This window comes from Spermophilus citellus (genome assembly GCF_964194105.1).
Source record: "Spermophilus citellus genome assembly, chromosome: 11".
Classification (NCBI taxonomy): Eukaryota; Metazoa; Chordata; class Mammalia; order Rodentia; family Sciuridae; genus Spermophilus; species Spermophilus citellus.
The window spans coordinates 88,981,522-89,091,653 of record NC_138192.1 but is presented as its reverse complement, the minus strand read 5'-3'; the positions used below and the strand labels follow the sequence as shown (position 1 = coordinate 89,091,653).

The window sequence follows — 110,132 nt, the reverse complement described above, 5'->3', positions numbered from 1 at the left end:
TTTGTTTAAATTTTAATTTCTATGTTCTATAACTCAGTGAATTTTCAAATATCATTTTTAAAATCAATGATATTGATTTTTATTATCTGTAAATAGGGAAAAAAACTTACATGGTATTTTTTGTCATGGTGGTAATGAAATACATAGTTTTATGAAACAAATTTTGAAGACATCAACCAAAGCTCTATTAAAATAGCATTTGAATTTAAATAAATGATTAATTTGAAGTTAATCAGACAGAAAGTAAATTACAAAAAAATGTAGCTCAAAAACTTTACTTGAGAGAAAAGGAGTTGCGTTTAAAATTGAATGAAATTTTTTTCTTGTTTTTGATGTATCAGCAATCTAGGATTTTAACAAATTAATTGCCTTGAAAAATAGCTTTAAGGAAACTGCAAAATAATTTTTCAATTAACCAAATATTATTTATGTTCTAATAGTGCAGTTTTCTTTTTAAAATCATCCCTCAAAAGTGAATAAAAAATGCTTAGGAAGCAGAACACTTAAAGAGCTATGAAAGAATTTGGGATACTAGTGGAGAAAAACCAATGCCCCCAAGTTCATTTTTTATAAGAAAATTGTAATAAGGACACTATTCTTGTCAGGATTGTTAATTATCATCCTGCAATTATTTCGGTTTCATTTTTCAGTAATATATTGTATACAAAGTGCTCATGATTATGCTGAGCATGCTGGAGAATGCCTTGTAATCCCAGTGACTTGGGAGGCTGAGGCAAAAGTATCCCAACTCCAAGGTGAGATGCTGTCTCAGAACAAAAAATAAAAGAAACATGGGATGTAACTCAGTGATATAGCACCACTGAGTTCAATTCCCAGTATGAAAAAGATAGAAAGGAAGGGGGAGGGAGGAAAGGAGGAGAGAGAAACAAAATACCCCTAATTATGAAAGTAGAGTAGAAGTTTTTACAACAGCAATTCCTTATGACTAGATGAGCAAACTTTGCTTAGAGCTAGGGTGACTAAAAGAGGAAGTTAACTAATTTTTTTGTTTGTTTGTTTTGTTGGTAGTGGTCAAAATAAATTTTACAAAGTGTGTCTTCCTATTTGTGAGGAAGAAGAAGTGGCCCCAGTGTTAGTATAATGCATATCAAGGGCAGTAGCAAATGACCTAACAATCTATCCAGGACCTAGGAGAAGATGAGAAAATTGTAGATAACTCGTCTGGAGCATGTGGATGACATATGGTCTAGGGCATTGCCAAAACTCTACCTGCTGGGAGGATTTTCTCTCTCTGTTTTTTTAACACTACTCCTACTAACAGAGAGCTGTTGCCATCCATCTTTTAGTATATACCCATATACTCAGTTGACCCATCCATAAACCAAATCTAAATTTTTTGCTCCTCTGTCACCTCTTCACAGATGTGAGCCTAAGTAAGGTCAACAGTCCAACACTGGTGGATAACGGGAGGCTGGACTCTGCTCAAGGAAATTAACTTCAGTAAATGTTGGGTTTTGTAGATTCCCCATAGATAATAATCATCTGATAAGATTCCTGGACTTAAAAAGTATATGCACTCTAGTATGTCCACATCTCTGAATTTTTAGGTGCACCTAATGTTATGGCATTCTGGTATCTCAGCTTCACTTAGGAGTCATCTTTTTTTTTTTAAGAGAGAGAAGAGAGAGAGAGAGAATTTTTTAATATTTATTTAGTTATCGGCGGACACAACATCTTTGTATGTGGTGCTGAGGATCGAACCCAGGCCGCACGCATGCCAGACGAGCGCGCTACCGCTGAGCCACATCCCCAGCCCAAGGAGTCATCTTGTAGTGACTATGCACCATCACCTGGAATGTTTACCAAGTAAATAAACCCCATTTCACAAGAATACTCTCAAGTTAGAAATTCTCCTCTGCCCAATATTATTTTGTGACCTTCTGATTAAGTACACTCAGAATTCAGATGCCTAGGTTCTATTTCTCAACACTTGCCAATACACAGTAGCTAGGATATGCAACTTATTTCAAGGATTAGACCTTATTAGAACAGGCACATCCCTGGCTGGGTTATGCTATGATGGCTAATAATATGCCATGCAATCATAAAAAGAGGTAAAGGTAAATCCTAAAGAAGAATATATGATATTTTATGGGGGAAAGGATTCTGCATTACACTCAAGCAAGAAAGATGGACTGTATTTTCAGAGTTCAAAAGACTCTGGACACAAATATTTCAGGGCCACCCACCTAGGTATTCTCTTTTTCAGGTGTCCAGGTCCCTATCGGGGGCTAGAGAGGGCGGGGGACAGGCTCATTTTTTCTAATGGGACTCTGATCTTGGCATAACCTGCCTAATCTAGTTGAGCATCCTTGGGGCAGGCCCAAAATGGCTATAGTTAAGCCCCTTCACCTAGACTTCCAGCAGGCTATATTGTTTTATGTTGTTTTTAGTGTAGCCAGGTCTAGGAACCATCTACGTTACAGTTTATCAAGGCCAGAAACACACTGATTCAGCACATATACTCAAGGTCATAAATATTAACTTGTGAAAATGCATCTCCCCTTATGTAACCTGTTGGCAATGTGCCTTATTTGAACTGTACATAAAACGGCCTATAAAAATAGCTTGGGGGGCTGGCCAAGGACTATGACCACCTCCAAATAAAGGATGACCAATATCCCCAACGTGCCACACATCTTCTTTCAACTGCTGGATTCTCAAACCTTGGTTCCTGGATGTGAGCCTTGCTCTCTAACAAGCATTTGACCTTATGTGGAGCTCTACTGCACAACTAAAGTCTGGTCCTCAGCTTCCTCTGCCTTCCTGAGGTGCAAAAATGTTTCTGCTCACTACTAGGAAAGTCCACTGGCTTTCATGCTAGGTGTTCCATTGCCCACCATCTTTCATTATCTTGCTCTAGGGTAGGTAGGGATTAACAGTAGCCATCTATTTCCATTGTCTTTGTAGTTAATATTTGTCCAGTATTTATCAAACACTTCTCACCAACTACTACATACCCTCCTCCTCCAATGGAGAGTTTCAATAATTGGACATCTTACCTTATTGCACAGAGATGTCTGTGTTCCACTTTTCAGAGATGGGCTCCTCATTGCAGCTGGGCTAAAAGTGTTCCAGTTCCCAAGATATCAGCTGCTTTTTCAGATGTCTTCCATTACCAACTGTAGAAGGTTTTTTCTTCCAACAGCAAGTGGCTGAACAGAATTCAGTAGGCAGGCTCTGTGTTAAGCATTGACACCTGTGAAAAGGGGCCTGCCTCTTCCTGTTTAACATTTTGATGTTTTGTTCATCTCTCTTCACCTTATTCCCTTTTTCTGGGGAAAGCAAACAAGATTTGGCAAAGGAAGAAGTAGAACCGTTAAGTCTTAGTCATACTCCTGCCTCAAGCAATTATGGGATAGAGGTCATTACAGGAAGGGTATGCACTTGGGTTAGGTTGTGCTCTGCAACCCAGGCAGAAACTGAAGAAGCTGACAGCTTCAGTCTATTGGCTGATAGCATTCTCAGCAGCTGAGATAACAAAGCCTGCCTTGGAGACTGATTAGGCAATATATCCACCATAAACAGAAAATTAGACAATTAGGTGGTGATAAATCAAGGAGGAAAAATAAATTCAAACAAATTCTTTTTGTGGTAGGTCTTGTACACCTGGTTCCTTCCCTGATATTTTCCTGTGAATTACATGATTCACTCTTCATTATGGATGAACAATACTCCATTGTGTATATGTACCACATTTCCTTTATTCTTTCATCCACTGATGGATATCTATGCTGATTCCATAACTTCGCTATTGTGAATAATGCCATAATAAACATGGGTATGCAGGTATCTCTAGTGTGTGCTGACTTTGATTTCCTAGGGTATATACTCAGGAGTGTTATAACTGGACCACATGGTAATTCTGGTTTTAGTTTTTCTGAGAAATCTTCATACTGATTTCTATAACAGGTTTTTTTTGTTTGTTGGTTGGTTTTTTGTTTTTGTTTTTGTTTTGCTAATTTCGTTTTCTTTTTTGTTTTTGGTTTGTTTTTGTTTTGGTAATTTCATTTTCTTTTTTTGTTTGTTTGTTTTTGTTTTGGTAATTTCGTTTTCTAACAGGTAAGATAAAATCTAACGGGTAAGATTGAATCTCAGTGTAGCTTTGATTTGCATTTCCCTGAGGGATAAAGGTGTTGAGCATTTTTCATCTCATTAGCAGCTATTTGCACCTCTTTTGAGAAGTGTCTGTTCAGCTTATTTGCCCATTTATTGAATAGATTTCTTTTGAATTCTTTGTATATTGTTGATATTAATCCTGTCAGATGAATAGCTGGCAAAGATTTGATCCCATTCTGTAAACTGTCTTCACTCTGTTGATAGTTGTCTTTGCTGTGCTGACCTTTTAATTTGATGTAATCCCATTTGTCAATTCTTGCTCTATTTCCTGAGTTATTAGAGTCCTAGTCAGGAAATCATTGCCTACAACAATATTTTGAAGTGTATCCCTTATATTTTCTTCTATCAGTTTCAGTCTTTCAGTTGTCAGTTTAAGGTTTTTGATCCATTTTGAGTTCAGTTTTGTACAGGATGAGAGAGAGGGATATAGTTTTAATCTTCCAGTGTGGATACCCAATTTTCCCAGCACGATTTGTTGAAGAGGCTTTTCTCTCTATTTCTATGTCTATTTCTATGTTTATTTCTATAGTAAAATGATGTTTTGTTATAATCGCTCTATAGTATATTTTGAAATTGGGTATTTTGATGCCTCCAGGTTTGTTCTTTTTGCTCAGGATTTGTTTGGCAATTCAGGATGTTTTATTCCTTCATATGAATGTTAGGATTATTTTTCTAGTTCTTTTAAGAATGCCATTGGTTTTTTGATGGGATGGCATTGAATTTGTAGATTGTTTTTGATAGTTTGAACATTTTGACAATATTATTTCTCCAAATCCATAAATATGGGATATCTTTCTACCTTCTAGAGTCTTCTTCAATTTCTTTCTTCAGTGTTTTATAATTTTTCATATTAGAGGCCTTTCACTTCCATGGTTATGTTTATTTGTAGGTATTTTTTAAAAAGGATATTGTAAATGGGATTATTTTCCTGATTTCTTTCTCAGGAGTTCATTATTGATGTGTAGGAAAGCTACCAATTTTTGTATGTTGATTTGTATCCTGCTACTTTCCTGAATGTGTTTATTAGTTCTAGGAGACTTTTGGTGGATTATTTATGTGTTATTGGTAAAGAATCATATCATCTACAAACAGGGATAATTTTACTTTCTCTTTCCCTATTTAAATTCCTTTACTTTCTGTCTCGTGTCTGCTTGCTCCGACTAAAATTTCCAGTATTATACAGAATAAGAGTGGTGAGAGTGGATAGCTTGTCTTCATTTCTAGTTTGGGAGAAAATATTTTCAGTTTTTTTTTCCTCACAGTACAAAGTTGGCTCTGGGTTTGACATGTATAGTCTTTATTATGTTGAGATATGATCCTTCTACATCTAGTTTGGTTAGTGTTTTTTAAGTCATGAAGGGATGACGGATTTTGTCCAATGTTTTTTCTGTGTCTATTGAAATGATCATGTGATTTTTATCCTTCATTCTATTCATGTGAATTATATTTATTAATTTGAATAAGAAGAACCAAATTTGTGTCTCTGTAATAAAACCAATATGATGATGGTTTATGACCTTTTTGATGTTATGTTGAATTTGATTTACAAATAAATCATTGAGGAGTTTTGCATCTATTTTCATGTAGCATAAGGGTGTATAGTTTTATTTTTCTTTTGTGTCCTTCCTGAGTTTCGGTAGCACGATAAAACTAGCTTTTTAGAATGAGTTTGGAAGGGTTTCTTTCCTTTATATAATTATATGAATTGTTTGAGGATCATTGGTATTAGCTCTTCTTTAAAAGTTTGGTAAAAGTCATCAGTGAATCCATCCAGTCCTGACCTTTTCTTTGTTGGGAGACTTTTTATTATTACTTCAATCTCAATGCTTGCTATTGATCTGTTTTTTAAATATCTTCTTGGTTCACATGTGCCTAGAAATATGTCTATTTCCTCTACATTTTCTGTCAGATAATTTTTTGAAATATTCCTTAATCATTCTCTGGATTTCAGTGATATCTGTTGCAATACCCCCATTTTTGTCTCTGATTTTATTTACTGGATTCTTCTTTCTTGTTCTTTTGGTTAATTTAGATAATTGTTTGTTAATTTTACCTTTCCAAAGAACCAAGTCTTAATTTCATAGATCCTTTGTATGGTTCCTTTAGACTCTATTTTTTTATTTCTGCTCTAATCTTTATTATTTCCCCTACTAATTTTGGGTCTGGTTTTATCTTTTTTTTTTCCTAAAGCATTGATGTGCAGCATGAGATAATTTATGTGAGATCTCTCTGTTTTTCTAATATAGGCACTTATAGCTGTAATTTTTTTCTTATAACTGCTTTCAATGTGTCCCATAGTATCTGATAAGTTGTGTTTTTATTTTCAATTGATTCTACAAATTTTTAAAGTTTTCCCAAATTTCTTCAATGACCTACTGCTCATTCAAAAATGTGTTGTTCGATCTCCATGTGTTTGTATATTTTCTGCAACTTCTCCTGTTGATTTCTGATAATATGAGAAATCATTTCAATTATTTGTGCTTAAGATTTGCTCTATTGCCTAAAATGTGATGTATTTTGGTGAAAGTTCTGTGTGCTGATGAGAAGCATATTATTCTGAAGCCACTGGATAAAATATTCTGTAAATGTCTGTTAATACCATTTGATCTTCAGTGTGATTTTTAACTCTGATATTTCTTTGTTGATTTTGATATATTTCTTTGAAAAATAGAGTGTGGGAAAATGATTGGGAAGTTGTTTGAAATATTCCCTTATTTCCTTGGAGAATTTCATGATTAACTGCAGACATACACTTTTCTTTTTATATGTTTCATGCCATACTCAAAATATATTCAAAAGGAGTTTTGGAATTGTGATTGTTTCCTGCATATATTGAAGCTTTTAGGAAGTGAATTTCATCAGTATGTGATTGACATTAAAGTTAACATTGTCTGGACCAATTTTATGTACTGTGGTTTAGTTGTATTAGCTGTCAATTTGAATACCATCTTATTTACACAGGAGTTCTTATCTCCCCAAAATTGGCACATCTTATTCATTTCCTATATGGCACCTTCTTTATAGCAGGCAAATTTCCCAAAGAAAATGAAATCCAAGAGGCATCTTAGAATAATTTCACAAGTCACTCTTTTCAAAATTTGAGCAAGTTTCTTTTTCCCTTACTATGAAAGTGAAATTAACAAAGTGTTCTTCCATCCAAAGCCCTTCTTCAGCTATGTAGGTTTGTAAGTTATCCCTAGTTTTTATTTCCATATTCTCAGGTAGGGGAACAGAACTAATGAAGCATAAATCATTTTTCATTTTTAAGTTTTAAATATTCTCCTCAGAGCAAACTGGGAGAAAATAAGATGTGCATGTGAGAGCTATAAAAATGAAAATATGGGAATATTTTCATATATTACCAGTGAAGCTTGGGACTGATATATTGTTTGTAGCATCTAAGGATTGGTTATGGCCTCATGTTTGTAGCACATGATGATCTAATCTTTCAAACTTGCTATGTTATAGTTTATTGACAAAGCTCAGAGAAAATCAGCAATTTTGGTATTCCTTTTTCCACCAATCATCTATTTTATTTTTCTACCTAGCTAGGGCTAACATTAGAGTAAATATTCCAAGAGATTTACAAAAGTCAATCTAAAGTCTAAATAATTAATATTAAAAATATTTTGTAGCTTTGGCATTTATACTTTTTGTGTCTCCGTTTCTTTATTTAAAGAATATAGATGATTATGTCAATCCAGTGTACTACACTTATTTTTTTTCTAAGAGTTCATATTTATTGAGACTTTACAATGAGCCACAGTGACACTGTGAAGTAGATCACAAATGTATTTTAGAGATTATTTTAGATTACTTAGATTAATAAATAATTTAGATTATTTTAGGAACTGATTATTTGCTGTGATTCTTACATAAAGCATTTTTTTAAATTTATTTTTTTATACATGACAGTAGAATGCATTTTGAACATCACACATAAGTGGAGTATAACTTCTCGTTCTTCTGGTTGTACATTATGTAGAATTATACCAGTCATGTAATCATATATACACATATGGTAATAATGTCTGATTCATTCTACTATCCTTCCTACCTCACCTCACTCCCCTCCGTCTAATCCAAAGTTCCTCTGTGCTTCCTACTCCCTTACTGTGGGTTAGCATCCACATATCAGAAAACAATCAGCTTTTGGTTCCTTGGAATTGGCTTATTTCACTTACTATGATATGGTCCAACTCCATCTATTTACTAGCAAATGCCATAATTTCATTCTTTTTTTATTGGTTGTTCACAAAATTACAAAGCTCTTGACATATCATATTTCATACATTAGATTGAAGTGGGTTATGAACTCCCAATTTTACCCCAAATGCAGATTGCGGAATCATGTCAGTTACACATCCACAATTTTACATAATGCCCTATTAGTAATTGTTGTATTCTGCTACCTTTCCTATCCTCTACTATCCCCCCTCCCCTTTCCCTCACATCTTCTCTCTCTACCCCATCTACTGTAATTCATTTCTCTCCTTGTTTATTTTCCCATTCCCCTCACAACCTCTTATATGTAATTTTGTATAGCAATGAGGGTCCCCCTTCATTTCCATGCAATTTCCCTTTTCTCTCTCTTTCCCTACCATCTCATGTCTCTGTTTAATGTTAATCTTTTCTTCCTGCTCTTCCTCCCTGCTCTGTTCATACTTGCTCACATTATATCAAAGAAGACATTTGGTATTTGTTTTTTAGGGATTGGCTAGCTTCACTAAGCATAATCTGCTCTAGTGCCATCCATTTCCCTGCAAATTCCATGATTTTGTCATTTTTAGTACTGCGTAATATTTCATGGTGTATAAATGCCACATTTTTTTTATCCATTCATCTATTGAAGGGCATCTGGGTTGGTTCCACAGTCCAGCTATTGTGAATTGTGCTGCTATGAACATCAATGTGGCAATATCCCTGTAGCATGCTCTTTTAAGGTCTTCAGGGAATAGTCCGAGAAGGGCAATAGCAGGGTCAAATGGTGGTTAGATTCCCAGCATTCCCAGGAACCTCCAAACTGTTTTCCAAATTGGCCACACCAATTTGCAGTCCCACCAGCAATGTACAAGTGTACCCTTTTCTCCACATCCTCGCCAGCACTTGTTGTTGTTTGACTTCATAGTGGCTGCCAATCTTACTGGAGTGAGATGGTATCTTAGGGTGGTTTTGATTTGCATTTCTCTGACTGCTAGAGATGGTGAGCATTTTTTCATGCACTTGTTGATTGATTGTATATCCTCCTCTGAGAAGTGTCTGTTCAGGTCCTTGGCCCATTTGTTGATTGGGTGATTTGTTATCTTATTGTCTAATTTTTTGAGTTCTTTGTATACTCTGGATATTAGGGCTCTATCTGAAGTGTGAGGAGTAAAAATTTGTTCCCAGGATGTAGGCTCCCTATTTACCTCTCTTATTGTTTCTCTTGCTGAGAAAAAACTTTTTAGTTTGAGTAAGTCCCATTTGTTGATTCTTGTTATTAACTCTTCTGCTATGGGTGTTCTATTAAGGAATTTGGAGCCCGACCCCACAATATGTAGATCGGAGCCAACTTTTTCTTCTATCAGACACAGAGTCTCTGATTTGATATCAAGCTCCTTGATCCATTTTGAGTTAACTTTTGTGCATGGCGAGAGAAAGGGATTCAGTTTCATTTTGTTGCATATGGATTTCCAGTTTTCCCAACACCATTTGTTGAAGATGCTATGCTTCCTCCATTGCATGCTTTTAGCCCCTTTATCAAATATAAGATAGTTGTAACTTTGTGGATTAGTCTCTGTGTCCTCTATTCTATACCATTGGTCCACCCGCCTGTTTTGGTACCAGTACCATGCTGTTTTTGTCACTATTGCTCTGTAATATAGTTTGAAATCTGGTATCGCTATACCGCCTGATTCACACTTCCTGCTTAGAATTGCTTTTGCTATTCGGGGTCTTTTATTTTTCCATATGAATTTCATGATTGCTTTATTTATTTCTACAAGAAATGCCATTGGGATTTTGATTGGTATTGCATTAAACCTATAGAGAACTTTTGGTAATATCGCCATTTTGATAATGTTAGTTCTGCCTATCCATGAACAGGGTATATTTTTCCATCTTCTAAGATCTTCTTCTACTTCTCTCTTTAGGGTTATGTAGTTTTCATTGTATAAATCTTTCACCTCTTTTGTTAGGATGATTCCCAAGTATTTTATTTTTTTTGAGGATATTGTGAATGGAGTGTTTTTCCTCATTTCTGTTTCAGAAGTTTTGTCGCTGATATACAGAAATGCCTTTGGTTTATGCATGTTGATTTTATATCCTGCCACTTTGCTGAATTCATTTATTAGTTCTAGTAGTTTCTTTGTAGACCCTTTTGGGTCTTCTAGGTATAGAATCATGTCGTCCGCAAATAGTGATAATTTAAGTTCTTCTTTTCCTATCTTTATGCCTTTAATTTCTTTTGTCTGTCTAATTGCTCTGGCTAGTATTTCAAGGACTAAATTAAATAGAAGTGGTGAGAGAGGGCATCCCTGTCTTGTTCCAGATTTTAGAGGGAATGCCTTCAACTTTTGTCCATTCAGAATGATGCTAGCCTGAGGCTTAGCATAGCTTTTACAATGTCAAGGTAAGTTCCTGTTATCCCTAGTTTTTCTAATGTTTTGAACATAACGGGATGCTCTACTTTGTCGAGTGCTTTCTCTGCGTCTATCGAGATGATCATATGGTTTTTATCTTTAAGTCTATTGATGTGGTGAATAACATTTATTGATTTCTGTATATTGAACCATCCTTGCATCCCAGGGATGAATCCTACTTGATCATGGTGCACAATTTTTTTGATGTGTTTTTGTATTCAATTCGCCAGAATTTTATTGAGGATTTTTGCATCTAGGTTCATTAGAGATATTGGTCTGTAGTTTTCTTTCTTTGAAATGTCTTTGTCTGGTTTTGGAATCAGGGTGATGTTGGCCTCATAGAATGAATTTGGCAGAGCTCCCTCTTTTTCTATTTCGTGAAATAACTTGAAAAGTATTGGTATTAATTCTTCTTTAAAGGTTTTGTAAAACTCCGCTGTATACCCATCCGGTCCTGGGCTTTTCTTGGTTGGTAGTCTTTTGATTGCTTCTTCAATTTCATCCATTGATATTGGTCGGTTCAAATTGTGTGTATCCTCCTGACTCAGTCTGGGCAAATCATATGACTTAAGAAATTTATCGATGTCTTCACTATCATTCTATTTTATTGGAATGTAGGTTTTCAAAATAATTTCTAATTGTCTTCTGTATTTCTGTAGCATCTGTTGTGATATTGCCTTTTTCATCCAGTATGTTAGTAATTTGAGTTCTCTCTCTTCTTCTCTTCTTCTCTTCATTAGCATGGCTAAAGGTCTGTCAATTTATTTATTTTTTCGAAGAACCAACTTTTAGTTTTGTTAATTTTTTCAATAGTTTCTTTTGTTTCAATTTCATTGATTTCTGCTCTGATTTTAATTATTTCTTGCCTTCTGCTACATTTGCTTTTGTTATGCTGTTCCTTTTCTAGGGCTTTGAGATGAAGTGTGAGCTCATTTATTTGTTGGTTTTTTCTTTTTTTGAGGAATGACCTCCAGGGAATGAATTTCCCTCTTAAAACTGCTTTCATTGTGTCCCATAGATTCCGATATGTTGTGTCTGTATTTTCATTTATCTCTAAGAATTTTTTGATTTCCTCCTTTATGTCTTCTGTAACCCATTGATCATTCAGTAACATATTGTTCATTTTCCATGTGATGTAGGATTTTTCCTTCCTTCTTTTATCATTGATTTCCAGTTTCATTCCATTATGATCAGATAAAATGCATGGTATTATCTCCACCCCTTTATATTTACTGAGGGTTGCCCTATGGCATAATATATGGTCTATTTTTGAGAAGGATCCATGTGCTGCTGAGAAAAAAGTATATCCATTTGATGATGGTTGATATATTCTATATATGTCAGTTAAGTCTAGGTTATTGATTGTGGTATTGAGTTCTATAGTTTCTTTATTCAACTTTTGTTTGGAGGATCTGTCCAATGGTGAGAGAGGTGTGTTGAAGTCACCCGTAATTATTGTGTTGTGGTCTATTTGATTCTTGAACTTGAGGAGAATTTGTTTTATGAATGTCGCAGCACCATTATTTGGTGCATAAATATTGATAATTGTTATGTCTTGTTGGTGAATGGTTCCTTTTAACAGTATATAATGTCCTTCCTTATCCCTTTTGATTAACTTAGTCTTGAAGTCGATTTTATTCGATATGAGGATGGCCACCCCTGCTTGCTTACAAGGACCGTGTGCGTGGTATATTTTTTCCCATCCTTTCACCTTCAGCCTATGTATGTCTTTTCCAATCAGATGTGTCTCCTGAAGGCAGCATATTGTTGGATTTGTTTTTTTAATCCATGATACCAGCCTATGTCGCTTTATTGGGGAGTTTAGCCATTAACATCTAGAGTTACTATTGATATATGGTTTGTACTTCCAGCCATGTTTGATTATTTATCCTTTTTTTAAAAAAAAAATTAGTTTGTTTCTCCATGATTTTCTTTCCCCTCGCCCTCTGTCTTTACCGAGGGACTTCCCACTGATGGTTTTGGTTATTGTTTTTCATTTCTTCCTTGTGTAGTGTTTTGCTCAAAATGCTTTGCAATGCTGGTTTTCTGGCTGCAAATTCTTTTAACTTTTGTTCATCATGAAAGATTTTTATTTCGTTGTCATACCTGAAGCTTAATTTTGCTGGATACAGAATTCTTGGTTGGCATCCATTGTCCTTCAGTGTTTGAAATACATTGTTCCATGACCTTCTTGCTTTCAGTGTCTGTGATAAAAAATCCGTTGTTAACCTTATTGGTTTACCCCTGAATGTAATCTGCCTCCTTTCTCTTGTAGCTTTTAATATTTTCTCTTTGTTCTGTATATTGGATATCTTCATAACAGTGTGTCTTGGCGTTGGTCTACTGTGATTTTGTGTGCTCGGTGTCCTCTATGCATCTTCAATTTGTATATCTGTTTCCTTTTTTATTTCTGGAAAGTTTTCTGTAATTATTTCATTCAGCAGGTTACTCATTCCCTTGGTTTGAATCTCTGTACCTTCTTCTATCCCGATGACTCGTAAGTTTGGTTTTTTTATGTTATCCCATAACTCTTGGATGTTTTTCTTGTGATTTTTTACCAGGCTTTCTGTGTTGGCTAGACTCTTTTCAAGATGATATATTTTGTCTTCATTATCTGACGTTCTGGCTTCTACTTGCTCCACTCTGTTAGTGATACTCTCAATTGAGTTTTTAATTTAGTTTATCGTTTCCTTCATTTCTAGAATTATTGTTTGATTATTTTTTATAATCTCTATCTCCTGATAAAGATGCTTAATTTCTTCTTTTATCTGTTTATGTAATTCATTCTCAATGTGTTCTTTTGCTGCTTGAATTTACTGTCTCGTATCCTCTTTAAGGTTCCATTCCATCTGTCTAAGGTGTTCCTTGAGTTCTTTATATGACCATTTTTCTGATGACTCTAGGTCCTCCTGAATATTTCGGCTGTCCTGCATTGTTTGTACTCCTTTTCTTCCTTGCTTTTTCAAGCTGCTCATGTTACTTCTTGTTCTGTTTGACTGCTGAGTTACTGTTTACTCCTATAAATTTATTTGATGCTTGGGAGGAAAGGTATTAGAAGGGAAGGGAAGAAGTCACTAAAGAGAATGAGAGTAAGCAGGTAGAATTCAAGGAAGGGGGAATAAGAAAATTGAAAAGAAATGAAAAGACAAAAGAAGAAAAAATATAGGAAATAAAAAAAGAAAAAAATTTTTTTAAAAAAATAATAAAAAAATTAAAATTAAAATTAAAAGAAAAAAATTGAAAAAACAACAAGAAAGAAAAATGAAAATGAAAGAAAAAACCCAAATCAAAAAAAAAGAGAGAAAAAAAAACTAATAAATGCAGTCTTAGAGTTTGATTAACTTCTCTTCAGTAGGTGGCGCTGTGCCCACCAGGCCAAGTTTCTCCTGTCAATATGCGGGAACCAATCACTGTGCAGCAGCTCCTCCTCCCAGACTGGGCGAGTCTCCAATCCTGAGTGCCTAAGGCCTCCTCTTGTGTCTAGTCACTTCCCCACTTTTCCTCTAGCCAGGCCCCTCTCACGGGTGCCGCTCACCACAATACTGGCTACATGCCAGGTCTGCTGCTCCGTGGAGCCCTGTTTTCATGAACGACTGGGCACACTCTCCCTGTTTGCCATTCCCTCAGACCCTAAGTTTGTAGAGCTTGGGGCTGAGAATCCTCAGCGAATTTTACTTGCCCTCCGGTAGCCATGCCCCCAGTAGCTGGTGTAAGATACCTCAGTTTTCAGCACTGGTGGGAGCAGTAGCTGGGAGTTCTGCGCCGTGGGTCCCGCGCCACATCTGATTCCCTCGGTCTGGCTATCGCACTCACGGGAGAGCTGGGAGGGGCCCTTAAGGATTCCCCGATGTGTGGAGAGGTTAGGCTAGGGAATTACACACCTGTAGCCACAGGTTTCAATGAAGTTCCCAGTGTACTACACTTATGATCTAAAGAAACAAATACAAATATAAGTATCAGTTCAATATAGGAATTTAGTACATTCATAAGGTAACACATACATAATTAACATGGAGATTTTATTTTCTTTAGAAGCGAAGCCAGGAGGGGCTGGGACTCTGGCTCAGCAATAGAGCACTCTCCTAGCACAGGCAAGGTGCTGGATCTATCCTAGGCACCATGTAAAAATAAATAAATTAATTAATTAAATAAAGGTGTTGTGTCCAACTACAACTAAGGGGAAAATTTTTTTTTAAAAAAAAGTGAAGTAAGGAGTCTGTCTTGGAGCAGATGAGATTTTAGAAATTCTTTTTTTTTTTTTTTGTTAATGTAAACTGGGTTTTTTTCACATTTTTAAATTTGTTCTAATTAGTTATACCTGACAGTAGAATGCACTTCGACACATCATACACAAATGGAATATAATTTCTCATTCTTCTGGTTGTACATGATGTAGAATCATACTGGTCATGTACTACATGAGATAATAATACATAATTCATTCTACTATCTTTCCTTCCTCCATACCTCCTCCCCTCCCTTCACTGCCCTCTACCTAATCTAAAGTACCTCTATTTTTCCCCTAGCTACTGCTCTTATTGTGAATTCGCATCCGAACAGCTGAGAAAACATTTGGCCTTTGGTTTGGGGGGGATTGGCTTATTTTGTTTAGCATGATATTCTCCAGCTCCATCCATCTACCAGCAAATGCCACCATTTCATTCTTCTTTAAGGTTGAGTAATATTCCATTGTGTATATATACCACAATGTCTTTATCCATTCGTCTGCTGAATGACACCGTTCCATAGTTTAGCAATTTTGAGTTGAGCTGCTATAAACATTGATGTGGCTGCATTACTGTAGTATGTGCTGATTTTAAGTCCTTTGGGTATAAACTTAGGGGGATTTGAGAAATTCTATTATTCGGACTAAATTTGGTTTACTAAGTCTAATTTTAATAGTATTAAATTTCACCTTCACTTCTACAAGGAACAGGAATTGTTTCCAATATCAAGAAGAATAATTTGTTTACTACAACTTGCCTCTATGTCTCATCATAAAAAAAAGAAAATGATGGACCCATAGTAAGATTGTATTTTGAGAAACCAGGGTTTTAGAAGACAAAAATACATTAAAGATCATTAACATAAAATTCACTTTTAGAATTTTTTACCATTTTATTTACACATTAAAAAAATAACTGGGTACAGTGGCACACACCTATAATCCCAGTAAATCAAGAGGCTGAGGCAGGAGGATGGCAATTTCAAGGCAAGTTTAGTGAAGCCCTAAGCAATTTATCGAGACCCTATCTCAAAATAAAAAAAAAATAAAACGACAATACACTAAGAATTCATGCCACTCCAGTCAGAATGGCAGCTATTAAGAATATAAACAACAATAAATATTAGCGAGGATGTGGGGGGAAAGGCACACACATACATTGCTGGTGGGACTGCAGCCAATATGGAAAGCAGTATGGAGATTCCTTGGAAAGCTGGGAATGGAACCACGGTTTACCTAGCTATCCTACTCCTCGGTCTATACCCAAAGGACTTAAAAACAGCATACTACAGGGACACAGCCAAATCAATCTTTATAGCAGCACAATTCATAATAGCTAAACTGTTAAACCAATCTAGATGCCTTTCAGTAGATGAATGGATTAAGAAAATTTGGTATATATACATGGTGGAATATTTTTTATTGATTTTTTTTAAAAAGTTAAATGACAGTGGAATGCATTACAATTCTTATTACATGTACATAGCACAATTTTTTTGTATCTCCGGTTGTATATAAAGTATGTTGACACCAATTTGTTTCTACATACATGTACTTTGGATAATGATGTACATCACATTCCACCATCCTTGCTAATCTCTTGCCCCCTCCCTTTCCCTCCCACCCCTCTGCCCTATCTAGAATTCATCTATTCCTCCCATGCTCCCCCTCCATACCCCACTATGAGTCAGCCTCCTTATATCAGAGAAAAAAATTGGTATTTGTTTTTTGGGGATTGGCTAACTTCACTTAGCATTATCTTCTCCAACACCATCCATTTACCTGCAAATGACATGATTTTATTCTCTTATTGCTGAGTAAAATTCCATGTGTATGTAGCAGCACAATTCACAATAGCTAAATGTGGAGCATATATACAAAGTGGAATATTACTCAGCATTAAAAGAGAATAAAATCATGGCATTTTCAGGTAAACAGGTGGAGTTGGAGAAGATAATGCTAAGTGAAGTTAGCCAATCCCCAAAAAACAAATACCAATTTTTTTTCTCTGATATAAGGAGGCTGATTCATAGTGAGGTTGGGAGGGGGAGCATGGGAGGAATAGACGAACTCTAGATAGGGCAAAGGGGTAGGAGGGTGAGGGAGCAGACCTGGGGGTAAAAAAGATGGTGGAATGAGATGGATATCATTACCCTAAGTACATTTATGAAGATGATGTGAATATACTTTGTATTAACATTAACACCCTCTATAATTGTCAATATTCATAGTTTTATTAAATTATCCATATAATAATGTGAAGCTACTCATTTTTTTTATTGTTGGTCGTTCAAAACATTACATAGTTCTTAATATATCATATTTCACAGTTTGATTCAAGTGGGTTATGAACTCCCATTTTTACCCTGTATACAGATTGCTGTATCACATCAGTTACACTTCCATTGATTTACATATTGCCATTCTAGTGTCTGATGTATTCTGCTGTCTATCCTATTCTCTACTATCCCCCCTCCCCTCCCCTCCCCACCCCTCCCCTTTTCTCTCTCTACCCCCTCTACTGTAAATCAATTCTTCCACTTGTATTATTCTTCTCTTACCCCTCATTTCCTCTTATATGTAATTTTGTAAAACCCTGAGGATCACCTTCCATTTCCATGCGATTTCCCTTCTCACTCCCTTTCCCTCCCACCTCTCATCCCTGTTTAATGTTAATCTTCTTCTCAAGCTCTTCGTCCCTACCCTGTCCTTGGTTACTCCCCTTATATCAAAGCAGTCATTTGGCATTTGTTTTTTAAGGATTGGCTAGCTTCACTTAGCATAATCTGCTCTAATGCCATCCATTTCCCTCCAATTTCTATGATTTTGTCATTTTTTAATGCAGAGTAATACTCCATTGTGTATAAATACCACATTTTTTTTATCCATTCATCTATTGAAGGGCATCTAGGTTGGTTCCACAATCTTGCTATCGTGAATTGTGCTGCTATGAACATCGATGTAGCAGTGTCCCTGTAGCATGCTCTTATTAGGTCTTTAGGGAATAGACCGAGAAGGGGAATAGCTGGGTCAAATGGTGGTTCCATTCCCAGCTTTCCAAGAAATCTCCATACTGCTTTCCAAATTGGCTGCACCAATTTGCAGTCCCACCAACAATGAACAAGTGTACCCTTTTCCCCGCATCCTCTCCAGCACTTGTTGTTGTTGGACTTCATAATGGCTGCCAATCTTACTGGAGTGAGATGGTATCTTAGGGTGGTTTTGATTTGCATTTCTCTGACTGCTAGTGATGTTGAGCATTTTTTCATGTACTTATTGATTGATTGTATGTCCTCCTCTGAGAAGTGTCTGTTCAGGTCCTTGGCCCATTTGTTGATTGGGTGATTTGTTATCTTATTGTCTAATTTTTTGAGTTCTTTGTATACTCTGGATATTAGGGCTCTATCTGAAGTGTGTGGAGTAAAGATTTGTTCCCAGGATGTAGGCTCCCTATTTGCCTCTCTTATTGTTTCTTTTGCTGAGAAAAAACTTTTTAGTTTGAGTAAGTCCCATTTGTTGATTCTAGTTGTTAACTCTTTAGCTATGGGTGTCCTATTGAGGAATTTGGAGCCCGACCCCACAGTATGTAGATCATAGCCAACTTTTTCTTCTATCAGACGCCGTGTCTCTGATTTAATATGAAGCTCCTTGATCCATTTTGAGTTAACTTCCGTGCATGGCGAGAGAAAGGGATTCAGTTTCATTTTGATGTAAATGGATTTCTGTTGAGAGCCACAGCCAAAGGGGCCCCAGCAAACTTCCAGCTGCCAGCTGATGATTGGCTCACAGCGGCCCCAGCAACATCTAGCTGATTGGCTCCTCTGTGGTGATGTTTATTGGGCTGTTTCCCTGCCCTATCAGACCATGGAGCTGCTCATTGGGGGACTTCTTTGGCTCCGCCCACGTGACTCAGCCAATCGGCCTCAAGAGCAGGAGGATTGTGGGAGGTGGTGAGGCTTGTGTGGGTGAGAGGCTTGTGGGAAGTCGGTGGTGGCAGTTGGGCTCTGAGGGTTTTTTCCTGAGGAGCTGTTTTGTTTGGCGTTTGTAGTTCTAAAAATAAAGTTAGTTTCTTTTGACAAGTGGCTCCTGAATTGTGCCCAGCCAGATTGCGGCATTTGGTGGCTCGTACGGGGAGCAACTGAGGGTAAGTAAACTGCTCGCTCCTGAGGGCAGGGCGAGAGGATGGATAGCCATTCTAAGTTTCCTCTTTTGTTTTGCTTCATTTTTGTTTTAACTTGCCTGTCCCTGGAGATGAGTGAAACGGAAGAAAAACCGCTCACATCTGAGGAAAAACTATTTGCGTCTGAGGAACAGATAGGGAGAAAGGACAGATGCACATGTCAGGAGGATAGAAAGGCTGATATAATGATTTTGTGTGGTTCCATTTTTATTGCATTCTGTCTCGGTTTTGTTTGGCGTCATCTTGTTGGGTTGTATTATAGTAGAAATACGGGATCAGAAATTAGTAAAAAACAAACCGAAAGACTGTTAAGTAAATTGTTAGAGGAAGGAGGCATCTCAGTAAAATCAAGAACATTCAGGGCATACGTTGATACAATACAACAATGTAGCCCATGGCTTTTTAAGGAGGAGTTGTTAGATATATCACAATGGGACCATCATGGTGAAGATTTAAAAAGAATAGAAAAGAACAACCCAGGGACTCTGCCAGTTGGCACATTGACATTGTGGGCGTTGGTATCTGATTTGCTTAGTCCAAAGCCTTCAATTCAGACAAAGGTAGAGGAAGGAGAAGACATATTGATTCAAGTAAAAGAGAAAGTCTCTCAAATTAGTCAGAAAGAGGAAAAGATTCAAGTAAAAGAGAAGGTCTTTCAAGCTAGTGAGACAGAGGAAGGAAGTTTAGAGCAGAAAAAGCCATCAGGGGAAAAGTTACAACAGGAGACTGCTAATAACACCTTTCTATCAGAGAGCGTAAGTGTCCAAGGATATCGTTGGTGCAGAGATATCCTTAGACCATGGAAACAGGAAGATTTAAACACATATATTAAATTATGTAGAGACATTAATGAACAAGAGCAAGTCATGGCAGCTGCAGTAAAACAGGCTTTAGATGCCAGAGACATTAATGAACAAGGGCAAATTGTGGCAGCTGCAGTAAAACAGGCTTTATATACCAGGCCAAGAACATGCTACAATTGTCAACAAACAGGACATTTTAAAAGGAATAGCCCCATAGGAGGAGGGTTTAACAAAACTAGGTATCAAAGGAGTAGAATACCGGGTATTTGCCCACGATGCCATAGAGGGAGACATTGGGCTAATGAATGCCGTTCTCAAACCACCATAGAGGGTACTCCATTACATTGGGCTAATGAATGCCGTTCTCAAACCACCATAGAGGGTACTCCATTATCAAAAAACGAACAAGGACAAGGTGTTTATCCACAATATCGTGGACAAAGGCATCGGGCTCCATTGCCAAAAAATGGACAGGGGGCCCAATGCTCTGGGGCCCCAAACCACAAATATATGGAGCACTGGAGGAACCCAGCAACCCCATCAGGGTAGTGACCAGGACACATTGTCCATCAGATCCCTCATCAGACAAACCAGAGGGAACGCAGGGTTGGACTTCTGCACCTCCGCCAGATCAGTACTAACTCCAGAGATGGGAGTTCAAATCATTCCCACAGGGGTAAAAGGACCTCTTCCCAAAGGAACAATAGGCTTATTATTGGGACACAGCTCTTCTACTCTAAAAGGACTTTTGATAAGTCGTGGGGTAATTGATCCCGATTATGAAGGTGAAATAAAAATTATAGCCAGTTCTCCAAAGGGTATTATCAATAATTTCACCAGGAGATAGAATAGCACAGTTACTAATAATACCAAGCCTACATGATAAATTTTACAGTCATGCTGTAGAAAGAGGTTCCAAGGGATTAGGCTCCACAGGTGTAGATTGGGCTATGCTTTCTTTAAATTTAGATTCTCGCCCCATGCTAAAACTAAATATTCAAGGACATGAATTTAATGGGCTACTGGATACAGGTGCAGACCTTAGCATCATCTCTCGTCAAGAATGGCCAAAACATTGGCCATTACAATAAGCCACTCAAACGCTTCGAGGCCTAGGAGTGGCGACTAATCCCCATAGAAGTGCAATGCTATTAGATTGGAAGGATCCTGAAGGATGTGAAGGAACTATACAGCCATATGTATTGGATCATCTTCCCGTAAATTTATGGGGACGAGATGTCTTAGATCAATTAGGTTTGACATTAACAAATAATATCAATCAAAATGCACCCACTATTATGGCTAGACAATGTTTTAGGAAAGGAAAAAGATTAGAAAAACAAGAACAAGGTATAGCAGCACCAATACAAATAGATCAAGGAACAGACAGACATGGGTTGGATTTTCACAAAGGGCCACTGAGACAATAAAAATTACATGGAAAGCAGAAAGACCAGTATGGGTTCCTCAGTGGCCCTTGACTAAAGAAAAGATACAAGTAGCCCATGATCTGGTCAAACAACAATTAGCGGAAGGACATATACAACCTTCTGTATCTCCCCATAATACTCCCATTTTTGTCATCAAAAAGAAATCTGGTAAATGGAGATTATTGCAAGACTTAAGAGCCATTAATAATGAAATGGTCATTATGGGACCTGCTCAATCGGGGATTCCTCAATTGTCTGCTTTGCCAAAAACTTGGTATGTTTTAGTTATAGATATTAAAGATTGTTTTTTTTTTTCAATTCCAATTCATCCTGAGGATAGTCCACGTTTTGCATTTACTATCCCTGCACTAAATCATGAAGGTCCTGATCAGAGATATGAATGGAAAGTACTCCCTCAAGGGATGGCTAACAGCCCAACTATGTGTCAAATTTATGTTAACAAAGTAATCCAGCCACTTAGAAATCAAAATCCTGAACTACAAATATTTCACTATATGGATGATGTATTATTAGCACACAAAGCTAAAAACACATTGTTAGAATGTTATGCCACACTTACAAACTTATTAAAAAATTATAATCTAGAGATAGCAATAGATAAAGTACAATTAAATTTTCCAATTAATTATTTAGGAGTTCTATTATCCTCAACCATGGTCCGTCCACCAAAAATTCAAATATGAGTAGATCAACTCAAATCACTTAATGACTTTCAAAAGTTATTAGGAGACATAAATTGGATAAGGCCTTATCTAGGTATTCCAACAGGAGAATTAGGACCTTTATTTGATATCTTAAAAGGTCCATCAGATCCAAATTCACCCCAAATGTTAACGCCTGAAGCAAGAAAGGCATTTAAAATCATTGAAACATATATGGAAAATATGCATTTGGATAGAATTGATATAAGTTTGCCTTTATTATTTATTGTACTACCAACAAAAAATATTCCTACAGGAGTATTTTGGCAAGAAGGTCCATTATTATGGATACATTTATCTTATTCTCCTAACACTATTCTTACTAGGTATCCTGAGGCTGTAGGACACTTAATACTCAAAGGAATAAAAACAGCAAAGGGAGTATTTGGAATTTCTCCCAATAAAATTATTACTCCATATACTATGAATCAAATTGATGAATTAGCTAATGAGTTAAATACTTGGGCAATAATCTTGTGCAAATCTAATGTTTCATTTGATAACCACTTACCATCTAATCCTTTATTGTCTTTTTGGTCATCGCATCCTGTAATTTTTCCAAAAATGACAAGAAAAACACCTATCATGAATGCTCCAAATATATTCACTGATGGGTCAAATAATGGTACAGCAGCAATAGTTACACCTGATCAAACTTTTACATTTTTAGTACCCAAACAATCAGCTCAAAAGGTAGAGCTTAATGCAGTATTACAAGCTTTTGTGATGTTTAAAGATTCTGTATTTAATTTATTTTCTGATAGTCAGTATATAGTTAATGCTATAGTATCCCTTGAAGATGCTGGTAGGATTTCCCCTTCTTCTACTGTTTTCTCTTTGTTTTCCACTATACAAAGTTTAATCTGGGACAGAAAAGATCCATTCTTTATAGGACATATCAGGGCACATACAGGATTGCCTGGAGCCCTTAGTTTGGGCAATGACTTAGCAGATAAAACTACACATGACATACATATTTTCTCTACACTAGAAGAAGCTATAAATTTTCATAAAAGGTTCCATGTCAATGCTAATACTTTACAAAAGCGTTTTAAAATAAGTAAAGAACAAGCCAGACAAATAATAAAACAATGTCAAAATTGTGTGACCTTTTTACCACAAGTTAATCTTGGAGTCAATCCTAGAGGATTGATACCTAACCATATTTGGCAGATGGACGTCACACACTTGCCAGAATTTGGAAAATTAAAATATTTGCATGTTACAGTTGATACTTCTTCTGGATTTTTGATGGGCTCCCTTCATGCCAGAGAAAAAACTAAAGATGTTATAGCTCATTGCTTACAAAATTTTGCCACTGTGGGCATTCCAAAACAGTTAAAAACAGATAATGCCCCTGGTTATACTTCTACCTCTTTTAAACAATTTTGCTCATCATTTGGCATTACTCATATAACAGGAATCCCATACAATCCACAGGGACAAGGCATAGTTGAAAGAGCTCATCAAACTATTAAAATGTACTTATTAAAGCAAAAAGATGGAATTGGGAAGGGGTATATATTACCCAAAGATAAACTTAAAATAACCCTTTTTACTCTGAACTTTTTAAATTTGGATTCATCAGGACTTAGTGCTGCAGAAAGGCATATGTGTCCAAAAAATGTACATAAGCCCAAGGTACTTTGGAAAGATATTCTAACAGGACAATGGAAAGGTCCTGACCCAGTAACTGTCTGGAGTTGGGGGTCTGTTTGTGTGTTTCCACAGGAAGAACAGCAGCCGATTTGGATTCCGGAGAGATTAACTAAAGTCCTGACCCAGTGATTGTCTGGAGTCGGGGGCCTGTTTGTGTGTTTCCACAGGGAGAACAGCAGCTGATTTGGATTCCAGAGAGATTAACTAAAGCGATTTCTACAGACCAAAAAGAAGATGATTTGGCTCAAATCCATAACAGCTGATATCCAAAACACCAATTTGGCTATCCTTACATCTGCGACAGAACCAGGATGCTTTTTTCAATATCTATTTTATTATTGCCCTTTCCCATATCATGAAGTTCTATTTTGGTTTTTGAGCTCATACAGACCTAAGTTAATGTTTTGCTGATCAGTTCTATTTTTTTTTTTTGACTATAGAGTTTTTAAACATTGCAATGGAGATTTCACCTGTAAAAAGTTATAAGGCCTTTACTATTATGTTATGTGTTATATGTATTATGTGTTCACACTTGTGTTTTGTGTTATATGTTTGAATGTACGTATGTCCATATATCATATATGATGAGCGCTCATGAAAAAATGGATCCAAATATTTTTTTTTTATTCACGTGATTTAAATGGTTCAATTTAAATTGGGTAAATAACTGTTAAGGATTGTTTTAATATGTAAACAAAAAAGGAGGTTAACAGATCTGTTTGTTTACTTTCACCATTCCTTTTCATTATATTTAATAATCTCTTCAAGATAATGTAAATTGTTAAGAAAATTGTTTTCTTTTAGTGCCTTCTGGAATGTTACATAATTTTTTCTTTAGCCATTATTGCTAGAATTCCTATCTTCATCCCAGTGCCAGTGAAGACAAAGATAAAACTAATCTACAGTTTCTGCAATAGCCATCACTGAACTGCTTGCAGAACTTGCCTAAACTATGTGTCACTTGTATGCATTGTGAACTCACTTGTATGCATTGTGAACTATCTGTTGGTGCAGCGACTTGTGGTAGTGTTGGAGTATTTTTACTGATGATGTCATCGGTTGTACAATTTTTCCAACAAGAGCCGTCAATTGGCTTGGTGTATCTTCCTCCCTTCTGCTTGTCATGACAAAGACCTCTCCACAGGTGTGGCTGTATACTGGACTGGTAGTCAATGACGGGTAAGATCCAATTACAATGGTACCAACCTAAGACAGGAGGCTGACGCCCTGAGGTCAGCTCATCCGAAGACGGGTAAGGACCATATGTAGTATTGGACAACCTAAGGCAGGCACGGTCCCTAAGCCACATGCTTGTTGTTTAAACAGAGAGGGGGATATGTTGAGAGCCACAGCCAAAGGGGCCCCAGCAAACTTCCAGCTGCCAGCTGATGATTGGCTCACAGCGGCCCCAGCAACATCTAGCTGATTGGCTCCTCTGTGGTGATGTTTATTGTGCTGTTTCCCTGCCCTTTCAGACCATGGAGCTGCTCATTGGGGGACTTCTTTGGCTCCGCCCACGTGACCCAGCCAATCGGCCTCAAGAGCAGGAGGATTGTGGGAGGTGGTAAGGCTTGTGTGGGTGAGAGGCTTGTGCGAAGCCGGTGGTGGCAGTTGGGCTCTGAGGGTTTTTTCCTGAGGAGCTGTTTTGTTTGGCGTTTGTAGTTCTAAAAATAAAGTTAGTTTCTTTTGACAAGTGGCTCCTAAATTGTGCCCAGCCAGACTGCGGCAGATTTCCAGTTTTCCCAGCACCATTTGTTGAAGATGCTATCCTTCCTCCATTGCATGCTTTTAGCCCCTTTATCAAATATAAGATAGTTGTAGTTTTGTGGATTGGTTACTGTGTCCTCTATTCTGTACCATTGGTCCACCCGCCTGTTCTGGTACCAGTACCATGCTGTTTTTGTTACTATTGCTCTGTAGTATAGTTTGAAGTCTGGTATTGCTATACCGCCTGATTCACACTTCCTGCTTAGCATTGTTTTTGCTATTCTGGGTCTTTTATTATTCCATATGAATTTAATGATTGTTTTATCTATTTCTACAAGAAATGCTGTTGGGATTTTGATTGGCATTGCATTGAACTTATAGAGAACTTTTGGTAATATCGCCATTTTGATGATGTTAGTTCTGCCTATCCATGAACAGGGTATATTTTTCCATCTTCTAAGGTCTTCTTCTATATCTCTCTTTAGGGTTCTGTAGTTTTCATTGTATAAGTCTTTCACCTCTTTTGTTAGGTTGATTCCCAAGTATTTTATTTTTTTTGAGGATATTGTGAATGGAGTAGTTGTCCTCATTTCCGTTTCAGAGGATTTGTCGCTGATATACAGGAATGCATTTGATTTATGCGTGTTGATTTTATATCCTGCCACTTTGCTGAATTCATTTATTAGCTCTAATAGTTTCTTTGTAGACCCTTTTGGGTCTGCTAGGTATAGAATCATGTCATCTGCAAATAGTGATAATTTAAGTTCTTCTTTTCCTATTTTTATGCCTTTAATTTCTTTCGTCTAATTGCTCTGGCCAGTGTTTCGAGGACTATGTTGAACAGAAGTGGTGAGAGAGGGCATCCCTGTCTTGTACCAGATCTTAGAGGGAATGCCTTCAATTTTTCTCCAATCAGAATGATGCTGGCCTGTGGCTTATCATAGATTGCTTTTACAATGTTGAGGTATGATCCTGTTATCTCTAATTTTTCTAGAGTTTTGAACATAAAGGGATGCTGTACTTTGTCGAATGCTTTTTCTGCATCTATCGAGATGATCATATGGTTCTTATTTTTAAGTCTATTGATGTGGTGAATAACATTTATTGATTTCCGTATATTGAACCAGCCTTGCATCCCAGGGATGAATCCTACTTGATCATGGTGTATAATTTTTTTGATATGTTTTTGAATCCGATTCACCAGAATTTTATTGAGGATTTACTTTTCAAGCTATTTCAGGAAATAGAAAAAGAGGGAGAACTTCCAAATACATTCTACGAGGCCAACATCACCCTGATGCCTAAACCAGACAATGACACTTCAAAGAAAGAAAACTACAGACCGATATCTCTAATGAAGCTACTCATTTTTAAAAATTAGAAATATAAAATGAACAAAAGGAGTAACAATGAGAAAATTACCCATAAAATGTTAACAATTAAACTTTTTGTATTTATTGGTTACAAATCTTTCAGAAATTATCTAAATTAGAAATTTGGGTCACAAAATAGTATGTATTACACAATGTTGGGTAACAGAGATAGAATTAAGCTGAAAACCTCAGCAAAGTACTTTCTATGTAAAACAAAAGTATTTTCTGATCTGAAATAGGAACACATAAGTTTTTCTAGGATATTTATTCCATGTTGCTTTACACCACAATTGTGCTCTTTAGTATGTTATTTAGGAAAGGATTTTAATGAAGCTGTTCAAGAATAATAAGCCCAGAGACTCCTGGGAATGTAATTATCTGGTTTGTTTTGAATCAGACAGTCTGCAGTTTGTCTAGTGTTTTAATAAGGTCTACAAGGATTAGAACCAGTCAACATATGAATTATGAAAACCCTAATCAACCTGAAAAGGGAAAAAAGACCAAATCATGTGGGAAATGGAAGAGTCCTTACAAAACCTTGGAATATTATTCATAAGCATATCTACTATAGACTTGAAAATCAGGAAATATAGGGTTCAACTAAAAAAAGTTTGTCTGCATGTACTTCTCAACATGTGAGCCTTCCCAACAGAAATAGGAAGGTATTATGTATAACTAACGAAGTGGATAACAGTGAATTGCAATATTTTGAGAAGCAACACAGGTAGTAATACCTGAGATCTTTAAGCTTAGCTCTTTCAAAAAGATAGTTACCTCATTTTTTTCCTATGAAATTTGTCATTGTATATTTGATGTTTTTCCATTTGTAATCGATTTTTTCAACTTTTTGGTATTTAGCCATCATAAATTGCAACCAACTTCTAGACAATTTTTCTGGGGTCAAACCCGACAATATGCATCAAAGTGCACTCTACTCTCATGTGTAACTAATTAAAACAAATAAAAAATGTAAAAATCCTGATAGAAGTCTACAGTCCCCAAATAAACTAGGGCTCAAAATAAAGGAAAAGAAAAAGGAATCTATATTTTGATGGAAAGGACAAATACAAATACAAGATCATTGGCAGTTTCCTCAGAAGAAATTAGCTCTCCAATTGATTTCAAAGTAGGCTATTATCTCACTGTGTATCCTGATAAATATAGCTATAAGAAAGTGGTGAAAATGTTGATTTTATGGTCTATGTAATGCAATGTTGTGGCATAGTTTAATATTTTCCAATATATGGTTCAAAGGAAGGGTCCCTAATTATTTGTCACAATCATTAGTACTAATAGGTGAATCACTCTTGATAAAGTATCTCCTCTAACTTCCTTTCCTAGAATCTGTATTTCCCATAGTTTTTCCCACATCAGTTTTCCTTCTAGGATGAGAATGTGATGACCAGCTCACTAATGTCATCTGCTTGGCAATTGTGTTTGAGATTCAGAAAATCTTTTGTTACAAACTAGTTCCATGTGAGCTTGGGTTCCTGGGTGACTCATTCCGGAGGCACATCACCCCTGACTCTTCAAAGTGGAAACCTGGCCCTAGAACAAGGGCAGCTATAAACTGGCTGGCACCTACAGGGCTCCAAGCAGAATCTCTAGCTCAATGCCAGTGGTGGGGGTTATAATGTACCATTAGAAGTGACCAAAGGTATTTCTACTAACATATTAACATAAAAGTTAGGGTGGGCTATAGCTCAGTGGCAGAGTACTTGCCTAGCATATGTGAGACACTGGGTTCGATCCTTAGCACCACATAGAGGTAAATAAGATAAAGGCATTCTGTCCATCTACAACTACAAAAATTAAAAAAAAAAACATAAAAGTTATAGGAACTATCTAAAAACATGGAAGCCAGGACAATTCTTAAAACTAAAACTCCCAAACTGCCTTAACTTAAATATTGCTCAATTGACTAAGCAGAGGCTCTCGAAGACGTAACACTGCAAGTATAAGCAGCCTTTGGGTTATCAGCTTTAGTTATCAAGTCCAAATAATATTTGAAATGGGTGAATACAGGATTTTTGTACTAAGAGTTTTGAGGAGTTGTAAATTATTTTGCATCTACTGAACTCTTTTAATCTCATTGCATGAAACAATTTATCCACACTCAGCTTCAATAGAAAAAAAATGTGAACTATAGAGACATGAAATATATAGATATCTAATTTATAAACAGGTTTATTTTACTATGGAGAGTGGAATGAATAAAAAGTAATGAATATTCATTAAATTAAATGACAATATAGGAAACCCTTGCATTTTACCAAAAATTAAACAGCACATCAAGTATGCTTTTAAATTTATTTTATTATCTTTAATGAACTATGTTGAACATTTTACAAATCTTCAGACTGTTACAGTTTTCAGCAGTAAATATAGTAATAACAGCAATAAATACACTGAAATATGAGATTTCTCTGATCAAAGAATACAAAAGCAGTTGGAAACAAGGACAAAATGCAGACTCTAGATCTGAAATAGAAATTAATACAAATTCCTTTACAATGTTGGTGTGTGGAGAGGTGAGTAATCCATACCTGATAAATGAATGTGTAACTCTGAGCTTCACCTTTCTGGGAAGTTTTGAGGGGCATTATTTGGCCCCCATCTCTCTAAAACTCTACAATATGTATTGATACTAAAGAATTCAAACACACAGAAGGCGATCTGAAAGTGATTGCTAAAGCAAAGAAGTGCTTTTATTCCTCAACATCTGTGATCTTTGTGATAGATTGTGTATTATAAAAGGGCATAATCCCTATACAACTGCATAAAGTCATAAAAATTGATTTTATAAATTCTCAAGATCATAATATGTATTCAAAAATACATATAGCTGTGCTTTAGTAAAGGAATCCAACAGTTGAGTAATAGTTTTGCCTCTTATATCCAAAGTATAAACAAAGGATCCACAAATGTTAACAATTTGTAATCAAAATTACCTAGGTTTATATTTGCAAAAGGCTGTTGGTTTTTAATTTAAAAATTTAAGAAAGTAGTGAATATTGTTTATCATCACTTGGGCTAAGAAAAAGTAGATGGCCTCCACTTTTTTAAACAGGAAATTTGTAAAGTACTCACAAATAAGTCATATTCTTTGATCACTAGAAAAGAAACTGCCTATAATTCCCAACTGAAAACAGAATGTGCAGTGTCCAAAAAAAAGGGGGGGGCGGTTTGTTCTGAAACCAAACAAGTAGTTCAAGAAAAGCCCTTGGGATACATTGTTTCATTTCCTTTACACAGAATGAATAAAATAAGTGGCAAACCTGAATGGTATACCTATACCAATAAATCTATTTTACTACCAAGCTGAGAAATGAAACATTTTTACTTAAAGGTGGGGAAAAACATACATGCAATATATTGAGGAGGAACAATATTTTGCTATATTGTTTCTAACTTCATTCCAACATAATTTATTCCAACATAATTTATCAACATATGCCAAATTTTTTAAAGGGATTAAATACACAAAAGAAATATGACTTACATGCAAAATTCATTGTTCCAACATGAAACACTAGATCTATATTTTTAAATAAAAACTGCACATCTTTTTAATTTGGGTAACAAAAAAATGTACACTTAAGAAATGTTATTATATCCTTCTAATAATGCAAGTCTGTATCAAAGGCACTTCCACAGAGCATTAACTCCTTAACCTTTTCAAAAATCTATTTCATTCATGCTACTTTTACTGTATTGTTCTGTATATGACCAATAAAAAGCCTCCTCTAATTGTGAGCCTTATCGGTATTTAAAAAAAAGATAAAAAGTAAGCCTACATATTACCCAACACATTCATCTCTTCTATGGATCAGGGTACTATGTAGCAAACATATGTTCAGGTCTTTAAGTTCTTTGGGATACCACAGAAAGGGAGGAGTTATATGACAGAGTATATGTTTCAGAACTGGTTCCAGGAGAATAATTGGATGAAGTCTACTCAGGAGGGAAAAGCTGCTGTGTCTCATTGTATATCTACCTACAATTTTACTAAAGCTCCTGTGGCCGATTTCAACTCTTGACTTGTTTAAGTGGCTTGAGTCTGTATGCTGCTTCTATGTTGAACAGTAGAGGATATGAAATAAAGCAATTTAGTTTCATTTTTTCCCCACCAAGAAAAGAAAAAGATATACCAGATGGGTCTTCATGCAATTTTTTAAAAATGGGATGGGACCTTTATTTTTTTAGGACTTATGAATGATACCTCAGAGCTGAAGACACATATTTAAAAATAGATGTTAACTGTGTTCACACTGCATTCTTTGCTATGATGAAAAGGATAGGGATATAAGACTTCCAAAACTGTGGGGGGGAAAAGGGGGGAAAAGCTGCAAAAACTACAAGTGATGTAAGGAAAAGCTTACATTTGCCCTGAAACTGAAACTGTTTTCCTCAAACATCTTTTTAAAATGTCAGCATTTGACACATATAAATAATATCCTGAAGATATTTTTTAGCCTCAGGAAAATGGCATTTTTTCTGCTCATTGACACAAAATGATTATTTTTCTCTGCACACTTTGTTACTTTTAAAAAAATATATATATATCATTTTAAAATCAAATTTTATAGCCTTAAGTGACCGAGTTTGGATTTTTAGAATAAAAGAAATAAAACTCATTTGAGCCTCCATGTTATCAGTGAGCCTTAAACTAAAGTAATAGATTTTTTTTTCCAGATTGGAAAAAAAATTGATATCTAAGTCTACTTCATTTTTAAGGAAAAAATAAGAAACCTTAAAATTCAAATTCGGTTATCAGAGCTTTCATTTCTCAAATTTCTATGTAACTTTGATTCATTATGTAAAGTTATATCCAAAATGTTGGCACTTCCCCTCTCCAAGGACCAAGAAGCTTCTTGCCCATCTTCCATGAGTGTAGGATTTACTTTGGGGATGACACAATATACATGCTATTTATCTCAAAAAAGAAAATGTTCTCTGGTCTCTACAATAACATCAGTGAAAATGTTTATGTGGTGGCTTTTGAGTGCAGGCAGAGAAGGACATCATAGTGACATTTTACAGGGGTGATGTCTGAAGAAGACAGTTTAATTTCTAAGGGATCCATGGGGCAGTCACCAAGGCAGAGGTGACAATTTGGGGAACAGCTTTAGAAGTACACATTTTACTATGTTATTCTTAAGAGTCAGTACCAAATTGGCTAACATTTTCAGATACTAACATCTTGACGCTATTTTACACCTTGAAAGCTTGGATACTTTAAATTCATCACTCAAAATTACAGAAAAGAATAGGCCAGAAAAGGCATTCCTCAACATCATTCCCTCTGATTACTGAATTACCATTTTACTATTTACTCTGCTCAGGGCATGTCCAGGGCCAAGAAGAGGTCACTCAGTCTCAACTTCTTAAGTTCATACTGCAGTTTATAACAAGAAGCAAGAACGCACAGCACAAGACAGCAGAGACACAACCACCTTTGGAACTAATTGATGGGAATTAGGGGGCGCTCCTCTCGCTTCTTCCAGATGTTAGTCTTGCTATCTCTTTTGGCTAGTGGTGGTCTGCCCCGTCTTTTAGTGGGAGATATATTGGCTTCAAAATCTTCAACAGTGCTTTTTCTTCCTGGAGATTCTTCCCCAGGGTGCTCCATAATAACCCCACTCCCTCCATCTAAGATGTGCCTTAAAGCCGGGTCTTCTGGGGAGCAGACAGTGGTGCCACTCTCGCTGCTGCTCAGGTCTAAATCTTCTAAGTACAGGATCTTGGGCTGATGCATGCTTTTGATGAATGTTTTCTCCCTCTCAAGCTTTCTACTCGAGTGATGCTCATTCATGTCCACCCCAGAGTCTAGACTCGTATCATTGCTCTGGGTTCTCTTGCCCTTTTTCAGGTCTATAAAGGAGTGCCTCACTTGTGCTACTGGCTTTCCATCAAGAGACACAAACCATGCTCGGGGATGGGGGGAGGGCTTTCCTTTGGACAGCTCCAGGAGGGTCTGTTCTGAAATCCCTTGAAGTTCTGATGAAAATGGAGTCATTACAACAGCTTCATTCAGTGTTCCAGGAACAGAAACAGATTCCAGCAAGCTGTTGGAATAGCGGCTCCAATCTGAGGTCTGAGAAGGCAAGCTCTGTTGACCTTCAAGGACGATATCCTCTTCCCTGGCATCTGGGGTCTGTGTATGGGAATGCATTGGCATTTTGGGCAATGTCTGCGTAAAGTTCTCTCTGTTTACTGGTTCCATCAGTTGGCCATAAACTAACTGGCCCTTTCTTGGCAAAGTGGCTGACTTCGCAGCATGTAACTGCTCTGAAGTGGGGAAAAGATCAGATGTTTGAAGGATGGCGATGGGCTGGCTATAGATATGCATAAGCTGCTCAGGAATGTGGGAACGCCCATACCCCTCCTCATCACCTGTGAGATACCTCTTTTCCTCTTGAGCATCACCTAACGATGAAGATAGATTGTTGCTGATATGTTTTGATTGTTTGGTCCCAACATTGGGCTCCAAAGACTGTGTTGGATTTCTTGCGTAATTATTTTGATTGACTGATAGAAATGAAACATCTTCATTGTAGATTTTGAAGTTGTCCCGGGTTTTTACCATGGAAACTCTTTCATCTGCTTCTACCTTTGATGGTTCTTTTTTCTGAGGGCTGTAGGAGGAGTTTTTGGCATTGTATAACTGTGACTTGTCCTCAGCTTTTAAAGCAACTTTAACTGAACTTATATGATTTATGTGTGTTGTTGAAGTTGTCTGATCTCTTTTGAGGACCTCCAGTTTAGTGATATTTCTTTCTCTTTTCTGTGGAGTAACACACTTATCCCTAAAGAGGAGGAGTAGGCAAAAGTTATGATCTAGAAGGTTAACTTTTTAAACACATCACAATATGTAGTGCTATTGTTAGAATATATTTTTATTTCTAATCTACATATTTTAAAGACTAACCTATTTCTACAAACTTTGTAATGCACAGAATATGCTGAAGTGATACTATAATTTAATAGTTTTCTGGATTTATGCATACTGATTAATGTTGTTCTTACCTGCAATAGCAAAGTAGTACAGCAAAAAATCCAATGACAATAACTATTGTTCCTCCTAATATGGCTGTAAGAAACACTGTGTGATAGGCAGTTATATCCTTGGAATCCTCATTCAGACCTGAACCTAGATGGTTCAACATAAACAAGAAACAAAGAGAAAACTTTATTTTAGGTCAAATTTTCAAGCATGTCACATCCTAGATAAGGCAGCTTGAATATGTATGCACACTTTTGTTTGCTTCCCTCTGATGTCAGAATTCCCCGTGAATTAGCATGAAGTATGCTTTCCCTACCTTTTGAGATTAATCAACTGGTTTGCTTTGACCAATGAACTATGAACACTTTAAATTGATGGTATAGCTCTACCCTCTTGCTAAGGCACTCTAATATGTGAATAGCATATCCCAGAGTGTATGTAACTAATCCTTCAAGCTGAGTTCTGGAATGAGAAAATAGTTTAAACTGAACCAAGCCAAATGCAACAGTACAGCTGTCAGCCTAAAACACTTCTACAAGCCTGGTGCATGGATGCACACCTATAATCCCAGCAGCTCAGGAGGCTGAGCCAGGAGGATCTCAAGTTCAAAGCCATCCTCAGCAAAAGCGAAGCACTAAGCAACTCAGTGAGACCCTGTCTCTAAATAAAATACAAAATGGGACTGGGGACGTGGCTCAGTAGTTGAATGCCCCCGAGTTCAATCCCTGGTACTCCCCCAAAAAACAAACAAATAAACAAAAACACTCATACAATATGGAAAGCAAATAAATGTTTGCTACTGTTAGCCACTGAGAGTGCAGGTTGGCTGTTACAAAAATTGGAATCTGGATGCTGAGATGTTACTAAAACAAAAACCGAAGATATATAAGAATGGCTTCCAGAACAGACAAAAAGCAGGGAAAAAAATTGTTTCAGAAGACAGTAAAAATGGTGATTTAAGATAAAAAACAGTAACAAAATATTTGGTAAAATAAACCAGGAAAAAATATTTCTAACTAATGTGGGCTTTGTTCAATCAGGTTTTGAGACAGAATGTTGTGAGTGTTGATTATTAGTTGCATTTAATTTAAAAAAAAAAGAAATTTTAAAAATATATTCAAAAATGCTAAAGCAAGCAAGAATGTAAAGAACAGAAAAGTCAGAAAATCCTGGGACTTGAAGAATTAAAAGTTGCAAACTCCTTCTGTCTGGGCTCTGCAATAAGAAGACACTGTGATCCCAGGTAAGTTGAACCCAGCTGGGGCACAGTAGACCCACTATCCTCTTGTTCTGAGGGAGCACACACCTGCAAATGCTGTGTAATAAGTTTTATTGCAGCAAAAGCTGGCTACTACTATAGGATGATCAGTGTAGCTTAATAAATTCTGCATAAAAGTGAATTCTACTGAGAACTAATTTATGAAGACTTCATTTTCCTCTGAAAAGTGTACAATAAGACTAGGTCGTTATCACCTAGATTGTAATATGTATTCAGGGTGATGGTACAGCTGATTTTCTGATAATCTCTACCATGAGAAAACGTCCAGAATAAGGACCTTAAGTACACCAAGGACAGTGGAAGAAAGTGAGGGACCACAAGGTCTTTAAGTCTATCCTTTACATTTTGCATCATCCAATTTAAAAAAAGTAAAGAAATAACAGCAATATTTAAAAGGTTTGGAATACAGCATTGTGGTTATGCATATAAACCTTGGATCCAGAGTGTGTGAATTAGAATCCTGGCCTTGCCATTTATGTTTCCGTGGTCTTGGCAAGTTTCTCTTCTTTGTGTCTCATTTCTCTTGTCTATAAATCGGCAATAACAAAAGCCATACATAACCAATGTGGGTTGTTGCAGCTTAAATGAGTTAATAGTTATGAAATACTTAAATCTGTGCTTGGCCCATGGTAAGCACTCAAGTGCTAGCCATACAACACCATGGTTGTTACAGAATGAAATGTTAAGGTTACATAACAGGCACTTTTGTATTAGCTACAAATTCACAGATGGTGACTAAAAATAGTGTATCATATCTAACAAGTAAATAAATACAGCATTGTTCAATGTAATTTCTTGTAAAAAAAAAGAAACAAAAGTGGCTTCTTCATATCTGTAGGACCAAGAGCAATTTTGTTCATATATATATATATATATATATATATATATATATATATATGCCTTTACAATAGAGTGCCACTAATAATTAACACTTCACAGGATTCTAGCAGAACTGGTTCTGGAAATAAGAGGTTGGTATTGTTGGACTGGCTCAAATCTTACATGTATGACAATAGCAGAAAGTGTATGTCTCCTCATGTGCTTGTTAGGTACATAGAAGAGGTCAGAATGCTAAAAAAAATCACATGTTAATTAATTCAAATATATATGAAAATGCATATTTGAAACATTAATAAGTGGTTGTTTATTAAACTCTGCACTCATTCACCTATTTTCCTTTATCAGTCTGAAAAATTACTTTTAATCACTTAACCATTTTTCCCCCAAGGAATTCTAGAATTCTATTTTAAAATGTTAAAAACAAATTCAGTATACATTTAACCAAATTGTAACCAAAGTAACTCCAGCATACCAGACACTAACCTATCATGGGACTAATTTTGGCTTTACAGTAATATATCCTAAAATATTTAGGGACATTAATGATTGCAATATTAAAAAATATATATTTAATCTCTTCTGTGGGTTCCTGCCTCAGAGCTCCTAAAAACCCTTGGGATTTCCTAGGTTATAGGAGTCATTTTGTTCCAATGAGATAATTCCTGGTGGGCTCCTGGAAGAAGGATGATCACCAGAGTGAAAGCCCAAACCATAAGGAAGATAGGAACTTGCAGACCAGTCCCACACCCAGCCTCCAGAGTTTTCCATTGAATTTTCCTCCAGAGTTTTCAACTCTCCAGAGTTCTGTGAGCTAGCACAGAAAATTATTAAACCTAAAAAGGCAATTGTGGGAACTCCCAATCTGAAGCCAAGTCATACAGAAGTGTAGGTAACCTGGGGAATCTGCTACTTGCAACTGGTATCTGAAGTGGCGGCAATCTTGAGGGATTGCCTGTGGTGTATGAAGATAATTCCAAGTAAGTACTGTCAGGATGGTAGTGTAGTACATGCAGAGAATGTTCACTAATAACTAGAGAGTCATGCAGTGTAAGGAAACCCCCACACACAATTTGTGTCCAAAGTGTTCTGTGGTAACATTAAAAACGACAACAAAAAGTTGATTTCTCCCTTTTCAGGGATGACCACATCTGTTAGCCCTAACATTCATATATTGGATCCTTAGCTCCCAGTGTTACCATATTTGGAGACAGGGCCTATAAAGATGTAATACAGATTAAGTGAGGTTATAAGGATAGGGTCCAATCAGATAAGACTGGTGTCATTGTAAGACGAAGAAGAGACACCACAGAAGTCTGTTTCCATGTATGCACAGAGGAAAGGCCATATGATGACTTAATAAAAAACTATCATCCATCAGCCAAAAAGAGAGGTCTCATCAACCCTGAGAGCACCCTGATCTTGGGATTTCCAGCTTTCAGAGTGTGAGAAAACAAATTTCTGTTGTTTAAGCTGCGCAATCTGTAGTATTTTGTTATAGCAGCCAGAGCAGATAAATACAATATCCAACTCCCCCTGTTTAAGAACAAAAAAAAATGAATACTCAGATGAATACCTATTTCTTGCTTACTTAATTATGAGCAAAGTCAGAGATATTATCAAGTTATACATCTAATAGTGGAGTGTTGCTTTTACTATTATGTTTGCAGAATCGATTTTTCAAAGGCATTACTACAAGGTGTCTAAGTGAGAATCCCATAATTCTATTTTAGTACTCTGTCACACACAAAATCTTTTACAATAAATAGATAAGCTAGAAAAGAACTTCTGGGCTGAAGGTTTAGCTTAGTAGTATAATGCACAGGATACTCTGGGTTCAGTCCCTAGCACCAGAACAGTTTAAATTGAACTTAAACTGTTTTTAAAAATTATATTGGCTTTTGTAATTCAAATGATCACATAGAAACTAGTCCTTTCGGATATATATTTTAGTGGAAGTACATTTTTCTGTAAAACTCAAGTATTCCTGGGTTATTTTTTACTTAAAATGAAATAACTAGATTTGAGTTTAGGCATTAAATATTAATTGTTCTTTTTAATCAATATTTCATTATCGTTGCAAACTGAGAATAGGATAAGGCCAGACAGCTGGCCAGACTGCATGATATTTTACAACATGAAGAACAAAGGTAACCACCCTCTGATTTGTGAATAAACAATCTCATAAGCACTAAGTTCAAATAGAAACAGAAAGAATATCCTTCTTGATCACATATGGCTAATGGCTCACATTTCATCTATTGGAATACTAAATATATTGCTTTCATTTTTTAAAAAACAGCCATGTTATCTTGCATGTTTTAAAATTCAAATGTTGCCAATGTCAAGTGAAAATCAAACTGGATTAAAAAATTCTTTTCAGAAAAAACTCTGAAATAATAAAATCACTCTGTTAGATTAGAGAATACTACAGAGAAGTATGTGTAAAATGTCATCCACATCCTGGATCAGAGTGTGTACTGCAACTATTTTTGACTAGCATGAAACAGCCAGGGAGTGGCTGCCTCTCAGCTAGGAACCAAAGCACTTCAAAAGCCAAAAGAATGATCTGTGATACTTGATTGAAGATGGAGGAATTATATATGTATTTAACTTTCAATCCCAAGTCTTCCCTAAAACAACACTAAATGTTTTGCTTTGTTTTGATCCTATAAATACACAATCTACAAAGATAAAAGAAAATTGAGATAACAGACAAGAGCAACAAAATGTTGAAAACTAGAAAGTTGACTTAACAAAGCTTGGTGTAGGGAAAGCCCTGAAGCAACTCGATTTCTGCCAGCAAACAAACACCCAAAGGCCCAGAGAGCGGTAGCAAGCCCACAATTCAACCAGTCTGGACGACAGCAGGTTTGAGGATCTTTCTTTATTCATGAAAATTTAATGGATAAAATAAGCAGTCATTCAAATTTTTGAGAAATTTACTGAGTGAGATTAATGTAGAGTCTTCTTAGGTTCAGATTATTTAAATCATCTGATACCATGTTAAATGGAAAAAAATAAGATACTCATTTATCCTAGAAAATTATAGTTCTTCCCTAGTGAATAATTCTTGGTTTGTGGCCACCAGCCCCCACGCACCTTCTGTTAAAAATGTCAGGTCAATTTTCATTTGGTATATCACCTATATTCTCTTCAAAACAGTCTGGAGACACTATTCTCCAAGAGCCCTTTCTTCCCCCAGCTCCCACCAGAGATGTGCTTACTACCCAAGCAAATTCTTCACCCCTAGGATAATCAGGAATCAAATGAGAAAAAATGCTGGAAAGCAGTGGATTTGGCCATCACACAGCAACAACCTGGCATGGACAGCAGAGAGAGTCCCCTAACCAGCCCCTGTGGAGTGCAGAGATTCTGCCTTTTAGCATCTGGTTGTCAACCTTCCCTAAGACCCTATAAATTCCCCATATGCTTTTAAACTTGTTTTAAATTATCCAAAATGTTTCTGTTGCTTGCAATGAAAAGAATCAACTGATCTAGACAGAATTTATTCATGAAAAATGTAAACTAAGAAATATTTGATTTGAATAAACTTCATTGTTTGCAGACTTATGGGACACTCTATAAGGGACCTTAGAGTTTATGGAGCTTAATCTTCTCTTCTGTGCATGAAAAAAAAAAAAAAAAGAAAAAAGAAGAAAAGGTGAAGATGAGGAGATTAAGTGCTTTTCCCAGTATCAGACAGCTGGTAAGTGGCTGAGTGGTCTATGAATATCAAATCCAGCATGATATCTAGATTATTTTTAAAAATTACTTTGTTTGACTTTCACAGTACCTCTAGTTCCTGGAAGTGGAGCTGCTATCCAGTAGCCCAAATGTGGTGCATCATAAGTCCAAATTAAGTGATTGTTATATTCTTTGACCATTCCCCGGCCATGGTTTACCCAAGCACCTGAAAAGAAAGGTAAGCAAAACACTAGTTAGCTTCTATTATGTATCTTTAGGGTGATAGGAATTGGTTGATAGTAATGTGAAGAATACAGTACTTTTTGAAAAATTATGAAAACCATGACAATATATTATCAGGTAATGCATATTAAACATTAAATTATATTTAGAATCTATTATAATATGTAAAATAGAATTATTTGAATGATTTGTTATGACCAAAGGAAAAAAAATTATAAATAAACTAAGAATGCAGACATACTTAGAAGAATCATGACTTTCCAATTAGTGCTCAACTTGTGTATGCTCAGATATCTTTGAAGGTTATAAGTAGTGGAATCCCAATTTAATCAATAAATGATAATTAGTCCTTTGTCCTGGGAATTTGATTAAAAACTAACAGTGTATGTTTTATGACCTTATCAAGTTATTGAATATTGTTTTGTTCTAGTACTATTGGTATAGTTCTTTAAGAACTTATTTTTTTAACTTTAAAAAAAATGTCATCTATTCTAGTAAAATCTTGCCATCTAGAGAAAACAATTCAGTAAAGTTCTTACCTTTTATGAAGTTTTATGAATGTACAAATTTCATAATAAAGCTATTATAGGTTTGTTGTATAATTATATATTTGTATTTTGGTGAATTGAGTTGTTATAGTAAATGTCAATTGAAAACAATGTCTATTTTATTTTTCAATTGACACATTTGTATATATTTATGATAATGTGATATATGTAGACAATGTATAAACATAAATTTCTCAATTGCCTTAATCAAATTTTTAGATAAGCTCACATTACCTATCAGGAAAAAAAACTATGAGGATAATTTTTGATTTTTTTGTAAGTAATTAATGTTGTATTTTTTCCTGTACATTATATATTGGCACCAATTCCCCCACGATTATATTAATCAAAGTAAGGCCGACATTGGTCACTAAACAGTGCATAAAATTATGTTACTGAAAACGTAGAACTGTACCAAATTCTTTTTTTTTTTTTTAAAGTTTTTTTTTAAAGAGAGAGTGAGAGAGGAGAGAGAGAGAGAGAGAGAGAATTTTTAATATTTATTTTTTAGTTCTCGGCGGACACAACATCTTTGTTGGTATGTGGTGCTGAGGATCGAACCCGGGCCGCACGCATGCCAGGCGAGCGCGCTACCGCTTGAGCCACATCCCCAGCCCTGTACCAAATTCTAAGACAAGACATTCAACAGAAAAATATTCAAAATATATTCACCTAGCTAACGTACCTGTGTTCATATCAAATGTCCAAGCAGGTATGCGATCCCCCACATTTATATCATTTGTATGTAAAAGGGGAAGAGAAATTTGAATGGAGCCATCCACCTTTAATTCTTTTCCTCCAGAATATATTTTCACACATACTGCAGCAAGAGGAGTCAGTTCAATATTTTCAAAACCTAGAAAAGACAGTTTAATAGAATCATGTACAAACAAAGGTTGCAGTTATATAGTAATTATTATGGATCTAAACTATCTGATTTCTCCATTTCACTCAGGGTTATGCATCCTTTGGGAGGGGGGGTGTTGGGGATTGAACTCAGGGGCAATTGACCACTAAACCACATCCCAAGCCCTATTTTGTATTTTATTTAGAGACAGGGTCTCACTGAGTTGCTTAGCACCTTGCTTTTGCTGAGGCTGACTTTGAACTCACAATCCTCCTGCCTCAGCCTCCTGAGCCGAGTTATACATTTTAATGTCAAATAGTTAATGAATCCACATTAAGTATTTTTATAATGTCATTCAAAATACTTTATATATATAATTTATGCAATGCAACACTGACAAATCAGTAGGAGTCTCAGTTTCCTAATTTTCTCCGAGTCGTCTGATTTAAGGGATCTTGAATCTAATTGAATGCTTTTAAAAATGAACTAAAAAATAAACAAACATGCCCAAATAAAGGCTCTACTGTACCATACCATTAATCCAGTTACAGGTTTGCGGCATCTGGCCCTGCTCCTCCCAATACCATCTGTTTCAAGGAGGGCCACAACAAACAGTTGTGGCTGCACTACTTAGTAAAAAGTATTCTTATTCAAAATGCAATTATTAATTGCTAGGTTTGGCAATTCAACATAAAACAAAACCACCCACAATACCATTATTTAATGAAGGTGATATGCTTTGATATGTACTTACTAATACTATAATGAAAATAATTAGTATAACTGAGATTAAGAAACTTAGATTTTAAATATTAGTATCACTCAATAATTCAATGCCCCCAAAGTAGGAGAAAAGCAGGTTAATAGAAGGTCGATTTTACTGTTTTCCTAAAGGGTTTTGTTTTGGTACCAGGGATTGAACCTAAAGGTATTCTATTACTGAGCCATACCCCCAGCCCTTTTTATTTCTTATTTTGAGAAATCACTAAGTTGCTTAAGGCCTCACTAAATTGCTGAGGCTGGCTTTAAACTTGTGATCCTCCTGCCTCAGCCTCCTGAGCCACTAGGATTATAGGCATGTGCCAAACTGCTCAGCTGCTTTCTTCATATTTTAAAGATTTGAATATAATTGGTAGAATGACTTCTGAAATATCAGGAGCTATCTACAGACTTTGACTCTGGAGGAAAAAGCCTAGAAACTGCATTTCTTTTGATTTTGAAATATAAACAATGCCCAAATTATAAGATGTACCAGAATATTTACAGTAAATAAAAATATGGTTAGATGTATAATGTTAAAATTCCAGTTTTAATTTCTATAAATAACTAATTAATTATAAATTTTCTAAGTACTTTACTAATACATGAGAAATAGAAAAATTATACTTTTTACATCTTATTTGCTTTTGGTCTAAATTTTTTAATCTTTGACTTCAAAGCTTAAGTTTTATGCACTCAGTTACTGTTTATTATAAAACCTCATAGGTACCACACATTAATATGGATCACAAAGATATGGTAAGTACATGATCTCTTTTTGTATCACCTACTGTATATTTTTAATTGCTTGTTGCTATCAAAAATCTTTGTTTCTTTAATCATGGTCAGCTTCTCTCCCACCCGAATGTAAGCACATGACAATTCAGAAAGGCAATGAATTAGGTGATCTAGGAAGAATCCCAAGGAGGGACTTTTGAGCTATAGCCATATGGTAAGGAGCTACCCAAGCAAAGACCTCAGAGAATACCCTTCCAGGAAGAATAAACAAGTACTAAGCCCCCAAACCAGATGTCATCCTGGTAGGTATAAGAAAGAGGTGGCCCAGGGCTTGGAAGGCAAAAGGAGAGAGAAGCCATAGTGCAGGGCCTTGGAGAATATGGAAAGTAGTTCATTCTCATTATTACTACTACGAGACCTAGATCTTCAGTTAGTAGAAAGGGCAAATACTGAATCACTGAAAATGTTCAGTTAAATAGAACAATTTGTTGTAGTAAATTTCTTGAAATATTAATATCAAATAATCATAGTGAATATGTCATGAGCTTTGTAATGTTTTGAACCAATAAAAAAATAAAAAAAAAATAATCATAGTGATACCATACATATTTTGTAGACTAGTTCACTTGTTAGTGATATAATGTTAGCAAAACCCAAGCATTATATAATCTGCCAAGTAACTATTTCAAGATACATATTAAAGTCCGTCAGCTGGCTTTCTGAAGTCCCTGCTTCAACCCCATCCCTCAGCTCTATGTAGTCAGTGGCTTCACAAACTATGAAGATTTACGCCCCATTTGAGATAATGTCAACTCAAAGGAGGAAATAAAAGGAAATGTGTGAAAGACAATGAAAAAGTCAAAAGAACTTTTGACTTACAGAGCTCTAGAACTGCACAGTCCAACAGAGTAGCCACCAACTGCATGTGGATATTTAAATTAAGTCCATTTACTTGTTAAATTACTGGTCATATTTCAAGGCTCAATGGCCATATGTGGCTACTGGCTACCATGCTGGACAAAGCAGAAGAACATTCCCAGCTGGGCAGCACTGCTCTATAACTTGAAATGATAGTGACATTCACAGGATAATCAAACATTTAATGAACAATTTCAAAAGCAGGTAGTAGAGAATGTTAAGACACAGAACTCATTTTGACCCCTTCCCACTGTATCCAGTGAGTCTTGTCCATAATACGCCCAACACAACTGGAGCTTCATTGCCACCATCCTATACATGCTTTCATTTTGAGCATGCTTTAATTTATATCTAGTGAAATCTTGTCAGGTATCTTAGATTGGCTTCCTCAAAAAGCAGACCATCAGATAATATGAGCTTAGACTGTTCATTTGGAAGGTAATCTCAAGAAGCATCTACCATTCAGGAAGTGGAAACATCATACTAAAGGAAGCCAACACAGGACATGTCAATAAGCAGATTATCACTGTGGCAACTCCAGCTCGGTCCCACTAGGGACAGAAGCCTAGCTGAGAACTGTCCTAGCCAAAGCAAGGAAACCACAGTATTTATGTATCAAGTCTCCTTTGCCCCCTGTGAAGGCCAAGCCTGCTTGCAGGACCAGGGAATGCCATCAGACAGTCACAGATGTGTGCAATAGGAGATAAGGTGATAGCAGAAGAGTGGGGATCATCTGGCTAGGCACTGATCCATCAGCTATGGCAGGTTAGAAAAATACCTATGTACCCCCAAAGGTCCATTTGCCCATCTTAATCTCATTTATACTGCTCCTCAAATGAAATGAAACAAAAATTTGACATAACCAAAACCACCAGAATTATAAATTGTTTGAGGTGATTATACCCAGTGGAATTTCAGTTGTGTTGCAATAAGTGGTAGAAATCATGGAACAAATGTGGATATATTCTTAAGTGTGAAATTCCACCATTCCCTTAACTTTTAAACCACGACTAATATTAGTATATTAAAGCTATTGACTTTGGAAAAGATGTATTCTCAATATTTATTTGTATTTCACCCACAGAGAATAGCTAATATATATAGCAAAAGAAAAAAATTGCAATATTTATTCCAACCCATAAACTTAATAATCTTTTTTATATCTTAATAATCATGGACACTTCTCATCAGTTTAATAAAACTGAATAGGAAGTCAAATTACAAAAAGATATGTATAAATATCTTTGAATCTCTATTTGTATGTGTATTTTTTAATTTGCTATGTTTTATAATAATCAGTTATTTTCTATATTTTGCTTACATGTTTTGGATCAAATGAAATTTAAGTAACTAAAACAGAATTTTCATTAACTTGAAATAATGCACAAAGACTTAGGTATAATTGTTTTTTCATTGAATAAATGGGAGTTGCTTATAAATATTTAACCCATTTGTTTCAAATGTGACATGTATTCTCTAAAGTTGAATATCAAATTTTTATTAACTATCTAAATATCCAAATACATAATGTTTGGTTTATGTGTGACTATTTCTTATAAATGGTATTACATTATGTAAAAACTAGAAAATACCTGGTTTGTTGAGAGTAATTCCAGTGGTATACAGAAAATTTTCCGCTTTCAAAAATTGTTGTAGAACTGTAAGAAAGCCGGTAACGTTGCTAATATGATGGTTGTCAGGAAGTTTAATTAAGGCTTTTGAAAACTGAACACTTGGTTGAGATTTGGCATCTAGAAAAAGGAAACCTCATTAACAAACAGATAAAACAAATGCATGTTAAGTATATCACCATTGGTCAGGATTTCACTTGAAAGGAAGTGATTATAATTATTTTTAAATGTCACTATCATGTCCTCACATAATTATTTTAAATTCAGAACTGAATAAGAAGTTGTCCCTTTCTTCAGATCACACAAAAGCACCTTTGTGCTGTTTGATTCTTTTGCCCAGAATTTCTTCATCGTTTTTTTGGATTTCACTCTAAGGAACCACATACTGACCCTTTTTAGTTCATATGGTTCACTTGGGGTTTCCTTTATTTTCCAAAATGAATGGACAGTGTATGCCAGGAAGGCTGAAACCAGTCAAAAGCATTTTATTATTCTCTTGGCCAAAGTGATTTGTCCAAAAATAGGCCTTTCCCCAAGCACAGTAATGAGATATAATGTGAGTTTTGCTTAAACATGGTGGGAGTGGGGACTTGGTTTACCTCTACAGGATTTTCTGTGAACAGAAATATATCTGGGAGTAGCAACAGCTGTCTTGTAACCAAAAACGAGAGCTTGTTTAAAAATTGAGGCAACATTCATACAGTGGAGAGTTTAGAAACAGAAAAACTAGTTTTCAGTAATTTCAACTGAAGTACTGATCAAGCACATCTAAAGTGGGTCCTACTAGGGGAAGAGGGCTTCCCTTGGGTGCAAGCTTGTTTAGGACTATATTATCAGCTCTTTGCAACAGAAGGTGTCTTTGATGACATTTGGCCCCATACTTAGGTGGGTAGGTTCTCTATTAGATACCCAAGCATTCATTAAAAGTCTTCCAAATACCAGTTCCTCAATTTATAAATATTACCTTATTTCAATAACTTTGAATTGACTATCTTCTAACCTTTATCAACTGAGAACTCACTAACAATACTGATATTTCTATAACCAATACATTTATTTAAGTAAAGGACCAACTCCTAAATAAAATTAGAAATTATTAGAAACATCAGCTTTTATTTTGGACTTTAATAAGATCACTGATAAAAGCAGAAGAAATAAGTTGAATTATTAATAGAATGGGAAAAAAGCAATTTTTAAAGGGTTATGTGATATTAAATAACATAATGTAAACTAATTCTCAAAATCACTCTAGTTGATTTTTGATGTGTAAAGCTAGAAAAATAATGCCCAGAAAATAGAGGTTAAATAAAAACAGCACAATCACATATAACTGTTCCCTTATTTAACAGAATAACCCAATACCCTCATATCACTTACAAGTACTATCTACAACTTACTCTTAAAATATGTGGCTTAATTGTGTTAATATACCCTTGAAAATGAGCATTGTATGCAAAATATCGAGTTGAGCATCCTGAAGGATTCCCAAAGTTTCTGATTCATCCTTTCATCACAAATACATTCTCATGCCAAACACTTTATCACTGTACAAACTGAAGAGCTTTCTGTTTATAAATTTTATGAAAAAAATGAAAATGTACAATGTCTACAGAAGTTTTAATACCACCAGAAATACCCATCCTTTCTTGCTTGCCTTTACCAATAGGTCCCCTCCCAATGGGACCTGCCAAGGGATACCCAATACTGTCCAGACAAATGAGTCCTCCTCACTGCTTGGTACAGAGGCCAAGGAGTGGACAGGACATGCTCAGACAGGTCCAATGCATGGATTCCAGCAGAAAGAACAATTTCTAATAGAGTTTGAAGAAGCCCATAACAGGTAAGAAAGTGTAAAAAGACCAAACTGAATAAACCCAACACATAAGTGGGCTATGGAGAACCATATTTTAATAGGGCCCCAGCAACAGAAAACATGACCTCTGAAGATATGTGGTTCCTACTTCTTCTGATTCCTCCACACACAATTCCACATCCTCCATTCTGTCATACCCCAGCAGAATTAGTGGTTCAAAATTCTACCAGATTTCTTGACAGCTCAGTAAGAGATCTACCACCTCACTCCAAGATTAACCAGGCCCAAGTTCAATGTCCCCGCCTCCTCTAAATAATAGTATTAAGTTTTCTCCAAAGTACCAATTAAAGGGCTTGGGGAGTTAAGGTAAGGACCAAAGGATCATCTTCATGGTTGGAAAAGAACAACAGGAGGACTCAGCTTGAATTAGTACCCAAATAAGGCCATTTGCATTCTTTCCTTTGGGATATGCAAGTAGGGCAAGCTATATCTGCCTAGCAGATCCACTACCCAGTCTGAGACCTCTCTCACTCAAGCAGTAAGGTTAACCCAAGGGACAAAAAAGGAATGACCAGCAATCAGAGAGCCCAGATGGTCTCTGGAACTTTTTTCTTATTTCACCAGCCACAATGCCCCAGTGAGAGAAGTGTTGTAAAGTGCAGACAGACACTGTTTTCAGTATTTTCTAAAATCAACTATTCCCGTTTGGGTGTTAAAATAGTAAAAGAAAAAAAAACAATTCCCAGAATTATGTTTTCTATATCTATATAAAACACATAATATAGTTTTATACTAAGATGAGAATCAGTTCAGATTATAGTCAATACTAATCACTGACCAATTTAGGTTTTTCTCAAGTTATAATCCATATTAATTCACTTACATAATAATCATTTCAAGTGTTAAGAATTTCTGTACTTACCAGCTAATTTTCCAGTAATCAAAACAGTGTCTTCAAATAGCCATATATTTGCTTGGCTTTGTGGGAACAGTGAAAGTGTAATTGATGAATAAACTGTGAAATATAGCACAATTAAAACATTTAATGTAGGGGAAAAACTGAGACCAATATAGTTCTATCATCAGAAAGTCCTAAAAAGTGGAAAAAAGCAAACTACTTGATGGGAAGAGCAATTTAAGACAAAGGAAGAATGGATATAAAATATGACAGAGAAAAATAATACAAATAGAAAAAATATTGACATCACTATTTTATTCTATTGGTCTTTTCTATTTCAAACAGTTTGCACCAAGGTGACTTATGAAGTTCTATAATGGGACCCAGATGCAAATGATGAAGTGCTTAAATAACTGTGCTATTTTCTCTGTATAATTGTTATTCAGTTCTTAGGATTTTGAAAAAACAAATTTTGGCTTCATGACTCAAGGTTCTTTAGCTAGAGATATGACATACCTACTCTTCACTTTTAACTGTCCACATAAGAGCACAATACTCTTCTGCTTACAAGTTAGTGTGTCAAACGAACTCAGAGTTGGCAGAGGAGGAACCAATTTAGCACACAGAAAATGATTCACAGGCAACATTTAGTAGTAATGCCGGATGAGTAAAGGTGGATCATTTGAAACAACTTATTTTCTCCATTTTTATTGGCACATTATAATTACACATAATGGAATTCAATATGCTATATTTGTACATGCACACATCATAATTTGATCCATCTCATCCCCCAGGACCTTCCCTTTCCTTCCCATCTCCCTGCCCCTAATTCACTTGGTCTGTTACTGATATCATTATTTTAATTAGTATATTATAACTAAATTGTTTCAAGATTGGGGTCAAGAAACTGGGACAAAATACATCTTATAAATAAGAAATAAAAAAAATAAATAAGGCACACGTCTGTAATCCCAGTAGCTTGGGAGGCTGAGGCAGGAGGATCATGAGTTCAAAGCCAGCCTCAGAAAACATTAGTCGCTAAGCAACTCAGTGAGGCCCTGTCTCTAAATAAAAAAATACAAAATAGAGCTGAGGGTGTGACTCAGTGGATCAGGTGCCCAAGTTTAGTCACTAGTACCAAAAAAAAAAAAAAATGAGTTTTGGGATACTATCAAAACCACAACTTCTCATTCTGCATCTTTACTCTATGCTAGGTAAGCATCTAAAATGAAGAAAAATAATACAGTATCCTCAAACCTCTTAGAGGACAAAACACATTTACATGGAAATAATTTTAATACTTTTAGATATTTAAAAGACCATTAAAGGAAATATGAAAAAAGGGAAAATGCTAAAAGCATCCAATGATGGGTGAAAGTAAAATGAAATATACTTCTAGTTACTTGCACAGAAAATGACTTGCCAAATGAAAGTGTAATTTCAATTTCAGGATACGTTAGGATTTGAAGTAGTGGATTTATTATACTGGAGAGGAGGTGGAGAGGTTGTAGCTTGGACCTCAGGAGGATTACAAGCAGGGCCTTAACCCATATTTGCATACTTTCTTTGTAAGAGGGATTTCCCTGACAGCTTCTTAAGACTACAAAACCTGAGGAGAATCTTTCTAAAACTCACTAAAATAACACTTTGATTTCTTTTCACTTAAAATTTTTTTCTTACTATAAAAGGGATATAATCTCCATGGTAAAAATGTTAAGAAATATAAAATGATGGTTATTGCAAAACCCCACAGAGATAATCATTAATATTATATCCTTTGATAATTCTTACTGTGATTTTTAAAATAAGTATAATATACAGAATATTTTCACACTGCTTTTGTCATTTAATAACATCAGCACTTCCGTCTCTAAACAGTCTCTTTTCATAATGTATCTAAGGCCACATGTCTCATTTGTTAAAGCATCAAGGTTTATGTAAGCCCTATACTACGTGCAATAATATTATAGATTTAGATTTCTAATAGTTCACTATTATTACAGAAATATTAGAACTAACATTCTGGTGGACGAATGTCTGTCCACTCTATTATTTGTATGTTTGTTTTCACAAGAGATTCTAGTAAGTTTGTTGATAAAGACTCTGAAGTCATTAATGCTACTACCTGTTGCTTCCTTACCTGTATTAATGCTCTCCTTTAAAAATCTATTAGTTCAACCAAAACGCATAATGCAAGTTCCCTTGACACTAATCTAGGTGCAGGTTTGAAACTGGAACTCACTTTTTAAAAATTTGTTCTAATTAGTTATACATGAGAGTAGAATGCATTTTGATACAAACATAAATGGAGTATAATTTCTTATTCTTCTGTTATACATGATATAGAATAACACTGGTCGTATGACTATACAACCTAGGGTAATAATGTCCAATTAATTCTATTATTCCTTCCTACCCATATCCCTCCCCTCCCTTCACTCCCCTCTACTTTAATCTAAAGTAACTGTATTCTTCCCTAGCTCCCCACCACCACCATTATGGACCAGCATCCACATATCGGAGAAAAGATTCAGCCTTTGGTTTTCTGGGATTGGCTTATTTTGTTTAGCATAATATTCTCCAGCTCCACCCAGTTACTGGCAAATGCCATAATTTCATTCTTCTCTACTTTTTAAAAACTTTTCCATGGTGAAAATCTTAGCAGTGTGTATTTGGTGTTCAGCTCTTGGTTTATTAGGAAGGTACAGCATGCTAATTTGTTAACCAATCATTTGTATTTCCATTTTTGAACACTGTTAGGTCACCACATGGTCCATTCACCTCATTTAGGGAAGGCACTGGCACTTGCTTACTAATTTGTATAAGTTCTTCCATAGCAAAGACATCTCTTACTGTTTCACATACATTTCCAATCTCAGTGGCTCTTTATGTACAGGAGTTTGCGGGCCTTTTGCTGTTGTGGCTTTTTGATGTACAGGAGTCTGAGCCTTTTGTTGTTTAAAAATGATGAACTAACTTTTATGACATCTCTTATTGCTTTTTTTTTTAATTATTTTATTGTTGGTTGTTCAAAACATTACATACTTCTTAATATACCATATTTCACAGATTGATTCAAGTGGGTTATGAACTCCCATTTTTACCCCGTATACAGATTGCTGTGTCACATCAGTTACATTTCCATTGATTTACAAATTGCCTTTCTAGTGACTGATGTATTCTGCTGTCTATCCCATTCTCCACTGTCCCCTCACCCCTCCCCTCCCCTCCCCTCCCCTACTCTCTCTCCATCCCCTCTACTATAAATCGTTTCTTCCACTTATATAATTTTTCTCCTACCCCTCCTTTCCTCTTATATGTAATTGTGTATAACCCTGAGGCTCACCTTCCAGTTCCATGCAATTTCCCTTAACTCTCACTTTCCCTCCCGCCTTATTGCTTTTAATTTAAACAGATAATTCCTAATTCAAAGTTCAGACAGGTTTTTTCTTTATATTTATTATTTGATTGCATCTGCTCTCTTTGAACAATGTATGTTGGCATATGGATCCAATTAACTCATTCCAAACAGTTAACCAAAACAGCTCTATACCATTGATATTTCACTTTTCTCAATGATTTATAATGGTTCCTTATCCCAGAATACATATTTAATATGTTCAATTTGTATCACAATACAATTTCTTAGTCTGGAATGGCAAATGGCCCCTAGCAAATCTTTTTTTTTTAACGAAATTAATTAAGACTATAAACCAATTTAAGGATAAGTGAATCTGGGGTTGTGGTTCAGCAGTAGAGCACTCAACTAGCATGTGTGAGGCCCTGAGTTTGATCCTCAGCACCACATAAAAATAAACAAAATAAAGGTATTGTGTCCAACTATAACTAAAAAATAAGTATTTTTTTTAAAAAGTAGTAGTAGTAAAATCATTACCATATTCAGGCTCCCTAAAAAGAAATATATTTTTCCAGTTATCCAGGATTTTGGCTTATTCAGTTTTTTGGTAGTGGTTGATTTATGTATGTGTGTGTGTATGTGTGTGTGTATGTGTGTGTGTGTGTGTGTGTGTGTGTGTGTATTTTTATGTCTGTCATATTTGGTAGTTTTAGTTTCCTAACACACATAGCTTTTTTAAGTTTTTTTTGTTTGTGTTTTTGGTAGGTTGCCCTAAATAACCTTATTGTTCTGAGAGAGATTCTTATTTTTCCTAACTGGTTACTATTGCTGAAATATAAGAACATATACTAATTTGTACAAATGCTAATTTTGTGATCAATAAATCTTGAAATTCCATTGATTTTAAGAATTTTAAGATTGATGCTCTGTAATTTTCTAGGAATATGATCATATCAAAAAATAATGTGAGCCGGTGCACATGCCTGTAATCCCAGCAGCTCAGGAGGCTGAGACAGCAGGATCATGAGTTCAAAACCAACCTCAGCAACAATGAGGTGCTAAGCAACTCAGTGAGACCCTGTCTCTAATAAAATACAAAATTAGGCTGGGATGTGGCTCAGTGGTTGAATGCCCCCGAGTTCAATGCCTGGTACCAAAAAATAAAAATGGTTTGATCTTCTCTAATAGTAATCCCTTTTTCCCCCCTAGTAACAGCTTTTTACTCCAAGAACCTCTACAATGTAAAATAGTATGAATATCTGTGTTTATTTTAGTAGGATCACATCTAATATTTTAATTGGGTATGTTTGTGAAATCCTTACCATGTTAAGCATACCTTCATTATTATGGGATTTTAAAGACTATTTACATATAGATTCAAATATTGATATTATAAGACAGTAGTTGTAATCTGTTCTATTACTATGATACATAAAGTTAATAGTTAGATTCAAATATTTATAAGACAGTAATTATAATTTGTTCTATTAATATGATACATAAAGTTAATAGAGTTTAAAATAGTTATAATCCCACAATCCTACAAGAAAACAAAACTACTTGGTTTTAATAGGATGTTACACTTAAACAATGATAAACAACTTCTTACTATTCTGTTTTAAGAATGTTTCCTTTGGAGTTACAGGTAAGATTGGTCTATAGAAGAAAGAGAACACATACATAAGAGCATCAATTGATATCACCTCTATTAGATCTTAGGATCACAGTACATTAGTTTTGTGAAAGATTTGGAGTACTTTTAAAGTAATCTTTGAATCAGGTTATTTTTACCTAGAATATTCTGGGCCTACTTCATCAGAAACCAGTCTTTTCCTTGTCTTTTATTGCCTGTTTTCTGTTTAGGCTCGCCAGATACTGTGTTTTCTTTTAAATTTCAAAGAATCAGTATTTTGTCAATCATCTCTTTTTTATATTTTCCTGTATATATCAATCCACTTTAATCTTCATTAGTTCTTTTGGATCATTTTACCTGGTTTCTTCTTTCATTATTGTTTTTCTGTTTATTGCATAAATAGTGTGGTTAAGTTCTTTCTTTGGGGAAAAAAAGCATATATTTAAAACACAAATCACATTAAGCTCATTTCTATTATGTTTTTCCGGTTATGACTTTATTCAAGTTTTACTTGTGCAAATCTTATTTTTCATTTTGTTTATCATTAACAATTCAAGAATTCAAATGTTTTCAATATGAAACCAAATGAATTATCTAAATTCTAACAAGAACCCTATAATAAAAAGAAACTGATAATATAATGGATCATCCTTCCAATCAGTCAGGCTTGCATTTCAGTATCTTATGTGGCACAACTTTCCCAATATCCAATTAGTCACACTAAGCCCTGCCAATGCTTTCTTCAGTTTGTCTCTCGTATTCCCCTATCCTTTTCACTCCTTCTCCTAATCTAGGCTGTTGTCCCTGTACACCAGGAGCGCTGTCACAGTTTTAGTCAGGCTATCTGAGTCAATTTTAACACTGTTGCTTATACACTGTTGCATAGATCCAGTTTCTATATTTAAACTCACTGTGCTCAAGAATCTACAATAACTGCCTTACTATTTAACATACAAATCTAAATCTTTTGTCTAATCTTTTCCAAAGGTTCTTCCATCATCTGTCCCCACTACCTGGCCCACTCTGCTTTTTACTAATCCTTTGAAAATGCCAATCAATCTATTACCACCTGCAGACAAGCTGTGTACAGAGCAGAGATCATGCTCACAATTCCTTTAGGCTTCTTTAGAAGAAAAATGACTTCATGATTGCTATGGTTTGAATGTTTATGCTCCCCCCCCCCCCGCCTCCAATTGTACTGAAATCTAACCCCAAGGTGATGGTATTAAGAAATATGATATATTAAGAACTATGTAATGTTTTGAACGACCAACAATAAAAAAAAATAAAATAAAAAAAGAAATGGGGCCTTTTGTGTGGTAATTAGGTCAAGAGGGGAGAGCTTTCATGAATGAAATTAGTGCCCTTTAAAAATAGGCCAAAGGGAACTCCTTTTGGCCCCTTCCACCAAGTGAGGGCACAGTGAAAAGGTGCCATCTACATCCAGAAAGCAGACCCTCACCAGACACCAACTCTGCTGTTAGACTTCCCAGCCTCAAGAACATGAGAAATAAATCTGTGCTATTTACAAACCACCAATCTTCAAATTTTGTTATAGCAGCCCAAACAGACTATGTTTTCTTCACTGGCCTCCCTTCTTACCTACTTCCGTAGACTTCTTTAAGAGAAAGTCATTTTCAGTTTACCAGAACAAGGTAGTCCCAAGAGAGAAAACACATATCATTTACATTTAGTGAATGCAAAGCAATTTAAATGCTTACTTGGCATTCTTCCAGTCTTCCAAGGCAAAGCAGTCAACACGTAGCCATCTTTGTAAGCAATAATTGTTAAGCTGAGGCCTAATTTATAGGGTACTTTTATCAACACTGCTCCATTGTTTTTAGTTACTGTGGAATTTGTCTTCGTGTAGTTTACAAATACTTCAACAACTGCTTGACTCAGGTATTGACGACTGATGATGTCATTCACCTGAACTTTCAGCATAAATACAGACACTGGAAGAGAAAAAGGCAGGAATTGTAACCTATAGTGCATGTCACTGTACTATAAAATGTCCCTCAAGTCATTCAAATAATAGTACAAAAATGGTTAAAGAAATATTGATGAAAGGATAAAGAGAAAAAAAAATTCAACAAATTGATTCTTCTTCCTAAAGCTAAATAGATTCAAACACTTATTTTTAATAAGGCACAGTATTTTCTCCATTTTTTCTATTAAAAGAAAGCAGTACCCATTTCTTTTGACACATAAATATACTTTTACCGTTTCACTAATTCTAATGAATCAAGTTACAGAAATTTAATATTAATTCCAAATGCAGTCCGAATTCTTAGATAAAATGCATCGCAATACCACAGAAGTGCATGACTAATTCCTTTATTTTGTTGTTTTCTCTGGAAAGCAGGCGATGCTTTCTAGTTCCTAATATACAAAGAATCAAACAGAAATTATTCCCTAAAATATGAAAAAGTACAGAAAAATTAACATAAATTGAAGAAAATTAGAGTTAGAGCAGTCTTACTCCTCAAGTAAATATCTTGACCATGTGTTCGCTGGCTTTACTAATGAGAGCGTCCAGCTAAAAAAGAATTTGTACCACACTAAAAATGCCTTTGCAAGCTTGCGTCACAACATCTTTGCCAAGCAATCATACATGTGCCTAGAGTAATGATGCCCATCTCATTCCACCACCTTTCCTACCCTCAACTTCTTCCCCTCCCCTTATTCCCCTCTACCCAATCCAAACTTCTTCCATTCTTCCCTTGCACCCCCAATATGGATCAGCATCCACACATCAGAGAAAACATTTGGCCTTTGGTTTTTTGGAATAGGCTTATTTTGCTTAGCATGATATTCTCCAACTCCATCCATTCACCTGCAAATGCCATAATTTTATTCTCTTTTAATGCTGAGTAATACTCCATTGTGTATATATACCACAATTTCTTTATCCATTCATCTGTTGAAGGGGACCTAGGTTTGTTCCATAGCTTAGCTATTGTGAATTGAGCCGCTATAAACATTGATGTGACTGCGTTACTGTAGTATGCTGATTTTAAGTCCTTTGGGTATAAACCAACGAGTGGAATAGCTGGGTCAAATGGTGGTTCCATTCCAAGTTAAGAAATATCTTTTAAGGACTAACTATTTTGCTCTGTATTTGCATAAAGTGATTTTCATCTAACATTTTTCTTTTAACCAAGAAAAGCATGTCAGATAAACATATCCTAGTCAATGTTGACTATGCTACAATATTAATTTTAAAAAGGCCATTAAGCCTTGTCTATTCTTTGTTAAAATACACTGGACTTTATATTGCTTTTGTCATTCTAAGTACACATAGAAAAAATTAACAACCACTCAGTCCTAGGGAAGGTACAATGAAGAAAGTTAAAAAATAAATTAGCTCTGATCCTTTAAAAACCCTCACTAAAGAGGCAGTGTTGTTTTCTTCCTTCTTACATGTATTGGTAACAGAGAGGTTTGACTATTGGCCACAGCTAACCCACAGCAGATGGGACAGGCATAAACTCAGAACTGCTCTCGTCAAAGCTTGTGCTTTTTTTGTGTGTGTGGTGGGGGCGGGGAGGGGTGGCAGGGACTGAACTCTGGTGCACTTGAACACTGAGCCACATCCCCAACTTTATTTTTTATATTTTATTTAGAGACAGGGTCTTACTGAATTGCTTAGGGCTCACTTATGTGGAGGCTGGCTTTGAACTCGCAATCCTTCTACGCCTCCTGGGCCACTGGGTTTACAGGTGTGCATCACCGCACCATGCACAAAACTTGTGCTCCTAAGCCACTGCACTGTCTGATTACGTGCTTTCCAGCAATACTAGCCCCAGTTTGTAGGGTGGGGAGAAGAATTGATTGAGAAAATGTAAGAGAAGGAATCCATCAGTCCTTAAACTAAGGATCCATCAGTTTGTGTGAGGCTTTGCTAATTTCCAGGACAGCCAATCTCACATACAGTCCTGTACTCCACAGTGAGGTTTTGGTCATGATGAGCTACATGAATGCCAGTGGGTTTCTCAGATTGTAATACAGGTGAAGAACTCCTATTATTTATGGACAACATGGCCATCATAATGTCAGAGTACATTGTGTGTTTGTGGATATGCTGTTGGAAACAAACCATCTGGGCTGCCAATGCTATAAAAGCATATCACATACAATTGTGTACAATACGTAATGTTTGATGACAGGTAACAAGCAACTATGTTTCTGGCTTATGTATTTACTATGCTATTTACATTATTTTAGAATATACTCCTTTGACTTAGAAAGTCTTTTATGAGATAGTGTGTCGTGTTATGCTGACAGCAGACTATCTCACATCTACTCTGTCCAATGATTTGTGTGACTACATTCTATAATGTTCACACAATGAAAAAAAACACCGGATGATGCATTTCTCAGAACATTCTTGCCATCAAGAAATGTATGACTATATACTCAAAGTAAATCTAAGGAAGAATTTCAAGACAAAATATAGAAAAATGAAAGATACCCACAATTATGTTTTCTTTCACATTTTTAACACTAGCCATGTGGGAGGTCAGATTATTTGTGAGTAGTCATTACTATCATTACTTTTAAGATTTTTGGTAGAGTGCTTGCCTCACTTGCGTGAGGTCCTGAGTTTGACCTCCAAAACCACCAAAAATAATAAAAATAATGAAAAAAATAAATTTAGGAATGTCTGGTACTAAAAAGATCAGTTGAACTTTGGGTCTTAATGTCATCTGGTCCTCAACAATTTTTTCCATCATATAAATGCAACTCATTAACTAAAACCATGTAATAATTTAAAATCATATATAAAAAACTGGGAATATATACACATTTATGTACAAAGCCTTTTATACATATTATCACAAAAAATCAATATTCCTTTGTAAAATATATTAAGTTCATTCTGCCAATGAAGAAATGAGGATTAAGACAGGTTAGGCAAGCTTCCCCAAACCACCAAGAACTCCAAAGCCATCTTTGTACCTTATAACACTGAGGTTTAGGGTCACATTACTAAAATTAACCCAAAGAACATAGGATCATGATCATCACCGAGAGCTTCAATTCTTATTTGACATCAATTAATAAGAAAAAACAAAATGTCTCCTAGCAACACACATACACACTTATAACAACCTATGGCCTCAAATTAAATGGGAAATAAAACTCTTGGGTAAAAAATAAAGTGTTGTATTGTAGATGACATGATGAACAGTTGAAAAGGTTCATCAGGCACAAAGAACTGTGAGTACAGAATACAGTACCCAGCCACCCATTCCCTAATCCTCTAGTCAAAATTTACTGAGCCACTTGCATAAAGTACCCCGCTAATGCAGACTGCCTAGACAGAGACTCTCAGGACTTCAAAATGTGAATAAAGACACACAGAGGCTGACGGTTCTAGAGTTGAATATCCTAGAAAGGCCACAAGATCCTACCATTATGCTTTGCACTCTGCCCTGGTCCTCTCCTACCAGAGTCTGGGTTGTGCAGTCCTCTGGCAAATCTGTGAGCTCCACCATAATCCTTCCTGTGAAGTCCCTTTACTTACTGTAGCAACAGTCAGTTCCTGTTGCTTGTTCCTCAAGCAAGTCCCTTTAAATGATACATACAGTGTATTTTATCAGCAGGCCACTCACTTTTCTAAGAGAAAGTAAAAGAAAGGAAGGATAATATTAAATACTTTTCTTTGACATAAGGAGGCTGACTCATAATGAGGTAGGGAGGGGGAGCATGGGAGGAATAGACAACTCTAGATAAGGCAGAGGGACTGGAGGGACCAGGCATGGGGTTAGCAAGGATGGTGGAATGTGATAGACATCATTATCCAAAGTACATGTATGAAGACACGAATTGGTGTCAACATACTTTATATACAAAGAGATGAAAAATTGTGCTATATATGTGTAATAAGAATTATAATGCATAAAAAAGGTATTCAGTTTGGGGTATTAGAGCTCTAACTGGATTTGTTTGCATTTAGGAAGATTAATCCATTTTTCTTCATTGTGGTAAAATTAAAAAAAATATTTTACTTTTATCTACATTAATATTAATTTGTAACTATTTTTATCATAAAACAATGACAGCTGAAGAACTTAAAAAAATAAAAACCAGGGCTGGAGATGTGGCTCAAGCGGTAGCGCGCTCGCCTCGCATGCGTGCGGCCCGGGTTCGATCCTCAGCACCACATACCAACAAAGATGTTGTGTCCGCCGAGAACTAAAAAATAAATATTAAAAATTCTCTCTCTCTCTCTCTCTCTCTCTCCCCCCTCTCACTCTCTCTTTTAAAAAAAAAAAAAAAAAAAAAAAAAAAAAAAAAAAAAAAAAAAAAAAAAAAAAAAAAAAAAAAAATAAAAACCATGACAAATCAGTTGAGAGAGAGGTTGGACATAACTGAAAGTTAAGGGGGGAAAATAACTAAAAGTTAATTAGTACTCCTTATTTAAATTTGATAATTGTTATTCAAAACAAATGTGCTTAAAATGGCTTCTTTGACAGCATATCAAGAAATGAGATTCCATGGGAAATTTATTAATCAATTTGCTTCAAATATCAATTTCAAAAATTCTCAGTCTTTGGAATCTCAAATTCCCCAAGTGTGGTAAAACCTCAGTTAAATTCACAAAATAACTGCATGCTCCATCTGTTTCATCCTTGAAAAAATACAGTTGCCAAAATAAACCACACTCAACTCCCGACAATCTGAAGCTGTGTTTGATTCATAAAATGTTTTTTTAAAGGTTTCCTGATCCAGAATGTATGATTTTATTTTTTTAACATACAATGTTGCAAATTTTATGAGAAAATATATTTAGAAAAAAATTTTACAAAGGTCAAATTTTGATTATCGAAAATACTCTCCCTCTCTGATGGGATCCCCTGAACCTTTGATGGTTCAGGAGACAGTGCCTAATGGGAGATGGACCACCAGGGTCCTTTCTAGTTCAACTTGGAAAAAGATAACTAGCTTCTGTCCTGAAATTGTTTCCTCCCCAATCCCATGGACACCATAAAAGCAGAAGAGACCGACATATACACACACATTTTATGTGAGACACACACAAATATCAGGCCCAAGGCCGAACATTACATATGTTAACCAATTTCATCCTAACAAACCTGCAAGACATTTTCCAATGTTAAAGCAAGGAAATTGAGGCTAAAGCTGCAGAGTTCACAAGTTCTTCCTCGTCCACATCCCACTGTCTGTGCTCCACACTCTCTCATTGACTTGCTCTCATCATACTTACTAGTGCACTCATTTTCCCTCAATCAATTCTGAGAAGGAAGTGCTCATTTACTATCTCCAAGTCTCTTTTCCCCATTCTGGAACCTGGTTTATCACTCACCCCAGTGCAAGGCATAGCTGAAGCAGCATGAAAAAAATAAACAAACCTTGGTCAAAGCAATTAACGAGACATGAACCTCACTGTATCCTTCAAATAGAAAGGAAAATTATAAGAATTATGTGCTCATATCTTAAATAGGATGCTTCTGACTTTTGTGGTGTCAACAGTTTGATCATGCAAATACCACTAGCAGCCATAAGCAATATATATCCACAATAATTTCTTTACTAGTTTTCTCCTCCAACAAAAGTACTTTGACATTTAGACTGGGCAGATTCCATGATTAAACATGTGATTTCAACCAGAAGTGTAACTGTCACCGTAATCTACCTACTCTGCTCCATTGTGTATTTCAGCTTTTTATGAACATATTATTTTCTCTGTCACTTAATTATAATCATTATGTTTTGCCCACAAAAATCTTCTTTTCAATATGTCACCCTTGGTTTAAAAATGGTTCAATGTCAAATGATTTAAATTGCACCCTTAGGAAACATATAATTTAAATGTTGAGTAAAAATAAAATACATATCAATGAGCTAGGTGCTTTGGTTGCTGGTTACTATTTATCACATGATTAGAAGAAACATTATAATGTAGTTAGAATCACTAAGATTTGAATAATAATGAATAAGTAGGTATAAAAGAATTTATTATATGTGTATCAGAACAAAGACTATAATGATTTTGCTATTTAAAAAAATAGGTCAAAACTCAAAGTTTAGAAAGGATTTTTTAAAATACTGCTAACTATATACTTGGGTGACAGCTACATCTTTATATGGGATGGACTGATAACATTATAACCCCACCTCTTTTCAAGAGAATCTGACATCAAACTATTATGCTGTTATCATTGTGTAGGTTACAACTGCACATATGGAGAAACGACCTCATTTTCAGATTTCTGCTACAAAAATCTAACTTCTTTCCCATCTGTGTTGCAAGCATCTCACTTAATAATCATTTAATAATGAGATTATTGTAGATGCTTACAACATAAATAGAACTTTTTTCCTCTTTAGGAACATACTACAACTTTTTATCTCTATAGGAATAAAATGCTAAAATGGAAGCTTTCATAAACAGATAAACAGACCACGGGTCAAATTTCTAAAAATAAATAAATAGTTTGATGAAATAAATTCAAAAGTCTTTACTAAATTTTAAGTACTCTAATGAGGACTAGGAAAAATGAAGAGCACAAAAATATAGCTGAATAATATATTTTTCTCAGAATAATTAGAAATATTACTTCCATGAATTCACTAACGAATATTTAATGACTACCTACCTTGGGTCAGACCTACAGGCTGATTAACAGAACACAGTCTTGCCTTGAGGACAATTTATTCATGAAAAAAAAAAAAACCCTGCATAATTTCTAACAATAAAGGAGTTTAAAAACTAATGTTGATACACACATAAGAACTTTTTATAGTACCTAACATAATCTATGAGATTTAGATACTAGTTTAGAATATGCATAATTCCTATAAGTATCCAAAAATATGGATCTAATATCTACTATGAAATTGGTCCATGCTGGTTTTCTGAACAGGGAGAATGTCTATTTTTTGTTATTGTTGTTCCAGTCAGTTACACATGACAGTAGAAAGCTCTTTAATTCACTATGCACAAAAGGAGCAGAATTTTTCACTTCTCTGGTTGTACGTATGTTTTTAGTTCAGATCTCAAATTCAAAGACCTGCCAGGGGTGTGTTTTGTTTTTTTCCGTATTTGTCTTTTCTCTCCATAGAGAAAGCTTTTTAAAAAACAACAGTGTCTTAAACTCAGCCCTGCATTTTGCCAGAGTTCAATAAGGGATGGCAAATAAATACAGAAGAGAAAAGAGACAGGGAAGGAGATGAAGATGAGGAGAGAAAGAGTGAATGAAAGGAGAAATGGAGAGGGAGGAGAACGGAGAACATCAGAAATGACCAGTCTCTCCTCTGGGAGAAAATGACCACTGTAGGAGCCACCTGAAATTACATGCAGCTTTACAGTGCCAGTATGATGTGCGAAATCATGAGCTTATTCCCACAGTTGCCAGTGAAAATATTTTACTTTACTACAATGATCACAAAAATAAATCCATGTTAAGATTCCTCTTGATTTGGGAAATTAATACAACTTTTCCTTCTTTTTCTTTTTTTGGTTTTTTTCTTTTTTTTATTTTATTGTTGGTTGTTCAAAACATTACATACTTCTTAATATGCCATATTTCACAGATTGATTCAAGTGGGTTATGAACTCCCATTTTTACCCCGTATACAGATTGCTGTGTCACATCAGTTACATTTCCATTGATTTACAAATTGCCTTTCTAGTGACTGATGTATTCTGCTGTCTATCCCATTCTCCACTGTACCCTCACCCCTCCCCTCCCCTCCCCTCCCCTTCTCTCTCTCCATCCCCTCTACTATAAATCGTTTCTTCCACTTATATAATTTTTCTCCTACTCCTCCTTTCCTCTTATATGTAATTGTGTATAACCCTGAGGCTCACCTTCCAATTCCATGCAATTTCCCTTAACTCTCACTTTCCCTCCCGCCTTATCATCCCTGTTTAATGTTATTCTTCTTCTCCAGCTCTTCGTCTCTACCCTGTCCTTGGTTACTCCCCTTATATCAAAGAAGACATTTGACATTTGTTTTTTAAGGATTGGCTAGTTTCACTTAGCATAATCTGCTATAATGCCATCCATTTCCCTCCAAATTCTATGATTTTGTCATTTCTTATTGCAGAGTAATACTCCATTGTGTATAAATGCCACATTTTTTTAATCCATTCATCTATTGAAGGGCTTCTAGGTTGATTCCACAATCTTGCTATCGCAAATTGTGCTGCTATGAACATCGATATAGCAGTGTCCCTGTAGCATGCTCTTGTTAGGTCTTTAGGGAATAGACCGAGAAGGGGAATAGCTGGGTCAAATGGTGGTTCCATTCCCAGCTTTCCAAGAAATCTCCATACTGCTTTCCAAATTGGCTGCACCATTTTGCAGTCCCACCAACAATGAACAAGTGTACCCATTTCCCCGCATCCTCGCCAGCACTTGTTGTTGTTGGACTTCTTAATGGCTGCCAATCTTACTGGAGTGAGATGGTATCTTAGGGTGGTTTTGATTTGCATTTCTCTGACTGCTAGCGATGTTGAGCATTTTTTCACGTACTTGTTGATTGATTGTATGTCCTCCTCTGAGAAGTGTCTGTTCAGGTCCTTGGCCCATTTGTTGATTGGGTTATTTGTTATCTTATTATCTAATTTTTTGAGTTCTTTGTATACTCTGGATATTAGGGCTCTATCTGAAGTGTGTGGGGTAAAGATTTGTTCCCAGGATGTAGGCTCCCTGTTTATCTCTCTTATTGTTTCTTTTGTTGAGAGAAAACTTTTTAGTTTGAGTAAGTCCCATTTGTTGATTCTGGTTGTTAACTCTAGCGCTATGGGTGTCCTATTGAGGAATTTGGGGCCTGACCCCACAGTATGTAGATCATAGCCGACTTTTTCTTCTATCAGACGCCGTGTCTCTGATTTAATATCGAGCTCCTTGATCCATTTTGAGTTAACTTTTGTGCATGGCGAGAGAAAGGGATTCAGTTTCATTTTGATGCAAATGGATTTCCAGTTTTCCCAGCACCATTTTTTGAAGATGCTATCCTTCCTCCATTGCATGCTTTTAGCCCCTTTATCAAATATAAGATAGTTGTAGTTTTGCGGATTGGTTACTGTGTCTTCTATTCTGTACCATTGGTCCACTCGCCTGTTTTGGTACCAGTACCATGCTGTTTTTGTTACTATTGCTCTGTAGTATAGTTTGAAGTCTGGTATCGCTATACCGCCTGATTCACACTTCCTGCTTAGCATTGTTTTTGCTATTCTGGGTCTTTTATTATTCCATATGAATTTCCTGATTGTTTTATCTATTTCTACAAGAAATGCTGTTGGGATTTTGATTGGGATAGCATTGAACTTATAGAGAACTTTTGGTAATATCGCCATTTTGATGATGTTAGTTCTGCCTATCCATGAGCAGGGTATATTTTTCCATCTTCTGAGGTCTTCTTCTATGTCTCTTTTTAGGGTTCTGTAGTTTTCATTGTATAGGTCTTTCACCTCTTTTGTTAGGTTGATTCCCAGGTATTTTATTTTTGGGGGGGATATTGTGAATGGAGTAGTTGTCCTCATTTCCGTTTCAGAGGATTTGTCGCTGATATACAGGAATGCATTTGATTTATGCGTGTTGATTTTATATCCCGCCACTTTGCTGAATTCATTTATTAACTCTAATAGTTTCTTTGTAGACCATTTTGGGTCTGTTAGGTATAGAATCATATCGTCTGCAAATAGTGATAATTTAAGTTCTTCTTTTCCTATTTTTACGCCTTTAATTTCTTTCATCTAATTGCTCTGGCCAGTGTTTCGAGGACTATGTTGAACAGAAGTGGTGAGAGAGGGCATCCCTGTCTTGTACCAGATCTTAGAGGGAATGCCTTCAATTTTTCTCCATTCAGAATGATGCTGGCCTGTGGCTTATCATAGATTGCTTTAACAATGTTGAGGTATGATCCTGTTATCCCTAATTTTTCTAGAGTTTTGAACATAAAGGGATGCTGTACTTTGTCGAATGCCTTTTCTGCATCTATCGAGATGATCATATGGTTCTTATTTTTAAGTCTATTGATGTGGTGAATAACATTTATTGATTTCCGTATATTGAACCAGCCTTGCATCCCAGGGATGAATCCTACTTGATCATGGTGTATAATTTTTTTGATGTTTTTGAATCCGATTCGCCAGAATTTTATTGAGGATTTTTGCATCTAGGTTCATTAGAGATATTGGTCTGTAGTTTTCTTTCTTTGAAGTGTCTTTGTCTGGTTTAGGAATCAGGGTGATGTTGGCCTCGTAGAATGTATTTGGAAGTTCTCCCTCTTTTTCTATTTCCTGAAATAACTTGAAAAGTATTGGTGTTAGTTCCTCTTTAAAGGTTTTGTAAAATTCTGCTGTATACCCATCCGGTCCTGGGCTTTTCTTAGTTGGTAGTCTTTTGATGGTTTCTTCTATTTCCTCTATTGTTATTGGTCTGTTTAGGCTGTCTATATCTTCCTGACTCAATCTGGGCAGATCATATGACTTAAGAAAGTTATCGATGCCTTCACTATCTTCTATTTTATTGGAGTACAAGGATTCAAAGTAATTTCTGATTATCTTCTGTATTTCTGAAGTGTCTGTTGTGATATTGCCTTTTTCATCCCGTATGCTAGTAATTTGGGTTCTCTCTCTTCTCCTCTTCGTTAGCATGGCTAAGGGTCTGTCAATTTTATTTATTTTTTCAAAGAACCAACTTTTGGTTTTGTCAATTTTTTCAATTGTTTCTTTTGTTTCGATTTCATTAATTTCAGCTCTGATTTTAATTATTTCTTGCCTTCTACTTCTTTTGCTGTTATTTTGCTCTTCTTTTTCTAGGATTTTGAGATGATATATGAGATCATTTATTTGTTGGTTTTTTCTTTTTTTAAGGAATGCGCTCCAAGCAATGAATTTTCCTCTTAAAACTGCTTTCAATGTGTCCCATAGATTCCGATATGTTGTGTCAGTGTTTTCATTTATCTCTAAGAATTTTTTAATTTCCTCCTTGATGTCTTCTATGACCCATTGATCATTCAGTAACCTATTGTTCATTCTCCACGTGATGCATGATTTTTCCTTCCTTCTTTTATCGTTGATTTTCAGTTTCATTCCATTATGATCAGATAAGTTGCATGGTATTATTTCTACTCCTTTATATTGTCTAAGAGTTGTCCTGTGACATAATATATGATCTATTTTTGTGAAGGATCCATGTGCTGCTGAGAAAAAAGTGTAACTACTTGATGTTGGGTGGTATATTCTATATATGTCAATTAAGTCTAGGTTGTTAATTGTGTTGTTGAGTTCTATAGTTTCCTTATTTAACTTTTGTTTGGAAGATCTGTCCAGTGGTGAGAGAGGTGTGCTGAAGTCTCCCATGATTATTGTATGGTGGTCTATTAGACTCTTGTACTTGAGAAGAGTTTGCTTGATGAACGTAGCTGCACCATTGTTTGGGGCATATATATTTATGATTGTTATGTCTTGTTGGTGTATGGTTCCCTTGAGCAGTATGCAGTGTCCCTCTTTATCCTTTTTGATTAACTTTGGCTTGAAATCTATTTTGTTTGATATGAATGAGTATGGACACTCCTGCTTGTTTCCGCAATTCATGTGAGTGGAATGATTTTTCCCAGCCTTTCACCTTCAGTCTATGTATATCTTTTCCTATCAAATGTGTCTCCTGTAGGCAACATATTGTTGGATCTTGTTTTGTGATCCATTCTACTAGCCTGTCTCTCTTAATTGGTGAGTTTAAGCCATTAACCTTTAGGGTTATTATTGAGATTTGGTTTGTTCCTCCAGTCATATTTGTTTATTTATGTTACTAAACCTGATTAGTTTTCCTCTTTGATTACTTTCCCCCCTTTACTGTCCTACCTCCCACTGATGGTTTTCAATGTTATTTTCAGTTTCCTCTTCCTGTAATGTTTTGCCAAGGATTTTTTGAAGAGATGGTTTTCTAGCTGCGAATTCTTTTAACTTTTGTTTATCGTGAAAGGTTTTAATTTCATCTTCCATCCTGAAGCTTAATTTCGCCGGATACACGATTCTTGGTTGGAGCCCATTTTCTTTCAGTGTTTGAAAAATGTTATTCCAGGATCTTCTAGCTTTCAGAGTCTGTGTTGAGAGATCAGCTGTTATCCTGATTGGTTTGCCCCTAAATGTAATCTGCTTTCTTTCTCTTGTAGCTTTTAAAATTCTCTCCTTATTCTGTATGTTGGGCATCTTCATTATAATGTGTCTAGGTGTGGATCTCTTATGATTTTGCACTTTTGGCGTCCTGTAGGCTTCTAGGATATGGGATTCTGTTTCATTCTTCAAGTCTGGGAAGTTTTCTCGTATTATTTCATTGAATAGATTGTTCATTCCTCTGGTTTGGAGCTCTGTGCCCTCCTGTATCCCAATGACTCTTAAGTTTGGTCTTTTAATGTTATCCCATATCTCTTGGATGTTCTGCTCATGGTTTCTTAGCAGTCTTGCTGAACTGTCTATGTTCTTCTCAAGTTGAAATACTTTGTCTTCATTGTCTGATGTTCTATCTTCTAAGTGATCTATTCTGCTGGTAGTATTGTCAATTGAGGTTTTAAGTTGGTTTATTGCTTCCTGCATTTCTAGGATTTCTATTTGTTTGTTTTTTATTACTTCTAACTCCCTGTGAAATTGATCTTTTACTTCCTGGATTTGTTTCTGTAGTTCCTTGTCAATGTGATCTTTCATTGTCTGATTTTGCTGTCTCATGTCTTCCTTGAGAGTCCAGATCACCTGAAGCATGTATATCCTGAACTCTTTATCTGACATTCCATCTGTTGCAGCTATTACCTCTTCTAGAGTTGAGTTGACCTGCATTGCTTGTGATCCTTTCTTTCCTTGTCTTTTCATGTTGCTTGCGTTTCTTTCTGCTTCGTGAAACTGTTGTGTTTTTGAAATTTTTCCCCGTTTATTTATGTTGCTCTTGTATATTTGGGATATCTCTCTTGTAGGGCGGGTAGTGGCTGTGATCCTCCTCTAATCAGGGTGATCTATCCACTACGCTGGTTGGTCGTAGGTCTGCCCGCCCTGCGGGCACGGGTGGCTGCTCTACTCTGCCCCCACTCCAATTGCGGTGACGTTCCTACCACATCCTCGGATCGTTGGTCCTGATCCGGACGTGGGCAGCAGCTCTTCTCCACCCCTACTCCAATTGATGTGACGTGTCTACCACGCTGGTCGGCCTCCAAGCCTGTTCCGCCGGTGGGTCTCAGATCTGCCCACCCTGCGGGCCTGGGCGGCAGTTCTGCTCAACCCCCACTCCCAGTGGGGGTACCTAACTGCCTCTCCAACGGGTCTCTGGGCTCCTTCCGGACGCTGGCGGCGGCTCTGTTCAACCCCCACTCCAACCAGTGTGACGTGACTGCCTCGATGCTACTCGTCCACCACATTGGCCGGCTGCCGAGCCTGTCCTGCCAGTGGGACGCAGGACTGCCTACCTTGCAGGGTCAGACGGCAGCTCTTCACGGCCTCCACTCCAAGTGGGTTGACTTGGTACCCTGCCGTCGGGTCGCTGGTCCTGTTCCAGGCATGGGCGGCTACTCTCCTCGGCCCCAGCTGCAGTTGGGGTGTCGCGATACCACACCGGCGGGACCCTTAGCCTGCTCTGGGTACAGGAGGCAGCTCCACTCTGCCCTCCAGGCCCCCGCAGCACCCAGCAGGACCCGGACCAAGAAGCAGTCCCTGTAGGATCCCCAACCCTGAGCCAAAGCCGCTTCGGGAGCCAGGAGCCGGTCGCTCCGATCCCCGCCACTTTCTGCTAGGAGCAGGCTCCTCAGGGCTACCGCCGCGGGTTCCCCAATCCCAGGCCAAAGCCGCCCCGGGAGCCCAAGCCTGGCCGCACCAGACTCTCCCTGCTCGGTGCCCAAGCCTGGCCGCACCAAACTCTCCCTGCTCGGTGCACGCTCCCCTGGGAGCAGAGTCTAAGACGCACTTCCCGCGGGCTCCCCAGCTCCGGGTCAAAACTGTTCCAGGAGACAGAGTCCCGCTGCCCCTCGTGGCAAGTTTCACTTGTGGCTGGCCTCAGCTCGCGGTCCCCGCAGGCTCCGCGGTCCTGGGCTCAAGCAGCCACGAGAGCCAGAACCCAGCCTCTCCGATCCCTGCCACACTCTGCTCGGAGCAGGCTCCACAGAGGTACCCCAGCCTCAGGCCCAAGCAGCCCCGGGAGCCCGAGCCTGGCAGCTCCAACCTCTCCCAGCTCAGTGTACGCTCAGACAGGGGCAGGGTCAAAGACACAGTCACCGCGGGTTCCCTAGCCCCGGGCCAAGAAGGATCTCCCACCCTGGGCCAAAGCAACCCGGAGAACTAGAATCTGGCCGCTCAAAGCCCGGCGCCCGCCTTGCCAGGGGTGAGGCCTGAAGAGTATTCTCAGAGTTTCCAATCCCGAGCCTGAGCGATCTGCCTGCGCGACGCAGGCAAATACCAGCCTGGAATCACCTGTTCTGTAGTTGAATGAGCTGAGATCAGTAGAAAACAGGGATGATTGCATCAGCTCTCCATGATGGCGGCTGCAGTCCTCCTCCGTGTTCCGACTGGTGTCGGGAATCGAACTGGACCGATTCTCTCCTCTATTTCAAAGCTGGAGCTCAGCACTCAGCGCAGCCAGTGTGCCACTGGCAGGAGCCTGCAGAATCCGCTTCGCTGTAATCCCTCTCTGGTACCTCGCGGCTAATTAACTCGGGCGCGTCCCAGACTCCATCCACGGGGTGGTCCGCCGACCAGGTACTGCTTCCCTCCGTGCGGAGAAATCGCCCGCGACCAAGCCCCTGCAGCCGAATCCCGCGCGCTGGAATTCTGACCTCTAGATTCTGGAGCACCTCAATTTCACTGGGGATTCCCACCAAGGTAGCCTTCAGCCATTTCACCTCGTGTTTCTCCCGCACAGTGGCGCAGCGTACTGGTGTGCTGCACTCCCTTGGCCGCCATCTTCCACCCTCCCCTTCTTTTTCTTAAGACCATCTAGCCTGGACATTTTAACTAGAGAATGCATAATAACAAAATTTCTTAAATATAAGGAAAAGAATCACAGTGAAGATTAAATTTTATCCTTATTATTAGAAAACAATACCAAAAAAACGAGTTCCACAGGTCTTTCTCTCAGGGTACTAGTACAATTTCCTTATTTAATTGGAATGAAAGCTGAAGGTTTAGAGAAGAGCCAAGAACAGCAAAAGAGATTATGAAGAGAGAGGACCTTATAATTATGCATTCTGTAAAGCAGAGAGGGAAAGGACTGAAGCAGTTTAATCTTCACAGCATTTCAAATAGGGACACACAAGCCTCCTTTTAAAGGAACAAAGAGTGCTGAATTAAAAAAAACAAAAACCTCAGTAAAGTATAAAAGATCCCTTTTCTTTACTTAAGTCCCAGAACTGGATCCAAAATTCTTTTTGGCTTTCGAGTTTAAAAAAACAAAAAGTGTGCATGTTTGAGGAGAAAACATTTATTTGCAGTAAACTATTATTCATTTCAAAGAAAATGTCAAATCAAATAGAATAGGGACATAATCTCCAAAGGCGAAAAATACTATGGAACAAAAAAAAATACACATTTTCCTCATTAGAACTGAAGGCTTGAGTAAGTGTGATTCATCAAAACTAATGAAATGGTAACATAAAAGAATCTTTATAATTTAAGAACTAGCACAATGACAGACAACTAAAAAGGAACAAATGAGAGCTCTGAGCCATTAGTATTTGGACCCAGATGCTTCTTGCCTACCCAAAGGGTCCTTTTCCTCAATGAAAATAATCTGATTCAAGGTCCTACAACATATTGTCCAGGCTCACTCCACAGGCATTTCTCATCCCAACTTTTTTTCTTCCCAATTTTTCACCCTGCTTTTAATAACTTATGAAATTACTTAGGAATGTATTTAACACAGGTGTTTTGTTGTTGTTTAATATGCTTTGGGTTGTAGATGGACACCATACCTTTATTTTATTTTTGTGGTGCTGAGGATTGAACGCAGTGCCTTCCACATGTGAGGTGAGCACTCTACCACTGAGCTACAACCCCAGCCCTATTTAACACAGGTTTGTTAAGTACACTGTATGTGAAGTCACAGAATACAGAGCATCAGAAAACTAAAAACATTTTGTTAATTAAGGTATTTGAAAAAGTATTAGTCATGGCTGCTATGGAAGTACTAGATACCTCAGTCAAAATAAGGTATAGAAAAGGGTTCTTTTGTGGAGACCAAAGTAGATGTTTTTTATGGTTATAGTGATTTATGAAATTGAGTTTTGAAGGCACATGGGAGAACTATGAATAGGGTAGCCCTCTGAAATCTGGGAACTCAATCACCCATCCCTAACACCGCTCATTCATCGGCTCTGCACGGAGGCCTTCTCCAGAGTGGGAGAGGATGTTGGGGGAACTGGCTCTCCTCTTCCTTTGAACTAACAGGACTCAACTCACAGTGTTCACCTAAGGTCAGGGTGATGTTGGCATCAAAAATGAAGAGAGAGAGGAAGTAGTGAGCCTTTTCATCTGAATTAATTCAGAAAAAAAATGTAAAGACTGAAAAAAGACCAATCCAGTTATGAATAAGATTGGAAAAAAAAAAAGACAGAAATAAGTAAACTGAGAAAACATGAAAAACAGATATTCCTTACTAGAGGAAGGAGAGGAATTTACCAATTCATCCAACAAGCATATACTAACTCAAATCATCTACCCTAAGAATGAATATCCTTGTCTGATGACGTGTCCCACTGTCTCTCTGGGCTTATTTCCCCTTCTTTACCCTGACTCATGCTAATCCACTGTAGCCTCCTTAAACTTCCCTGAACATGCCAGTCATGCTCCCACTTTGGGTCTTCACACAAGCTGTTACTTCTTCCTAGAAATCTATTCTCTTAAGTATATAAATGGTTCATGCCCTCATCTCCTAGAGTCTGTCAAAACGATACTTCTCATGATTCTTATTATCCCAAGCCCTTTACCCTGTGTTTCAGAAGTCCCAGACTACCGTCAAGTTGCGACTCACCACAAGATCTCATGACTGGATGACGGGTTATACCCACAGCTAAGGTTTATTACAGCAAATTGTAAAGAATAAAACAGGAGAAAGATATGAATGGCAAAGTTCTCAGATCAGCATAGGATTCCGAGTCCTTCTCATTCTGGGATTACAGACCACGTTCTCTCTAGTTATAAGTTACAGGTACACGTGTAAAGTGTCTCTGTGGAAGGAAGGCCAATCAAGTCTTAGGGTCCAAGGCAGTCATAAGACACATTTTTGTTATATAGCAACTCATAGTAGAAACACCGGACCCTGCATAAGTACCAGGGGGATCATAAACTTACTAAATAATCCTGAGAAGTCTTGACACGCTGAAAATATGCCCTGTTGCTCCAGACATATAAATCATCATCATCATCAATTAATAACGTAAGAACACATCCAGGTCTACTTCCCAAGGAGCTAGCTGAGGGCAATCATGGTTCCAGGCTGCATGACACACAAAAACTGAGCAACCAGACCTGCTATATTAACACTCTCCTCATGCTCTGATCTATTTTTCCATAATTACTTCCACATTATCTTCTTTACACATTATAATTGACTCATTATGATAATTTTCTGTCTCCCCAACTAGAATGGTAACTCTGCAAGGTCATGAGCTTTTTCATTTACTGTGATAGCCTCAAACATCAAGACTCATTTTCCAATGAATGAATGAATAAGTGAATTAATAAATGAAGTCCTTTCTCAAGTGCCATCAGTTGGGACCACTTGATTCAGAACCATTTAATGACTGAAAGGAAGGATGTAAGTATGAAAAATGAGGTAGATAAGCCTTAAGCAGCGGGTATAACAAGGAAAAACACTGCATATGCCACCTTTCTGTGCACAGACTATCTATAAGTTATGTACTTTAAGCAAAGTGAAAATTTTTAAATTCTTTACCACTTCCTTCAGCAACTTCAAGAAGATTATTAACTCTTGTGATTTTGAAAAATGACTTCAAAATACAAAATTAGAACTGTTGTTACTTTCCTTAGAAAAACATGTGATTACATTTTATCAATTAACTACTACATGATTTTAAATAATTAATTGAAAAAAAAATTGGAACCAAAGTTGAAACTAGCAATAAAAATGAGAACAAGCAGTACAGCTGGAGGTGGGGAGCTAGTACTAGACTTAAGTTTCTTAATAAACTGCTATTTAAAAGGAGTCATTCACCAGGAATCTCTGAATAGTACATTTTCCCCTCAGGTATTTCAAATATACTGATGATAGAATATGTGGCAAAGACAAAAAGACCTTTGGGGAATCAACAATTACTGAATGTTACCTCTCATGAATCTAACAATGTAAGTCTGGTTAATTTTCTTAGCTAGGGTACAATGCCCCCTTGGGGATGAATTAAGAGTGAATTACTTGAATTGAATACAAGTACGCTAGACTCCTCTGCAACACAGTGACAGTGTCCTTAAGTATGCCCAATTTAGTGTGATTGATGGATAGACCAAAAGGAGAATCAAGTGATTGCTATTTGCATAATTAACACCCTGAAAAAGGATTTAGCTTCTAAAACTGTAAATGTTACTCAAAAACTATCCCCCCACCCAACAATTTTCTCTCAAAGTTTCTAAAAAGGATGCAATATCTCCAAACAGCAAATAATTGTAAAGTATGAATCTGTTTTGAGTACATAACTTTAAAACAGAGAATCTGGAGTCACAAAAGAAGTGCTTACTCCAGTCCATGGTAACCCTTTTAGCAGAATGATCTTTAAGGTGAGTCTGTCTTCCAAATGCAAAGACCAGTGCCGTGCACCACATGCCAAGAAAACTTTGCCCTAAGCTTGACATCTCTAAATTCCCAGTCCTCTGTATTCTATAGCAGTGTTTTCTTTACCATTGGCATAAGCTGCATTCAAATTTCAAACACATTTAGTGTTTGAAAAATATAAAAATATAACAAAAAATAATGTTGGTCTCAAAGAATGTGATACTTAAAAATACATATTAGCACAGTGCCTGGAATTTAGTTGTTTTCTTCTTTTAAGTACCCATTTTTAGTGGTTCCACATCTTAATGCTGAAAAGAAATAGTGTAACTAGTTTTCTCTCAGAATGTACACAGATGTTTGGCAATCATATCTAAACTGAATCACTTGAACAACAAAAAATTATAAATAAATAGTGTAAATGCCTTTTCTTAAAAAAAAAAAAAAATCGCATGCCTAACATTTGAGCCAGTTTCCAAACTATTCTCAAAGTCACCAAAATGAAACAACAAACACACAGGAATGCCAAAAGATATTTTTAAATTTTTCAAGCAAATACAATGATACTAACATTTGCTGGACACCACATAAACTCAAGAGAATTTTCAACCTCAACATTGGAAAATAATACACTCAATTCAATGGTATTACATTTTTGTGAAGTTGGGTTTTCAGTGACTGCTCTGAGAGCGAGCAAACACTATAGTAAAATGAAATATGAACAGAAAATCAGAGTGGCAGGATTCAATCTTACACAAAGTTGATGGTCATACAGTGCTTGACACATGCATCACATTAAGTAACAGCAAATATGTGTTATTTGACTACTAGGTTATTAAAAGTTTTTTTAATAATAAAAATAAGAAACTTACTAGGCACTAAGGAAACAGAACCAAAAAAGTTAGAAGTCTGTTTGTGCAGTCTTTATTATCCACACTTTCATTAAGCACCTACTACATACAATATCTGTACTAATCATTGAGATAAAAATCAGTTGCCTTCAAATACAAACATGAATCAGTTGGAGAGATTCATAATGAATGCCAAGAAAATTACAGATAAAATGTTCGAGAGTTCAGACTATACAATTAAATTATACTGGTTAACAAAGTTAAATGAGAAATATGTTACATACGAACTTTTAATGAACATCTTGCTAAATGGTACTATTCACTTTATTGCCTTAGTAAGAACATTCTGGAAATGTTCTTTTTCTTTGAAAAAGTCTAGTATCATAAATATGCACTTACTTAACTATTTTCTGGATGCATGACTGATTGAATGAGTAAATAAGTGAAATGTTGTACGAGAATCTTCCAAAAACTCAAAATTAGCAATTCCTGTAACATGTTACTATTGTTACCTTCTCCAGAATACTCAATTCTCTTGGCTGAGGATAGCACTGCTGAATCCTGACCACATGTTAGACTAACCTAGGGACTTCTGCTGTGCTGCCTGGCCCCAACCCAGTCTAATTATGTCAGAATCACTGCAGATGGGGTCCAGGGAATTGTATTTTTAAAAGGTCCCAGATGATTTTGGTGAATGGCCAAAGCCAAGAACCACTGAGATATAATAGGTCAAAGCTCTTAAGAGCTTCTTGACATGTATTGCTAAAACGCTTTCCAGAATGTGACCAATTCAAACTATAAAGAGGAGAGTATTCCTATTTTATTTTACCATAGTCAATTTATCCATGTGGTTACTCCTGTCTCCCTGGGGAGTGAATGTGAGAATGATTTTAAAGCTTTACTGAAAGTTCTTTCTGTTTTCCTTTAACTTACCTTTCATTCACAACATTGCTAGTTGTTTTATTTTTTCACAAAACCCTCTTGATAAATTGAGAAAGTCCTTAGGAAGAAAATCAAATATACAAACAAAAGCCTGACAAAGGACAATGAGAACCCAATAGATATTCTTTTGTTGTTTTGCAATTCCATGGGTGAATTCACATACTTCATTCACAGTAAAATAAAGTGGAAAGGACTTAATAAAACATTCATTTTTCCCTTTTACCAAAGTGTTCTCTCCTTATTCTATCTGCATGCAAAATATGTTTAAATCAATGAAAGAGAAAATGGAACTTACTTAGAAACTGCCAGACACACACTTCAGCACGTCATTTAGAAAGGGTCTAAAACCTGCTGTCAGCATTTCATTTAAGCAGATGATTGAGACCCCTATGCTGAGAGAGTGGTTAGGTTTAAACAGAAGGTGTCTCAGCATTCTCCCTAATGTTTCTTGAACACCTTAGTATAATGTAGCATTTTTCCCTGTAATTTGATATATGAAAGGAGCACTGACAAGTAAATAGAGACCCAGGTGCCATAAGAACAGGGTGTGCCTGAGACATTAGCCCAGCAGGAACAGTATCCTATATTGGTAGACACTGCTGGTGTTAAAAGCAGCAATAAAGAAGACTCAGACAAAAAAATAAATAAAAATTTGTTTAGGATCTGGCAACTGATGCAATATTGAAATTTAAAATGTGCTGAAATTTAAGCAAAGTAACCATTCTTAAACTTATTCCTTCAATGAAAAATATTAAATCGAAAGATCTTAAAATAACAAAGCAGGTATGACACAATGCTTATGTTGTATATATTTTGTATGAAAGGAAAGCCCATTGGTAGCACCTCAATAGTCTCAAAAGATAAAATAGCCATTAAATTTACTCCAGCAAACATTTATTGAGGCTGATCAGGTATTAAGAAGGTGCAAAGCCCAGCAGAAGCATATCACAACAGCTTCTGTTTATTCAATACCTTGTCAGTACCTACATTAGAAAATGGGAGTTCAAAACACAATTTGAGTCTAATGTATGAAAGATGATATATCATGAGCTATGTAATGCTTTAAATAATCAATAAAAAATTTAAAAAAAATTTTCCTGCATTTTAGTATATTTACTCTTCCCTGATTTCAAGCCTAAAGAAGTTAAAAATCTACTGGGAAGAGCATATTTAAAAAATGAGATGGACATAGTGTTAATGGGTATACAAAAAAAGAAAGTATTAATTCTGAGGAAATCTGTTATATTTTCTGTTAGGAATTAGTTAAGATTGAAGTTGGAAGAACACATTTTAAAATCTAGAGTTTGGGCAAGGACATATCAGGAAAAAAATAACAACATGAGAAAGATTACCAAGGTTTTAAAATTGAAAAAAAAGAAATGTGGGTTAGTGTAATGACAGCCAGATGTAGCAATAAAGATAAATTAGTCTGTGAGCAATGGGAGATGACTGGATTCATTCCACCACCGATGCAATGAAGGTGGATCAGTGCATGACAAGATCTTCCTTTTATAAAAGGACTTCTATGGGAGCAATTTGTAAAATGAACTCACTGGTAAGAAACTGGAGGTAGCTACTGAAATAGTTTAGAAGCAAATAAAGTCAAGATTAGAGCAAAAGCAGCAACAGAGAAGAATCAGACAAAAAAAATCATTTAGGATCTGGCAACTGATGCAATATTGAAATTTAAAATGTGCTGATAGTTTTGTGCTTTAACAACTAGAAAACTGTAATATTACTCAATAAATAAATATTACAGAAATGTCTAGCATGGTGACAGGTTGTCTCTGATGGTCAAACAGAATAAAATAACAATAATCTCTAATCTATGAACTAGATAGTCTAATGGGAGGCCAAAGTCAAATCAATAGGCCATTTCAACCGAGCAGACTGTGCTTCAGTGACTCAAGTGCTATGGAAACACATAGCAAGGACAAAAAAGCCAGACCAGCAGGATCCAGAATGACTCCTCATAAAAATGAAAGCAGACGCCACAAAGTCTCTCCTCACCTTAACTAGCAGTCTCTCCAGACAGTACAGAGTTCTAGGCTGGTAAGCAAAGACACCAAGGTCTAAAACATCAGAGGACTGGAACTGCAGGTAGGAAAGCCTCACTACGGCAAGGAAAGGAGGGAGGAGCATGAAAGGTAGAAGCAGCATCTGAGCAAAAGCCCCTGTAATGATACAGTCATCCACTGTGTTGGAAAGAAAACACAAATGAGCTTTCAAAGTTTGCTCATCCCAGTGACTCTGACATAACACCATTTAAATTCTCTCTCCATCTTATAGCACAACAGTAATTCTTTCATCTTTAATGCTATTGAGAATCTAGTTAATCTACATGATCTCTCCTTATACTCCAAAAATAAAAAATCCCATACTCATACAAATATTCTATGTGATAATTCATCCAACAAAGACTCCCATGAACTAAGGTTCTAAGTATTGCTAGGGATATCATCACATTTCATGGTTCACATTTTTTCAAACAAGAAAGGGATAGATTGTTTTAACTACCACTGCTAACTTTGTGGATAAGCTTTGTCATTCTCTTATAGAAAGGCTCTATAGTCTATGGCAAGAGCCGAACAGCCAAAGTTCTAACCAAGGACCATCCCCATTTACCTGGATCATTGTGACAAGTTATACAATCTATTTGAATTTCATAGGTAAAATTTAGGCAATGACAGCACCTAATAAATATGCCTCAGAAGAGTAATGAGAGAATTATATGAAATAACATCATCAATGCACACAGAACAGCACTTAGCCCCAAAGTATGTATTACTAGATTTTGGTATTATTATTCCATACTTATAAGTATTTATAACTTTTGAAAATACATCTCCTGATATTTTTGAAAGGATGTTTTGACATTTCCAAGGGCCCCCTCAGAAAAATTAGCACTTATGTTAGTGTGAATAATTTGACTCTTCTGGCAATTTTTCTTTCATTTTAAGGAAGTCTATAGAAACACTATTTCTATGTAACTAAACCTCAATAAAATACTTTACATAAAAGACCATTTATGATATAATGGAATGGGAATGTTGGTATTTACTAAAAAGTCTTAGAGCAAATTTTGATAAATGATTCGCATTTGTGAGTTACCAAAACATGTGATTTGTTTTTATTACTTTTTTTTAGGCAACAATATTAATCTCGTATTTAAACATCAATTTAATTGATCTGGGATGAACTGGAGAGAAAAGAAAGTCTAGTTAAGTAAGAAATTTTATGTATTAAACAAATATTAAATACATAAGAAATGTTAGCACTAGGGTGGATTATAACACTTTTGCCTGGTGAGTCATTATGTTCTAGGTAATCTCATATATTAGGTCATTTTAAGTCTCAAACATCTTAGGCACCATTCTTCCCAATTTAAAAATGACAAATAGGGGCTGGGAATGTGGCTTAATGGCAGAGCGCTTGCCTAACATGTGTGAGGCACTGGGTTCGATCCTCAGCACCACATAAAAATAAAGGTATAGAAAAAAAATGACAATTTGCTCAACATCTCATTCCTAGAGTCAGGAAGACAGTGCCTTGTCAAATAAAAATATCCCTTCTCAAGTTGAAAAATTGGGGCACCCCATGATGTGACAGCAACCAATAAGAAGATTCTAGAATATTAGATGGACTTTCACATAGTTGTTTTTGCTAACTCAAATAATGTCCCAAGGTGTATTGGGGCAAATTTATTAAATACCAAGTAATATAGTCTTTTTCCACCCCCAAATCTAAATATAAGTTGCTCTGAAGAAACTATATAATAGTCTAATTTTTGAAGGTGTCAATTCAAAGTATGCTACATACAAGAAAAGAAATTCCTACACTCCCAAGATAGGGATTGTTCTCTAACCATTGTAATACCAAAAAAAAAAAAAATGAGCTTTAATATTCTTCTTCAATATATGACAATCCTGCGGCCTTGGAATCACTGGAAACGTTTGAAAGTTGATTAACCAATCATTGGGAACCTGTCTCAGTAAGACAACCAATCAGTGACTAGCACCCCTAAGCATAAGCCAATCAGGAATGTACTCATTACAGTGATCTGCTTCTGAGTACCAATCCAACCAGTCTCCCATGAGAAGGCAGCTTCCACAGCCAACATATTCCTACCATCACCATGGGAAATCCTCCAATCCCAATATTCAATGCTTCCTCAAAAAAAAAAAAAAAAAAAAAAAAAAAAACCTATATTATAATCCACAAGAGCTCTCCCTATCAGCAAATAAATAATAATTCAGTCTCATTCTATGACACACACTGTGTTGTTCCAGGCCTTAGCAGACACTGAATACAGTATTTCCTACATTACTAAATAATTTGCAAACATTCTTCCAAGCCTAGAATTAAATCTCTCACACCAATACTATGTATGACATGAAATCATTTGCCTTATAGATCCTTTTCATTTTGAATGCTTCTAAGGCAATATTACTTCATACATAATTTAAAAGAATATAATACATATTTAAACAGAAATGATGCAACAATTATAAATAACTAAATATTGAAGAATTAAAAAGCATGTATGCTTTTAAATATTCCAATATTTCTCAAAGCTTTTTCAGAACTAGAAAAACAACATGCAAAGTTTTTTAAATTGTATTTTTGTTGTTGTTGTTTTCTTCTGTAAGCAAGTTAGATTTCATGTTAAAGATAATCTTGTTAAGTATCTGGGGAATGAACCTGGTCTACATTCTTCTAAGGGGAAATCCTTGACCCAATATTGAAATCAACAATGGAGCAGGTTACTGGGCCCCAATCCAAGATCAGATTAGTGGGAGCAAGACCTGGAAATATGCATTTAATTTTTTTTTCCAAGGATTTAAATCATTTCATTATGTTTCTATCTTACACTTTTGCTATGGTTTAGATATTAGGTGTCTGCTAAAAGCTCATGGATGAGACAATTCAAGAAGGTTTAGAGAAGAAATCATTGGGCTATAAAAGCCTTAATCCAATCAGTGAATTAATCCCCTGATAGGATTAACTGAGTGTAGGTTGAAGGCAGATAGGGCATGGCTAGAGGAGTGGGGCATGCCTTTGGGGTATATATTTTGTATGTGGCAAACCATTTCCTTACACCACACTCTTCTGCCATGATGTTCTGCCTCACTTCGAACCCCAAAGAATGGAGCCTGCTGTCTATGGATTGACACCTCTGAAACTGTGAGCACCCAAGTAAATTTTTCCTCTTCTAAAATTGTTCATGTTAGGTCTTTCAGTCACAGCAGTAAAAAAGCTGACTAAAACAACTTTATACAAAAATAAATTCCAAATAGGTAAAGATTTAATTATGAACAGAAACAGTTTTAGAATCAAGTTCTGAGATGGTTGTTTCGTTGTTACATCAGATTAGATAAGGAAGTATTAAACTAAATAGGTGAATGTGATGATTAGTAAATATTGCTAAATTAAGATGTAAAAAATGCTGCCACAAGATTCTAAAAAGCAACATTAAAAGCAAGTCAGATACTAGAAAAAGCAATGTACAAAACATATAAACTAAAATATTTCTATTCAAAAGAAAGAAAGAACTAAAAAGATAACTCACACAAAAGAAAAATGGAAGAGGAATAATGGGGAGAATATACTGTGCAGTTACCTCCAACCAGAAAATACAGAATTTACCACTACTTTTTTTAATTGTTTAGTTGTTGATAGATCTTATTTATTTATCCTCGGTGCTGAGAATCGAACCCAGTGCCTCGCACATACTAGGAAGGCACTCTACAACTGAGCTACAATCCCAGCTCTTTCCACTACTTTTGAAAGCTATTTGGACACATATAGAAACATAGAAACACTGAAAATGTATACCCCATACAAGCCAGTATCCCATTTCTTTTTATGAACCCTAGATAAATTCTTATACACATCTAAACAGAGACACCTACTAGATTGATCAAGCTTCCTGCATAATAAAAAATAAATAAATAAAATTTAACTGTAGTCTATCAGAGTGGCTTATTTATATAACAAAATGTTATGCAAAAATATCAATTGAAATGCTTAATTTTGTTTCTGGTCCTGTGATGAGGCAGTACCTCAGGATAGAAGAGAATGACACAGCAAAGCTGCTCACATCGTTGTGGCCAGGAAGCAGGGAGAGAAAGGGAACAAGAAGCCATGGATCCTTTCAGGTCAGGCCTCCAGTGACCTACTTCCTCCAACTAGACCCATCTACTGAGGTTTCTGCCACTTCCCCCAAAAAATCCATTCAATGAATCCATCAGTGGATTAGTCCATGAGTGAGGTTAGCACCCTCAATTTCCAATCATTTGCCAAAAGTCCCTCCTTTAAATACTGCTGCATTGGGCTGGGGATGTGGCTCAAGCGGTAGCGCGCTCGCCTGGCATGCGTGAAGCCCAGGTTCGATCCTCAGCACCACATACAAAGATGTTGTGTCCGCCGATAACTAAAAAATAAATATTAAATGCTGCTGCATAATACAAGCTTTCAATACAGAAGCCTTTGGGGCACATTGCAGGTCCAAACTATAATAATGTATATGTACAGCTATTATAATTTTTAAACACAAAAAATATTGACACCCATTTCAGGACAGTTATTAATTCTGAGTAAGGATAGAAATGGAATGAGAATGGGGCTTGATTCCATCTTTAATTTCATTTCTTATAAATGAAGGAGAAAGGGGCTGGGGTTGTGGCTCAGTGGTAGAGCATTTGCCTAGCATGTATGAGGCACTGGGTTTGATTCTCGGCACCACGTATAAATAAATGAATAAAATAAAGGTTTATTAACTAAAATATTTTTTAAAATGAGGGCGAAAGAAATGTGAAGCAAATATAACAAAGGCTAATACTGGATTAATCTTAACAATTAAGTACCTAGGTATTTATTTGTTTGGAATCTTTTATAATTAATTTTTAAAAATAAAAATAGTAGTTGGGGAAATAACTATCATGGTGAATATGTGAGAAAATATAAATCAAAATCTTAGTTTCTATTTCCTTAAGTTCTACCAGCTAGCCTTATATTTAGAGACAAACAGAAAAATAAAATTCTCCTTATTCCTTTCTAGTCACCACCATTTATGTGGGTTCTAAAACTGTGCTGATAAAAAAAAAATCAAATAAGAAATAAACAGCTGGGAAATCAGTCCCTTAATAGTTTAAAATTTGTCTTTCCCTCCCTTTTTCCTCACTGTACTTTAAAATGCTAATAGAGCATATTATGACAACTTGCCATCTATTTATGTGTATGCCCTCTCCACCTATAAATATTAAAGAGAAAATACAAAAAAAAAAAAAACATGCTCTTCAAACTCCTTTCAAAAAGCCAGAAATTCAGTGCTTAGTAAATGTTCACTTGCATTTGCTGTGTTGAATTTGAATATTGCACTACAGGCCCATTTCTCTGCTTCAATCTCTTCCATTTGAACAGTTTGGTATAACATCTTTAAGGTGCCATTATTGGACCTTACAGACTTCAAAAGAAATTACTAAAGTAAAATTTTACTAAGTCTTTCTCTGATGACAAAGCCTGAGGGAATAATAGAAAACTGAGTGACAGGGTTCAAATCTTTTATTTATCAGGCCTTCAATTTAGACACAGCTGCCTTATTGACCTGTGCCACCCTTATCAATTCCATCTAACTGATCAAGAAGTAAAAGTTTATCCATCAATCTAACCATCCAAAAAGCTATTGCTATAAGCCCAACACAAGGGCAGGGTTGATACCCTCTTCCTGCTATTTGCCAAGCACTGGCTAGAAGCACAGGGCAAAAGAGGTCATTTAACGTGACTGAATCCTTTGTTTTCAGCTATAGCCAATGTGGACTAAAAGTAATTCCTAAATAATGCTCCCATTTCTTTTTGTACTGCCAATTTTCAAACCATCATCTGAGTTGTTACTTTAATTCGGACATAATCCATATCACAACTAGGAATTTTTAGTAACTTCTGATGAATCCTATTTGGCCTTTATAATTCATGACTTTCTCCTTCATGTAGATACAGAATGAAAGGTAAATAAATTCTGAACAGTTTTCTCTTGAAGTACAGTTTCTAATCATGATGAAAAAATATTCTTTTACTTGTGAATATTGACAACATTTGAAAAATTTTTGTCTGGATGCAATCAGCTTTGGATTTCACAGAACATAATCTTCTAGATCAAATCAATATATTAATCAATCAACTGCCTCCATTAGGATATTAATGCCCTTCTCTTCTGTGGAGTGGTAACCGCAATACTAGAGAGAAACATAATTGACGACTCCTTTGAGGTAAGTGTTCAAAATAAAAAGATTCCAACTACTTTGCAGCAGAATTCACTTCAAGAGACTATTGCAAAACACACCATTTTAATGGATATATGATACAACCCAACACAATGCCAAAGCTAGCAAGGACAAAAGAGAACTATAAAACATTCTGTTTTTTTTCCCATAAAGAAACACTCTTTTCAATAAAAAGTTTTTCAAAGCACCACAGCCAGCTTTTCTTGTATGTTGAGAACATTTTAGTGCAAATTAAGAATTTATAGACAGAATAATAGTAACAACAACAACTACTCTTACTTGGATTCTTTTTTGTTGTTTTAGTTGTAGATAAATAAGTAAAAATAAAGGTATTGTATCTATTTTTATGTGATGCTGAGGATCAAACCCAGTGCCTCACATGTACTAGGCAAGTGTTCTACCACTAAGCCATAACCAGATTCTGCCTTTCTTAAAAGCCAATTTATCTTGTCTTTACAAAAGGGACCAATAAAACAGTGAAAAACTGAAGCTTACAGATGAATATTTCACTAATTTGTGTTTTAAAATATATTTTCCTTTCTTGCTTGATCTAGGTGATATTTCAGAGAAAATACGGTTTCTCAGTTGTTTTCAAAGAAAAACAGTAATTTTATTCCACATATGCTTACTATAAGAAGTTACTTTTCCTATTTTTTAACCCTATTTATTTTATCTTATAAATCAATAAGATAAAATTATATTCTTCAGAACTATGAAATTTAACAAAAATTATTCTCAGTAATTGTTTGATGAGTACCCATTGAGTTCTACATATTTTACATACATCATCTCTAATATGGCAGTTTTGCATGTACATGTGATTAACTCCATCTCTGAGTTCAAATCGTTTTCCAAGAATAGATTTTCTTGAACACATTTTGAACTCTAAACCTCTAAACACCAGAACCCATCCATGTGCTGGCTACGAAACCACATAGCCCTAGAATGAGTTCTCTGCGAGTAATCAACTACAGAAGCCCAGGAGAGATCAGAGAACCTGATGCTCTGCCTGACCATACCCAAGCTCTTCCTCCCAGCCCAGGACCCTCTCATTTCACTTTGAGGCAGACACACTGGCCTTCTTGCAAGTCTCAAATTCACCCATTTACTTCTTTCCTATCCAACCTTATAATCATAATCTGATATTTAGTTAGCCACCTAGTTTTTATTTTTAATTGCCAAAAAAAAATTATTGAATGACTGTCAGTTGGCTTTTGTGGCAAGGAATAATTTGGTAATTATTGATGACTAATTAGTGAAATGTACTCATTTGCAATGAGATTTAGAAATGTATTTTTATAAGCCAGAGGCCCTTGAAGAGTATTTAAGGAGAATTAAAAAATTCTGTGTGGAAGAGAGATACCTAAGGACATCTAAATTAGTACTGCCAAGTGAGGGGGAAAATGAAAGTGAGAAAAAGGAGGGGAGCAGGAGTGAGAAGGCATGAGGTTACTGTCATGGACTGAAAAGTGACAAAACTAAGTGCTAATAAGAGAAAAAAATATAGGTAGAAATGGGAACAAAAATATAGAACATGGGGAAAAAGTTACTCTGAAAAAGTGTTCCAGATTTAAGAATTGTACTTTAATTCACTAATACCAGGATTGACTGGTTTAACATCAGGTTGACTAATAGCGCTAAATCTCAAAGCATATTTTGGTGTTGTGCATCACCTTCTAACTTATTTAAATATCAATATTTTGCCATGAACTCATAAATCTGAGAACATTTTAAAATTCTGGAGTCCTTAGTGTGTGTCTAGCATTGAGAGAGGCATGGAGATACTGCAGAAGACCACAGAGATAGAGCTCCTGGGCCTTACTCTAACAAGACAGCACATATGATTCCATTTAAACATATTTTGCACTGAGTGTTAGATTTGCTGGGATATAAAGTGGTGAATGAATACATCTATGCTATGAAGGATTCCAGAAGCTCAAGAGAGTCAAAATAAACATACCAGAAACAATTAGAAACTAATTTTAAAAACATATTAGCAAATACTGAATTATCAAATAAAGCATGTTTGTGAGCTAGTGAGAGAAAGAGAATCACAGACAAGAAAAGCTTCTTGGGGAAAGGAGGGCTAAGTCAGTTTTTGCTGGAGTTAGGGCTAAATGCAGGCGGGAGAAAAATGTGTCAAAAGATTTAAAATTTGCTTAGAGTGAGGACATCTGTGGGAAATAATATGGAAAACTAATTAGGTCTTTGGCTTTAATAATTAAGGAAATCCAATAGTAATTTAATGAAGCAAAAAATATATGAATTTATCAGCTCATGGAATACCTGGAAGGGTTGGCAAAGCAAACCATGCTGACAACTGTCCAGCCTGATCTTGGGAAGGACTGAAATCAGGAGCTCCACTTCTATGTGAGATTCATCCTTTCTGTTGTCCTTGGCTCTCTCCACTTGGTGGGGATCGAGGCTTACAATAGCTCAACGGTTTTACCTCTTGCCATCTCCTTCATCAAAAATGGAAGAGTAAGCATGGCATAAGAAGAAGAAAGGGAAAGAGAAGTACTGAAAAGAAAGTTCTGATACCCACCATAAAAACTACATATAGCATAACTGACCAAGAGGAAATGACCCGAGATTGGCCCCAAATGACCAAAGAACAAAATAAATTGGAGCCTTGGCAGACAGTAATGTAGCTAAAATGCTACCTTTATACAATACTCAAGTCTCAACCGCAACCTTATGGGCGTATAACTTAAATGTATTATTTGCACAAATACAAGTCAATCAAAGTGAACCTTACGAATCTACCAGATGGGCTGGGGCTGGGGCTCAGTGGTAGAGTGCTCACCTAGCACGTGGGAGGCCCTGCGTTTGATCCTCAGCACCACATAAAAAGTAAACAAAATAAAGGTTATTGTGTCCAACGACAACTAAAAAAACAGTTTTTTTTAAAAGAGGCATGCTGAAGCTTTTAGGGATGAAAAAAATGTTTACATATGTGTATATATATACACACACACACACACACACACACATATACATATGCACACAAAGTTTATATCTCTATAAAAATGTATATTTCTATATATATGGAACCAACCAAGTTTCAGTTGGTTTTAAAATAGTGTAAGAAATAGCAATAAAAATAAAGCAAATGACACAATTTTGACAATTGTATCTTGGTGGAGAATATATGGATCACCACTACTCTATTTCAATTTTTCAGTCTATTTCAAAATATTCATTATAAACAATTGGAGGTAGGTAGAAACCTGATAGAGACTTCAAATTTTAATGGCAATTATTCATATGTATATATGAATATCATAAATCACATTTTCTGAAACAGCAGTTTCAGGAAGATGCATGCAGAAGGGTCATGATTTAAGTTGGAAGAAAAAAATGGGGAGATCAACAAAGTATTATACCAGATGGAGAGGGGACCTGGACCGGGAAAATGGCCATGAAAATAAAACAGCAGGAAGATACACTAAAAACTGTGTATGGATACTTAATATGTGGGAAGAAGACAGACCCAGTGATAATTCCTGGTTCTCTCCGTGAGATGACTAGAGACACAATGGAAACAGAGAAGGCCCAATGGGGGAGCGAATTTGTAACGACAGTGTCATTTATTAAATATATTTATAAATGGCCTCATCCACATAAATACAGTTCACTCTCTCAATGGTGACTATGAGGTGTCATCTCCCACTTAGCTCTGAAAGCCTAAAAAGACACACGTCACACAAGTACCCTGAGAATGCTGGGCCAGAGCCCAAGGGAGAGCAGCCACAGTCGGCCCATATGTTCCCCGTTAGGCCACCTGTTCCCTGTCTCAGTTCCCCCAGCCTGCAAGATTTACAGAATTTCAGAGACTTTTTTTTTAATGAAGAAACTGCATACAGGGTACTCCAAGTGGTAAGAGGAAATATTGGTTGTATTCACAAAAATACATACATCAATGTATATAGCTTAAAGTGAGTGTGATAACTTTATTATTTCTATTATTGGGTGGGTGTGTGTGTGTGTGTGTGTGTGTGTGTGTGTGTGTGTGTTGCTAGGGATTAAACCCAGGGCCTCTCACATACCAGGCAAGCATTGTACCACTGAGCCAATTTTGAAACTCATTTTAGGTTTGCTTTCTTTTAGGAAAGTCAAGCAAAATTACTGTCTCCAAAACTTGTTTCCACAGTAATCTATATATCCTTCTAATATACTTATCATACTCTATTTTCATTTGTCCCCACTATTCTCTGCAAACAGTGATAATGTATTTTATTTCTATATATTTGATACCATGCATAATGCCTGGCAAGGAGTAAACACTCGATGACCTTTGTTTAAAAACATTTGAGGCTGCTGGGCATGGTGGCACATACCTATAATCCCAGTGGCTCAGGAGGCTGAGACAGGAGGATCCCGAGTTCAAAGCCAGTCTCAGCAACTTAGTGAGGCCCTAAGCAACTCAGTGAGACTATGTCTCTAAATAAAATACAAAATAGGGCTGGAGATGTGGCTCAGTAGTTGAGTACACCTGAGTTCAATCCCCAGTAATCCCCCCACCAAAAAAAAAAAAAAAAAAAAGGGAGGTTAAGCCTGTATCTCAGTAGTGAAGCACTTGCCTAACACATGCAAGTGCCTGGGTTTGATGCCCAGCACTGTATAACTAAATAAAATATAATTTTTTAAAAAATTAAATGAATAAAATCATTTAAATCTTCTGTTATTGCCACACCCCTATATAAACCAGCATTATAATGTGCTGAATTCAAGTAAATAGCAGTTCTTCCTCCAGTATATATTTTTTTAAAACCAGCATTGCTCTGTATCAAGAACTATATACTTTGGCCACATCACTCCTGAGGACCTTCAGCCTTTGCCCTATGAAAATCCTTTAAAAATCAGCTCAAGTGTGAGGATGAAAAAATATATTCCATCCCCCAAATATTTATTTATATGGAGTCATTTATTCAATAAAAAACTGTATCGGTATATAGCCCCAAACAAAACAATTATGGCATCTGGCCTCATCTGGCTTCCAATCTAGAGGAAAAGACAAACATGGAAATATGGAACAAGTGCCTAGCCAAAAATGAATTATAGACCTTGATCAAGTAGAAGGTGCTTATGACAGAGGAATCCAGTTCAGACTGGAAAGTCAAAGAAAGAAATGTTTTAAAAGAAATGGCATTTAAATAATATCTGAAGTTTGAATACAATTATCCAGATGACTGGGGTATGTCTGGGGGAAGTTGCTGGATGATAGAAGAGTCACAAGCAGACAAACAACCTGTATAAAGGCCCTGAGGTACCTGTTAGTGTCGGATGTATCACTCTCAACACACAGAGAATTTGAGCATCATGGTGGAGAGAGAAGCCAAAGCCAAGACTGAAATAGCAAATCATACAGAGCCTGATAGGCCATGTTAAGGATTCTGACTTGGCTTTCAGGGTAATGGCTCTCAGTATACAAATTTGTACTTTAAAATAATCACTGTAAAAGGAGGATAGATCAGGGGAACAATTCCATGACTTTCCTGGGGAGTATGGATGTGAGCATCCAAAACAGACATGAGACACTATGTAGCTATTTGTATCAGTATTTCCATTGTATAAAATGTAAATGAATTTAATATTTGGTTTTTTTCTTGATAGTTGTAGATGGACAGCATGCCTTTTTTTGTGTGTGATGCCGAGAATCGAACCCAGTGCCTCACACGTGCTCTGCCACTGAGCTACACCCAGCCCAGATTTAATAGTTTGAATGTTAAAAAAAAAAAAAAGGACATGAGGGGACCAGTTAACATGCCAACCTGCAGGGGCAATGAAAATTAAGAAAACTCAACAGGTGAGGAATACTGAGGGGTAGACTACTAGACTTGTTAAATGAGTAGAGGAAGGTAGAGCTGGTGGCAAGAATGCACCCACGACTCTTTCATTGGCCAGTGAGGCACATCACTGATTTTTAATGACAGTAAGGAAGGAAGCACTTATTCTGTATGATGTGGTGGGAAATCAAGAGTCCAGTTTTAGATGTGATGAAACAGATCCCTGTGATATATCCACACAACGAGTTCTAGGGAACCTTAGCGTATAGCTGATATTTAAAGCAACTTTAGTGGATGAGATCACCTCATGATAGGGAAACAAACAATATTAAATTGGAAAAAGCTACTTTTTCTGCTTTTTTAGAATATAAAGATGTTTTAATGGTTCATATATTATAATGCAAACATCTTATGGCTCTAACAATATCTAAGTACAAATCTTCAACATAATTATTAGGTAAGAAATTTAGGTGTTACAGAGTTTATACTGTATTGATGGGAAAGGAAAGGGAGCCAACATATTTCCATCTGACATTGTCAAACCTCTCTCTAAGCTACTGGATTCATCATGTCCCCCACACACACAATCCCTTTATGAAGCCCTAATCCTAGAGCCACTCCTTACATACAGCAAGCATAATGACCACAATAGGTCTTGGATTTTTCAGGGACACCAAAATCTATTTTCCCCTCATGTCTTGGCCCCATGCTGTTCCCTGAATCTGCAGCTTTCCAAGTCTCAACACACTATTATTTACCTTTGAAATATCACAATAGGTGGAAATACAAATTTCTGCATTTGGATTTTCAAATGAAAGAAAGACTCTTCAAGATAGAGCTAGTCCTCAAAACAAGGAAATCTTTCACTCTGCTTTTCACTCTTCATAGTATCTAGCTTTTCCAAATGCAATCAGTTACCACTGAAGCCAAGAGAGTTGTGAATCAAAAAACTATGAAAAAATATGGGCTCTACTGAGTTTAAAGATATTAACTCCAAAGTCTGAAACGATGTTGGTGACAAAAACAGTACATTACACTACAGATCTAAATCACTTTTAAGCTGAAATTACTTCTTGGACCCCAAAATTGTTTAAAAACCAAAGTTTAATATTTGTTTCAGCAGGTGGGAAAGGTTTGGGTTTTTATACATGCCTTCCTAGGGATTACAACCAAGGTAGGCATGCTAAAACTATTTGACTATCAACACATCTCAAGGAAGAGATGACTGGGAAAGCCATCAGAGCCCATATTAATCATTAGCTTAATCTCAGCAACCTATGCTTCAGTATGGTAGCCAAGAGCAAGATACAGAGTTTCTGGGTTGACTGCCAAGGAACTCTTAACACAGGGTTTTTCAGCTATAAGCTATCCCACTGGTTTGTTACATAATAAAATCTGGATATAAAGCAGTTCAAAGTCAAGTGATTTATCAAAAGATATTTATTACATATTGGTGGCCTCTGTGCAAACAGAAAGGGAAAACTAAAGGCTGAAAGGTTCGGTATTGCCTAGGTACTACATGCTAAGCTTCACTGCTTGCCAAGATTAAAGCCTTCTCATTGAATTGGTTATACAGCCTATTTTACCCATCTCATCTGCAAAATAAGAGAAAAACCTCACACATATAAAACACATATAATAAAACACAGAAATGCTATTTGAATCAAACTGTTGTTTTTTGTTTTGGTTTGGCATAGCAAGGATTGAACCCAAGGGTTCTTAACCACTGAGTAACATCCCCAGCCCTTTTTATTTTCTATTTTGAGACAGGGCCTTGCTAAGTTGCTGAGGCTGGTTTTGAACTTCTGCTCCTCCTGCCTCAACCTCTTGAGCTGCTGGGATTAAAGGCATGCGCCACCATGCCCAGCGAAGTGTATTTTGAGTCTGAATGTTACCTTTGCTCTTTTCTTACTGAGTCCACTGACAAAGGCCTAATTAGCCATGGAGGTTTTCTTGACCTTTCAGAAGCCAGGAATTCCTTTGAAAAGCTCATAGACACTGAACACTGGACAACTTCAGATTGTAAAATTAATTTCAGGGTTTTTATGAACCCTATTCAACTTCAGATTGTAAAATTAATTTCAGGGTTTTTATGAACCCTATTCACCCCCTCTGCTCCCCCCACTACAGGTTCCCTAGAACCTCTACATTATTAGACATAAGGAATAGGGAGGACCTTACACATCCAGAAGAGAAACAAGATTCCCCACTAAAGAATATTTTTTACCTCAGCAAACTTGACTTACCTGACCCCCCCTCATCACAGTGATTTGTAGTATCTCTTCTCTAGGGCTGCCAAAATCTTCACTTCCCACATCTTTACTTCTGTATTTGCCAAGCTCTGTTGAATCACAAGACTTTTTCCCCATTTGAAATATGATACAGAAGCAATTTTTAAAAGACCCATTCTTTTGGTTCACAAACTTGAATCAGGCAGTAATGAAAGTTTGAAATTATGAAAAAGCTCATTCTCCACCATATTTGCTACAAAGGAAACCATCAAATTATCCTTAACTAAATTCTATCAGACTTTGTAACTGCCAGGCAACACCACAATTTCTTTCAAGGATATGTGGTGGCTTTCATCACACACTTTTCAAACATAGCCAGAGCATTTAGGAGAAGGCAATTTCCATCTCATTCTAGTTCCTAAAGTTCAAGAAGGCTTATCATAAAGCATAGATGGCAGCAGAAATCTGCAAAATGAACACTTCTGTTTTAAAATGATTACATATTTTATAATTTGGACATTGCTTCATTGTAAGCAGCATTAGATCAGATATATTATCTCATACCTTACCATAAAATATTTTTCTCATAATTATAATGACAAACTTAACTAATATAAAGGCACATTTAAATTTGGAGACGTTCAAATCACAACATTCTTGGTAAACCTCTAGAACGTAACAGTACAAATATATCATAAAATAAACTCTGAGAAGTACTTACAATGTGACATGAAACTATCTTTCAATGTAAATATTTTTTAAAATACCAGTTTGTTGAAATAGAAATAAGGTGACAAGATTTTAACTTCAGGTACACACATTTAATTAACCATAATCTGTTTCACAGCATGCTCTTGTCACTGAACCGTGCATGGTTCGTTCTACTTAAATAATTAAATAAATTCTACTACACTCATTATTCTTGTTGACATCTTTCCCTTACACAAAAAGAATGGTCTCCTTCTATTTCATTTTGACAGTAAATGGATATTCTTTTGGTAAACTTGTCTCAGCTCATTTATAAACAAACCCCACTAACACAAATGTGAAAGACCAGTATCATATGTGTAAGTTTTTGAGGAAATGTAATCCACTTAACTATTCTGAGCCGCATTGTGACATCCCTTAATTTCTATCCTTTCCCCAAATATAGGGGAGCAGGCAAGTGTGGAATGGGTTACAGAATCCAGTGAGTCACAACATCCAAGACCTCTGCAGTCTCTATTCACCTTCTGGTTATAATTAACACATTAGGAAAAATAAATTTTCTATCAAACCATCTGTTTCTGTTTCTGTCACATTCCTATTTTTAAAAAGCAGAGGAGTCTGTAGATGGGAATAACATTTTAGAAAGGCCAAAAGATATGGAGTTCTGTAATCTCCCTAGAGCATATAACTCAGATGGAAGCCAGAAGCCTAGCAGTATAAGGGACGTAACTATCAACTTCCACCTGGTCAAATCGTCACCTTTTAAACTCCACAAGCATTTGAGTCCACAGATATGAATTTTAATTTGCCTAGCCAGGTAAGTGTTCTAAATTTCAGCAGAACTAACCAGTGAATTAAAAATATTTTATAAATAATATTTCTTTACTGAAAAGTACAATAATTGATAATACTTGTAAATGTTTATTTAAATGTTAAATTATTCCCTAAAGGGATGTGACATAGAAACCTGATTAAGAAGCATATTAAATAGAAATTACTTATAAATCAAGTTAATTTTAAATCTTATCTTCTGTGCAAGACAGAACCTTAATATGGAGAACTTTGACGTCGAACTCAAGGTTTCAAGAGTCATGATCCATTACTGAGGCACAATACAGTCTTGGCTCATTAGGTCATCCAGGCGTATTTGACATGTTAGCAATGATGTAAACTGATTGCCATTTCCTTCAAATCCACTGCCCTACATGAAATGGCAACCAGAATCACTCGTTTTATGCCCAAGTGAACTGGCCTTTATATTCACAGACATCACCAAGAAGTATTTAAGAAGGCAATCTAGAGATTATGATATGGATAGTCATAAAAGAAAAAGAATTGAAAAGGCACAGAAACCCGATATGGCTCAGACATGTGGACTGTGCTTACACAAAAGGTCAATTAAAAAGGCATCTCCAAACAGAATCTTCAAAGCAAACAGAAGCTGTTTTCTTAAGCTTCCATTTCACTACACACAAACACATAGCTCTCACAGTTTAGACTCTTCCAGATAAGTATTCTAACGCACACTTTTTTCCAGTTACAGGTGGAAAATATAGCACTGATCTCCCAGCTAGAGCTATTTGGAAAATGGAAATTAAGAAACATTACACTAAGCCAAGTAAATGAATGACTAAACATTGCAGCTAACCTAGTCAGACAGAACTTTGAAAGGGAGTCAAGTTCAATATTTATGTACTTGGGGGCAGAGTTTTGTTTCATAAAAATATTTGGTACAGTTTCTGTTCAGTCATATTAAAAACATTATAAAACCACCACTAAAACAAACTGGACTTAAATTCAACCTGTAATCAACACCAAAAAAATTGCTCCTTTTCTTTGTTAAAATCCTGGAAAGAAATCATATTACCCATCTGGGAATATGACCTTCACAGCATGAGTACTTTTAAAACAGAACTGTCAATGTCTAATCCCACTTTTCCTATTGGTTTCAAGTTCCTTAAAGAGAAAAAAAGATAAACAAATATTTGCATAGGTGGGAGATTTAAATAGGGAATAAAATAGTGGTTATCAGGGGCAGAAAGAAATGATAAGATGCAGGACATGGGTACAAAGTTGCAGACATGTAGGGGGAGTAGGTCCAGAAATGCAACATTATAATATTGTATTGTATCCTGGGAATTTACAAAGAGTAAGGAAAAAAGGAAAGAAAAGGCTAACTATGTGGTAAGGATAGATACATTAATTTATTGAATGTAGTAATTATCTCCTTATATCAAGACATCACGTTACATACCTTAAATGTACACAATAAAATTTTTCAAATAGGAGCTGGGGCTGTAGCTCAGTGGCAGAGTGTTTGCCTAGCATGTGTGGAGTACTGGGTTTGATCCTTAGCACCACATAAAAATAAATAAATAAAATAAAACAATTATTTTAAGAAAAAATTTCTCAAATAAATTTAAAAAGTTTAAATCAAGTTACTTTTTAAAACCATACAGCAAGGGGCTGGGATTGTGGCTCAGTGTTAGAACTCTTGTCTAGCATATGCAAGGCCCTGGGTTCTATTCTCAGCACCACATAAAAATAAACAAAATAAAGGTATTGTGTCCAAATACTTCTAAAAAATAAATATTTTTTTAAACATACAGCAATACTCTATATTAAAGTTAGTATGAAACATTAATTTAAAGTTAATTTTTAATTTTTTAAATTATATTTTAATTCTGTGTATTACACTTCATTATTTTTAATTAATAATTTTATTTGGTGACTCAGGTCCCACCTACATGGAATATGAGGGGAAACCCTTTTAAACTTCAAAAGTATACCACTTGGCCAAGCAATTCCACTCCTAGGCTTTTATCCACAAGATACAAAAACATGTCCACATACAGACCTGTATAAGAATACAGCAGCTTCACTTACAATAGCTAAGGCTGGAGACAACCCAAACACCCATAACAAAGGAAGCAATAAGCAACAACTATGGTGATTCACAGGATGGAATACTACCTGAGAGTAAAAAGAAACTACTGAATGTTTTCTAGTGATTGAAATCCATGAAAATCATGCTATGTGAAGAAGAGCTGGATACAAAAGACAACATGCCATCTAATTCCATTTTTGGAAGTTCTAGAAAATGCAAAGTTAATCTCTGATGAAAACAATCAGAACATCAGGTGAGAAGCAGAAACTGCCTAGGAAGGAGACTTGTGGAAACTTCTGGGTTATGTAAATGTATCTTTTTTAATATTTATTTTTTAGTTGTAGTTGGACACAATACCTTTATCTTATTTACTTATTTTTTATGTGGTGCTGAAGATCGAACCCAGGTCCTCACACATGCCAGGCAAGTGCTTCATCTTTGAACCACAACCCCAGCCTCAAATATATATATCTTAGTGGAGTGATGGTTACCTGGGAATCGTCATTGTTGAAAATGTGTAGTTAAGGTATTAACTACACATTTCCAATATATTTTACTTCAAAAAAAAATCACGTAGTAGAAATAGGTAGAGATGTGGGTGAAATAACATGGCAAAATTTTAATCATTGTTAAAACTGAGTTACAGGTGTAGTCTTTTTATTATGCTATTCCTTTTGTTTTCTATAAAGTTTAAAAATATACATCACTAAAATACACAATCAAAAATTTTATACCACACAAATATACTTACCAAGAATTTTTTTTAATTTTTTTTAGTTGTAGATGGAAACAATGCCTTTATTTTATTTATTTTTATGTGGTGCAGAGGATCGAAACCAGTGCCTCACACATGTCGGACGAGTGCACTACCACTGAGCCACAACCCCAGCCCCAAGAATTTTTGTATGCAGAAGGCATTCCTAAAGATCTATGGAGATCCCCTGTGTCCTATGCTTCATGTGAAGAATTTTAAATGTAGCTCATTATTTTCTCCAGCTCCCCTCACCCCAACTCCTAGCATCTAATGGACCATCAGAGTGAAAATATTATGGTTGTCTCAACTACCACCAGCCCCCAAATTAATTCTTCTCTAGACCCTAACTTACTTATTTCTAGCAAATATGGTACAGATGGAGAAATCAAAGCTGCTAGATATGCTGGAACAAACAAATGATTTAATAGATCCCAGTCTCAATATTTCTTTATTCTCACTATTCTCTGAAGACAATGTTTGTTTTTACAAGTTATAAACATGAATTTTCAGAATAACGAAGTCCACAGAACACTAACCAAGGCAGATGATCAACTTCTCTACTATGGACAAGTACCAATCAGTGAATGTGTCTTAGTTTTCTAAGTTCTTCTAAGCTTTGCCCGAGAAAAATTCTATAGCTTTCATCTGACATGTCCATAAAATCAGAAGCGCCACACAGAGGCAAAGGATAAACTCAGGCTCAAGCACAGGTATTTAAAGGTATAATACGTTAATACCCTCCTTGGTAATAAGAGGATATTAAGTGCACCTCGGTAAAGAATCTTCATGACAGGACCTAGTAAGAGGTTTCAAGTATCAGTATCAATTAATTCTCTATAGATAGCATAAAATAAACGTTGAAATTAGGTAAAATTAAGCACCCAAAATTTATATACTTTATCACCTCTACTACAAATTTTTGTTTGTTTTTATTGGAATTTAGCAAAAAATTAATAAGAAAGTTTACAAGAAGTTAAATATTTAGAAAATACTCAGAAAGTAAAAGTGTTCATTGGTACCACAGCATATTCATCCATCCAGCAAACCATTAAATGTCTGCATACCAAATGCTCTTAACAGCAGTGAAAAAAGTCTATGCCATACAGAGCAAGTAATGGGAGCCAGGCTGATAAGAAGGGCTGAGGTTAAGTACCCAGGAGAACAGAATAATCAGGGTAAGGTCAGAAGGATATGCAGATTACCATACCTGGCCAGGAAAGCCTTCTCAGTTACAGTGATATTTGAGAAAACCCGAAGAATGTGAAGTTCCAGAATTCCAGGCACCTGAACCTCTTTGCAAACTTAAGAGACATGGAGCCAGTGTGGCTACAGTGGAATGAACTGGGAAAGCACTGTGGGAGTGGGAAAGAGAGGGCAACACAGGATTCAGACCACTCTAGGCCATTTTTAGATCTGGGCATCTAGCGTGAGAGAGATTGTGAGCAGATTGGAGGATTTTAAGCAGAAATGATCCTATTTAATGCTTTTTAGAAGATGACTGTTCTGTATGAGAACAGACAGGAGGGGAACAAAGGTTGAAATGAGGAACGAGAAGAGACCATAACATATTCAGAGGGGTATGTTAACTTCACTTATTAATACGCTGTTTCATTATTCGACACCATATTCCAATAACTCAAACAGCAATCAACTGAATTGCTCTCATTTGCACTGAACAGGGGATTGGAGTTTTTGAAGAAGAAATAAGAGACATATGCTGTTTTTCAGGTTCTAGTTTGACCTATTAGACAGTGGTTCCTTACGTCAATTAGTGTAGTAGGTAAATAAAAAAAAAAAAAAAATGACTGCTAGCTTCCCGATCATCCTTTTAAAAAATCTCTCTCAAAGGATCAGAAAAAAAAAAAAATCAATATTTTATTTTCATACTGGATTCAAAATGTTCATACTGCTATTATTCATAGCTCTCATCACAACATACATATAATGTTGTAGTAAAAACCAACTTATATTCCTGAAAGATAAATTGAAATAAATATATTGCAAACCATGAAACCCATTAACACTCTCCAAGACTTCTGTTTCATAGTTATTTATAAAATCCCTCCTGTAATGAAGACACTCAATCACTATCTCCAATTTCCTTGGTTTAGCATGTCTAACAGCAGCCTCGCCCACACCATGTTATTATCACTTTTGAGTACTAAAAGCTGGTTAGGAAAACCAACAAACACTGAACACCTTTCAATTCTTTCAGCTGCGCTTGAGTGTTATTAATTGGTTTAAGAGGGTGTCAGAAACACATGCTTTCCTGCACACTTTGGTGATTTCATCCTATGCTCAAAGCACTTCCATAAATTAAATCATCCTGGCTATGTCATGAATCGCAGCTGGCATGCCTGAGTACTGCTCTTTGATGATGAGCAAGCAATACAAAATAAGATGCTGAATCCACTCTTTAGAATTTCATTTCCAGCATCTTGTATGATGTTACTCGGCAGGATTTTAAAACAAAAATAAACGTTATGATATAGTTCACTTTGGTTTTGCAAAACCTAAGCCCACTAGCCAGAAAATTAATGGCTTTTTCCCTTTCCAAAAAAGCAGGCTACATCTATAGCCAGGAAGGGAACTGGGCTGGGGGCTGGGTAAAGGCTATTTAAATGGATAATCCAGCTTTTAGCTTACCAGTGGAGATTCAATGGGGGAGTTGCAGGCTGCAACTGAGAGTCTGTTACAGCCACATACACTGCACCCCTATTTCTTCACCCTCACTGGATGTGTCAAGAATCTGCCTCATTTAAGTTCTACTAACAAGTAAAGAGATTCTCCTCTCTGGGGGCAGGCTTGTGCTGCACTAATATTGTTCCAGACTATCTTATCTGTTCCCACTCTCCTTTCCCTTTAGTTACAAACTCCTGTTTCATTTTTATTTCATCTTATTGTATTGGAGGCAATTTTTTTTTTCAAAATGCCTTAAACCCTTCCTGGGATAAGGAGAGAGAGAAATAAATCAAGATTTCCTTCTCCAGCTCAAAATTTAAATATAGCAGGCAAGGAGAAACGGCGAAAAGGGGTGTGTGGGTGTATATGGCAAGATTTCTCGGTATCTAAGAGAAAATGGATAGAGGGGGAAAAAAACATGCTAAAGAGATCTGAAAGCTGTGTATGTGTACACAATCATTCCCAGAGCGGAGGGAGAAATTCGGGAAGAGGGGAGGGAAAGGGAAAAGAAAAAGATCAGTCGAAGCAGTAGCCCACCCCGACCCCTCCCAACCCACTGCAGCGCTCTGCGCTTCCCAGAAAGCTCATCCCCAATGAGCAGATTTCCGGCGGGCGCCGAGCAATAGACCAAAGGGTGGACAGGCAGTCTGGGGAGGTCGGGAAGGACGGGGATGGATAAGGACAGGCTAAGGGATGTGTTCTGGCTAGGGAAAGAGCGAGGAAGCCAGCGAGGCCAGATGAGACCGTTTGCCGCGATGGAAAGGCAGGCCGGGACTGCCAGCACCTACCTGGAATGGTCAAGGTAGAAGATGCCCCAGGCACCTCTGGCTTCTCCTCCTCCGCCTCCTCCCGCTGCTTTTGCTGCTGCTGCTGCTGCTGCTGTTGTTGAATGAGGCTGAGGTCCGAGCGGCTGAGTTCGGCTCTGGCGGCCGCCGGGACCAGCTGTGCCTTTAGCAGCACCGCAGCCAGGCCGAGAAGCAGGGTGCAAGGGACGCGCCGGCAGAGTCTCGCCATGGCCGAGAGCCAGAGGGCCGCGGAGGCATATTGCGGGGATCTGCTCGGCGGCCGGCGCCAGGGCTGCGGGCTCCCGGCAGCGCCCGCCCGATCGCTCGCTCGCTCTCTCGCTCCCCCTCGCGCCGTCTGCCTCGCACACCCTCACCAGGAGGGGGAGGAGGAGGAGGAGGCCCGAGAGGCGGAGGGGGCGGAGGGGACGGCGGGGACGGCGGGGGGCGGGGGGCGGGGGCGTCAGCATCCTCGCGCACGTGACCCGCCGGGAGGGGCTAACCAGTACCCGCGGCCCCGCGCCGGACTGCCACCGAGCTTCGGCACTGATGATGCTGGGGTCGTGCCCTGAGTGGAGACAATAAGGCGAGACTTCTGGGGGCTAGAAGACCCTTTAATCCATACTGAGGCGGCGGGAGATTTTCCAGAAAGTGGAATAAAATTGCTCACACCTGACCTCAAAGTCAAAAAGAGGTGGCACCTTGATTACCTTCATTTAACACTTAACAAGGCATCAGCGGATCCGAAAGCCTAGGTCCCTTCACCAAGTAGGTTCTGCGGCGTCAAGGTCTTCTTACTTAACTAGAAGTTATCTTGAGGTTCCACGGATTTTAATAAACTTCCTTTTCCCGCCTGAGCGAGAATTTCTTTCTACATCATAAAATATTCCTAATTTCTTGTTTCCTAATTGTAACCTCCACTTTTCATTTGCTCAAAAAAAGTATCTTAACCAAATACTTAACTAGGTGCTTACTATGTGCCATCATTTAATCAGGTGTTTGAAATAAGTAAAATACAATCCCTGCCTTCTAAGAGTTCACCTGTTAGGGAAGAGCAACTTATCAACAAAACATGAGCTAACATTGGGGTTGCAATTGAAGAAACATGGCAGCATTCAGAGGTTGCGCAGAATTGGAAGGAATTAACTAACGTATGGAAGAGGGTTATGAAACACTGGGAAAGGCAGGATGTAAAGAAGAAGATGAACCAGGCTCTCCTGTAATCCTCAGCCTCCTGAGATAGCAACTCAGGAGGATGAGGTAAGATGGTAAGTTTGAGGCCAGCCTCAGCAACTTAATGACGCCACACAAACCTGTCTCAAAATAAAAAGGGCTGTGAATGTAGCTCAATGGTAAAGTAGCCCACCCTCCCCTGCAAAAAAAAAAAAAAAAGGTTCTGAAGCTTCTTGGTCTTCTTATTTAACTAGATGTTATCTTGCGGTTCCTGCCCCCCCACAAAAAAGAGTTCCACACAGATAGGAGCAACCAGGTCATCTAAAAGTGAAATTGTGTGTGTGTGTGTGAGAGAGAGGGGGGGGGGGAGGGAGGAGAGAGAGAGAGAGAGAGAGAGAGAGAGAGAGAGAGAGAGAGAAAATGCTAGAGCGAGAGCTTGGGCGCCCAGAGGTGTATAATAGTACGGTGTACATGGAAAAACATGGAGCCTTGATTCTAACAGAGGACTGTTTTAAATTGAAAAGGAGAGGGGAGACCATGTCATTAAGAATAATAGCAAACTTCTATACTTCATAGTACTAACTGTATCCGGCACTGTTCAAGTACTTTACATTAACTCCTGTAATTACCATGGATACTTTATAAGGGAGTTAAAATTTACAACGCAGGTGACTATGAAAGATCTTAAAGAGGGAAGATAATCACTACCATTCTTGCATTTTAGAAGGATCACTTTGCTATCATATGGAAGATGGATTCAAGGAGGATAGATTGAAGGAGAGCAGGCTAACAAAACCACAGGAGGAGGACCTGTGAGACTGAAAAGGAGAGGAAAGGAATGAGAGAGATGATATGGCTGGGATTAACAGGGTAGCCAATTTGGGTAGATGGAGGAAACAGGGGTCTATTATGATACCCAAGTTTCCAGATTGAAATCTTGGGTGACTGCTTAAGGTATTACCAAGCTTGGCTGGTGGTACAGACCACAAAATAGTTCAGTTATCTTGTATTTGTAGTACCTGTGGGATATCTGTCTGGGACATCATTCCATTTACCATCACAGCCAATTCAGCTGATTGGCAGATGGGCTTTTTTTTTTTTTTTTGACCCTGTATCATTCTTATGTGTGTCCCTCCTAATATTTCCAACTTGCTGGAAAGCAACAGAATTCTCAGTAATGGAAAATTATTTTTTTTGGTTAAGGGTATGAAAATAATGCCTATATAACTATGAAGTACAATAATAACAACAATAGGCACATTACATACATTATTTCATTATATCCTCAGAGAAGCTCTTCAAATTAACTCTCATTATTTAGCAGATGGAAACACTGAAGATCATAGAGGCTCCGTGTCTTGCCCAAAGTTACACTGTGTGTGACTTCACCTTTTTGCACTGTTTGAAACTTCTGTCATGAGCTTGTATTAATTTTTTTTAGTGAATAAAAAATAAACTATGTGGGTCAAATATGATTTGGAAAGTAGATGATAAAGTGAAGCCCCTCAAACTGAACACTCTTGTTCTGTCATAGCTTTGCCTCTTGTCTGAGTAGGAGCTATCCACAGAGGGTGCTTCTAGCTGAATGTAGCAAGTCTTCCTTAGTCTCATCAAGCTGTTTTTGTTGCATTCTTTTCCAAGTTATCTCTGCACCTGGAGAAAAGAAAGGGAGAAATAGAATTGGCTCCCAAAACTTGAGTGGTGATGGTAGGGAAAGGAATGCTGGCAGGATTGTGATGGCGAAGTCTTTCTCATATTTTAGCAGCCGTATTGGGGGTAAAGCCATTGAAGCACAGGCCCTAGTAGAGGGTGGACCTCAAATTCTCAATGTGTAGGGCTTGGGTTGTGGCTCAGTGGAGGAGAACTTATCTAGCATGCATGAGGCACTGAGTTTGATCCCCAGAACCACATAAAATTTTTTAAAAATGAAGATATTTTGTCCACCTAAAACTGAAAAATAAATATTTTTAAAAATTCTCAATGTGGTGGACTACTTAAAGAGATAATACTTTTGTCAGTCAAAAGTATTTAAATGCTCTTTAAATGCCCCATTACTCATGTGGTTGAGGCTTAATGTCTATACAGTGAACAAAACTCATATTATCTGATGCAATCAAAGCATTAAAATAGTTGGTTGAGATACATAAAAATCAATATGTTGAATGTATTTAGACCTCTTATTTTAACTTAAAATAAGTAAACCTATTCATTTACCAGTATTTTGATGTAGGGCCAAGAATTTCTCTGAGTATTTAACCCCATTGTAGAAGCCATAAAACACAATCGTAATGCTTCCCTCTCATTTGCAGTTTTAGCTTAAGTGGGAAGAGGACGCTTGACAAAAAAAAAAAAAAAAAAATTTGAGTGCCAGGTCCCTTGAAGTTCATTTATTTTCCCTAAACATTTACAATTTTGCTGGGCATGATGGCACACATTTAGGAGGTTGAGGTAGGAGGATCGTGAGTTCAAAGCCAGCCTCAGCAAAAGTGAGATGCTAAGCAACTCAGTGAGACCGTGTTTCTAAATAAAATACAATATAGGGTTGGGGATATGGCTCAGTGGTCAATTGCCCTGGAGTTCAATTCCTGGTACCCAAAACAACAACAAAATTTAAAATTTTCCCCACACATTTAGTATCAAATTTCATAGGAAAAATTATACTTCTTTGACACTCACATTTATTCATTCCTATAACATGCGGCACTACCAAGAAATACCCTAAGTTTGTGAACAAACAACTGAAATTTGGTCTATGCACTAAACTACTGATGAGGGTAAAAACAAAGGGACCTTCAGGAAAATGTATCCTGTTAAATACATGTACCTCATCTGTCAGTCTTTGTGTTTACAAATGGACGAAAAATGCCAATTAATCCAGAAAGTTCTTTTCAGGTGCATAATCCATAATCATGTCAGGTTTAACACAATGTAATCATTAATGTTAGAAATTTTTCATTCTTACAAGAATACTGCAAAAAATCAGAAAGCAAAGTACAATACTATAAATATAATTCTTACCTGCTAAGGTCTTTTGGTAACTTCCCATTGCTCTTAAATAAACCCCCGAATCTTTAACATGATATCAAAGCCATTTATACTCTGTCCTCTAATGACCTAAGTTCCTCTTTTAATATTTTCTACATAACCCCGCCCCCCCCACACACACAGACACACGGGATTGGGGATTCTTCTGTTCCTTTGAACTAGACTTATATGAGTTGCCCCCAGACCTTTATAGTTGCAGTTGCCTCTGCCTGGACCTCTGTTCCCTCACCCACATAATTGGCAAGCTCCCATAGAGCCTAAAGGGTTTATCTTCCTCTAAACTATGTTTTCTGAGTAACTTTGACAAGAGCCCCTGCTGTGGGCTTACATTGCATCCTATGTTTCCCCTTGTAACTCCATTATTTTAAATGGGTGTTTATTTGCTTGAATCCAAGCAAGTGTGGGTTTCCCAAAGGCAAGGACCAGCATGTTTACAGCTCTATCTCAAGCTCCTCTTACAATGCCTGACACTGTTTGATTACTTGTTTGGTTGAATCAGTTATATACTTTGAAGAGGCAGGACTGTCGGTTAGGGATGGAGGACCTCAGAACCTGACTCCTCTGTTATTCACCACTTAAAAGTTGTGTAATTCACATAAGATTTGAGGCTTCAGTTTCTTGACTATATAGTCAGAGAAATAACAGAACCTAAAAAGAGGTTACAAAATGAGATAACATATAAAGTACTTAGTCATAGAACTCTTCAGTATATGTCAGCTACTATTTCTTTCGCTGAAGTGATGTATGGTTATTCTGTTTCATTTTATATACATTTTATGTTTATATAAATGTTTATGTTATAAGCAGCCAATTATCATCTTACATGATAGTTACATCTATGAAGTCACAGCAAACATTGAATCAGCTATCTGGAGCCATTGTTCCCAGGGCTCAATGTGAGGCTGAGTGAGGTTGGTTCCTGTGAGCCTCACCTCACATCATCATCATCAACTGATCAATATATCATCTTGTTTTATTTGTGTTTCTGTTTAAAAGCATCTTGTTTATTATACATTATTGGGTTCATTTACAGTAAACTCACAACCAACTTGTGCCTGAACAAATCTTATCTATCACTTGGGTTTTCTCTGTAAGGTACACCACAGCTTTTTTATGGTTAGGGACACTAGACAGCACTCCAGCACTATGCTTGGGTCCATTTTACCCCACAAAATCATCAAAACAAAACAAAAACAGAAAACAACCCTGAAAAGTGTGACACTGAAGAGACCACACAAAGGACACTTTTTCTCCAGTATGAGAGAAAAAAAAAAAAAAAAAAAAAAGAGCAGCACCTCATCTGACTTCAGCTGGGAAGGTCCTACATGTTGGGCTACAAGTGTTTTTCACAGTTTGGCACATATTCACGAATAACATGAAAGTACTGACTTGGGAATTACAAATACATCTCAGCAAATATACAGAATTGTGAATAATGAGAATAGACTGCATTTGTGTGTATTTGTAAGCAGTATATATAGCATTTCTTTTAGTGTAGAAGGGTTAAATAGAGGAGATTATAGGGGAGTCAAATAATTTTGGAAAAAATAGGAAGGGTACCAAGAATGAAGACATAAACATCACTGGCAGAGAGGTTCCAAAGTGCCCACTAGAGAATGAGGAATAAGGCAAAGCCCCAACTTTCCCCTACCTCCTATGGGAACCCTTTGGATGAATCTGTTTGTCACAATAAAATAGTCTATGGTCTCAAAGATGGTCAAGTACAGATGTCTAGAACCTATGGTAGTCCGCCCCATACAATGAGAAGAATTTTGCAGATGTGATTCAGTGTAAAAACCTTGAGATGAAGATATTATCCTGGATTATCCAGGTGGGTCCAGCCTAATCACAAAATCAATTGTATTTCCACTCTTATAGTGAACAATTCAAAAACAAGACAATACAAAAACAAGACAAAAAAAAAAAGATGATTCCATTTACTATAGCTTCAAAAAGAACAAATGTGTAGAAATCAATTTAACAAAATAACTACAAAACTTGTATTCTGAAAACAATGACATTATTCAAAAGTCTTAAAGAAGATAAAATTAATGAGAAAAAGTTACACATTCATGGATTGGAATATTTAATATTTAAAAGATGATGATATGCCTCAAATTGATATATAGAATCAACAAAATGCTTATTAGAATCCCATCTAACACCTTTTTGTGGCATGTCAATACATACTTATCCTAAATTTCACATGGAATTACCTGGAACCCTGAATAGCAAAAACAATCTTGAATAGTAAAAACAAAGTAGGAAGATTCACATTACCTGATTTCAAATTTTATTACAGTAATTGTAATGTCAACACTGTGGTATTGGCTTAAGGATAGACCCACTGATCATTGAAAAACTATTAAGAGTGCAGTTTTTGTCACTATTCATTTGACACAAGTCAACTGATTTTTAACAAGAATACTAAAAAAATTAATAAAAAAATAGAATTTTCACCAAATGATGCTGGGAAAACTAGACAGCCACATGAAAAATTTAAAAAAAATAGACGTTACTTTAACACCATTTACAAAAATTAGCTCAAATTGGATCAAAGACATCAATGTAAAAGCTAAATTATAAGATTCTTAGAAGAATGGGGATACATCTTTATGACCTTACATGCAGCAATAGTTTCTTAAACATGACACCAAAAGCCCAAGCAACAAGAGAAAAAAATTATAAATTAAAATTTAAAACTTTTATGCATCTAAGGATACTATTAAGAAAATGAAAAGACAACCTACAGAATGGGAGAAAATATTTACAAATCATAAGAGTCCAGTGTTCACAGTGTGTGTGTGTGTGTGTGTGTGTGTGTGTGTGTGTGTAGTATCCATATCCACACAAAAACAAAAGGTAACCCATTTTTTAAAATTAGTAGAGGGCTTAAATAGTTATTTTTTCCAAGTAAAATATAGGAATGGCAAAAAGCACATGAAAAGATGCTCTACATTATCAGTCACTGGAAAATGCAAATCAAAACTTCAATGAAAGATACCTCTGCACATCAACTAGGATGACTATGAAAATTTAAAAATAAAAAAAGAAAGTGAGTGTTGACAAGGATGTAGGGAAATTTAAACCCCCATTTGTTGATGATTTAGAATGTAAAGGGGTACAGCCACTTTTGAAAACAGTTTGATAGTTCCTCAAAAGTTAAGCATAGAATTACCAAATGATCCAGCAATTCTAATTCTACATATATATATCCAAAAGAAATAAAAACAAGTATTCAAACAAAAACCTGTAAATATACACTCATAGCAATAATATTCACAATAACCAAAAGGTGAAATAACCCAAAAGTCTAGCAACAGAAGAGTGGATAGATAAATGTGAAATATCCTAACAATGGAATACAATTCAGCCATAAAAAATGAAGTACTGATACCTGCTGCAACATGGATAGATCATGAAAACATGCTAAGTGAGTGAAGCAGTAGGAAAAGACCACATATTATGATTCTATTTACATTAAATATTCATAGAAACATAAAACAGGTCAAGAATTGTTTAGGATTGAGGGTGGTGGTAGGTTAGGAGGGTGATAGTTTAAGGTCATGATGTTTCTCTTTGGGGTGATGAAAATATTCTAAAATTGTGCTGGTGGTTGTTTATATCTGTAAATGTACAAAAAAAGACATTGAATTGTACACTTTACAAGAATGTGTACAATTGGATGAATGGATGAAATATGAATTATGATTCAGTGAAACTGCTTTAAAACAGAAAGGAATGGGGCTGGAGATGTCGCTCAAGCTGTGGCATGCTCACCTGGCATGCGTGCAGCCCGGGTTCAATCCTCAGCACCACATATAGATAAAGATGTTGTGTCCGCCGAAAACTAAAAAATAAACATTAAAAAAATTCTCTCTCTTTTTCTTTAAAAAATATATATATATGTAAAACAGAAAGGAACCAGGTATGAATTTTGAAATTTTCAATAAACGCAGATTGCAGGAGTTGCTAAAATTGAGAAACTGTCATTGCTCTAGAGAAAACAGAGAGGGTATACAAACTTTTGTTTATACCTCAGAAAATTCCTTTCAAGAGGCAAAGTATGTTACTCAAAGATTCTCACAGACATCAAAACAGAAGCCAAAGAAAGAGATGAAATTATTTATGAAAGAACAGCAAAGGAGCCTCTTGACAAATGGAGCAAATACCAATGTCATACACAGGAGACTCACAAGTTTTCTGTGAATTTTATATCAACAGAAACACAGCCAGCTTGATATGAAACGAAGAACGGGGAGAGAAAGAAATGAAAGGAGGATGGTCAGAATATTACTCTTATTGGCTAGAATAGTCTGATAACTCTACTCAGTTGCAAACACAGGATATAGTTCATGGGAAAAAAAAATGAATCGGACAGTGGGGTCATGAGTCACAGAAAATTATTCACAGGACTTAAAACTAAATGGACACAGCAGTTGAGGAGGCTAAGATAGGAGGATGACGGGTTCAAAGCCAGCCTCAGCAACAGCAAGGCATTAAACAACTCAGTGAGACCCTGTCTCTATAAATAATACACAAAATAGAGCTGGGGATGTGACTCAGTGGTTGAGTGTCCCTGAGTTCAATCCCCGGTACCCCTCAAAAAAATAAATTAAATTGAGATTGCCCAGTGTTTTGAAATTACCTGAACCAGTGACCTTTCCTCCCTGTTTGTATTTTCTCCTTTTTTGAACCAGAATATCTATCCTTGCATTGTACACCTGTCCCACTGTTGTATGTTTGGAGCAGATAACTGTTTCTCTGGCAATACAGTCCACAGATAGAGAAAAATATGTCCTCTAGGACGATGGATCACATCCCAAGCTTCACCCATACCTAATTCATGAGATATGAGATGTTTGCGTTAATGAGATTTAGATAGGATTTTGGACTTTTAATTGATGCTTAGAGACTTCTGGGAACTTGGAGATTTTGTGTGAGAGATTGATGTGAAACTTTGAGAGCCAGAGACAGACTGCTGGAAACATAATGCTCCCAAAGATGTCCAAAATCTATTTCATTGAACCTCCCACAACAAAAGACAATTTTTAGGTAATTAATTATCCAAAGCATGATAGCATGAAGCATATTTAGTGAACAAGAATGCAAGTAATTAAGGGGAGAACACGGAGTAGGTAAGGTGAAGAGCTGGATCTGGAAAACTAAGATGTGAAGAAGGGATGACATCTACCCAACGCATAAAGCAGATTCTCAGCTCTGTCACTGAATGGCTGCTCTACTCAGCTGCTGTAGGGTTCCCTCAAGAGGGTAGGCTGTCCTCTAGAAATACAGGGAAATTAATTCCTGCTATGTCATATTTATTACTTGCAAGTCACTGGACACCTGTGAAATACTTGAGAAAAGACCATAGAGGTTCAGTTTGTGCTAGTCATTTAGCACCACTTGGTGGTGAAGTATTGAGCTCTAGTTTAGTAGTAAAGGTTCATATTACAAATTCAAAATTGGTATTACCTAGAAGAAGGATTTTTTTTTTAAATTTTTGGTACCAGGGATTGAACTCAGGGGCACTCAATCACTGAGCCACACCCCCAGCCCTGTTTTGTATTTTATTTAGAGAGACAGTCTCACTGAGTTGTTTAGCTTTGCTTTTGCTGAGGCTGACTTTGAACTTGTGATCCTCCTGCCTCAGCCTCCCAAGCCGCTGGGATTACAGGCATGTGCCACTGCGTCCAGCTGGAAATTTATTTTTTGACAAACTCTTTTACATTTTATTTCCTTAATAAAGTATACCAAAAGTCTCAAAATAATTTACTTATCTGCTAATTAGGTGATAATATCCCTAATTTTATAGATGTTTATGTCCCTGATAATTTCATCAACCTTTTTAACTGCATTATTCAAAGATGAAAAAAATTTATAAGCCATGTACCATATAAAATATCAACAATAATTTCTATTAATCTGGCAAATAGCACAATATTTCAAATTAAATACTGCTACTAATAGACATCATTTAGTACTTTTGTGACTGCTTTATAATAACTATTTAATATTCTGAATATGAGAGTAATCTAAAGAGTAATCCCTAAAGATTTCAACACTCTGAGAAATGAAGTAATAGAACTTTAGTCTTAATTACTTTAAAGCAAATTAGATTTTTCAGAAAATATGGAGAAGGGTTATATAGTTCAGTGATAGAGTATTAGCCCAGTACAGGCATCTGGGCTTGATCTTGTAACACACACAC

At 36.5% G+C, this 110,132-nt stretch overlaps 1 protein-coding gene across 1 annotated transcript; it reads right to left on the bottom strand.

The window, feature by feature from the left end:
* Positions 1-31,833: 31,833 nt before the first annotated feature.
* Positions 31,834-100,034, bottom strand: FAM171B (family with sequence similarity 171 member B). Its single transcript, XM_081261825.1, has 8 exons — positions 99,710-100,034; positions 54,779-55,012; positions 48,088-48,180; positions 45,314-45,472; positions 41,145-41,315; positions 39,778-39,894; positions 33,889-34,012; positions 31,834-33,668 (listed from the first exon to the last, which is right to left on the bottom strand). The coding sequence occupies exons 1-8, from the start codon at positions 99,933-99,935 to the stop codon at positions 32,324-32,326; spliced, it is 2,469 nt and encodes an 822-aa protein (XP_081117951.1). The 5' UTR covers positions 99,936-100,034; the 3' UTR covers positions 31,834-32,323.
* Positions 100,035-110,132: the final 10,098 nt, after the last annotated feature.

Excerpts from the sequence above, each read along its gene's own strand:
- FAM171B (XM_081261825.1), bottom strand. The coding sequence starts at position 99,935 with ATGGCGAGACTCTGCCGGCGCGTCCCTTGCACCCTGCTTCTCGGCCTG. Across the intron at positions 55,013-99,709 it reads TTCTACCTTGACCATTCCAG|TGTCTGTATTTATGCTGAAA; the intron begins GTAGGTGCTGGC and ends TTTCTCTTCCAG. Across the intron at positions 33,669-33,888 it reads GTACTACTTTGCTATTGCAG|GGATAAGTGTGTTACTCCAC; the intron begins GTAAGAACAACA and ends CCTCCTCTTTAG.